Raw genomic sequence first — 144179 nt, forward strand, 5'->3', positions numbered from 1 at the left:
GGCCAACACAGATTTTCCCCGATGTGCGCTCACGAGAGCACGCGGGGAGCAAGGAAAGGGGAGGACGTCAATAGACGTAGTTCCGGCAATGTAGATCCTCACTGTAGCCGTCATTCATCTGTAGCGTGGATCTGAACTGGATAAAGAATTAGTCTTGAAAGATATAGACAAACTTAAAGTGAAAAAGGATCGTAACAATTTTTGATTCCGTGAATGACTGGAATCTTTGAAAAAGAGAAGTGATATTATCGTTCGCCCTGCGGACAAAGGGTGGGGATCGTGGTGTTAGATAAAACAGCTTACATTTCAGAAGTGAACAAAATTCTTTCTGACACTGACACATACATCCCATTAAGTTATGATCCCATTTTTAAATACAAAAAAGAGCTTACTAAACTCATTGATGTGGGTTTTAACAAAAAGCTGCTTGATAGAAAGGAGAGAGCATATTTGATAACTTTGGCTCCAAGAAAGCCGGTCATGTATTCTCTGCCGAAAGTACATAAGGACCCCGTTAATCCACCAGGAAGGCCTATTACAAGTGGGCTGGATTCCATCACATCTTGTATTGGCAAATACATTGATGGCTTTTTACAACCATTGGTATCATAAACTCCCTCATATATCAAGGATTCCTCACAAGTATTTATGGCCAAATGGGAGGAGGATGTCGTCTATTCCACAAGGAGACCAGAATTGGTCTTCAGGGGAAGATATATAGACGACGTCCTCCTCCTGTGGGATGGTGATTTGATGTCGCTCACCACCTTTATGTAGCAACTTACTGAGAGCACCCTGGGTATCTCATTACAGTTTGAGACCAGTACAAGCAAGATTCATTTTTTGACTTAAATATTGAGATTAAGGACGGTATGTTTAATATGTCTGCTTTTTTCAAAAGTACAGACAGGAATGGCTATAATGGAAAGGGCAGCTGCCATCACCCCTTGTGGCTAAGGTCTGTATCAAAAAGTCAAATTATATGCCTGAGGCGAAATTGCACTTTAAAAAACAACTTTTTTGAGCAGGCCTTGACTTTGAAAAGTAAGTTTATCGAGAAGGGTTATATGATAGCTGACCTTGATACAATTATTAAAGAAGTGGGCTCTAAGGATTCCATGCTTAAAGGAAAAAATAATCCCCATCTAGAGAGAATGATCACAATTTCTCTATGGTTATGACTTATTCACACCAACACTATGACATTAAAAAGATCACGACCAAACACTGGGGGGGTCTTAAGAAATGACAAGATTTTTGGCCCGGTACTACATGATCGCCCACGGATTATCTTTAGAGGGGTTCCCCTCTTAAATTCCAGGTAGCACCGAATATATTAGACAATCCTAATAGGGTGTCCTTTTTTCAAAAATCGGTTACTTTCCAAGTCGCAATTGCAATGTTTGTCTTTGCAATAAAAACAAAGATAGAAAAATATGTCATTTCAAGTCCAATGTTACAGGCAGAACATACGATATTAATACATTTATTACGCGCACCTCTCAAAATGTAGTTTATCTATTGATCTGTCCATGTGGCATACAGTATGTGGGACGCACAATACGAACTATGAACGTTAGAGTGAACGAACATTAAAAAGGGTTTTCCTAAACCCTTGTTCCTCACCATTTCTCGCCATTATCTAGTGCCATAAAAAAATTTAGTGGGAACCACTTTTATCACTATAGATGGATTTAATCCTTATTAGCAAAGAAGTATGACCAAGAGGGAGATCTCACTGTTAGAAACCCACTGGATTTATGACCTCAAATGTTATACTCCTTTTGGAATGAACGTTGATTGGGACGTGAACTGTTTCATGAATAATTGTTCATTTTTATTATTCAGCCAGCTTTTTTGTAGTATCTGTGTCCAACACTAGATGGCAGTGTTTTCATCTTTGGACATCCAGATATTTTTTTTTTTACCTTTTTTTGTTTTATACACAAATTTTATATGGGTGTTTTTACTTTATGGTAAAAATTTGTTAATTCCTTTTTTATCATTGGTAGTAGTGCCTATTTGTTTTTATATTTATCATGTGTTATTGAGTGGTGAGAGCCTCCATTTTTTCATATTACCTCCCCCCCATATTTACACATGATAACTTAAGTTGATCAACTGAATTGTATAGCCAATTGTTCTTGATATTGATTACAAGCATACAGGAAGTTGATTGGGCCCTTTCTGCGGTCTGACAGCGATTTATGCTGTTCACCTTGACCTGGCATTGATGCCTGACTGTTTAATACCTGGTGTTAAACATCACTGCTGTTAGTATTTAAATGGGCGTGCTTGCGTCAATTGGCCACGCCTCTGATGATATCCTGTTGGATGAAACATGTCAGGCTGGCTGAGAGCCGCGGTTTTTACCTTACATCATGATGACTGTATTCTACTTCTACCTGTAAGTGAACTACAATAAACTACTGCTTTTTTACCTTACGGCTTCACTATTGCTGCCTTTTTTTCCATTTGGGTAATGCTAAACTGGTGAACAGTTATCCCATCCTCTCTGGCTTTGGAGTTCAAAGAATTGGTGGCCATATGTTATTCGATGATTGGACCTTTTTTCATTTTACTTGTACTATTTGGAGAGTGACACCACAATTTCCTGTGATTGATGATTACATGCCTATATATTTTTTCCTTCTGGTAAGCAGGTTGGTTTCACTTGGGTGTGGTGTGCCTTTCCATACACACAGAAGCTGGTGAAGGGCCCTTTGTATCTTCTATTCATTTGTTGAAAGAACTTTCATGTGAATTCAAGCGCTGCATTTTGGACTTTTAAATTTTAATTGTTTGACGATCAACAAACTGCTGGCTGCTTTTACATATTATTGTTGCTATAGTTAGCACAGATACCCACCACCCTTTTTTTAACTATTTTAGAGATGTGTAAAATATGTGAGGGTAGGGGGCGCTGCGATCATCAACTAGTATGTGATCTAAACCAAACAGTGAAGCATCATAGAAATTCAATCTTAGTGACAAAAATATATAAAATAATGTATTCACAAATTGTCCACCTGGACATAGATCAGTGAAGTCCATCCAAAATAGCAACAAACTGTGAATCAATGAATGTCTTATAGGACAGTCCACATAAAACAGTGAAAAAACCCCAATCTCCCAATTGTGATGATATCTTCCGACAGATAATGAATATTCCTTCACCAGACAGGCAAACGACACCCAATGTGACTGGATAAGTGATCTGCTTACCAGATCTATTTGACCTCTTTCCTGGGAAAGATAGTCAAATAGCACTTTTGCAGGATTGCGCCTGCTCACATCAGTTGAAATGGAGATGGCAGGAACTTTCCTCCTCATGGATAAAAGCTGGACATATAGAGAGAGCAAAAGACATGCATAGCATAATACCGTTTATTCAATTAAAAACAGGATATAAAAATAGCCAAATGGCTTCTTACATTTAAAAGTGCCTATCTTGGCACTGGGGCTGCTGGCTTCTCATAGAGATTGGTGTGTGGAGTCACCTCTGTGTCCACCTCTATGGATGGCGTGCATTCCAGCGGTCCGCACCAACAACCAGCTGCACCGGACGTGGCGTAGGCAAGAATAAAAGACGTGACCAGGTTCCACCTCGACGTACGTTTCATAACTGAAGTCCTCAGGAAGCGAGGAAAGAAAAAAGAAAAAACGCTCTAAGTGTACTCCGTAGGTTTATTTCAAAAGGGTAAAGAGCATAAAATATAGCGCTAACAAGCGCATGCAATAAAAATATCAATAAAAAAGTTTCAGCTAATAAAAAGGAATGTTCTCATGCAAACAGCTGAGAGATGGCAGCGGGTGACGTGCATAGTATAAGCTCCTCCCCTGAAACCTACGGAGTACACTTAGAGCATTTTTTTCTTTTTACATTTGGGACCGTTGTGTCTTCACATTATTATTACAGCTTTGAGAACCAATACCGCTGCATCTCACTGCTGGATCGGTGTTTCATGGTGTTGGATTGGGGACCCTCATGGTTGCATTGGAGTGTGCCTTCATCTCTCAATGGAAATATGCGTTTCTGACCTCCTATAATAAGAGGTCCACCTGATCCGGTAAGCGCATCTGTTTGTCTGTGGTGGAGGATTTTGTCACCGATTTACCACCAGAGAATTTATTTCCGTTTCCATCACGAGGGAACTTTTCATTCTTCATTTTGGACATCTCAGTCCCTATATTTTGAAATGGACTTTTTTCCTCACATTATTGCGCTGCACTAACATCTAAAAATGTGTCTAGATATAAATATTACAGAGAATTATTTTGCTAAGCAGTGGAGCAATTGTTACTTGGTTTGGTTTCAAATCTTTAAAATCAGTTTGGACCATTTTCAAGATTGACCGCTTTTCTACTACTGAATGTTTTTCAACAGCGGATCAGCGGCCCTTTATTTACCCAGTGCTGTTTGGAAACTCACTGGATAAATAGCCGTTGGGTGGCCAATCCACTTGGTAATTGCTGTGTACTGAGTTGTCATTATAGACAGAGACACAGTACCGAGCTAATCCAAGGAGCTGGATACCATTTGATGACTGTGATTGGTCATCCCAGTGATCACATGGCACTATTCACAATGTTGATCTCTCCTCTTCCTCTTGCAACAGGGGAAGGAGAGAGATAGACTATTTGTGAATGATGACAGAATGAATTAATCTGCAGCTGCAGTTCCATTCTTTCTGTTTCAGTAATACAATTGAATGTATGAATGAAAAAAAATTTTTTTTTTTAAACCTTTCATACCCCCCTTCTCTCCAATACATACTGTGACCTGTATAATAACCCTTCCACCTTTGAACATTAACCCCTTCATCTCCATCTTGATACTGTATGTGACCAGAATATTAACCCCTTCACTTCCTCTTTCCTCTGTGTATACCATTTACAATTAAAGTGTTACTAAACCCACAACAGTAAAGTCAGTCTGTATATGCAGTAAAGAATGCTTGTTATACCCATTGTGGAACCTAAGGGGTTAATCCTCTGCATTGTGTAAAAAGGCTGTTTGATCCTGTATGCACAGATCCTCCCCTTCTTACATTGACAGAGTTAGTGGAGTCAGTCTGCACATGCTCAGTTTGGTGTGTATTGCTAGAGAGTATTAAATAAAATATTTTGTTACGCTGATATTAACCTACCAGTCAATCCGTGCACAGTTTGTAAAATCAATCCCTCCAAGTGAAAATAAAACAATGATTGGAATAAATCAAATATATAAGGGTCTAGTCAGGTCAGAAACACTATAACCAATAAGCTGTGATCTTATGCTCCACAGAATAAATCGCAGGCAGCCGCCTATGATAACGGGCAAATACAAGTATGAATAAATAAATAAATGTAGTTGCTAAACATATCATCCAATATTAATAAAAGTTCTCTCATATGGTTAAAATCCCAAATTGAAACTGTACGTTGAAAGCTGTTCTCAATTATGGACAGTATGCTTTATATTTAGACAGAAGATAGATCTATTCACAAAGATCTCCCAATACTTCTGTGTATTCTGAGGGGCTTCCAGGTGGATGTTCTCAGGTATTGCAAATATGTGAAATAAACAGAAAGGACATCATTGCGCAGTAAGCAATTACTTTGAAATAGTAACACTTCACTGGGCACACTCACATAAGCCTGGATAATCAGTACCTGGATGGAGAAAAACAATCAACCGCTTGGGGCGCGGTGAGTCCTCACGCCGCTCACAACAAGCTGCTGACCAGCCTCAATACTTCATGTCATTGACTCCTCCTACTCGTTGTGTCACCCGACACGTGACTTTTTCAAGGACTCCTACCATTTCACAAAAAAAGTGTCCACGCCCCCCTCTGATAACACAGGGAAAGCCACAGGGAAGTCCCGTGAATTCCCCGTGCGTCAGAGGAGGGCAGGGTCACCGGGTGGCCCCGCCCTCCGTTATATAAGAAATGTCAGAAGAAGTGAAGTGTCACACGGCCGAAGACTCACACTGAGGCAGATCGTGCAGACGGAGCGGAGAAGAGCGGAGGAAGAAGAAGATGAAGAAGAAGAAGATGAAGAAGAAGAAGATGGAGGAAGAAGAAGAACACCAGAAGAAAGAAGATGGAAGAAGAAGCGAAAAGAAGAAGTTAATAAAGGACTTGTCAAAACCCGTCTCTTGTGTTTTTTAACCATTTGGACACTTTTTTTGTGAAATGGTATGGGTACATTTGTACCCCATTACCAATTCACACAGGGGGTTGGCTGGGATCTGGGGGTCCCCTTGTTAAAGGGCCCTTCCATATTCCGATAAGCCCCCCGCCCGCAGACCTCCACAACCACTGGCCAAGGGTTGTGGGGATGAGGCCCTTGTCCTCATCAACATGGGGACAAGGTGCTTTGGGGAGCTACCTCAAAGCACCCTCCCAATGTTGAGGGCATGTGGCCTGGTACGGTTCAGGAGGGGGGGGCGCTCTCTCGTCCCCCCTCTTTTCCTGCGGCCTGTCAGGTTGCGTGCTCGGATAAGGGTCTGGTATGGATTTTTGGGGGGACCCCACGCCATTTTTTTTAAATTTCGGCACAGGGTTCCCCTTAGGATCCATACCAGACGTGAAGGGTCTGGTATGGATTTTGAGGGGGGGCCCCCACGCCATTTTTTTTACAATTTTGGCGCGGGGTTCCCCTTAATATCCATACCAGACCTGAAGGGCCTGGTATGGAATTTAGGGGGACCCCCATGCCATTTTTTTTAAATTTTGGTTCGGGGTTCCCCTGTGGGGAAATCCCATGCAGTTTTTATCAATGAACTTTTATGTGTATTGTCGGACCGACAATTCATTAATAGCCGTGAGTAGTTTTGATTGACTTTTTTTCCATTGAAATGTCATTTTGCTGTCAGACTGTTCTAAACACGGGAAACATGCGCTCCTTTACAAGCATATTATAGACACCCCCAGGTACAAAATTTAAAGGAATATTACACTTTTATTGTTTCACTTTAAGCATTATTAAAATCACTGCTCCCGAAAAAATGGCTGTTTTTAAAAATTCTTTTTGCATTGATACATGTCCCCTGGGGCAGGATCCAGGTCCCCAAACACTTTTTATGACAATAACTTGCATATAAGCCTTTAAAATGAGCACTTTTGCTTATTCATGTTCGTGTCCTATAGACTTTAACGGTGTTCATGTGTTCGAACAAATGTTTTGCCTGTTCACAAGTTCTGCTGCGAACCGAACCGGGGGGTGTTCGGCTCATCCCTAGTGGCCAACAGGACCCACAGGTCAGTGGCCAGATCCCAGCAGGACCCACAAGCTGCAAACCTGTGGGTCCTGCTGGCCACTGACCTGTGGATCCTGCTGGGAGCTGGCTGCGGACCTGTGGGTCCTGCTGGGAGCTGGCCAGTGACCTGTGGGTCCTGCTTGCCACTGACCTGTGGATCCTGCTGGGAACTGGCTGCGGACCTGTGGGTCCTGCTGGGTGCTGGCCACTGACATGTGGGTCCTGCTGGGAGTAGACAATAGCCTATGGGTCCTGCTTTCCATGGTCTGTGGGTCCTGCTGGGAGCTGATTATGGCATGTGGGTCCTGCTGGCCTGTAGGCCGTGGGCAGCTCCCAGCAGGATTCACAGGCCATGGGGGCAAGGTAAATGAGGTGTATGGGGAGCAGATGGATGGGATGACTGAACCTGTGGGGGTGTCAGGGTCTCTCACCTCAGCTTGCTCAGCAGACTCAGTGCTCAGCAGCAGCAGGACAGGTCCTCTCTTCCTCCTTCTCCACAGCTTCCTCCAGTCCTGGGGGGTGGGTGATGATGTTGCTTCTGGCCGGGGGTCACATCTACTCCACAGTACTGTTACTGTACCACCAGCCAACAGGCCAGCCACGTCACGTGGTGTTTTTACACAGTGTCCAGCCAAGCAGAGGCACTGGGGCAGGAAAAATATCCTGGATTCCGACCGCGGCGATAGGAGTTATAGAACACGGTAGGCTGGCTGCACTGCTCTCCTCAGGCTGACTCCACCCTCGGGAGCAGGGAGCTTGAGCAGGCAGCCGCCGCGGACCACAACTCCCGGCCGCTGTTATACAAAAGTTATACAAAAAACAGTTATACAAAAACAGTACAGCACTTAATTTGGAGGGGCACATGGGGGGGCACAGAGTAAAATTGGGGGGGTCGTGGCCTCATCAGGCCCCACGCTGGTGACACCATTGCATAGCACTGGCACAATGCGGCAGAATGATGCTTGGCTGGTGGGGCCCCCCAGGCAAGTGGGGCCCCGGGCAACTGCCCAGCGTGCCCATGCAAAAAGACGGCCCTGCCCACCACTGAAGTAAACAAAAGGGCAGGGTCACTCAGATGATGTTATTGATCATATATGTACATGTCCAAATGTGGTCAATGACATCACCTTCCTGGCCCTGCCCCTTTGTTTATTTCAGCGCAACCAGACATGTCATTCAATGTGTACACAGGGCTTTTATTAGATTTGAGACTATGGATGAGGACTCCACTCCAGCAAACAGAGGAGGCCTCAGCCCAGGAGACAGGTGGGTGCCATTGCAGCAGGAGCTCTTAGGTTCATGCATTGAGTTTGTGTGAGAAGACTATCTGGTGGAGACAGATAAGGGCCTGAGGATAGAGGGCAGAGCACAGCGCTGTAAGTGCAAGCTAGGAGACCGGGGATCATTTGTTTTGTGGCAGAGAAATGCTGAAAACTTCTAGTGGAAACCTGTGTAAATGCTTAAAACATTTTTTAATAAAAATATGCAAGAAAAAGAAGATTTAAGTGAATGGCTGCGCCCTTAATGCTCTACCGTTTGAAGCTGGTTCTCACTATACATATACACTGTGTGTACAATTATTAGTCAATTTGTATTTTTGAGGATTCTTTTCATTATTGAACAACTACAGTGCTCTTGGTAAAAACCAAAATGTTAATTAACCTCAAACCTGAATATTTTAGAAAGTAAAAGTGAGGTTTTGGCTTTCTTAAGAGAATATCTAAGTGTGAAGAATTATTGGGCAACTATTATGCCCTGTACACACGGTCGGACATTGATCGGACATTCCGACAACAAAATCCTAGGATTTTTTCCGACGGATGTTGGCTCAAACTTAACTTGCATACACACAGTCACACAAAGTTGTCGGAAAATCCGATCGTTCTGAACGCGGTGACGTAAAACGCGTATGTCAGGACTATAAACGGGGCAGTAGCCAATAGCTTTCGTCTCTTAATTTACGAGCATGCGTGGCACTTTGTGCGTCGGATTTGTGTACACACGATCGGAATTTCCGACAACGGATTTTGTTGTCAGAAAATTTTAATGCCTGCTCTCAAACTTTGCACGTCGGAAATTCCTATGGAAAATGTGTGATGGAGCCTACACACGGTCGGAATTTCCAAAAACAAGGTCCTATCACACATTTTCCATCGGAAAATCCTGTACGGGGCATTAGTGTACAGAAATATGATGCAACTAAATGAAAAACAAACATTTTCTCATCTCACTTGTTTATTTTCATCTGTTAAAGTGAGAATAATAAACAAACTTTTCAATAACAATCATAAGCCTTTCATTCATGGAGTCTGTCAGTTTCTTGATCTGTTGAAGATAAACTTATTAATTGTTCAGCAGCAACCACAGCCTCCCAGACACTGTTCAGAGAGGTGTACTATTTTTCTTCACCTTAAATCTCCCATTTAAGGAAGGGCCAACAAATTCTCAATAGGGTTCCTAACCTCAACACTTTCCTCTGTAGATTTCACCCCCTCTTTAATGTTTAGTGGTCCTTTATATGCCACAAAAAATTATACTAAAGGCACTTCTTTATAGTATTTTTATAAAGTGAGATGATAAGTTTTTAGTCTTTAGCGGATATTATAAATATGCTCCCCTAATATAACTCTCAGGCTGGGTTCACACCTATGTGAATTGGATGCGGTTTTCCCCACATCCAACTTGCATAGCAGGAGATTGTGACCAGTTCTTTATGGAGCCAATTCACACATCTCTGCAGCGGCTCCGGTACAAATTGCACAGGAGTCCTGTGTGTCTTTTGGTCAAAAATTTGGGCTGAAATCGGACCTGAAACTGTAAATGGAGATGCACCGGTATCCTGCTGTGAGCCAGAGAATGCTGTAAATCCAGCCTCAGAGCCCTGATTTAGTCCTACTTTGCCAAGATCAGGTCAAACAATGCCCATCAAACACAAAACTTCTCTAATAATATCCTCACGGTCCTTTCAGATCTTTTTTCCAATATTTGTGTTTTTCCCTTTATACTTCAACGCTAGTTCTAATATCTTTCATAGCACCTACATTTTATTTAATGTGCTGCCTTTGTGTATGGGCCCATCTAAAAATGGTAGCCACTTAAAGTAAAACTAAAAGCAATTCTTGAAAAGAAGGAAGAGCAGTTTGGGACTTTGTATGAAGTATGCGGCCATAATGAACAACATGAACAGAGAGTGACTGGTGGATAAACAATGGTAAATAACCCAATTACATAGTGTTATGGCATGTACATAGTAACATAACATGAACCAGTAGCATGATTATGAGGTTTATTAAACATAACAATCATATAGTAGTAAATATAAAATAGGTAACATGAATAGTACATGACATTAACAACATGATAGCAGGAAGGAGAGAATCCACCAGATTCAAATTCTGTGCTCACGTATTGTAACAGGTTCATAAATATCTTGGTAGAGGTCAATAGAAACAACAAAATATTAGACATGTTGTGGAATATCACTCTTGAATAAAATTGGTCTTCTAGGCATCTATAGAGCTCAACGCGTTTCATGGATATCTCCAATCCTCATTAGCAGATGCAATAATCTAAAATTGTAACGTACAATAAATTGTTAAAACTGGCCAATTAGAAAAGGGAAATTGGAAAAAGAGGGGCTTAGGACATAGGTACAACAAGAATTGGTATAACAATGATGATGTAAAAGTATAGCCCATAAACAACTTACAATTGAGCTGTGATGGTATGTGGCAGTGCAATGGGCCAGGTCCACCTGGGGAAGTGGTCATCCTCCCTCCTTCATTTTGGCCGCATACTTCATACAAAGTCCCAAACTCCTCTTCCTCTTCTTCAACATAATAGGGATGGAGGCATTCTAAAGCGGATGCCCAGGCCTCATATAAAGTCCCAAATTTTTTTTCCCTCCCCCCTTTTTTTTATAAAAGCAATGCTTGTTTTTTATTATTATTTTGTAGATAGTGAGAGGGGGCTTTTTTTTTTGCAATCTGTATAACATTGGGGAAAATTCCTTTCACTTCCTGTCCCATAGAGGAAGTGAGCGGAAATCCTTTCTTTTTTTTTTTTTGTTAAAATACTTTATTAAAGTATAACAATGTACAAGTCATATTATACTTGCCAGGTAGATAAAGTAAAGCAAAACAAAGAGATTCAAAGTAAATGCCATCATCAAATGGTTTGTTATAAAGAGCAATAGCAAAGTATCGATCACAATAGGGGGCCTTGCCTCAATCTGCGGGTCTAAGCAGTATAAGGTTCAGTAGGGCAGGCCCCACAATGAGAGGAGGGTAAGTAACAAAGTAGACATAGTGTAGGGAATACCAACAGATAACTTTGGTAGAAGGATTTATGGGAGGATGTAGGCATTTTAGAAGGGGGTGGTGGGTGAAGAAAATCCCTTCAAAGCAAGAAAATCCCTAGTTGTCACCAGGGTCACCATAACGAGTGTCACCATTGGAAAATTTCCCCTCTATTCCTGTTCTGGTGACAAACCAAACTTTGAGACTTTCACTTTTTCTTTTTAGTGGTTAATGGTAAACAAGACAACAAGAAAGGGAGAATCTCCCTAATGGGGGCACAGACGCCAATAAAAACCCAACAGGTGTTCTATTCCCTCTCCACTCTATCCAAAACAAAAAAAAAGTTTTGCCTTTAGCTATACTTTAAGCCTCACTGATCTGGTGCGCTGGAGCTTGCAGCACTTTAACTGCTCTGTAACCCTAGAGAACATTATGTTCAATAACCAGTTTATTGTCTTCCAAACCTAATTAAAACTAAATATAGCAATTAATTTGTTTTACCGATTACATGTTTTAGCCATCAATTTATTTAACTGACATATGTGGGCTTATAAAGGAGAAAATGTAAATTTATTTTATGGTTTGAGGTAACGCTCTATTTTTGGAAAGTAGCCTGAAGTGGAATATTTTTTAACGTACTGTAACTGAATATGGTAAGTTGTGTTGTGAAAATGAACCAGTGCGCTATCTGTTGAAACAATTAAGTGTTGCTCTGTAAGACAAATTATATTATTCTACCATGCCCCCCACTGTATTCAATAACCTTCAGGCAGGAGGGAGAACTAGAAATTAGCAGCAATACAAACAAATAATGCAGAATCTCATTTGTTCAAGACCAAAGGGCAAACAGAATGCTGAGTGCATGTGATGCATTTGAATTTAATTTTGCTAATTTTAAAAAAACTCTTAATTTTTTCACACCTTATTCTAATTAACTATGATATTTTATATTAATGTAGAAACATATACATTATGCTTATACATTAGGTAAAGTCACTTTTTCTTTAACTTTTTATCTGAAGCATGAGATATAAAGGTTACACTGTCAGATTCAACTTTTGCCACCAGAATGTGATGATTACTCACTCTCGCTCTCAATCTTACCCTCTGCTGATCTTTTCCAGCTCGCAGGACAACAATTAAAGCACCAGTAGACTGAATGTTTTTTTATAGAGTGGAGAGGGATTAAAACAGCTGTCAGGGATTTTATTTTTCGTTGCTGCTTGTGCCCCCCATAAGTGAGATTCACCCTCCCTATCTTGTCCTGTTTATCGCCATCACCAAAAGTGAAATGGAATCCAAAATGTTGGGTTGTCATAAAAACAGGAATAGAGGGGAAATCTTCCACTGGAACAGTAATTCACGTGACCCTGTTGACAACTGGGATTTTCACACTTTGGAGGGATTTCTTTTCTTACTTTCTGTTGTGGCTATGGGACAGGGAAACCTCCTCAATGGAGCACAGATGGCAAAAAAAGAAACTGACAGGGATTAAAACCCTCCCTTATGCTAACAAAAAAAAGTTTTACCTTTGGTTGTCCTTTAACTTAGCTCTCTCTACACACAAACAAGGTAGCAGCCACAATGTGTTTTATTTGAAACACACACTGTTCACAACACATGCTGTCGCCATAACAGTTGCTGCAACACCCAGACAGGAATTTAAAGTGGTTGTAAAGTCAGAAGGTTTTTTATCTTGATGCATTCTATGATAAAAAACCTTCTGTGTGCAGCAGCCGCCCCAGCACCCCCTAATTCTTACCTGAGCCCCATCTCTCTCCAGCGATGTCCATGAGTGCCTTAGCCATCCGGGATTCTCCTCCTGATTGGCTGAGACACAGCAGCGGCGCCATTGGCTCTCATGCTGTCAATCAAAGTCAGTTAGCCAATCAGGAGAGAGAGGGGACAGGCGGAACGGGGGCTGTTGGAAGACAACATGTTTTTTGTCCTAATGTAAGATGTTTCTGGACTATGAAATCTGATTACACCTAGCCTTGACACTGTTGGGGGCAGCCTGGAATGCCATTACAGCATGTTTATCCATCAGAGCTTTGTAACTGAAGCATGCCCCCTGGCGGGGGAGTATGGAAGTCGAGCTTGGCTTAAAACCACCTATGGTAAGTTTGAAGTGCCTGATTATCATGACTGCAAACAAAAGCTTCAAAAAGCAACAGCTGCTCAGATGACTGATGACAACAAAGCCTGGGGAATGCCCAGGAAAAAACCCAAGCCTACTTACCAACCAGCTCGCAGACAAACACCCAGCAAGTAGCACAATGGCTGCAAAGGTGTTGGTGTGTTGGACCAATACAAACACCAACACGATAACAAAAAACTTGCCACCGCCCTCATCTATAGCTGGCTATCGCAGTAAGCGGCATTGGAAGGCTAAAACAGGTAACAACAAAGCCTGGGGAATGCCCAGGAAAAAACCCAAGCCTGCTTACCAACCAGCTCGCAGACAACCAAATTAACCTGTCTAACATTATGCGTTAAAAACAGGGGTTTAGTCCGCATGCATTTGCAAACGCATGCGTAAGCCACAGAGCCTCGTCACGGCACCCCGGTATCTGTGGTCCTAATGCTAAAATATTAGTGTCCCCACAGTGGAGGCACATGCATTCTGATTGATAAATGAGGGCAGGTGGACTGAAGGAGAGCCCACCCCTTCTTAAAAGGTACAGGAGCACACCAAACACCTAGCATATGCATGCGTTGGTTATCACGTTGGTTTTTGTATCGGTCCAGCAATGCACCAACACCTTTGCAGCCATTGTGCTACTTGTTGGGTGTTTTGTGTGCTCTTGTACCTTTTAACCACTTGCTGGCCGCCCACCGTCATATGACGGCGGGACGGTGCAGCTGTTATCCTGGGCCGCCGTCATATGACGGCGCTGCCTTCCAGGATCCCTAGGGGGCACGCGCGCAGCGCGTCACTCGGGTCCCAGTGCGATGTCCCCCGGGCTGATGGGAGGAGACCGATGGTGTGTTCCTTGTACAGAGGAACACCGATCGGTCTCCTCCCCTTGTGAATCCCCTCCCCCCACAGTTAGAATCACTCCTTAGGAACACATTTAACCTTACAGCGCCCCCTCCTGGTTAACCCCTTCATTGCCAGTCACATTTATACAGTAATCAATGCATTTTTATAGCACGGATCACTGTATAAATGTGAATGGTCCCAAAAATGTGTCAAAATTGTCCGATGTGTCCGCCGCAATATCGCAGTCACAACGCCATTACTAGTAAAAAAAAAAATAATAATAAAAATGCTATAAATCTATCCCCTTATTTTGTAGATGCTATAACTTTTGCGCAAACCAATAAATATACGCTTATTGCGATATTTTTTACCAAAAATATGTAGAAGATTATGTATCGGCCTAAACTCAGGAAAAAATTTGTTTAAAAAAAAAGAAAATTTGGATATTTATTATAGCAAAAAGTAAAAAATATTGTGTTTTTTTCAAACTTGTCACTCTTGTTTAGTTTATAGCGCAAGGAATAAAAACCGCAGGGGTGATCAAATACCACCAAAAGAAAGTTCTATTAGTGGGGAAAAAATGATAAAAATATCATTTGGTTACAGTGTTGTATGACCGCACAATTGTTATTCAAAATGTGACAGCGCTGAAAGCTGAAAATTGGCTTGGGCAGGAAGGGGGTGAAAATGCCCTGTATGGAAGTGGTTAAGAAGGGGTGGGCTCTCCTTTAGTCCACCTGTTCTCATTTATCCATCAGAATGCATGTGCCTCCACTGTGGGGACACTCATATTTTAGTGTTAAGATGACTGATGGCCTGAGTTACAGAAGATCAAAGGCCAGCTGTCACTGAAGATTTGACCCGGATCAAATAGTGGTGATTCACGGACAAATGGTGGTCATTACAGCATGCTTCCTAGAGGACGGACAGAAGAATAATATATTAAGAAGGACTGCCTCTTATCGATTTTGATTTGTCAGAATCCTAGATGGGCTGGCAGTGGGTGTTGTGTGGGTGGTGTCTGAGTGCAGTTTAAAAGTGCTGGCTGGCTGGAGTAACTTCCTCTTGCCATCGAGCCCAGCTGAAAGCTACAGAAGCCAACCGTACATAAAGTATAATTGATGTTCTTTTGTTTCATATCCTCTGTAATATTTTCTTTTAGCGTTTTATGTTAGCATTCCTATTTTCTTGGGAAATAAATGAGACCCTTGCGTTGTTAAAGCAGTGTGTTTATTTTATAACTAACCTTGTTGAACCATCACCATTAACTTTATCAGAGCTTTGGCTAGACTAGCTAATTACAGGAATAGATAATTTAATACATATTATAATAAAGGGGGGAATCCATAACCCCCCAATAATTATTTCAAGGGCTCCATGTCTGAATGGACACATGGAGCGCTGACTCGGCTCGGTTGCCCACATAACAATTTGCTTGCCATGGGGGTACTCAACAGGAGGGAGGGGCTAGGAGAGCCAAAGAGTGACCCAAGAAGAGGAGGATCTGGGCTGCCCTATGCTAAACCACTACACAGAGCAGGTAAGTATAACATGTTTGTTATTTTTTAGAGAAGGAAAAAGACTTTACAATCACTTAAATAGAGTTTACACTACAGTAACTGTAACATATTTACAGAAAAGATATTTAAAAACAGTCACGGGCAACAGTAAAATTCCTGCCTGGTCCTCCTAGCGTGACTAAATATTCTTATTATGATGATAAAAAAAAAGCTCAGAACTACCAAATGCACAGCTTTATCTTGACTCTTGAGAGGGTGTCACAGAAATAACTCTACCCAAACAAAGGGATTGAGGGGTGTAGTGGAGAGGTGTTGGACAGTATTTTAATAATGCCAGAAATCCAAAATACATCCAATAATATTTTTTAGCAGAAAATTACTATTTGTTAGATATCCTATAAGATTAGGTAGATTTTATGCATATTTCTTCTTAGAATGTCATTAGCCTTCTAGACCTTGAATATTAGGCATCCTTTTATATTTTAGTGTGACCATTTTTTAGGAATGTAACTCTAAGATTAATGGAATGTGTATTAAGAGCTGAGAATCTGAGATATATGAAAGTTCAGTTTTAAGTAAAAAAAGAAAAAAGGCAGTATTGCTAAAACTGTTCTGCAGACTGTTTACTGTTTACATTTTCACATTATGACAGGTCCTCATCAGAAGTCCTTTGAATAACCTCTAGCAAAGATTTATGACATCTCTGCATTCTTTCTTAGCTGACCTGTAGCTTGTGAAATATCTTAACTACTTCAATACTGGGCACTTCCCCCCTTCCTTCCCAGGCCAATTTTTAGCTTTCAGCGTTGTCACAATTTTAATGACAAATGTGCCGTCATGCGACACTGTACCTATATGAAATGTTTATCTTTTTTTCCACAAATGGAGCTTTCTTTTGGTGGTATTTGATCATAACTGACTTTTTAGTTTTTTGCGCTACAAATAAATAAATAAATAAAAAAAAAGAAGTAAAAAAAAAAAGTTTTTTCCTTGTTTCTGTTATAAAAATTTTGTAAAAAAGTAATTTTTTTCCTTGACTGATGGGCACTGTTGATGCGGCACAAATGAGGTGGCACTGATGGGCACTGATGAGGAGGCACTAATATGCAGCACTGATGGGCACTGATAGGCAGCACTGATGGGCACTGATAGGTGGCACTGATGGGTACTGATAGGCGGCACTTTTGGGTGGCATCAATAGACTCTGGGTGGCACTAATGGGCAATGATGGGCACTGATAGGGAGGCACTGACAGGCATTACTGATGGGCACTGATTGACATCCCTGATAGGCACTGGCATCACATGTGGGTACAAGTGAGCACTGATTGGCATTACTGGCAAGCACTGGTTGGTACTACTGGTGGGGCAACTGATGGGCATCACTGGCAGGCACTGGTGGGCATCGCTGATGGGTCTGCACTAATAATCAATGCACTGATTATCAGCGCAGACCCCACCTGTCAGGAGAACTGTCGATCGGTTCTCCTCTACCCATGCCTTGTCAGCACGAATGGAGGAAAGCCGATAATTGGCACCTCCTGGTTACCATATGATCAGCTGTGATTAGACACAGCTGATCACGTGGTAAAGAGCCTACGTCATAGGCTCTTTACCTAGATCGGAGATGTGATGTGTCAGACCGATACACCGCACCTCCGACCGCCGCGCTGCGTACCCCCATGTTTGACTCCAAACCATATATTAGTTCTAGGCACATGAAGCACCTGTTGAGCTTCCGTGACACAGCATGCATATCCAGCAATCAGTATGCATTTTCAGGCTTCTACCATGTTAAGAGGCTTCACAGCCAAGAAAGTTTCCAAATTGTAGAATGCTTCCTAACATTTCACAGAGGAGGTAAGTATAACACGTTTGTTATTTTAGAAAAAAATAAATAAAAATGAAGTTTTACAATCACTTTAAAGCCTTATACACACGATCGAACTTCCAACAGACTTTACAGTGGATTTTGGTCCAAAGGGGCTTTGGCCGTGAACTTGGTATGCATACACACTGCAGAACATTTTCAGCCAACTTTCACCAAATCACGTGGTTTTTCAGCTCTTTACCACCACCTTTTGGGCAACTTCTGCTATTGTTGTCTGATCTTTAGCATTGGTTCTGAGCATGCATGTTTGTACTTTGGACTTTAGTCCTATGGACTTGTGTACACACGATCGCATTGTCCTCCATCGGACATTTGTTGCCGGAAAGTTTGAGAGCATGCACAGAGAACATTTGTCCATTGAAAAACCGAAAACAATTGTCTGATGGAGCATACAGTTGGGCGGATTGTCCGATAAAACAGGTCCGTCGGACCGTTGTTGTCAAAAAGTCCGATCGTGTGTATGGGCCTTTAGAGTGGCCTTTTAATGATAAATGGTATCTTAGAGGAACCTAAGGATGCTGACTTATTTAGTTACTGAAAGGTCCAATTTAGGTTCATTCTAGGGCGTATAGATAGCTGTACAGTAAATGATTCTTATAGTGAAATAAATGAACTTGTATATGTACTTACAGTTCTTGCTTAAAAACAGTTTTTATTATTTTATGTTTTAGAGATGAGTCATCACCATTATCAAAACCTATCTTGGCAATTGTTAAAGTTTATCTTCCTGAACTTACAAAATGTATATATAATTACTATCAATATACCGTAGCAGCCACCCAGCGAGACTGTCCCATGGTGGCAAGCCTTACACCCATTTGATTTAAGCACTGCTTACAGTTGAGCATGTGCTCTTGTACAATGTGGGGTGTTCATAATGGACTGGAATGTATATAATGAATGAGATACTTTCCAGCTGTCGAAATCTCAGTGGCAGCCCAGCAGTATGTTAATTTCTACTCTTGAAAAAGAAAAGAGAAAAATACTGCAGCAAAAAGAGCTTTTTTGAATAAGTAATGAGGTTGTTATTTGCTCAGGCTCTGAAGTCTATGTAGAGGTAGGGAGGTGTAGATATTTAAGTTTGCCTTGCTCTTCAATTAGCAGCAGGGGTAAGTATTCTAGCAATCATTTGCGACAATAAAAACAAGCGCAGCAAAAAAAAAAAAAAGCTCTAGTGAGTTTATTACCAATACAATAGGATGGAGTTCTAATGACATTAGGAACTCTTGAATGTGTGCCAAGTCTTTTAATGTGACAAAAAGTCTGCCTTTACAAAGTTTTCATAGTCTAACATTATCATCACTTTCTTTAGTACAACATCTGTTCTTCTTTCGAAAAGAAAAGAAAAAAAAACATAAAACTTTTGTTTAAGTTGGTTTATTTCACTACAATTCATCGGCAATAGGAATTACCATTTTTTAGCTTTACATCATTTTCTGAACACAGTAAGTAAAGTAAATGGCTCAGATAAACCAGAGTACAGCATGGCCAGCTGTTTTCAGAGAAAACAAAGCAGGCTCAATTTAGATCCTGCTGACTAACGTGATTGGAGAAAGGCCACACTAATATACACTACAGTACTGTTTTGACTTTTTTTTTTTCAAAACAGTTGCATAAATTTTACAATACACCTTGCTTGATACAACTTTGTTTCACTTCCTTGGAAAGTGAGTCATTAACATATTAGTCATATGCATAAATGGCTAAGTGTTAGGTTTTCAGTACTGAAGGCAGTGGTAAAGTTGTTTATACCAGGACCTCAGTGCAAGATGTGGCTGTTGCCCCTACCTTATCTCTTCCCCTCTTTAGTGTCACCAAACACAACACATATCACACACTGAGCAGAAGAGTGCCAATAACATACTTCAGAGCATAGAGCTGCACAAGGAAGCTGCTGTGAGCAAAGTGACTTTCCTTATGCATTCACCGCACTTGATAATATGACATCAGATTACAGGACCAAGAGCAGGAGATCTAGTATTCAGGGCCGTCTTTAACTCGGGGCAAATGGGGCAGCTGCCCAGGGCCCTGTCACTGTTTTGGGGCCCAAAGCCGCTGCCTCGTAAGCCCATGCTGCCTGTGCACCAAGGGACAGCTGGCACTGGCACGCTGTGATGCAGAATTCTCCAGCAAGGAAGGAGGAGCAGGCAGGGCCGGGAGCTCCACTGAAGCTCTGACCCCGCCCCTTGCCATGCATGCTGCCTGACTGTACGGAGGCCCAGGGGTAGGACAATGTAGTGTTGCCAATGTCAGAGTGCTAGTGGCAGCAACAGCACAGGTGTGAGCCCGGCAGCCCGAGGATGGTGATCGGAGCTCAGCTGGCCAGGATCAGGTAGGTATTTCCCTCCCCTGGCTCCCCATATTATGCAGTGAGTTTCAAAACCCTGATCTGGTTGTGGCTGTATTTATTAGGGAGCAGAGCATGCAGCATGGGCCACCAGACCAGTGACACTGCACTGTGCCGATATCTTCCACACATAGGTGTCCCTCATTCCCATCTCAAAAAGTTGGGAGGTATGGTGAAACACAGCACTGTCTATCAGCAAAAGTATGCAGGCATAGGACACACCCTTGCCACGCCCCCTTAAAGGAGAATTGTACAAAAAAACAAGATTTGTTAAACCCACAAATGCTTTTTTTACCACTAATATTCCTTCATATTGGCTTTTGGAATTTACAAATGCAGCAATTTAGAAATCAGATGAAAGGTTTAGCGCTAGAAAACACTTTTTGATAGATAACAATTGCATTTTTAGCGCATGCGCGAGAGCTCCAACATGGCTGCTTGAGCCAGGAGCTCCGCTCCACCCCGGACCACCGAGCCGCACTACAGCCGCCTCAGCCTCCTACACGGCTACACACCACCCCACCCGAGCAGGGGAACCTTGGAGGAACCCGCGGGGATGTCCGAACCGCCGGTTAGATGCGATCTCGGCCCCCATTTTGATACAGCGGGCGCGGACGGGAGCTCCAAGATGGCCGCTAGCACGGACAGGCTGCTGCAGCATGCAGGCCACCACTCAAGGACCCAGGAGCACAGGCCAGTACTATCTCCTCCGACCCTGACCTATGCACAGGCAGCGCAAGGACCATCACTAATGTCCCAAATACCCCTGCAAGGCCCCATGAAGCTCCAGGTCACAGTAATGGCACCCACAGGGCACTTAAGCCACACACAACAGGAACTTTCCCCCCAGGCCTCTCCTGCACAGGCCCAACTCCCACCTCCAGTCATCCAGCCCTCAGGCTTCTCAGTAACTGACCTCACAGCGATGCAGGAAGACATGTTTGCCAAATTTTCATCTCTGTTAGAGAAAGGTCTGGCCAGCACAGCAAAGCAGATCACCAACACTATCAAAGCAGACCTATCCAATTTAGGCTCCAGAATTGAAGCTATTGAGGATAAAGTAGAATGCACAGTCTCCAGAACCAACCAAAATGCAGCACACCTCCAGACCATTCAAGAACAATTGGATGTGGCCCTCTCAAGGATCGATGAGCTTGAAAATAGGTCTAGGAGGTATAACTTTAGAATCAGAGGCCTCCCGGAAACTTTCACAGACATCCCATCCACGGTTCAGGACATTATATCTGACCTTATTCCTAATATACCACCCCAGCGTCTTGAACTGGACAGAGCACACAGGTCTCTCGGACCCCCCAGACAGGATGGCTCTCCAAGGGACATAATCGTCAAGCCGCACTTTTTTGCGGTAAAGTAAGAGGTCATGCGACAATCATGTCAAAATCCTAAGCTGCAACACCAGGGTCATCAGATCCAGATTTTTGCTGACCTAGCCCCTTCTACCATTCAAAGACGCAGGACGCTGAAACCCCTTCTTACGGTCCTCTCTCAACGGGATATCAAGTACCGCTGGACCTTCCCTTTTGCTGTAAAGTTTTCCATTCAGGGCAAGACCCACTCCTTCGCCAGTCTCCCAGAAGGTAAAAGACTGTTTCTCTCCCTCAAGCTAATTTCCCAGGAGGCACCAATGGACTTTTCTGCATCTTCCTCAGGCTCGACTAAGCATCCTCCTCCAGGCAGCCCCGTATCTCCACTTTGGCTGAAGGGCCCATCTAAGAGGAGCAAAGATGGGAGACCACCATAAGGGTCGGCCAACACCTTAACCTCCTTTTGTCCCATCAGGGACGTTTTTTGGGGCAGTTGTCCTCCCAGTTGACGGAGCAGGAGCTCCAAACCACCTCCCGTCTTAAAGGAGTGGAAGACCCCACAACCAGGTTCACGTCCTGTTACACAGTTTTGTACCCCATTACCCACCCCTGTAAACCATCTTCGACTGCGGAGGTCTGAAACCACAGATTATCAGTTTACCTTCACCCCGCACCTTCCTGGAGTCAATCGGCTGAGGTTGTAGCCTTCCCGGCGAAGATGACTTTCCCAGGAGACAAGCTTCTCTGTGAAGACCGGGGTTTCTCTCGCATAGGGGAATGGTTCTCAGACTTAATCTCCTGTGTCATTTGTTTCAGGTCATTCCCCAGTTCAGTTAGGAATCACCATCTGTCCGAGCACCCTATATAACACTTCCACTTTTGTGGTTAGGATCCGCTTTTCAGGGTCTTTTGTCCCCCCCTGGTTCCCCAGGTGCCCCAGGAATTCCCTCTCCTCTAGTTAGATAGGGGGAGGGGGGGTTTAGGAGGGAGGGGGGAGTGGATTACCAGTTTCAGTTTTTATGTTTGCATTATTTTACAGGAGTTTAGAGCCGGAAAAAAGGGGCTGATTGTGAAGTATATCTGTTTTCCACATCAGTGTGTTTAGTTTTAGGATTATATTTGACATAACAAGGGTCCGGGGTGGACCCCTTGTGCCTCCACTCGATTCCAAAGAACCGATTGTGTCCTTTGGTTTTGGAACTTCGGATGCCCCTACAGGCGGTCCGAAGTTGATTTGTGGGGATATAGCGGGTTTGAATCCGCGTATCCCCAAGGGTCCTTTCAAGGATCCCATATCTGCATTTATGATTTTGTTTGTCTATAAGTCCTTTTTCTCTTTCTTCCCCAACTCATTCCTCTTCTTTTTTCTAGCCTTTCCGCGGGGGGGCTCCCCTCTCATCCCAGAGAAGGACATAGGAGACTCCCACATAATTTGGTCCAAATCCAGAAGTAGAAGACTTCCATGGGTAAGTGACTGCTTGATTGTTGACGTCTTTCCCCTCTGCTCTGATGGCTGACTCGAATGTGACGGGTAATGACCTCAAGGTAGCTTCACATAACGTGCAGGGCCTAAATTCTCCCAGGAAAAGGAGACTAGCCCTGGACCATTATAAATCCCTAAGAATTGACGTGGTGCTTCTGCAAGAAACGCACTTCCCAATCCGGTACACCCCCAAGTTCCTCCATGCACACTACCCTACATTTTATTTAGCGAATGCCCCTAATAAGACGAAGGGGGTGGCAATTCTCTTCTCCCAAAATAGCAAATTCTCACATTTATCTGACTATAGGGATCCAGATGGCAGGTTCATCCTGGTGAAGGGTACCCTGGAAGGAGTTTTATACTCTATTGTTTCTTACTACACCCCGAACAAGGGTCAAGCATCTTTCTTCCAGGACCTCTTCACAACTTTGGAACCGCTTTTGGAAGGCAAAGTTATCCTGGGAGGGGACTTAAATGTGGCATTTGATCAGGGTCTAGACAAAACTAAGCCCCCCAAAGACCAGCTCACACGCCCCACGAAATTAAGCACCCGGATCGCCAAAATAGTTCACTCTCAGGGTTTGGTAGACATCTGGAGAGAACTGAACCCCAATAGCAGGGATTACACGCACTTTTCATCCCCCCACCAATCGTATGCTAGAATTGATCACATACTCATTCAGACAGCCCTCATTCCCCTGTCAAAAAAGGCAGCGATATTGGACACTGCATGGTCCTTACCCTGAGAAATGTTCTCTCAGGGAGAGGAGGCTTCTTTTGGTGATTAAACGAATCCCTTCTTGCTGACCCTAGCCTCGTCAAGGAAATAGCAAAATCCATCAAAGAATATTTTCTTTTAAATGATGTTGATAACATTTCCCCTGAGACCCTTTGGGCAGCCCATAAGGCAACCGTTCGAGGAGTTCCAATCAGGCTAGCAACCCAAGTCAAGAAGGAGCGCTTGATTGATATCCAAAGACTCGAAAAATCCTTCCTACACCTAAAAGCTGAACACAAAAAACACCTGTCTAAGACCCTTTTAGGTAAACTTGATGCAACAAGACTCCAGCTGAATCTCACTTTAACGGCTAAAGCAGAGAAAAACCTGAGATGGAGTGGAGCCAAATTTTATTGCCACAAAGACAGATTTGGCTCGATGCTGGCCTCTAAACTTACACCTAAATTTCGCACTCTCACCTTCCCTAAATTGAGGATAGCGGGTCAACCTCCAACAGCTAATCCGAACAAAATAATGTCAGCCTTCCACGATTTTTATGCTAAACTCTACAATCTACCTCAATCTGAGAAGGGCCCCTTAACCAATGCTTTTCTGCAGAACTTAAAACTTCCCTCCCTCTCCAAAGAATATTAAGACTTAATGGAAGGAGCCATCACAGAGGTAGAGATCAGGGAGGTAATTAAAGGTTTTAAATCCGGCTCAGCACCAGGGCCAGATGGCCTCTCGGTCCCATATTATAAAGAATATAGCGAAATTTTAGCCCCATACATGGCTAAGTTTTTCAATTTCAAAAAGTCAGGATCCCCCCTGGACCCCCAACTGAACACAGCATTTATTTCAGTGATCCCCAAACCCAACAAAAATCATGAGGAAGTTGAGAATTACAGGCCCATATCATTAATTAACAATGACCTCAAAATTCTGACAAAAATTCTAGCCAACTGCCTCTCCTCTTTCATCAAGCTTTATGTGCACAAGGATCAGGCCGGTTTTATCCCGGGTAGGCAAGGGCCTGACCAAATCAGGAGAGTGATAGATATTGTATCCATTCTCCAATCAAACTGGGAAGGTGGGCCGAAACAGGAGGGTATGATCCTCTCGCTAGATCTTCATAAGGCCTTCGACTGGATCGAATGGCCTTATCTTTTCGCATTATTGGAGAAGTGGGGCTTCGGGCCCAACTTTATAGGGACCCTTAGATCGTTATATTCCACCCCACAAGCGGTGATTCGCTTACAAGGCCAATACTCTAATCCCCTGACCATAGCAAGAGGCACTAGGCAGGGATGCCCTCTCTCCCCCCTGATTTTTGCTATTGCGATTGAAACTTTAGCAATCGCAATAAGAGCAAATCCCAACATTCAAGGGGTCTCCTGTGGGGACCAGGTCCACAAATGCGGGTTGTTCGCGGACGATATGCTCCTCTTCATCACGTCCCCAACCACCTCCCTCCCTAACCTGTGCAGACTCCTGAAAGAGTTCTCCAGGATTTCAGGGTTAAAGGTCAACTACGCCAAATCTTCAGCCTTAAACGTCTCCCTTAAACCAGACATGTTGGCATCACTGCAAAGTGTCTTTGAATTCAGATAGAGTGACTCCTACATCGATTATTTAGGGATCAAGCTCACAGCTAAAACAGAACTTCTGTATTCAGCCAACTTCCCTCACACATACAGTAAACTCGAGGCAGACTTAGGCAACTGGGCTAAAGGGGGTCTATCCTGGCTCGGGAGGATTCATGCAGTCAAGATGACTTTGCTTCCAAGACTCCTCTACCTCTTCAGAGCCCTTCCAATAAACATCATTAAAGAGCACCTCACATCGTTTCAAAGAAAGATAATTAAATTCATCTGGGGAGGGAAGGGGCACAGATTCCAGCAGAACACTTTATATTTAGCCAGACCACAAGGGGGTTTAGGTCTCCCGCAGCTCTTCTGGTATTACCAAGCGGCCAGGCTAGCCCAGATCTGGACGGTATATGCGAAAGCTGAGAGACCAGATTGGATTCAAATAGAGAGACAGGCAGTTCCCTCATATACTATAGACTTCCTCTTGTGAGTCCCCCCAAAAAAAGTCCCCCAATTCTTTCCCCTATTCTGTCACAATCCTTCAAATTATGGGATACTTTAAGAAATCTACAGGCCATAACTTCCCACAGACACCCCCTAGCTCACATTTTTAACAATCCCGACTTCCCCTCGGGACTTGACATCAAAGCATTCCGCTGGTGGTTGGACAAGGGGATGTATCGGATTGGACACTACTTCATTTCGGTAGGGCCTATCACTCAGGCTTTTTGTGTGAGTCAATTAGAGATGCCTTGCTCTGAAAGCTTTCGTTTTCATCAAATAAGACATTTCCTCACACATATGGGGGAGGTCAAATCATCAACCCACACATTCACCCCTTACGAAATTTGGTGCGGTCAGTCTTCAGAGCAGAGGGGGGGAATTTCCATCATCTACCAGTCACTTTCTAATCAAACCGCCAAGACCCCATACATGTCTGCATGGGAGTCAGACTTGTCCTTAAAGTGGCATCTAGATAAATGGAGGCACGCCTTTGTAAGGGCGTATAAGGGCATTTTGAACATCTCTTTGATAGAGTCAAGTGTAAAGGTCTTCACAAGATGGTACCTTCCCCCGGAGAGACTAGCCAAAATGTTCCCCTCAGCAGACCCAAGGTGTTTTAGGGGTTGCCTACTAAGGGGCTCCTTGGCCCATATTTTTTGGGAATGCCCACGGTTGAGACCTTTCTGGAACAGGATTTTTCACCTGATCAGGAAAATCACTGAAGCCCAGATCCCGAGGACCCCCGCCTTAGCACTCCTCAATGATAATTTACCTAAAACTCCAAAACTTGCCCATAAATTAATACACTTCATTTTTCTCGGAGCTAAGTTCACCATTGCCAAGGCCTGGAAACAACCCAAGGTGTCCTTCAAAGCGGCTATCCGCAAAATTTCCTGGATCATGGCCCAAGAGAAGCTCGCCAGCACCCTGAACAACACCAAAGAGCAATTCGAAGCTATCTGGGAACCTTGGGCGAAGTACATGGGTATCTCTTTGATTCCAGGTGTTCAACCATAATACGACAGGCGGTCTCTGGGTTTGCGGGGACTCCTCCCGTGGATCGGCTTCCAACTACTCTGCCTTCTCATCCTTTTCTCCCCCCCTCCTTTCAACTTTACTCTCTCTCTCATTTGTTATTTTATTATATGTTATGTTATTTCATTTTACTTATTTTTTTTCACAAGATGTTGAGTGTTTTTTGATTCAAAAGCAGTTGGGTGCCCAGAGGGGTAATTTCCCCAGGGGAAGAATATGACGTAGGTATTTACTTACTTAATGGATGCTAGAGAATGACAGCGATAACTACTGGGGGAGTAAGGGGGGGCATGAAGAGTTTCGGTCGGTTACGGTGTGTTCCCTATTGGGGTGCCGGCGGTCTCTCTTCCTCCCCCTTAACCCAGTCTTCTTAAGATTAGGGGTTATCCCCTATTAGTGAAAGGGTCCAGTCTTACAATGGTATTCCTGTATGGTAACAGACCGGAGTTATATAAAATACAACTGTTGTCAGTTAGCTTTGTTGCCCCTAATGGGGCCCGACTTTGTTTCATGTATCTATACTAACTTAACTGATCGTGATTTGTATACCTTTTCTTGCTAAAAATCAATAAAATATTTTGAAATAAAAACAAATTGCATTTTATATACAACTATATGGATCAGACCAAAATGAGAGACAAATGAGGAGGAATGAGGGAAAGAGGGACATTGCTCCAAATCAGGGGCAGTCCCTCGAAATCAGGGACAATTGGGAGCTATGTTTCACTGCTGCTTGATAGGCTTATTTTAGGCTTGGTTCCCACAGATGTATGTGGGTTGGCGGCCCACATTTGCACAGGCATAGCAGCCCACTAATTTGAATGGGCTGCCATGCTAATGTTTCCTGCAGAAAAAAGATGCATGCAGCATTTTAAAAATGCAGTGGCCTTGAAATTGCATCCTGCTTTTGCACCATGCAATTTCCCCTCACAGTTCCTGCACCGGCAAACATGCTGCATTTTTGATGTGTGGGCCACGCATTTAAAAACACAGTGCATTTGTGTATGCAGGAACCGCAGATAAGTTGCATGGTGCAAAAGCAGGATGCGATTTTAAGGCCACAGCATTTTTAAAATGCTGCATGCACCTTTTTTCTGCAGGAAAAACTGGCATGGCAGCCCATTTAAATGAACAGGAGGATGTGCCTGTGCAAATGTGGGCCGCCAACCCACATGCATGTGAACCAGGTCTAAAGCAGTAGTAAAATTATTTTTAAAAATAAAAACACTGGTCCCCTGCATGTTTAAGTCTTACTAGTGCATTATGACAGACTTACCTGCAAACTGAGCCCTTTAGGGCTCCCCTTGGTCCTCGGCACATTCCTCTTCCCCCAGTCTTCTTTCTGGGTTCTCCACTAGGGTCTCTTTGGTTATAATTACTTCAGTACCAGCCACTTTTACCCCCTTCCTGCCCAAGCCAATTTTTTGCGCTGTCAATTTTTATAATTTTGGTCACAGGTATTAAATCACTGTCTGTTTTTTTATTTCATGCTAAATAAACAAAGACGATTGAAAGCCTTGAAAAAAATTATTTTTTTTTTTCTTTCGTTTTTATTATACAATTTTGCAAAAAATCATCTTTCTTCATAAATTTATGCCAAAATGTATTCTCCTACATTTCTTTTGAAAAAAAAAAAAACAACATGTATATTATTTAGTCTGTAGGAAAGTTATAGAGTCCACAAACTATGGTATATACCAGGGATCACTAAATGACAGACTGAGCAGCAATCCTATCCAGACCGAGGTGGTGCCAACTAGCAGCTATGTGTCCATTCCCCTACACAGCCAGGCTGATAAGGGCCCTGGTAAGACTGAAAATGAAAGGGGACAATGATTTAAGGGAGGAAAGGGAGGGGGGGGGTGACTGCAAGGGGCACTGTAATGTGCAATGGGGCACTTTGGTAAGGGGCACTGTAATGTGTAGAGTGGCTTTGTGATAAGGGGTGCTGTAATTTGTAAGGCTCCGTTCACATCTAGGCATTCCAGATTGCTGCCCGTGATCCTGAATTGCCACAAATCGTGGAACGCCCTTGCGATCCTGTCACTTCTAGCTGCACCCAATTGTGGATCGACTTTGCCGCGATTGTCACCTGACAAATTGCAGTAAAATCATGCAAACAGAATCGTTGTTCTTTCGGGTGACAGGCGTACCGTGATTCCTTTTGTACGATTTTAACTTGATTCACCAGGCGGCAAAATCATGCTGCAATCAGGGTGCCATTGGAAGTGACAGGGATTGCAAGGGAGTCACACTATTTGCAGAGATTCTGTATCGCAGGCAGAATCGTGGCGATTCCACCCAGGATCCGGGATGCCTAGATGTCGACTGAGCCTAAAGGAGCAGTGTGATGTATAATTGGGCACTGTGAAAAGGGGTACTGTAATGTGTAAACGGGCAATATGACATGAAGGGGACTCTAATGTAAATGGGCACTGTGATTTGTAAAGGGGCACTATGACGTGAAAATGGCTGCAGTGTAATGGGACGCTGTGATGTGATAAGGGGCAGTGTGATTTTTAAAGGGGCACTATGACGTCAAAATGGCTGCATTATGTTTACATTATTAAAGTTTTTTTTAGATAATTCTATGTGTGAGTTTATTTTTTGGGGTGTTGGGTTGGAGAGCAAAATTGCATGGGGGGGGGGCAAAGAAAATGTTTGCCCAGGGTCCAATCCAAAATCTATTAAAGATGGCCCTGGTAGTATTCCTTGTGTATTGCTACCTTGTTGTATATTTCCAATACCTCTTCACTCAGTGATCTGTCACAAGACTGAGTGCAGGAGGCATAGGGTGGACTATTCCTTATGCATTGCTGCTCTGCATTATATCTCAAATAAGTCTTTAATCAACCCTCCACACTACAAGTGTTGCAGCAAGTGACAGGAGTGGGCTGCCCCTTTTCCTAAAGATAGGATTCAGTTAAGGTGGCAGATGCTGCTGCATTCAACCCATCTGAAAGATGCGTGCATTAAATGTATATGCTTAGGGCAGTTACTGTCAAAGCAATGAGTTGCTTTAGTCCCTTCCCCTTCTATAGTATACATTTACCTTTACATTGCACAACCATATCAGCATTGGTCCTTCTAGATCTGGAGAAACATTTGACTAACTCTAGGTGACAGTGCTTAGTCAATTAGCTGTCACACTTGGAGTCTATAGTCCTGTGTAAAGTATTACTCCAATGATTAGCAGTCCGAATTTTTTAGACTTCACCCCTATAGCATCTCCAAAATGCACCCATTCTTAACCTATGAACCCACAAAGCTACTTATTCACTCCCTGCTTATCTCTTGCTTATTACAATTCCCTTCCCACACCTACTTCTCCATAAGCTATCCCCCCCTTCAGTCTATCGGGAATACTGCTGCTAAACTCATCTACCTTACCAGCTGCTCAGTGTCCGCCACTCCTCTCTCCCAATCTCTCCACTGGCTTCTGATCGCCTAACAAATAAAACTGAATATACTAACAAAACCAAAACATAAAAAGTCATCCACAACTCTGCTCAAGCTACATCATCAATTTGGCTCAATATATCACCCAAATGGCCCTCTCTGCATCTCCCAAGACCTTATGCTCTCCAGCTCCCTTATCTCCTCCTCCCATGCTCACCTCTAGGAAGTGTCTAAGTCCTCTCCCATCCTCTGGAACTATCTACCTTAATATGTCTGGCTATCTCCAACTTTGACCACTTTTAGGCGATCCCAGAAAACTCATCTCTTCAGGGTAGCCTATCCCGCCTCCGTCTAACTACTGAACTTTTATTTCTTCCATCAGCTCTCACAAGCAGGATCTTTCATTTTTAGCAGTCACCTTAAAAGAGAACTGTGGGATTTCAAAATAACAAATATACATACTCACCTTGGTGGATGTAGCATCAGTTCAATGCTGCACCTGTCTCCCACTGCCTCCCAAATCGCACAACTGTTGGTCTTGAGTGAGCAGAGAGCCAGTGACTGTTAGTCACCGGCTCTGTGCTCTGCCCTTCAAACACTCACTGGAGCGCTGGGCTGTGGAGAGGACAGGAGTGGCTGGCTCAAGCTCTCAGCAGCGTGCTGAGAGGCTGACCAAGCTGCCGCTCAGACATCTGAGTGGATCTTGACATTAAAGTCATGATCCTTCCAGAGCCTGGACTGGCTGAGTGACATCAGCCAACTACAGACTTTAGTCTGTTGTTGGCTGAATCTGGGTCACAGGCAGTGGCGGCTGATGCTCAAAATTTTTGGAGGGGTGCAAAAAAACTGAAAAATTATGAAAAAAAACACCAATTGCAGCTTCACTGTGCCCATCAAACGCAGCCACTGTGCCATCAAACGCAGCCACTGTGCCATCAAATGCTCTCCTATAGGCAATAGGCGTCCAATCCCAGCACCTGTCGTTTCAGCCAATCAGGTGACGGGTAACAGACCCGAGCACCTGATTGGCGGAGAGGCAGTTCAGTGTTAGGAAACACCTGGGTGAACTGTGAGCGCCAAGCATGGCGTGGCATATCAAGATGCTCATTAGACAGCATGATTATTGCACAGGTGTGCCTTAGGCTGTCCACATTAAAAGGCCACCCTAAAATGTGCAGTTTTACTGTATTGGGGGGGTCGGGGGGTCCGAAAAACAGTCAGTATCTGGTGTGACCACCATTTGCCTCACACAGTGCAGCACATCTCCTTCGCATAGAGTTGATCGGGTTGATTGTGGCCTGTGGATTGTTGGTCCATTCCTTCTCAATGGCTGTGCAAAGTTTCTGGATATTGGCAGGAACAGGAACACGCTGTCGTATACGCCGATCCAGAGAATCCCAAACATGTCCGGTGAGTATGCTGAACATGCAAGAACTGGGATGTTTTCAGCTTCCAGGAATTGTGTACAGATCCTTGCAACATGGGGCCCTGCATTGTCATCCTGCAACATGAGTTGATGGTCGTCGATGAATGGCACAACGTGGGCCTCAGGATCTCGTCACGGTATCTCTGTACATTCAAAAAGGCATCAATAAAATTCACCTGTGTTCATTGTTCATAGCATACACCTGCCACCTGCCCATACCATAATCCAGGTCTCAAATTTTCCATTCGCCTACTCACATTTTGCGAGTGGAAAATTACGACTGGCGAGGAGCTGGCAGGCGGGGTTGATCGGGAGCCATTCTTCCAGCGATCACCCCGGGGAAGAGAGCATGGAGGAAGAGGAGAGCCGCCGGATCACAGAGCACGGATATCCCACTGTAACAGCTTACATTACAATTGCCTCCACTCTGCTCGCTGTCACACACAGCCCCACCTCCTCCTGACTCCAGGCCTGTGATAGACAGACTGCATATCCAAAGCTGGGATGCGTTCTGTCTATCACAGGCAAAGGGTCAGGAGGAGGCGGGGCTGTGTGTGACGGCGAGCAGAGCGGAAGAAATTGTAATATAAGCTGTTACAGCGGGCTATCCGCGCTCTGTGATCCAGTGGTTCTCCTCTCCTCCAGTCATGATCCGGCCACCCTCTCTCTTCCACTGCCCAGGCAAGGCTGCAATGGTGGGCACAGTGAGGCTCCAATGGTGAACACAGTGAGGCTACAATGGTGCACACCACTGTGCTGCAATGGTGGGCACAGTGAGGCTGTAATGGTGGGGACAGCGAGGCTGCAATGGTGGCACAGTGAGGCTGCAATGGTGAGCACAGTGAGGCTGCAATTGTGGACAGAGGCTGCAATGGTGGGCACAGTGAGACTGTAATGGTGGGCACAGTGAGGCTGCAAGGGTGGGCACAGTGAGGCTGCAATGATGGGCACGTGAGGCTGCAATGGTAGGCACAGTGTGGCTGCAATGGTAGGCACAGGAGGCTGAAATGGTGGGCACGGTGAGGCTAAAAAGGTGGGCACAGTGAAGCTACATTGGTGGGTACCACTGCGCTGTAATGGTGGGCACAGTGAGGCTGAAATTGTGGGCACAGTGAGGCTGCAATGGTGGGCACAGTGAGGCTGTAATGATGGGCACAGTGAGGGTACAATGGTGGGCACAGTAAGGCTGCAATGGACACAGCAAGGCTGCAATGGTGGGCACAGTGAGGCTGCAATGGTGGGCACAGAGAGGCTGCAATGATGGGCACAGTGAGGCTGCAATGGTGGGCACAGTGGGGGTACAATGGTGGGCACCACTGTGCTGCAATGGTGGGCACAGTGAGGCTGCAATGGTGGGCACAGTGAGGCTGCATTGATGGACACGTGAGGCTGCAATGGTGGGCACAGTGTGGCTGCAATGGTGGGCACAGTGAGGCTGCAATGGTGGGCACAGTGAGGCTGCAATGTGGGCACAGTGTGGCTGCAATGGTGGGCACAGTGAAGCTGCAATGGTGGTCACAGTGAGGCTGCAATGGTGGGCAAAGTGAGGCTACAATGGTGGGCACTACTGTGCTGCAATGGTGGGCACAGTAAGGCTGCAATGGTGGGCACAGTGAGGCTGCAATGGTGGGCACAGTGAGGCTGTAATGATGGGCACAGTGAGGCTGCAATGGTGGTTACAGTGAGGCTGCAAAGGTGGGTACTATGAGGCTACAATGGTGGGCACTACTCTGCTGCAATGGTGGGCACAGTGTGGCTGCAATGGTGGGCACAGTGAGGCTGCAATGGTGGGCACAATGAGGCTACAATGGTGGGCACCACTGTGCTGCAATGGTGGGCACAGTGAGGCTGCAATGGTGGACAGAGTGTGGCTGCAATGGGGTGCACAGTGAGGCTGCAATGGTGGGCACGTTGAGGCTGCAATGGTGGGCACAGGTGAGGCTGCAATGGTGGGCACAGGTTAGGTTGCAATGATGGGCACAGTTGAGGCTGCATTGATAGGCACAGGTGATTCTGCATTGATGGGCACTGGTGAGGCTGTGTTGAGGGGCACTGATAAAGTTGTTGTTAATATTTCTTTTTGTAACTTAATTCTGCATAAAACATTTAAGTGTCATTTCATGAGATAATTTATGAGGGTGTGTTTAGTGGCCGAATTAGGGGCAGGGGAGGGGTTGGGTGGGGCAACTGGTAGCGAGTAATCCTTGAGTCCTGGCTAATAGCTCAGGACTTTAAATTTTGAGCCCTGCCATAACCCCATCGCCACCATGGGCCACTCAATCCACAACGTTGACATCAGCAAACCGCTCACCCACATGATGCCATACACGCTGTCTGCCATCTGCCCTGTACAGTGAAAACTGTGATTCATCCGTGTAGAGAACACCTCTCCAAAGTGCCAGACGCCACTGAATATGAGCATTTGCCCACTCAAGTCGGTTACGACAGCGAACTGCAGTCAGGTCGAGACCCCAATGAGGACGAGGAGCATGCAGATGAGCTTCCCTGAGACGGTTTCTAACAGTTTGTGCAGAAATTCTTTGGTTACGAAAACTGATTGTTGCAGCAGCTGTCCGGGTGGCTGGTCTCAGACGATCTTGGAGGTGAAGATGCTAGATGCGGAGGTCCTGGGTTGGTGTGGTTACACGTGGTCTGCGGGTGTGAGGCCGGTTGGATGTACTGCCAGATTCTCTGAAACGCCTTTGAAGACGGCTTATGGTAGAGAAATTACCATTCAATTCAAGGGCAACAGCTCTGGTGGATATTCCTGCCAATTACACGATCCCTCAAAACTTGCGGCATCTGTGGCATTGCGCTGTGTGATAAAACTGCACATTTTAGAGTGGCCTTTTATTGTGGCCAGCCTAAGGCACACCTGTGCAATAATCATGCTGTCTAATTATCATCTTGATATGCCACACCTGTGAGGTGGATAGATTATCTTGGCAAAGGAGAAGTGCTCACTAACACAGATTTAGACAGATTTGTGAACAATATTTGAGAGAAATAGGCCTTTTGTGTACATAGAAAAAGTCGTAGATATTTGCATTCAGCTCATGATAAATAGGGGCAAACACAAAAGTGTTGTGTTTATAATTTTGCTCAGTGTATATACAGTATATACACTCAGTATATATCATATAAAAAGAATGAAAGAAACTAAAATAACTGGTGTTTCAGGGTATGTGGTTTAGGGCAGGATAGTTGAGTACTAAAGATGTGGATCGGCTCGTTGTAGCAATATTCTCTTGAGTGGTAATGATGGAAGTTGAGGAGTTATGATCATAAGAGGCCAGATATCTGCAAGAAGCTGCATCAATTGATTCCTGGCTGTAGCCTTTATGTAGAAATCTTTGTTGAAGAATAGGACCCTGGAATATGTAATCTTCTCTTACGGGGCGTACACACGGGCGGACTTTTCGACTGGACTGGTCCGACAGACTTTCTGACGGACTTTCAACAGACTTTTGATGGACTTCCGACGGACTTTTTAACGAACGGACTTGCCTACACACAATCACACCAAAGTCCGATGGATTAGTACGTGGTGACGTACACCGGACTAAAATAAGGAAGTTGATAGCCAGTAGCCAATAGCTGCCCTAGCGTCGGTTTTTGTCCGTCGGACTAGTATACAGACGAGCAGATTTCTAGGTCCAGCGGAGTTACGATGTAAAGATTTAAAGCATGTTCCAAATCTAAAGTCCGTCAGATTTTCGACCGGAAAAGTCCGCTGAAGGTCCGATGAAGCCCACACACGATCAGATTGTCCGACGGACCAGTCTGGTAGAAAAGTCCGGTTGTAAAGTCCGACCGCATGTACGCCGCTTTAGGCTACAATTTCTTAGCAGTCTTAAGAATTGACTGGACTAGAATGTTATGTTTCCAGGCTGGATGGTGGCAGCTCTTCTGATGTAGATATAAATTATCAGTTGTTGGTATAAAATGAATCTTGCTCAGTTTTCAATAGAGTAGTACCACCTTCCATTCTGTAATGTTCCCCTCAACAAGGCCCATCTTCAGTACTCCAAACAGTACACAGTAGATTCCAATATTATCAGATCCAACAAAAATTGTCTTTAGGAAGTCCAAGACCGTGAAGAGCTACATTGCTCCGAGCAAGTTGCCACTGGCGCAAATAGCTACAACTTGTAGTTTATCAACATTTCTCACGTTAAAAGGCATGTTTAAATGCAAAAAGCGAAATTGCCTTACCTGCGCCTTTGTCACTCATGGGCAGCAATCCTTTAGAGACCACAAGGGCCGTACTTACCACATCAAAGAGTTCTTCACTTGCTCCACTTCCTTTGCTGTATATTGCATCCACTGTTGCTGTGGTACGCAAAACGTTGGTAGGACTGTTAGATCACTCCGAGCAAGGTTTGGAGGTCATCGCAGGAATGTAGAAAAAGGCATACCAAGCCTATCAAGACATTGCCTCCTACATCATGTAAAAGATCCCAGCTGCCTCAGAGTCCATGTATTTGAGTCCATTATACAAAGCCCTATGTGCCAGTAAAACTTAATGGATGTTTAAACTTGACACCATGTCCCCTAACAGTCTCAACGAAGTGTTATGCCACGTACACGCGAGCGTAATGTCCGACAGAAAAAGTCTGACGGAAGCTTTTCATCGTCTATTCTGATCGTGTGTATGCCCCATCGGACTTTTTTTTTCGAAAATTCTGACAGACCTACAACTGGAACATGTTCTAAATATTTCCGACTGAACCAATTCCTATCGGGAAACCCGCTCGTCTGTATGCTGTTCCGACGGACCAAAAATGACGCATGCTCTGAAGCAAGTACGAGATGGAAGCTATTGGCTACTGGCTATTGCACTTCCTTTTTCTAGTCCCTTCGTTTGTCACAGCATTCTGGACGATCGAACTTTGGTTTGACCATGTGTAGGCAAGACTGTTTGAGCGGAATTCCGTCTGAGTTCCATCGGAGAAACCTTCGGAGTTTATTCTGACTTCAAAACAGGTCGTGTGTACAGGGCATTAGACGTGAGAACCACCTTATAGTTACTCCAGCATCGCTTGTACTATAATCAACAATGTCATTTGTTGCTCTATATTTTTTTTTACAGGCGGGTTAAGCCATTTGCACACCTTCTGATCTGTTTTAGCTTATAGTTTCAGTCATAATCCACCCTGGATTTTACATTTCACAACATTTTCAGTACCATTCACCCTTATTGTACGCATTATCACCATCTGCACCATTCTAATCACATTTTGGCGCACATTTATGAGATAGGCATTGGTTTCAATTTAAACCTATTTTCACATCCTGGTGGGTTGATCCTTTGATTTGCACAGAAGTTTATATGATTCTCTGACATCTTTTTATCCCATACATTTGTCCCTCTTCTTCAATAGCCATTTCTTTATTCAAGAGGTCCTGTGGAGAGATAGGTTTGTTTTAGACATTCAAGTGTGGGACTTGTCAACTCTTCTAGTATTCCCTCATCTGAGGTTTTCTGATTACATTCCTCATGAGTTTTAGCAGTCAATATTTTTTTAACATTGTTTTTATATTTTTACATAAAGATACATAAATAATAATGCATTTATTTGATTTATACTTCAATATTAAGTATTGATCAATACCCATACCTATACTGCACTTATGTTTCCATTATGTTTTCTTTATTTTACATGCAGTTTTGTTTTGCTGTATGCATTTACTTATTCCACTCCACCATTATTATTATTTACTTATTTGTGTATGCCCTATGTCAAAAATTGGGCATTGCTGGGAACTAGCCCATTTTCTACATACTTCTGTGTAGTGTAGTGTATCGGTTGCCCCGTTTTTACACCTGGTATTTGGGGCAACATGGTGCATACACTCTTCCTGCACTGACAGGTCTAATTGCCGGCCAGTCTGAGCTTATCCAGCCCCCAGTACCTGGCTTGGAGTGGGCCTTGCTTTAATAGGAGATGCATTGTTTTAATAGCGGTGGCCGCTCTGGATCTTTTACTTGTCATTTATGTGGGTAGTCCTGAGTGGCTGACTATATACACATGGCCGCGGGCTTCGTTTAACCCTTTCATGACTAAGCCTATTTTTGAAATTTGGTGTTTACAAGTTAAAAGCCATATTTTTTGCTAGAAAATTACTTAGAACCCCCAAACATTAGATATATTTTTTTAGCAGAGAATCTAGAGAATAAAATGGAGATTGATGCAATATTTTATATCACACGGTATTTGTGCAGCGGTGTTTTAAACGCAAATTTTTGGAAAAGGGACACTTCCATGAATTTTAAAAAATCCAAACAGTAAAGTTACCCCAATTTTTTTGTATAAATTTTTTTTAATTTTTATTTATTTTATTTATTTTTAGACTTATAAATTGTGTTTTTAAAAAAAATGTTTTTTTTTTTACTTTTATTGCTGTCACAAGGAATGTAAACATCCCTTGTGACAGTAATAGGTGGTGACAGGTACTCTTTATGGAGGTATCGGGGGTCTAAAAGACCCCCGATCCCTCCTCTGCAGCTCAAAGTATTCAGATCGCCGAAAACGGCCATATTTGAATACTGTGTAATTTTTTAAATTCGGCGCCATTGGCAGCCGAGTAAACGGGAAGTGACGTCATGACGTCGCTTCTGCGTTTACATTGAGAAGGCTGGAACGAAGCCTCCCACGGCTTCGTTCCAGCCCGCCCACATCCGCCGGGACACTGGGCCTCCCGATCGCACGGGAGGCCCGGTAAGAGCGGCGGGAGGCGGCGGGAGGGGGGGATGTCCCCTCCTGCTCCTCTGGTATAACAGCCGAGCGGCTTTTAGCCGCATCGGTTGTTATATACGGGTAGCCGTTCGCCCGCTCAAAACAACGGTACCGGGATGATGCCTGCAGCGGCGGGCATCATCCTGGTATAACCCCGGAAAGCCGAGTACACACATATGCGTACGGTCGGCGGGAAGGGCACAGGCCAATGTTCAAACCCAACCTAGTCCTTGCTTTGATTTCACTCATTGACTTTTTATTTTTTATTTGCTTTTGGCGGTCCCAGGTAATTTTTGTACTGTTGAAACACAGCCCCTCCTCTGGTTGTTGCACTTCTCTCCCCCTCTCCTCTTTTTGTCTCCTACAAACTGGAAGTGAATGGTACTTTAAAAGCTTCAACAAAGATTGCTGAAAGCTCTGCAAATAATTTGTCAAACTATACAAGCTGAAGCCTGTGTGAAACAGACCAAAGCACTTATTATATAACCAGGGGTGTACACTGGGACACAAACAGTAAATAAATTCACATTACACCCTCCTAATTTTTTAACTTTCCACATGATAATATTAAAAAGATTATGCATTTCTGCCAGGTTATCAGTGAATAAGAATTCTAAAGTGGTAGTAAACCACTCACGTGAAAAATTAATAAATTATATCCCTCTATAGTGTGTACCTGTCTCTTTGCTGCCTCAGTCCTCTGCTATCTGCATGAGTAATTTCTGACAAGTTTTCCTAACACCAAGAGATAAAAAAGGTGACAAGGGGGGAGCTCCAACACGAAGCCTATGATTGACAACCACAGCTCTGTTCCTGTATGAAGGGGAGAGTATCTCTTCCCTCCAATCAACTCTCACTGAGCTCTGCAGAGTGTAACTTTAGCTCCTTGCTCGCTGCTTTCTGAAAGTTCTTTGCTGTAGGAGGATTTGTAGGAACTCTGTATCTCCTGAGGCTAGTCACTTCAGTTGATATATAAAGGGTTTTACAACCACTTTAAAGATGTTAAATTAGTGAATGTAGTGAATGTTTTTTTTTTTTTTTTTTTTTAAATTAATATATAATGACAACTAATGTTTAAAAAAGTTTGAAATAAATGTGTTATACGACAATCTGCAGACAGAAATATAAATCTCTTTCACTGAACATTTCTATTGTTTACATAAGCCTGCAAACAAATTTTATTATGGGCTTGAGTGCTTGGACTTTTGTTCACATCACGACTGTTTCCCTCTCTATACAAGTAAAGTGTAATACAAAATTATAATGAATGCAGCTAAATGAAGCTTAGAAGAAGGTTAAATGGAAGTAAAAAGAAGGACAGTTGGAGGACCACCTAAAGATATTATATGCCATTGCCTACCTGTCTTCCTGCATTGACCTTGTAGTTTCATGGTGTAATTTGTTGTCCTGTATGCACAGCCTACAGTAGAGTAAATCTTTACATTTCTGTGTCAGCAGTTTATGTTTGTGTTCAAACATGAGGCATGCAGCAGAAACTGCATATCCCACAATTCCTAGGTCGCTTAAGGCCGATTGGACTTTCCGACGGGAAATGTTGGATTCAGGCTGTTGGCGGAAAAATCCGACCGTGTGTATGCTCCATCGGACAATTGTTGTCGGACTTTCTGCCAACAAATGTTGGCTAGCATGTCTTCAAATTTTCCGCCAACAAATGTGTGTTTTCGAATTTTCCGATCATGTGTACACAAGTCTGTCGGACAAAAGTCCAAAGTACAAACACGCATGCTCGGAAGCAAGGACAAGCCAGAAGCGGTCGGTCTTGTAAACTAGCATTCGTAATGGAGAATTAACATTTGTGACGTGGCAAATTATGAAATCTCCAAATGCAGCGCACAATTCTCTTCTTCTTTAACCGCTTGCTTCCCGTCGGCCGTAATATGACACCCAGGTGGCGCGGCTCTCGTTCTGGGATGGCGTCATATGACGTCCCTCCATTTAAACAGGGAATGCGCATGATCGTGTGCGCGCAACCCTGTTCCTTTGGTGGCGACATGTCACAAAGACACCGCTCGCCACTGAGGGGGTGAAAAGCGATTTGGCATGGCTGTTTACCACGTGATCAGCCGTGATTAGGTCACAGCCGATCACAGGTGGTGCCACCCAACTTTGCACGGCGCATGTGCACGATCTCGAGTGCGCTGCGCGTACACGTCGGTGGTGGCATGTTCCCGGGAACACTGCTCGTCACTGACGCTGGTAAACAGCCATTGGCTGGCGGCTGTTTACCAAGTGATTGGCTTTGATCCTTTCACAGCCGATCACTAAATGTCAACAAACCGCGGTATCCAGATGGTACCGGGTTCTCCTCCTCACACAACGATCGTGTGTGAGAAGGAGATTGCGGTAACATCTCGTTACCACTTACAGTGTACACCAATCACACTGACTGCCCCCCTCAATAAAGAGGACCTGTCACCACCCATCAAAGTACCTGTCACAATTCATCTGAGTACCTGTCAGTCCATATGAGTATCTGTCACAGTCCATTAGAGTACCCGAGTACCTGTCACAGTCCATCAGAGTACCCGAGTACCTGTCACAGTCCATCTGAATACTCGAGTACCTGTCACAGTCCATATGAGTACCTGAGTACCTGTCTCAGTTCATCTGAGTACCCGAGTACCTGAGTACCTGTCAAAGTTCATATGAGTACCTGTCACAGTTCATCTGAGTACCCGAGTACCTGTCACAGTCCATATGAGTACCCGAATACTTGTCACAGTCCATATGAGTACCCGAGTATCTGAGTACCTGTCGCAGTCCATATGAGTACCGAGTACCTGAGTACCTGTCACTGCCCTTCAGAGTACCCAAATACCAGTCACCAGCCCATCAGAGTACCTGAATACCTATCTGTAGGCCATCAGATTACACGAGTACTTACAGTGTACACCAATCACACTGACTGCCCCCCTCAATAAAGGGGACCTGTCACCACCCATCAAAGTACCTGTCACAATTCATCTGAGTACCTGTCAGTCCATATGAGTACCTGTCACAGTCCATCAGAGTACCCGAGTACCTGTCACAGTCCATCAGAGTACCCGAGTACCTGTCACAGTCCATCTGAGTACCCGAGTTCCTATCACAGTCCATCTGAATACTCGAGTACCTGTCACAGTCCATATGAGTACCTGAGTATCTGTCACAGTTCATCTGAGTACCCCAGTACCCGAGTACCTGTCACAGTCCATCGGAGTACCCGAGTACCTGTCACAGTCCATTTGAGTACCCGAGTACCTGTCACAGTCCATCTGAATACTTGAGTACCTGTCACAGTCCATATGAGTACCTGAGTACCTGTCACAGTTCATCTGAGTACCCGAGTACCTGAGTACCTGTCAAAGTTCATATGAGTACCTGTCACAGTTCATCTGAGTACCCGAGTACCTGTCACAGTCCATATGAGTACCCAAATACTTGTCACAGTCCATATGAGTACCCGAGTACCTGAGTACCTGTCGCAGTCCATATGAGTACCTGAGTACCTGTCAATGCCCTTCAGAGTACCCAAATACCAGTCACCAGCCCATCAGAGTACCTGAATACCTATCTGTAGGCCATCAGATTACACGAGTACCTGTCACCAGGCCATCAGAGTACCCGAGTACTTGTCGCCAGCCCATCAGAGTACTTGAGTACCAGTCACCAGCCCATCAGAGTAACTGAGTACCTGTCACTAGCCCATCAGAGTAACCGAGTACCTGTCACCAGCCCATCAGAGTACCCAAGTACCTGTCTGTAGCTCATCAAGCTACCCGAGTACCTGTCTGCAGCCCATCAGAGTACCCGAGTACCTGTCTGCAGCCCATCAGAGTACCCGAGTACCTATCTGCAGCCCATCATAGTACCCGAGTACCTATTTGCAGCCCATGCCTCATAGGATATACGTTGGGCTGTTTGCTTTCAAAAATGGGGTCATTTTGTGGGTAATTCCAGTGGGCTGGTGCTCAAGGACCTTCAAAAGTGTGATAGGTAGGAATGAAATGAGATGTGTAATTTATGCTCCTAGAACGCCTGAAGGTACTACTTCAATGTTAGGCCTCTGTATGTGGACAGGCTGTGTAAAAGTCTCACACATGTGGTATCGCCATACTCGGGAAGAGTAACAGAATGTATTTTGGGGTGTCATTTTTGCTATATACATGCCATGTGTTATAAATATCTTATAAATTGACAACTTTTTGTAAAAAAAAATGCGTTTTAATTTTTTTTCCACATTTTCCAAAAACTTCTGGAAAAAAATGAACCATTCAAAAGACTCATTATGCCTTATAGATTATACATTGGTGTGTTTGCTTTCCAAAATGGGGTCATTTTGTGGGCAATTCCATTGTCCTGGTGCTCCAGGGCCTTCAAAGGTGTAATAGGTGGTTGAGAAATGAGATGTCATTTATGCTCATAGAACGCCTGAAGGTGCTACTTCAATGTTGGTCCTTTGTATGTGGCCAGGCTGTGTAAAAGTCTCACACATGTGGTATTGCCATACTCGGGAAGAGTAGCAGAATGTATTTTGTGGTGTAATTTGTTGTATGCATATGCTTGGTGTGAGAAATAACCTGATAATATGACAATTTTGTAAAACAAAAAAATTCATTTTGCAAAGCATTGTGGGAAAAAATTACAATTTAAAAAAACTCACCATGCTTTTTACTTAATACCTTGGAATGTCTACTTTCTAAAAAGGGGTCATTTGGGGGTATTTGTACTTTCCTGACTTGTTAGTGTCTCAAGAAATGAGATAGGCCTTCGGTACATCAGGTGTGATCAGATGTGATCAATTTTCAGTGATTGGCACCATAGTTTGTAGACTCTATAACTTTCACAAAGCCCAAATAATATACACTAATTTGGGTTATTTTTATCAAAGATATGTAGCAGTATAAATGTTGGGCAAAATTTATGAAGAAAAATTACTAATTAGCAAAATTTTATGACAGAAAAAAAGAAAAAGGCACTTTTTTTCCACAAAATTTACAGTCTTTTTTTATTTATAGCACAAAAAATAAAAAACCCACTAGTGATTAAATACCACCAAAAGAAAGCTCTATTTGTGTGAAAAAAGGACACAAGTTTCATATGGGTACAGTGTTGCATGACTGAGTAATTGTCATTCAAACTGTGAGAGTGCTGAAAGCTAAAAATTGGCCTGGGCAGGAAGGGGGTGTAAGTGCACTGTATTTAGGTGGTTAATGGGATAATAATGTAGCTGCTTTGCTGGTGATACTGATGGAGTTATTGCAAACTAATTTTCAAAGGCTTTTTTTTCTAGTGATAAAGAATAATATTATTATGCTTTTTTTACCACAACACCATTATCCCGTAGTTTTTAAGATCAAAGATACAACTATGTTGGTGTCAATTTTACATTGTATTTTTTAAAATGTAACTGCCTACTCCCAAACTGTCATTTGAAGTAAAACACATAGCCAAGTATTATTCTCCACAATTTTTTTATTGTGCATTAAAAAAAGAAAACAAAAAAAAATTAGACATGCTATCTGCCAATAGAACTTAACCAAAAAGTGCATTCTATGCATCCAAAAATATAGAAAATATACCAAATCAAATCATTATTCAACCAAAAAAATAATGGCAAAGCAATAACTCCAAGGCCAATAATAAATAACAAGTTATCTCCTCTGATTCCGCAACATGTCTGGTTAACTAACGGCCGTTCAGAAACGAACTGAAAAGCATGAACTGAAAAGCGCCAACCGAAAAGTGCGAAATGAAAAGTGCGAATCAACACTCACCAAACTTCTACTAGCACAAAATTAACAGAAGGAGCCTAATGGGTGGTGCAAAAGAGCTGAAAAACCACGTAGTACGTCTAGTACGTCACTACATTCGTAATTGTTGGCCAACAATTGTGTGACCATGCGTATGCAAGACAAATTTGGGCCAACGCCCTTCGGACAAAATTCCACGGTTTTGTTGGCGGAAAGTCAGATCGTGTGTACGAGGCATAAATCTAGTGCTCTGCGGGTGAGAGCTAAACAGTAAATAGATCCGATATAGACACAAACAGAGATATATTAACCACTTAACAACCGACCCATAGTCAAATAAAGGCTACAGGGCGGTTGCTTAACTCTAGGAGGGTGTCCAGGGACGTCCTCCCAGAATTCCGCTCTCGCGCGCACCCTGGGGCGCGCACCCGACAGCATCACGGATCTCGGTAAATGGCCGCTAAACGCGGCCGTTTACCATGTGATCGCTCCGTCAAATGACGGAGCGATCACATGTAAACAAACCAGCGTCATATCATGACGCCGGTTCCTCTCCTCCCCTCTCTGTACCGATCGGTACACTGTGAGAGGAGAGGGGGAGGGATCGGATGGTGGCAACGCTGTGGCCTGCATCTGTATTGCCCACAGCGCTGCACAGTGATAACTGCCATCCATCCATCCATGCTCAGCCATCCCTCAATGCTCTGCAATACCCTGCACTACTCTGCAATACCCTGCACTACTCTGAAATGCCCTGCAATACTGTGCAATACTCTGCAATACCCCACAATACTGTGCAATACACTGCAATGCCCCACAATACTCTGCAATGCCCCAACAATACTCTGCAATACCCCACAATACCCTGCAATACACCACAATACCCTGCAATACCCCACAATACTCTGCAATACTCCACAATACTCTGCAATACTCTGCCATACCCTGCCATACCCTGCAATACCCCGCAATACTCTGCCATACCCCGCAATACTCTGCCATACCCCACAATACTCGGTGATACCCAGCCATACTCTGCCATACCCAGCCATGCTCAGCCATACTCAGCAATACCCTGCCATACCCTGCCATACTTTGCCATACTCTGCAATACCCCGCAAAACTCTGCAATACTCTGCCATAACTCGCAATACTCTGCCATACCCAGTCATACTCTGCAATACCCAGCCATACTCTGCAAAACCCAGCCATACTCTGCAATACTCAGTGATACCCAGCCATACTCTGCAATACCCAGCCATACTCTGCAATACTTGGTGATACCCAGCCATACTCTGCCATACCCAGTCATACTCGGCCATACCCTGCAATACCCTGCCATACTCAGCCATACTCATCCATACCCCGCCTCTAAATGTGGCCAGGCTTGGAAGTCTCACACATGTGGTATCGCTGTACTCAGGAGGAGTAGGAGAATCTATTTTGGGGTGTCATTTTTGGTATGTACATGTTATGTGCTAGAAATATTGTATAAATGGACAACTTTGTGTTTAAAAAAAAAAATGCGGGAGGCGCATGCGTGGCAGCTTCTAAGATAGCCGCGGGTCACTGAAGCTCCGCTCCACCACGGCCCTGCTTTAGCCACTGGAGCACTCAGAGCAACTCCACGAGCCTCACACCAGGCTACTCAAGCGGGGGAGAACCATCGGGGATAACGGCACAAGCCAGGAGGAGCCTCGCAAGCCAGATGCCCACGGCGCCCGGTCAGCTACGCTAAAATGGCGGCGGCTTCACGAGGCACCTGCAGCATAGGGGAGGATGACAAATCCATTGCGGATCAGGATGCACTGTCACCGCTATCACCAGGTACCGACTTTCCGCCTTTGCCTCTGGGCGCTTCCCCTGCATCCACAGAGTCTTTGCTGGGCAGACTACAGAACGGCCTCCCCTCCACCCCTTTGATAGACCCGCACACAGGCCTGTTATTGTCAGTGACTGAAGCTAATACAGCCACCCCTGTCCCCAAAGACTTTCCTTCTATGATGGAAGCCTTTTCTCAACTGCTCTCCAAGAGCTTGGCCCTGAACGCTGCCCAAATAACCTCCTCCATCCATGCGGACCTGCAGCAATTGGGGCAGCGAATAGATATGATTGAAAAGAGGGCCGATCAAGCAGTTATTCGTATCAACCAAAATTCAGACAGAATACAAGAAATGCAAAATCAACTTTCAAACTGCTTTTGCCAAAATCGACGATCTTGAAAATCGTTCAAGACGTTATAATTTTCAAATTCGCGGTCTCCCCGAAACTGAGAAAGATGTACATTTAGCGGTGAAAACCCTGCTGAAAGATCTCATTCCTGATATAGCTGACCATCGAACGGAGCTGGATAGAGCCCACAGAGCACTGCAACCCCCCCGCACTGATGGTCTTCCAAGAGACATCATTGTGAAGCCCCACTATTTCTCAGTGAAGGAAGAGATAATGAGGAGAGCAAGAGGATCTGATAACCTAAAATTATTGGGCCACAAAATACAAATCTTCGCTGACTTGTCACCATATACGGTGCAGAAGAGACGTTCTCTCAAACCATTGCTCCAACTTCTGACAGAGAAATCTATAACATACCAATGGTCATTCCCACTGAGACAGAACTTTTCCTTCAGAAATAAAAGTTTCGGCTTTTCTTCGTTTGCAGAAGGAGAACGTTTGCTTCTTCAATTGGGTCTGATGCCACAAGAACCAGTGCACCCCCCAGACAGGAAGGAGTACCCCATCATCAACAAAGCGCCCACCTCCGGCAAGTCCTCTGCAACCTACCTGGCTCAAGCAGAGCTCAAAACGCACTAAAGAAAACATCCCTCCCTGAAAACTGAGTTCCCTCTGGGATCCTATCTCGGATCTGGGTTTTTTTTTATTTCCCTTTGTGCCTTCCTTCGGTTCGGACGGACCTTTCAGGTTTCACAGTCTCCCACTGTGATGAAGCCACCAAGATGACACTGACACTCATTTGACGCGTAACCAACTTTTCGCAGGCTCCCTGAACAAACTGAACAAGAGGCAGTCTACTATGATCCATTATAGGGTGGGGGAGGTGGGTTGTGGGAGAAGGGGGATCGTCCCTTTTGATGGCCCAGCTCCCTATACAACCTGCGACAACCTTCAACGGAATATTATCCTTGGTCACACTTCTCCCCTCAACTGAACTGAAATAGGCGATTTGGGCGCTAGCAAGGTGCTCAACAATTTTCTCTGAAGCATTGAACTGCTCACATTCATTTAGGAAATCAGGCTTGGAGGTCAAGTTTAAATGACCCTATTAAAAGGCTGACACTCTCCTTTAGGCTTTTTTGTTCACAGACTATACGCAGCTCTGGGCTTTGTCTGCCTTCCCGCGAAGAGCATGGTTTCTCCCCCCTGGGCCCCTTGGAGAGTAGGTGGGGACCCCAGGGGGAGGAAGCACTTTCTAAAAGATACTCGGTTTATTATTTAAGATAAGGTTGTCCTCATAGTTGGAGCGCTCTGTTCTTTTTGACATATTACGATATAGATTTTTAGATAGTCTACAGTTGCATTGCATTACAGGTGGTGGGGCCGTGGTCGTCTCAATGCACCCCCAGTAGGTTCCAGGAGCACCATTCATGCCCCATGGTTCCCTGGCTGGCTACCCTACTAGTAGGGATCCAGTCCGCTCAGGTTAAAGGGTTAGGTATGGCTAGTCCATCCTATCCCGGGATATGGGGGGGTCTGGGGACCCCCGAGTTTTTATTCTGACTTCATGTTATAGTATTGTACAGGAAAGTGTAACTATACTGGTCAACGTAACAACTATGTTTTCTCTTCTTCTCTCTTTCACCCCTTTAATTTTCCTCTTCTACACTATGCTTATGAGTGCTCCCAGGTTCCACGTCCGCATTCGGTCTCTCCTCCCAGGTCTCACCTCCGCAAGCGACACACCCTCTCTCCTACTTGGAGTTGACTTCCCACATCAGCGAGGTAAGAAGCATTTTCTAAGCTTAACACCACTCCGTCAATGACATGACTGATCAGTCCAATATGACTCCCACGCTTAATATCATCTCGCATAATACTCAGGGTTTAAACTCTCCCATTTGCTTTGCCAGACATGTTAATCTCTCCCAGCCAGAGACTGTATCTGATCCAATGGGACGTTACATTCTGGTCTCAGGGAATATTGATGGGGAATTATACACGTTCGTCTAATATTATGCCCCCAACAAGGATCAGAAAGCATTTTTTGATTCCCTGATGCACAAACTACGCCCTCACCTAAAAGGCACAATTTTCTTTGGCGGAGATACTAATACGGCATTTGATTTCTCCTTGGACTCAACTAGCTCTGGGAAGCCAAAACCCAAACGTCCCTCTAGACAGAGTGTCTATATAGCAAAAATACTGAATGAAGAGGGATTAATAGATATCTGGAGGGAAACCAACCCTCATTCTAAGGACTACTTGCATTACTCAGCTCCCCATGGCTCTTACGCCAGGATTGACCACATATTCACTCGCCCCTATACGATCCCTTTGATAGTGAGATCCAAGATTGTAGATTCACCCCTTTCGGACCACTCGATGGTCACTTTGGTTACGAAAAAACCCTCGGGGTGCAATAACCCCCCCGCTGGAGATTGCAGGAAACCATTCTCAGTGACCCAATTCAGTGCGCTATTTTAGAAGATTCCATTAAGGAATATTTTAGCATCAACACAACCTCTGATATCTCACCAGAGTCAGTTTGGGCAGCACACAAACTGGTGATCAGGGGGAAACTAATACTAATGGCGGCCAAACTTAAGGCGGAACGCAAAGCAGAGACGCTTAAACAATCTGAGGAATTTAAAGCTCTTGCCAAGGCGCATAAACTACAACCTACCATAGAATCTCTAGCCAAACTGGATAGGGCCCGGGCTCTCCTCAATCTGACCCTGACAACTGCTGCTGAAAAACACCTCAGGTGGACAGGAGCTAAGTTTTACTCCCAAAAGGATAGGATCGGATCTAAATTAGCTCTCAAGATAAGCCCCAAACATCGCACCTTAGCATTCCCCAAAATAAAGCTGAATTCCGGGGATTTAACCCAAAATCCAAGTAAGTTAATGGAAGCATTGCTTCAATTCTATGCGGATCTTTATAAATCCAAATCTCCATCGGTGGGCAAATCTCGGCAGGAGTTCCTTGACTCCCTCTCGCTACCATCTTTAGCTGATGACCATAGGGAATTACTGGAGAGCCCATTCACCCAGGGGAAGGTTCTTGATACTATCAAATCACTAAAACTCGGATCCTCCCCTGGCCTGGATGGATTCTCGACTGGATATTATAAAAAAATTAAGCTCCACTCTAGCCCCACACCTAACTAAATTTCTGACTTCCTTAGGAAAGGTTCTCCGCTGGGGACAGACTTAAATGCTGCATATATCTCGTGATCCCCAAACCAGGGAAGGACCCAAGCGAGATAGGGAATTACCGGCCAATATCCCTGATTAACAATGATATCAAAATTTTAACCAAGATCCTAGCTAATAGCATGGCAAGTTTCATTCCAACATACATTCACAAAGATCAGGTGGGTTTTATCCCTGGCCGACAGGGTCCGGACCAAATTAGAAGGACCATAAACATTATCTCTCTTCTGCAATCTCAATAGGACGGAGGTTCCCCCCAAAAGGGTTTTATATTGTTGATTGACCTACACAAGGCTTTCGACTCTATTGACTGGGCATACCTGTCTGACATCCTGCTACGTTGGGGATTTGGTCGGTATTTCCTAAACATAATAAATTCACTGTACTCAAACCCTTCAGCCTAAGTTCGACTGATGGGTAGATACTCGGCCTCATTCCCAATAAAAAGAGGTACCAGACAGGGTTGCCCACTCTCCCCCCTTTTATTTGCTATTGCGATAGAAACTCTGACCATAGCAATCAGAACAAATCCTGATATTAAAGGGGTAACCTGTGGAGATCAGGAACACAAATGTGCTCTCTACGCAGATGACCTTTTACTGTACCCTACATCTCCCTTGATCTCCAACCCAGTGGTATGTGGGGTTCTGAGGTCATTTAGCACAATTTCAGGCCTGACGGTAAATATGAATAAGTCAACTGCTTTAAATATCACGGTTCCATCGGATCTTCTTTCGCAACTTAAACGAAACTTTGACTTTTCCTGGTCCACCACAGTTATCCCCTACCTAGGAATTCACCTAACACCTGATATAGGTAGTTTATTCAAAGCTAATTACCCCCCCATGGTTCTTAAATGTAGAGGAGAGCTCTAGAAATGGGCTAGATGTGGTCTGTCCTGGCTGGGAAGAGTACATGCTATTAAGATGACACTTTTACCCCGCCTTTTATATTTATTTCGTTCCCTCCCAATCCCTCTTACAAAAAGTTTCCTCCATAAATTACAATCTGCGATAATTCGCTTTGTCTGGGGAAATAAGGGATACAGATGTCCGTCTAGCATACTCCTCCGCTTACGATCACAGGGTGGTTTGGGTCTGCCTGATCTATGGGGATACTATCGGGCTGCCCAACTGTCACAAATTTCACTGATCTTTGGCAGGGGCCCAAAGCCTGACTGGCTATCTATGGAAAGGTGGGCTACACCCCTCAACACTATTGACTTCCTCATGTGGTGCGACCCAAAGCATAGGCCGGCTATAATGGCCCACACTTTGTCACATTCCATTGCGCTACGCACAAAACTCTTCACACAACCGGCCCTGATCTCCCCCCTAAGACCTCTTTCCCACATTTTTAATAACCCTAACTTTCCACCAGGATTGGACATTCGGGCATTTAGATGGTGGACAGACAAAGAAGACAGAATAGGCCACTTCCTCACATCTGCAGGTCCCCTTACCCTGTCCTATTGTAAACGCAAACTGGAAATGCCTGCCTCTGAAAGATTCCGATTCAACCAAATCTCCCACTTCCTACACGCCATTTGGACCAATAAGCCCGAGTCTCCCTCAATTACACCGTATGAACATTGGTGCTCTAACATTTCCAACCAAAAAGGAGGGATTTCTGTAATTTACACAGCACTTATGTCGAAACCAGAAAAACCAACATACGCTAGGACCTGGGAGGAGGACACGGGCGGATCATGGACACCAACGGATTGGTTCAGAGTCTGGACCCGCTCATACACAGGTATTTGCAAAATCTCTCTCATAGAGGCTAGCCTCAAGGTTTTGTCAAGGTGGTATTATGTTCCCGCCAGATTGGCTTTTATTTACCCTGGGACGTCTCCACTGTGCTTTAGAGGTTGCGAATTGGAAGGCACAATGTTCCACATATTAAGAAAAACAAAATTGCGCTTGGATAAACAGAATTGAAAAAAATATAAATTAAATTTCAGTGTAAAAAATGTGAATAGGAGTGAAGTGACACCTTATGCAAGTATCATAAAGAAATTTGATAAGCTGCGGTTATAAGTGGGGCCCACCAACAAAATACATAAACAGGTAAACCGCGCTAAAAGTGAGTCCAGTATAAAATCAGTGAAAATAAAGCAATTGAGTCCAAAATACTGCAATAAATTCTTCTATACGATGAGGTGAAGAAAGTGGAAGATGACTATGTGGTGAACTGCTTACCAGAACGTAAGCCAAATCAGACAGATGGCTTAAAACCCAGCCCGGGCCTTTGGGAGCACTCCAAGTGGGCAGAATCCTTCGCGCTCATACAGCAGAACGGGTCCACATAGGGTTAAATCAAATAAAAAAGACCATAGTGTGATACTGACATAACATATTCCATCAAAAGAGGAGGGGGTGTGTTCACACAAATAATCATAAAATCATAAATGCACCCTGAATGTATGGCCAATACAGGGACGCAAGAAAAAGTGTGTGCAGCATGCAATGAAAGGTGTCCTTAGAGTCTAATGTAAAAAACACCAGTTTACCAAAAAAAGAGGGTTGAACCAACAGACCAGAATTTGTACAGCAAAGAGAACACCCGGTGCACAGACACAAGGGGCCGCTTACCAGATGGTGAACTGGTGAGGACATAAATAGCAATAGATTTGCAGTCTCTGTGTAACCCAGAGTGTAGACTTAAGTAGACCTATAGGGGTTCCTGCTCACCAGAGAGACGACCAGAAATAGCCCAAACAAAGCACTGGCAGAGTCACGACGATCCCGTCCTGGCAGGTCCTCACAGGCTCGGATAGGCCAATGGTGTAATAACGTACGACTCCAATTTATTATAAAAACAAGCACTTACATTTAAAAACACGAATAACAACGATGCCGGCCGGCATTCAGACAGCTCCCGTCCACTCAGAGCAAAGCGTGGTGACGTCAGCACGTCCCTCCCAGACGCGTTTTGTCACAGGTTGACGTTCTCAATGGGGCCCCCATTGGAGTCGTACGTTATTACACCATTGGCTGCTTCTCCTCTTTAATATATACACCTATCCGAGCCTGTGAGGACCTGCCAGGACGGGATCGTCGTGACTCTGCCAGTGCTTTGTTTGGGCTATTTCTGGTCGTCTCTCTGGTGAGCAGGAACCCCTATAGGTCTACTTAAGTCTACACTCTGGGTTACACAGAGACTGCAAATCTATTGCTATTTATGTCCTCACCAGTTCACCATCTGGTAAGCGGCCCCTTGTGTCTGTGCACCGGGTGTTCTCTTTGCTGTACAAATTCTGGTCTGTTGGTTCAACCCCCTTTTTTTGGTAAACTGGTGTTTTTTACATTAGCCTCTAAGGACACCTTTCATTGCATGCTGCACACACTTTTTCTTGCGTCCCTGTATTGGCCATACATTCAGGGTGCATTTATGATTTTATGATTATTTGTGTGAACACACCCCCTCCTCTTTTGATGGAATATGTTATGTCAGTATCACACTATGGTCTTTTTTATTTGATTTAACCCTATGTGGACCCGTTCTGCTGTATGAGCGCGAAGGATTCTGCCCACTTGGAGTGCTCCCAAAGGCCCGGGCTGGGTTTTAAGCCATCTGTCTGATTTGGCTTACGTTCTGGTAAGCAGTTCACCACATAGTCATCTTCCACTTTCTTCACCTCATCGTATAGAAGAATTTATTGCAGTATTTTGGACTCAATTGCTTTATTTTCACTGATTTTATACTGGACTCACTTTTAGCGTGGTTTACCTGTTTATGTTCCACATATGGTGGTCATGCCCCCGCATTAGATCCTTTTGGCAGAAAATATTCCGGACTATCGGCACTCTCATGAATATATCTATAACTCCTGACCCACACATAGCTTTACGTAACCACACTATTCCTAATATATCTAAGAGCTTTCAAATTCTTTCCTTCTTCATTTTTGTGGGGGCCAAAATTACTATAGCTAAGGCATGGAAAAATCCCACGGTGTCCTTCCAATGTTGTAAGAGAAGGAGAAGATTGTAGCAAAACTGTTTGACAAAATTGAAAGATTCAATACTACCTGGGAACCCAGGGCAATGTACTGTAACATACCACTCCTACCAGGAATGGAACCTGGATTGGGCTGTGCTCCTCCTCCACCGTGACACTAAACTTCTCCACTTCTTCTCTTTCTCCTCCTAACACGTTTCCTTTCTTTTCTTAAAGGGACTACCTAGTCCCTACTACTCTCATAGTTCATTTTGTCATGATACCTCTCCAGTGGGGTGCACTGGGAGGTCTGCTATCCGGACTGCTGACGGGATCCCTTGAATCCCCTTGGTGGTACGGATCGGTTAGTCTCTCTATAGGAAACCCTGTACACATAACAGTTTTAAGTTGATTAACGAATTTACTTCTGACCGATATACAGGTAGGAATGTTCTACCATTGTTCCTTATGTATGCTCAATGTGTTCAATGTTTATTTTTTACCTTCAATAATACCTGGCTATGTGGGTAAAAGGCTTGCGTAGCTAACAGCCCTGATAATCTATGTAACAGCGAATCGGTGGGTTGGAAGTGCCGCTCCTCTCAATGCGACACAGCAAGTACCCAGATGGGGTGTCCGGAGGTGGGCGGCGATTTTTCCCCACGCTAGTTTAATGGATTTACCTGTACCCACTGAATGCAGATGTATCTAAATATACCTATCGGAAACACGTTCTCTTATACGTTGTATGGTTATAGAATTTTTTTTTACTTCACAATGTAAATGACTGTATCAATGTTTTTGCAAAACTTCAATAAAAATATTGAAACTTAAAAAAAAAAATGCGTTTTAACCACTTCCCGCCCGCCGTCATACGACGTCCTTGACTTTGTGCAGGGATATCTGAATGATGCCTGCAGCTACAGGCATCATTCAGATATCAACTTTTTCATCTGGCGATTCCCTACACCATAAGAATGATCATAGCGGCTGTTACACTGCTTGATCGTTCTTACGGGAGGTGAGAGGGGATGTCCCCCCCTCCCGCCGCCCTCCTGTGCTTCTACCGACTCACCGCTACGATCGAAGCCAGGATCTTTTTTTTTTTTTTTTTTTTTATTTCAGGCTTCCCAGCCTAGAGGTGAGATGTGGGGTCTTATTGACCCCATATCTCACTGTAAAGAGGACCTGTCATGCCATATTCCTATTACAAGGGATGTTTACATTCCTTGTAATAGGAATAAAAGTGATCAAAAACATTTTTTTTTCGAAAAAAGCATCAAACTAAAATAAATAAAGTAAAATGAACAATAAAAAAAAAAAAAAAAAAATTTAAAGCGCCCCTGTCCCCGTGTGCTCGCATGCAGAAGCGAACACATACGTAAGTCCCGCCCACATATGAAAACGATGTTCAAACCACACATGTGAGGTATCGCTGCGATCGGTAGAGCGTGAGCAATAATTTTGGCACTAGACCTCCTCTGTAACTCAAAACATGCCACCAGTAAAAAAATTTTAAGTGTCACCTATGGGGATTTTTAAGTAGCGAAGTTTGGCGCCATTCCACAAGCGTGTGCAATTTTGAAAGGTGACATGTTAGGTATTTACTCGGCGTAACTTCATCTTTCATATTATGCAAAAATATTGGGCTAACCTTACTGTTTTGTTTTTTTTAAAGCACAAAACTGTTTTTTTTTTTCAAAAAAAAAACGCGTATGAAAAATTGCTGCACAAATATCGTGCAAGATAAAAAGTTGCAATGACCGCTATTGTATTCTCTAGGGCCTTTGCTAAAAAAATATATAATGTTTCGGGGTTCTATGTAATTTTCTAGCAAATAAATGATGATTTTTAAATGTAGGCGAGAAATGGCAGAATTGGCCTGGGTGCTCCAGAATGCCTGAAGGAGCTCCCCTGCATGTTGGGCCTCTGTATGTGGCCACGCTATGTAAAAGTCTCACACATGTGGTATCGCCATACTTGGGAGTAATAGCAGAATGTGTTTTGGGGTGTAATTTGTGGTATGCATATGCTGTGTGTGAGAAATACCCTGCTAATATGACAATTTTGTGAAAAAAAAAAAGAAAAAAAAAAAACTTGATTTTGCAAAGAATTGTGGGAAAAAATGACAACTTCAAAAAACTCACCATGCATCTTTCTAAATACCTTGGAATGTCTTCTTTCCAAAAAGGGGTTATTTGGGGGGTATTTGTACTTTTCTGGCATGTTAGGGTCTCAAGAAATGAGATAGGCCGTCAGTACTTCAGGTGTGATCAATTTTCAGATATTGGCACCATAGCTTTTGGATTCTATAACTTTCACAAAGACCAAATAATATCCACCGATGTGGGTTATTTTTACCATGAAGAAATGAAGAAAAATTACTAATTTGCAAATTTTATAACAGAAACAAAGAAAAATTCATTTTTCTACAGATTTTTCAGTCTTTTTTCGCAAAGAATAAAGAACCCAGCGGTGATTAAATACCACCAAAAGAAAGCTCTATTTGTGGGAAAAAAAGGACAAAAATTTCATATAGGTACAGTGTTGCATGACTGAGTAATTGTCATTCAAAATGTGAGAGCACCAAAAGCTGAAAATTGGTCTGGTTATTAAGGGAGTTTAAGGGAGTTTAAGTGCCCAGTGGTCAAGTGGTTAACAGAGAGATCAACTGTTAGGACCTGGAATTGGACCTGGGACCTCTGCTTTGTCTGGCAAGGACTCTATTTGCTGAGTTACCTGGAATGCTGTACAGTTCCTTTTTGCCTTGAACCTTGACCTCTTTGCTCCTAACCATGAACTTCCTGATTTAAGCCATGTCTCTACACTTCCTGGTTGTCAGAATATTGTGCCTTCACCAGCCAATATCTTGCTCTTGTCTCTCCAGCTGCTGACCGTATCTTCGCTACCATTCGTTACCGATATTTAGCTTGTTCCTCAACTATGCTTCTGCTTAATCCCAACCTGCAACTATTCGTTACTGAAATTTTTCTTGTTTCTCGACTACGCTTCTGCATGATCCATATCTGCTATATCTGCTACTGGTCCCTGGCTTGCCCACCTTCTGGTGGGGCTATCCTGAGGACCATGACCGTGTACTAACATACAGCAAAGCCCATCTCTACCATCAGGAGCTCTTGTGAATACCGGTTAGTACTTAGAGCCCGCACCTCAGGTGAACCCATGTCATCAGCCAGGGTGACCTTTGTGAACATCTGTTCCACTTGTCAGTGGGTGCTGCTCCACTGCTATAGCTATTGGCCTCTGAGCCTGACTCCAGACCATGACATCAACATGCATTAGAAAAGGGCTTGATGCCCATAGATGCATTGCTGCTGTTCCCTGTACCACTGACAGCCTTGTATAGCTGCACACTGTGCTTCTCACCCTCAGCTTCCTAGCTCCGGTCCCAAGTGCCTCATATGCCTCTATTGGATATTGCATGGTCCTGGAACTTTTCCTACTCTACCTGTCATCATGTGGCATCCTGTGAATTGCTGACTCTGCTCCATCACTGTGCTGATACTACTAAGTTTAGATGCTTATGCTTTTTTGCTTATTTATTATTGAATAAAGTGTATCCTTTTCTGGAGTTTTCTGCGCTCTGCTTTCTATGTTTTCCTAACACATAGCACTCCAACATTTGTGATGCAACAGAGTTGTGAGTAGGGATAAGCAGGGCCGGACTGGGAATAAAAACCAGCCCTGGAAATAATTTCATATCAGCCCCAGGGATGTAGCGTGGGTTGTCAGCACCCAAGGTAAGGCAAGTAAATTGCACCCCTAACCGGCGGACATTTAGCGCTCCCTGAGTCTCTTCCACCCATACTGTATTAAACCCCTTATGGTACATTTTAGGATGTACCACTCCTTCTCTTTGTTCTCCTTTCTTTCCCCTTTACTTCTCTCTATCATAATTTCTTGTTTTTTTTCCCCATCTCTCTCTCTATCTTTCTTGTTCTCTCTCTTATTATGTCTCTCCCTTTTTCTTTGTTCCTCCCCGTCTTTTCCATGCATTCTCTTTTTATTCTCTGTTTTTCCCTCTCTCATTTTCTTTCTTGCCCCCTTCACTCTTCCTCTTTCTTTCCGGAAAGTGAATGGCTACATGCCCATTTATTGCATAAAATGCTATATATATATATATATACATATATATATATATATATATATATATATATATATATATATATATGTATATATATATATATATATAGCATTTTATGCAATAAATGGGCATGTGTGTGTGTATATATATATACACACATATATATACACACACACATGATGTGAGTTCTATATGTGTAAAAAACAAAATCATACTTGAGGGGCACGCCCTAAAAATGCGTTTACATTCAAGATGGTGCTGATAAGACAAACAGTACAAAATATTACAGCGCACACATACAAAAATGACATTTAAATCCTGCAAGGATATTTAAAAACACCTGAACATATTAAAAAAATATGGGGATTTGGTCATACTATATGGCAGCCCACTTACTGCATCAAAGTACCCTATTATTAGTGGGTCCTACACTAATAAAAGAATGAAAGATCCTGCGTCTCAACCATTGGAGATACACTCCTCTTTATGGGAGAACTCCACCCCCCCATTACCTTTTATTGGTGTCCACCAGTTCATAGGAGGAGTCCCTTCAGTTTTCCCATAAAAGAGGAGTGTATCTTCCATGGTTTAGACGTAGGATCTTTCATTCTTTTACTAGTGTAGGACCCACTAATTAAGGGGTACTTTGATGCAGTAAGTGGGCTGCCATATATAGTGTGACCAAATCCCCATATTTTTTGAATATGTTCAAGTGTTTTTAAATAGCCTTGCAGGATTTTTTTTTTTTTTTCCACTTCAGCGAAAAGTTTTTTAAGAGATTTTATATCAACTTTATGTGTCAAATTTTTATCTCTTATTTTTCACATCATTGTGGATTATTTCCATTTTATCTTTATTTTCCCTTTGAGGGTCTTATTTAATAACATTAAAAACCGGGCCGAGCCCCTTTTATGAGAAAAAAAGAAAAAAAACAAAAAAAAAAAAAGAAAGACAAAAACACACTATTGCCTTATTTTCCCTCAATCCCTCCTATCCCCTCCCCCTTCCCTCCCCTATGTTTGGTTCATTCTTTTGTTAAATTTATCGTCTTGGCGTTACTTCTATTATTTCTCTCATCTTGTCCAGATATATATCCGAGGATTTGTATTTTTGCCAGCTTTCCAATCTACTATTCTCCTTTTTCTCCCCTCCCTCTCCACTCCTCCGCTGGTCCATTTTATAGTAGTAATCTATTTCCTCAAACCATTTTCTAATCTCTAGTTTTCCACTTTTTAGCCAGTTTTTAGGTATCAAGGCCTTGGCCGCATTTAGGAGATTAGGGACTATTGAATTCATATATTGTTTCTTGGGTTTGTTGTGAACATGAAAAAGACAAGTCCATATATTTTGTTCTATTCCTTCATTAGTTATTTCTTTTATATTGTTTAATATTTCCTTCCAGTACTCCGTTATTATTGGACATTCCCACCACAGGTGTATGATTGTTGCTTTTTGGCCACATTTTCTCCAGCACAGAGGTGTTTTTTCTTGTTGGAATTTGTGTAATCTTACAGGGGTCATATACCATCTTGTTACTAGTTTGTAATTCATTTCAATAGTCCTCATATCCCAGACATTATTTTATCCCATTTCTATTATTTTTTCTACTTTTTGGTTGTCTATTTTTATATTCATTTCTTTTTCCCATTGTTTTATGTGGTCTGGTCTTTCTTGTGCATCCAGATCTGTCAGTATACCATATATTTTTGATGTTCCATTTTTCAACGGTGTTTTGTTGCTACATAGTTTTACCAGAGTGGTTAATTTTGTTTCGTCTCTAAGCGGTTGTGGTATTGTGCTTACTAAGTGCTTTAATTGACAGTAATTCCATTCATTCATCTTCCATCCATTACTTTCCTCCAGCTCTAATCGTGTTCTTATTTTGCCATTTCTAGTGATATCTTTCAATTGTGGGTTCCTTATTCCTTGGGCTTCAAAAATTTCCTTTCCGGTGATAAAAGAATTCGATCCTGTAAGTGCAATTAACGGTGAATTGTATTTCCATTCATTCTTTAAGTGTATAGTGTCCCAAATTTTGAATAAGTTTTTTGTTATTTCATGTGTGTCTGTATCCAGTGTTCTATATTTTTGTGGAATCCAAATATTCTTTTATAGTGTAGCTCCGCTTATTATGTTTTCCATTTCGACCCATTTTTTCTCATTTTTCTCGTTCGTCCACTCTAGCATTCGTGTTAAAACAATGGCTTTGTAGTACCTGCTAATGTCCGGAGTGGCTAAACCTCCTTGCTCCCTTTTTCTTGTAATCAGCGTATATTTGATTCTTGGTTTTTTATTAAGCCATATATATTTTAACAGTATTGTTTTAGTTATTTTAAAAAAACTCTGAGGAATCTTTACTGGTAACATCTGGATTCTATAGATTATTTTTGGGAGTATCATCATCTTCCACATATTTATTCTTCCAATCCATGAAAGTGATTGTATTCTTAATTTTTTCATTTCTTCTTTGATCTCATTGATCAATGGGATAAAATTTGCCTGGTAGATCTTTTCGACTCTGGGGGTTATTTTAATTCCAAGATAGTTTAGTTCTTTTACCCAGGTAAATGGGAATTCTTTTTGTAAAGACTGGACTTCCTTTTTCTCTACTCCTATGTTTAATATTTCTGTTTTTATTGGATTGATTTTGAAGTTTGACAATTCTCCATATTTTTTTATTTCTTTCAGTATATTTGGGAGTGAAACTCTTGGCTTGGATACATACATCAGAATGTCATCCGCGTATGCTGCGATCTTATGTTCTTTTCCTCCTAATCTCGCCCCTTCCACCTCCTGGTTGTTGCGGAGCGTTGCTAATAGTGGTTCCAGTGCTAGTACATATAATAATGGAGAAAGTGGGCAGCCTTGCCGTGTTCCATTCTGCATCTTTATTCGTGCGGAGAGTCTGCCGTTTACTTTTACAACTGCTGTCGGACCGTTATATAGGTTTGTTATCCACTTCATCATTTTTATCCCGAGTCCCAGGTACCGCAACGTATCCATCATGAAACCCCAGTCTACCCTGTCAAATGCTTTTTCTGCATCCAATGACAGGAATAGAACTGGGGTCTCTTTCTGCACCTTCTTATGTAGCAACAATATTGATTTAAGACTGTTGTCCCGCCCCTCTCTTCCCGGGACAAAACCAGTCTGGTCCGGGTTTATCCATAGTGGGATTAACTTTTTTGGTCTGGTGGCCAAGATTTTGGAATAAAGCTTTGTATCTACATTCAATAATGCTATTGGCCTGTAGCTTGAACAGTTAGTTTTATCTTTTCCTTCTTTTGGTAGTATTGTGATGTGAGCTAGTAGCGATTCGCTTCTTATTTCTTCTTCTTCCCCTATAGCATTCATATATTCTACTAGTTTTGGGATCAGCTGTCCTTGAAATATTTTATAATATTTAACCGTGAACCCGTCTGGTCCTGGGCTTTTCCCTACAGGGATTTCCTTTAATGCCAGTGTTATCTCTTCTTGCGTTATGTTCTTTTCCAGTTCTTCTAGTTGTTCTGTTTTTATTTTCGGTAATTTTGCACTTTTTATATATTCTTGTATCTTCTTTGTTCTTATATTTGCTTCTTTTCGGCTTTCCTGATCTTTTATTGCATATAGGGAACTAAAATATTTTTGGAATGATTTCGCAATGTCTGTTGTTTTATTTACCACTTCTCCTTTTTCATTTTTAATCTTTTCAATATAATTTAAAGACTTCTTTTTTTTTTACGAGCTTCGCAAGGTATTTTCCTGGTTTATTTCCCCATTTGAATTTTTCTTGTACTATTCTATTATATTCCTTCCTTTCTTCTTGTTCCATCCAATCTTTTAATTGTTCTCTCTTTTGGGATAGTAAACGATAAGTTTTTATGTTTAATTGATTTTTGTGTTTTTGCTCCAGCTCATATATTTCCTCTATTGTTTGTTGTATGTTTTTTTTTCTTTCTTGTTTTTTTCTTGCACCTATAGCTATTAATTTGCCCCTTATGACCACTTTATGGGCCTCCCATATTGTTGCTTTCGATACTTCTGGTGTTTCATTTTCTTTAAAATATCTTTCTTCTGTTATACTATTTTCGATCTCACTGTCTTCTAGCAAGTTTTCGTTGATTCTCCATGGGCCCCTTTCAAAGGCTTCTCCCTGCGTTTTCATTCTCAGCATTACTGGGCTATGGTCTGAGGCCGTTATTATGCCTATTTTTGTTTCTTCTATGTCCTCCAGGTTCCTGTGTTCGACCATGATATAGTCCAATCTGGAGTAGCTGTTATGTACTGCTGAGTAATATGTGTAATCCTTTGTGCTGGGGTGATGTATTCTCCAGGGATCAGTTAGTTGTTGTTCATATAGTATTCTTTTTAGTTTCTTTTGTTGTTTTATTTCTCTGTCCCTTAGTATGGAGGTGCTGTCCATTTCGTTGTCCATGCTAAAGTTAAAATCTCCCGCCAATATTAATTTGCCTTGTTTAAATTCCATTAGTATTTTTATTATATCTATCAAGTATTTTTTAGGGTTTTTGTTAGGACAATAAACGTTGGCAAATGTGTATTTTATCCCCTGTATGGAGCCTACAATGAAAAGATAACGACCCTCCGGATCCGTTTTTCTTTGATCTATTAAAAAATTTACATTTTTCCCTATTCCGATGGCGACACCTTTGGTCCTTCTTATTGGTGAATCTCCTTGATACCACGTTGGTATATTTCTTGAGTAAATTTTAATATTTGAGTTTTGAGTTATATGTGTTTCCTGTAGGAAAATTATTTCCGCTTTGTTTTTTTCTAATTCTCGGAGTATTATATTTCTTTTCCCTGGGGAATTTTATCCTCGGACATTATAGGAAGCTATTTTTATGCTGTTTACATTTTCCATTGTTTTACATTTTTTCTTCCCCACCCATCCCCCAGATGGCCTCCCCCCCGGTCCAAATAAAGGACCTGGGGGGGAGGCCCCCGGCCGACACGCGGGGTTTCCTTTTCCCTCTCTCGAGGTAATTACGCCTATACGCCCATTCATGTGAACCAAACCTATCCCCACACCCCCCCACTCCCCCCCCACCCCTCCCCACCCCACCCCTCTTTTCTGATATGGGTTTTTTTTCCATCCCATATTTTCTAGAGCTGAGAGCGTTTTATTTGTTTTATGGGGCACCCTCTGCCCCCTCTGCTCTACTAACTCCGAGGCGGAACTCAGTTGGGCAACCTAGTCCCCCTTCTCCTATGCTCTGATAGGGCGACCCCCTGTCCACTTCATGAGTCCCTAACTCCCTCTCCCTGCCTTCCTCTCTTTATTGTGTTATTCTAAACCTTTCCCCTATTCCCCCATCCACCCCCCCGATCCCCCCCCTCCACCCTAAAGCCCCTCGTACCGTTGTATGCTATTTACTCTGCTATTTTACTATTTGTTTCCTCTAGATTTTACTCCTGTTATCTATTCCTTTGATTTAATTGCCATTGCTGATCAACTCGTACTGTTGTTGTCTCTTGTCTATTTGCTGTTTTCTCCATTTCTGGGAATGGAAGTGGGATTTCTAGTGACTCGGTTGAATTGATGATAGGCAACTCCTATCCTCATATTGATTAGTGGTTCCAAATTAATAATAACTACTGCAGTAGGGAACAGACACAAAAGATACGCTCAGCATCTTTCCAAATTACTGTTCTGCTTTATTATGACGCAATTGAAGGTTTTTATGCACATGATTACGTAGGTATCACATTAATATTACAATTGTAGGTTTATGGTAACAAGGGGCGTTACATAGGCAGGCTAATTCTAATCAGGACTCGAAAGAATGTAAACATTTACTGAAAACATTATTAGTGCCGTGTGCACAGTGAGGGCAGAGTGCAATACATACAAAATACAATACAATTATATACAGAACTTACAAATTTCCATTACAGTCTCCCCTCTTTTGATCAATATTTTGATCACTAACCATACCTGCTATCACCTTTAACCTGGAACCTCCACACGCTTAGGTGGAGGTAGTCCTGGCCAAAGAGGCAAAAAAACTCCATTGTGGAGAAAATAATAGCTGAGCAACTTTTTCATTACAAAGTGACTTTTCATTGTGAAGAACAAATTATTGATAAGACATATTTACAGAGTACTGGCTGTACACTCCTGTGGCCAGAATGGCCTTCTAGCTGAATTGTGGACATGCTGACTTATCAGCATATGTAAACACAGACAATTCTACATATAATGGAAGACATACAAAAGACAAATATGACTTCAACATGGCTAAACTATTTTTCAAATATATATATCCCTTACAATTAAAGTAATTGAATCAAAAAGTACCCTAGACTGTGATCACAAGAGGGAAACAAATCAAACACAGAGATTTCTTTAATTAAGTCATTTTTGCAGTGTCTGGTGTGGATCCAGGTGACTTTTTCTTCAAGTTTTGCAAAAACTGTACATGAAATAGATGCTGTATTGAGTCTCCAAACATTTCCTTATATATAAATGTCTCTTAACAATCCAAAAGTCACCTGGCTTTAGTTTTAGATCCTTCCAAACTTTTAGGATCTGGAATTGGGGAGAAAACACATAAATGAGTTTGTCAAAAACCTTAAAAGATCAGCAACATTCTCTATGAGATCCGAATGAAGGACTTCAGCTGCTGAGACAAAATATAAGCAAGTGAGTAACACACTCCCAAACCAAATCCCATAGGGAGAGAGTCCAACATCCCCCTTAGGGGCTTCATAAAATATAAGAAAACATTCAGGCAAAAGTTTTCTAGTTTCTTACTCTACTTTGTCTGATACATTGTAGACAGTAGGTGGTGTAAAAATAAAACCTCAAAACTTCTAGTAAGGACTCTCCTATAAAAAATGATTTCCTCTGTTACTCTCTGTACTCCCTGGCACTCTGTACTTACAAACTACTTCTGATAACACTTTTTACTGTGGCCTTTGCAGTAGCATTTGCCACTGGACATCCAAAAAACATGTCCATACAGACAAAATGCATACTCGTAAGATCCTGACTTGGGCATCTGGATATATCTTTTATGTAATCTCTGGGAGGGATGTTCAGCTTTTGGTAACACCTTTGGTAACAGGTAAAACAAGAAGTGGTATGTTATAAAAACAACTGTGGAGAACCCTGGCTCTATCCCATGCTCATTTACTAAGGCAGCCATAACTGCTTGTGACTCATGACACGGTCCATGTGTCAAGCTGAAGGGAAAAGAGTGGCTGGCAGACATAAATGATCACCTTTTCCAAAGTCCTGTTTCATAAGAAGTTGCCCCCTGTGGACCACTTGTTCTTCTCGTTCTGGGGTCCTTAAAGTTGAATTATTAATCCCAGCTATACTGGGCCAGAACTAGGGTGGAATCTGTGAGTTGCACAGACCCATCAAGTGTCCGGGGCTGTAAATGCAGCATCCTTAGTCACCTGGTCTGCTTCCATGTGTGAAAGTTAATATGGCTACCTCAGCAAGAACCTGGAAGGCTGAAAACAGCCGATCAAATTAACTTGGCATGCTTGGTTGGTTTACCTGCCGAAGTAAAAACAAACTTCTGGCCCTTTAAATGGAACCAAAAGCTCTCTATATCTTGACTATCTATATAAATATACACTCTTTTTACAGCTCACAGGCTTTGCTAAAACATGGAGCTCTGTTTCTTGAGCTGGGGAAAAAGGATCCAATGACTTTGAATACAGAGTATCCTTCTGGGTGATAAACTGCATACTCAAATCTACAAAAAATTAAATATCTGGGTCTTCAGGGAGTGTGTCCTGCACTGGGCTCACAGCAGCTGATTCCTACACCATCAATTTAACACATGCGTACATTTATTCAAAAGAAAGGAAAAGACACATTTGTCATGGTTAGATTTGTACATAAACAAACTCATATTTTAAACCTTTCATTAAACAAACATTTAGTTATCTGTATATTTGCTGCACAGAATGTCGGACCATTAAAAATTAAATGTTTGACCAAAACAATATCTAACTTTGTCTAATAGCACCTTTGCATAAAAGCTACAGCTCTGATATATCGGGGTGAACCCTTCATTACTGGGTCCAGCTTGCATAAATATATTACAATGTCTTGTTTTCTATCATGCTATTTGTGTAAGAACTCCAGTCTCATGTTTCAAAAGACAACTTTTTCCTGGCAATATTATAATAAATGATAACAATACCCTGCGGTCATGGAGAGATGCCCATAAATCCAAAATATTCTTCTGCTTATACCACAGTACTTACAAGAAAAAGGGGCACATCATTTCACAATCCACACATTCTGCTTTGGATTTCAAAAATAAAAATAAATAAAAACAAAAAGACCAACAATCTGTATGATGGACCAGAAAGCATCAAAAACTATAAAACAACTGGCTGCAGGTGGCATCTATCCTAACAGGGTGTGTGGACTTGATGTGATGGGTCTGTTATATTTAAATTTTATTTATAACAACTCTCACATCATGGACTGACATCAAGTTATTATCAAGAACCTTGAAATTTCATTTTTGTAGAAAAACTTCTTATGTATCCCATCCATCTTGGCTTTGTTAAATATTATGGCAGCTTTATTCCAAATAACAACCTCATCTTAATCTTTTTTTCTCTCAATAAGGGCTTATTGAATAAATGTAAAATTACAAAATTGTTATCTTAATCTAAACTAATCTCATTCATTACAAATTTCCCCATTAACCTGGATTTCATTTCCAACCAAAGGTTGTCTAAACCAGTTTCATTATATCTATATTATTAATAAAATTGTTAAACTCATATTAGAAATTAATACTCATTATTACTTAATTTTACTTAATTTCCCTTTTTTAAATGCACTGTTTCCACTATCAAAGGATATTCAATTTGTGTAATACACGGTTAAATGTAACCTTCATTTTACCATGTTTGGAAAACAGATTCAAAATAATTGTGATCACATTGTTTACCATTAGATTCGTTAACCCGGCACATTTTTTTATAAATGTTTTGTCTAAAAAACAGAAATTGGCAATGGTGTCCTTCCAGCTTATCACTGACCACATTCTTTCAGGAGAGCACAAAGGAGGGGGTCACATCTGCGTACATGACACACACAAGCAATAGAACTAAAGGTCCCAGCATTCGCACACACACCAATATCTCTCTAAAATCGCTTACATTTTTCCCATTTGTACACAACACATGCATATCATTCTCTCACTTTCTTTTAACTCTTTAATATTTCCCTGCCTAAATTCTGCTTTCCTTATTTTGTTTAAATAACTTTTATATCTAGCTTCTATGATTCTATGATCAGACGGGCAGCCAGAGTGCTCATCCCATCTTCCCTCTCTGACAACATATAAAGTATTCTGTTTTACCTCTCATTTCTCTGTTTCTGACTTTAATAGTTGTAGTGCCTGACCCCAAATTCATCCCACAACTTAACATGAAAATGTCCCTTTCTGTCTAGTGTTAATGTCACCCTTGATCCATCCTGCTCACATAGATAGCTGTTTCTCTAGCTGTTTACTCTGCATGATTCTTAGTCCCTGTGGACCTTGGTAACCCAGTTACCCATTGTGGATCCCTGTCCACTTTAGCCATTAATCTAGGGGCTCAGTATAGGCGGAACCGCACCTTCGGTTCATATATAGCGCTTCTCTTGCGCTGGGCATTTTTGAGGGTCTCTTACCCTTCATTCCCTTACTTAATTCAATGCCCATAATGACTGGCCAGTCTGCTCTCTTCTCTACTTGTGCCTATACCCTCTTGCCTCTAAACTACTTTATCTAGCAGATGTACTACATATACCTGTGAACAGTACTATTCTTCCCTTTCTTATTTATAACACTCCGATGGACAGTAGACAGGGACAACATAACATATAACCACCAATCAATACAGTTCGATTAAGGGGAGTAAAATAGGTACCCTTTGTCCCGAAAATGCCTTACCGATCAAGGAAGTCTGATAACTCAAATGTAAGCAAAAGGCTTACCTCAGCCAGCTGATTATCAGAAATTCCCGGATCGTCTCAAGCTCCTCGTTTCGGATACTCAGGGTCACCTGGAATCCCCTCCTAAGGCAAAGCTCGCCATGCTGACTCGGTTGAATTGATGATAGGCAACTCCTATCCTCATATTCAACCGAGTCAGCATGGCGAGCTTTGCCTTAGGAGGGGATTCCAGGTGACCCTGAGTATCCCCTCCTGGCTGGCTCGCCATGCTGACTCGGTTGAATTGATGATAGGCAACTCCTATCCTCATATTGATTAGTGGTTCCAAATTAATAATAACTACTGCAGTAGGGAACAGACACAAAAGATACGCTCAGCATCTTTCCAAATTACTGTTCTGCTTTATTATGACGCAATTGAAGGTTTTTATGCACATGATTACGTAGGTATCACATTAATATTACAATTGTAGGTTTATGGTAACAAGGGGCGTTACATAGGCAGGCTAATTCTAATCAGGACTCGAAAGAATGTAAACATTTACTGAAAACATTATTAGTGCCGTGTGCACAGTGAGGGCAGAGTGCAATACATACAAAATACAATACAATTATATACAGAACTTACAAATTTCCATTACACTAGTTTATTGCAAAATTCCGGTATTTCCTCAACAAATCTTAGCTTTGCGCTTCTTCCATTTTTCTTCGCTATTAGGCTTGCAGGAAATCCCCAATTATATTGAATTTCTTGTTCCCGCAGAATTCCTAAAAGGGGTTTTAATGTCCATCGTCTTTTCAGCGTTTCCTGGGACACATCCTGAAATATTTGTAATTTAGTTTCCGTGTACTCAATTTGTGTTTTCTTCTTTAAGTTTATCCAGATCTGTTTCTTTTCTTCCCATCTTTCAAAGCGTACTATTATGTCTCTGGGTGTTTCTGTTGAGAGCCTTTGCAGGATTTAAATGTCAATTTTGTATGTGTGTAAGACACACTACAAGAGATGGTCAGAGATTGTGAACATGATACAAGAGATGGTCAAAGACTGCAGACATGATGCAGGAGATGGTCAGAGACTGCAGACATGATACAGGAGATGGTCAGAGACTGCGGACATGATACAGGAGATGGTCAGAGACTGCGGACATGATACAGGAGATGGTCAGAGACTGCGGACATGATACAGGAGATGGTCAGAGACTGCGGACATGGTACAGGAGATGGTCAGAGACTGCGGATATGGTACAGGAGATGGTCAGAGACTGCAGACATGGTACAGGAGATGGTCAGAGACTGCAGACATGGTACAGGAGATGGTCAGAGACTGCGGACATGGTTCAGGAGATGGTCAGAGACTACAGACATGATACAGGAGATGGTCAGAGATTGCAGACATGATACAGGAGATGGTCAGAGATTGCAGACACATTAGAGGAGATGGTCAGAGACTATGGACGTGATACAGGAGCTGGTCAGAGACTATGGACATGATACAGGAGAAGGTCAGAGACTGCAGACATGATGCAAGAGATGGTCAGAGACTGCACACATGATACAAGAGATGGTCAGAGACTACAGACATGATATAGGAGATGGTCAGAGACTATGGACATGATACAGGAGAAGGTAAGAGACTATGGACATGATACAGGAGATGGTCAGAGACTGCAGACATGATATAGGAGATGGTCAGAGACTATGGACATGATACAGGAGAAGGTAAGAGACTATGGACATGATACAGGAGATTGTCAGAGACTGCAGACATGATACAGGAGATGGTCAGACACTGCAGACATGATACAGGAGATGGTCAGAGACTGCAGACATGATACAAGAGATGGTCAGAGATTGTGGACATGATACAAGAGATGGTCAGAGATTGCGGACATGATACAGGAGATGGTCAGAGATTGCAGACACATTAGAGGAGATGGTCAGAGACTGCAAACATGATAAGAAGATGGTCAGAGACTGCAGACTAAGGATGAGCTCTGACGCCAGGAAGTCGGCACTGCGCTGTGCTAATCACAGGCAGTGAGACATTTGCTGATCTCTGCAGCCACGCAACGGGACAATGTCTCACTGCTTGTGATTAGTGCAGTGCCGACTTCCTGGCGGACTCTGCACGTGGGCTGTGCGAACAGAGATCATCCTTACTGCAGACATGATACAGGGGATGGTTAGAGACTGAAGACATAGCACAGGAGATGGGCAGAGAATGCATGTATGGCTGAACTCAGTGTAAAAGCGTATAGTAGGGCTGCGCCACTCTACTTAAACCAGCTCTTCAAGATCAAGTTAGCAATCCTCCTTTTAAAGTACAACTAAGTGCCAGAAGACAGCAACACATCCAATTTCCAAAATTCAATTGTCCTATAGTGAACTGGTCAGGATTAGTGGAGAACTTTAAACAGTTAATGAGTCTGTGAAGCTTCTAGCCTGAATCAGCAGTAAATCATCCAAAAAACATCAAACTGTGCAGCACACACAGAGCTCTGGCTAAATAGCTGAGCTGAAATGGTTAACAGCCAACCATGTGTGACCTGTCACTGGACACAGAATGTGGGGGCTGCAGCTTCTCCCAGAGATCTTATCAGTGTTCAGGTTAGGAAGCTAAAAAAACCAAAAAATACTGAGCCAGACAGGAGGGAGGGGAGGCTGCCTCAAAAGGCATAGATTTCTGAATGACACTGGCTGGCCAACATTACATATGACATTGCTCCCGACGATCTTGTTTCCATTCAGCCAGAGCTCTGTGTGCTGCAGGATTTGTTTTGCTATGGCTGTGGTCATACCTTCCTCTATCTCCTCGGCTTCAGGTACTGTGTATCTCCCTCCCGATGGCCCCATTCATCCCCGATCCAGCACCTGGGCACATTTAAATGTGGCGGGCTGGAGATGGGGGGGTTACACTGTCTGCTGCACGATGGTTACTTGCTCCTCCGGCCCTCGCTGCCTGCTACACATTTCCTCAGCCAGCCCCACCTCCTGTTCACAGCACAGCTGCTGCTTCTTCTCTCTCAGCTGTTCTTTTTAAAAAAAAAAGTTCCAGAGCTCCTAGCTGACAGCGGCCCCAGAGCAGGTGGCCTACTGGGAAATTTCCCGCTATCCCGGTAGGCCAGTCCGGCCCTGGGGATGAGCTGAACACCCCCCAGTTCGGTTCACGGCAGAACATGCGAACAGGCAAAAAATTCATGCAAACACGCGAATACCGTTAAAGTCTATGGGACTCGAACGTGAAAAATCAAAAGTGATCATTTTAAAGGCTAATATGCAAGTTATTGTAATAAAAAGTGTTTGGGGACCTGGGTCCTGCCCCAGGGGACATGTATCAATGCAAAAAAAAAGTTAAAAACTGACATTTTCTCGGAAGCAGTGATTTTAATAATGCTTAATGTGAAACAATAAAAGTGAAATATTCATTTAAATATCGTGCCTGGGGGGTGACTATAGTATGCCTGTAAAGTGGCGCATTTTTCCCGTGTTTAGAACAGTCCCTGCACAAAATTAAATTTCTAAAGGAATAAACATCACTTAAAACTGCTTGCGGCTGAAATGTAATGTTAGGTCCCGGCAATATAGATGAAAATCATTGAGAAAAACGGCATGGGTCCCCCCCCCCCCAGCCCATTACCAGGCCCTTTGGGTCTGGTATGGATATTAAGGGAAACCCTGCACCCACATTACAAAAAAAAAGGCGTGAGGCCCCCAGGCCCTATATACTCTGAACAGCAGTATACAGGTGGTCCCCGGGTTACAAATATGATAGGGACTGTAGGTTTGTTCTTAAGTTGAATCTGTTTGTAATTTGGAACAGGTACATTTTTAAAATGTAGCTCCAGCCAAAAAATCTATTTTTAAACTTTTTGGATAACATAGGGAAGGGTTATCACCCCTGTAACATTTGTTTTGCTGTCTGTGCCCCTGTTCAGAAGATTTCACCTCACTTTCTGTCCCAAAGACAATTTGATTTAGAAAATTTGGGGTTATTAGGGAAACTAGGATGATGATAAAGCATCAGTGGAGACACCTTTTTCCCATATTAATCCTTACAGGAGAAAATTTTCCCTTCCTAGGGGTAGCTTTCCTCTCACTTCCTGTTGCCTCCCTCCGTTTGTAAGTAGGAGTCGTTTGTAAGTCGGATGTTTGAAAATAGGGGACCGCCTGTATATACTATACGGCCTGCCCTATTCACTCTGCGGAAAATTGGGCCTTAGGTGTTGGTGGTACCAGAACACTGTAAGCCCTCGCAGTTACTCTTGGTGGGCGATGGAACGGGCCCTGCTGTGAAATATTGTATCAAGAATTGTAATTACATGCCCGTTAAACAGGGGCAGAAAAATTGGGCCTTAGGCGGTGGTGGTGGTGGCACAACACTGTAAAGCCTCACAGATACTCTTGTTAAGCGCAGGAATGGAACCTGCTGTGAAATATTATAGCAAAAATTGTAATTACATGCCCCTGTCAAACAGGGGCAGAAAAATTGGGCCTTAGGCAGTGGTGGTGGTGCTCTGAACCAGAAATATTCTTAGAAGCTATCATCATGAAGACTGAAGAGGAATAGGATAGTCACTCAGCATAATAGGATAGTCACTCAGCATATGCAGTCTTCAAGGAATCCCACATCCATAGAAAAATCAATTGGTTACATCAGCATCAGGTGCTTGGTAGCTGGTGATTCAAGACTGATTCATTTTTATGAATGTGAGCCAATCAACAGAGTCTGGACAGGCGCACTCTGTGATCGGTTACAACGCCTCCAGCAGCACTGAATGTGTGTTCAGAAAGAACGCTGGATGCAGGACAGGCCAGTAGCTCAATTGTATATTGAGCAAGCTCTGGCCAGTGGTCCATCCTCTAGACCCAGTAACCCAGTGGATGTTCTGTTGTAAAAGTCTCCAAGTCTGATCTTGCCCCTAGATATTCCTGCACCACGTAATTCAGACGCTGGTGATGGTTGCTGGAACCGATCAGACCTTAGCGCTGAGGACTGAAGAATTGTCTCAAGGCATCGGTCAGCAGGCCACCTTCTCCACCGCTCTTTCTGTGACTGAACGAAGCCTCAGAAACACGTTGTCCAGCACCAGGAAATTGTAACCTTCCAGGTTCTGGAAACGCATTGCACAAACCTTTCTGCAAGGCCTCCCGAAGAGGTTTCTTCCTCTGCTCCCTCTGCGAAGGCTGGATAAGTTCTGAAACCTTACCCTTGTAACATGGATCAAGAAGGGTTGCCAGCCAGTAATGATCCCTCTCCTTGATACCACGAATCCCAGGGTCCTTTCGCAGGCTTTGCAGGATCAGGGAGGCCATGCAGCATAAGTTTGCAGAGGCAATCGATCCTCTGGGTCACTAAGGATCACATGATCCTCAACCACCTCCTGCCAGCCACGTACAACTCCTTGGGTTTCGGGGGACTGAAAACGATCCCTTGAAGACTGCTACTGATGCCGAGTGCTAGGCTCCACCTCCATGCTGACACAATCCTCCTCCTCTTCTTCTTCCTGTGTGATCGGCGGGCCCGCAGGAATACTATCTGGATAAAGGGGGCCTTGAGAGGTAAGGAAGTCCTCCTCTTCCTCCCGCTGTTCTGCCTCAAGTGCCCTGTCAATTATTCCACGAAGCGTGTGCTCCAACAGGAAGACAAGAGGGACAGTATCACTGATGCATGCACTGTTACTGCTCACCATCCTTGTGGCCTCCTCAAATGGTGACAGGACAGTGCATGCATCCTTAATCATTAGCCACTGGCATGGGCGAAAAAAAGCCAAGCTCCCCTGACCCTGTCCTGGTGCCATACTCACACAGGTACTCATTAATGGCCCTCTGCTGCGTGCCTGCAGCATTGCCAATGTTGAGTTCCACCTGATGGGCATGTCACAAATGAGGCGGTTCTTGGGCAGGTCGCATTCTCTTTGAATGTCAGCCAGCCGAGCACTGGCATTATATGACCAATGGAAATGACCACAGACTCCTGGCCTGCCTCAGGAGATCCTGTAGGCCCGAGTACCCACTCAAGAACCACTGCACCACCAAATTTAGGATGTGTGCCAAACAGGGAACATGGGTCAAGTGTCCCTGTGGGAGGGCGGAGAGGAGGTTGGTGCCATTGTCGCATACAACCATTCCTGGCTGAAGCTGGCGTGGCGTCAACTACCTCTGAGCTTGCCCCTGCAGAGCTGCCAGAATCTCTGCCTCAGTGTGGCTCCTTTCCCCTAAGCAGATCAACTCAAGCACCGCATGGCATCTTTTTGCCTGAGTGCTTGCGTAGCCCCTTGAATGCCTATGGAGCACCGCTGTTTCAGAGGACAAATCTCCAGAGGAAGAGGCCATAGAGGAAGAAGAAGAGGAGGGGATGGAGGAGAGAGCTGTGGCAGAATCACCACTACTAGCATTTTGGAGGCGTGGTGGTGGAACAAGCTCCAACAATACTGAACCCTGTCCTGCATCCTTCCCAGCTGCCAGCAGAGTTACCCAGTGTGCCGTGAAAGAAAGATAACATCCCTGTCTATGCCTGCTGAACCATGAGTCAGCGGTAATATGCACCAACAAGGCCAACACATTGCCTTCCACATGCTGGTAGAGAGCCGGAATGGCCTTCTATCAAAATAAATGGCGTTTGGGAACCTGCCACTGAGGTACCGCACATTCCACAAATTCACGAAAGGGGGCAGAGTCTACCAGCTGAAAAAGTAGCAGTTGCAGTGCTAGCAATTTGGCCAAGCTAGCATTCAGACGCTGAGCATGTATATGGCTGGGACCGAATTTCTTTTGACGGTTTAGCAACTGGGGTAGGGAAATTTGCCTGCGAAAATCGGATGTTGGTGTACCGCTAGCAGATTGGCAAGTACTTGGGACACCTATTTTTATACCTTCATTCCTCTCAGTGTAGGTTCTGAGAGGACTGGAGGTATAGTGAGGTTGGAGATCCCAGCTGATGAGGAGCAAGGAGAGGTCCGCCTTGTTCTTTGATGTGGGTCTTTTAAGTGCTGTTGCCAACGGACTGCATGGGAGGTCGTCATATGTCTGTTCAAGCATGTGGTGCCCAAGCGGCTGCTGTTTTGGCCACGCTTGATACGCTTCAGACATATGTTGCAAACAGCAACAGTGCAATGTGCTGCACGCATGTCAAAAGAGGCCCACACCAAAGAACTTTTCAAAATATGCAGGGAGTCAGCAGCGCCCTGCACCTGCTTAGCTCTGTGGTGTGATGCAATAGGGTGGCTGCCCTTTAGCTGCCCCCTGGAGGGCATCCTGCCTTGTTGGAGATGTGCCTCCTCCTCCTCCTCTCTTCTATCAGGCACCCAAGTAGAGTAATTGTCCTCATCATCCCCTCCCTCCTTGTTACTGGAGCAAACTTGGCAGTATGCTGCAGCTGGGGGAACATGACTGCCAGTTTCTTGACCTTCTTGGGCACCCTCTCTCTCTGGGTTCCCATTACTCCCTTCCTCAACCTGGGTACCATCGGGAGCCTTCAAATTGCTGCGCATCCTCCTGCAGAATGTATCTGACACTGTGGTTGAATAGTTCGGGGGACTCCTCCGTGCATGATGGTGGGGTTAGGGAAGGAGTGACTGCTGACATGGAGCCAATGGAATAGGCTGCTTTGGCAGCTGCATTGGCAGGCAAACTACTCTGAGCCTGGGTGACAGAGGATGAGGAGGATGAGGACAGCTTTGTTATCCATTCCACCAACTCTTCTTGTTGTGGCTCAATAACACGGCCAGCTGCAGAAAAAAAGGACAAGCGTGCCCAAAGGCCACGTGCTGAGGATGCACTGTGTCCACGACCAGCACTGTCAACTGTAGACACAGAGCCTGCTTTCCCTCTTTTAGCGGCCTGTGAGAGTTTGCCTCTCCTCAGTGGCCTTCCGGACATGCTGTAAATTTTGTTTAGCAAAACCACACTACACTGTATTGTGTACTGTGTACACCACCAGAAAAGTAGTAGCAACTGCACTAGGGGTGCACTGTATTGTGTACACCACCAGAAGTCTAATAGCAACTATGGGTGCACTGTATGTATTGTGTACTGTGTACACCACCAGAAAAGTAGTAGCAACTGCACTAGGGGTGAACGGTACTGTGTACACCAACAGAAGTATAATAACAACTATGGGTGTACTGTATGGTGTACACCACCAGAAAAGTAGTAGCAACTGTACTAGAAAAAGTACACCAGGAATGGCCTGCAGTCAGATATAGCTAAACTAGATGCAGTGGATATATATCTATATCTATATCTATATCTATATCTATATCTATATCTACGAGACTGTCTATATATATATATTTATATATTAAATACACTGCAGCTAACTGTTTAACCTGCCTGCCTGCTCAATCTAAATGACACTCTCTCTCCGTCCACACCAACAACACACTACACAGGGCCGACGTGCAGGCAGCCTTATATATTGTGGGGCGTGGACTCAGTCCCCCTGAGCCATGATTGGCCAAAGGCAACAGGCTCTCTTAGCTGAGGGTGCTGGGATTGGCCAAAGCATGCAGGTCATACAGCATACAGCAATGCACTGTGCTCCCGCAGTGCATTATGGGGCGTTACGTGGCGCTCAAATTTGGCGCGAATGCCCCATAATGTTCGCTTTTCGACGAACGGGCGAACAGCCAATATTTGAGTCAAACTCATGTTCGACCTGAACATAAAGCTCATCCCTAATTGTGATCTATGCATTGGACAACAAACTGCAGCCACAACATATAAGCCCATAATTGAAAGGTAAGGCAGACAAATAGCACAGTGAGTATAACCACACTAAAACCAAATAAAACAACAAAAGAATTTGAAAGTGTACAATACCTTTAAAGCTGTATATGCTGCAAATAGGTCAAAAAACCCTTATGGCCCATACAGAGCAATAAGATACCCATGTGATCATGAGAAGTGCTCGAGTTAGTTGCATCATTGTGAAATTTGGCTGTGTTTTGGACACTCAAACATGAAATACATGATCAGGAGATCAAATGATTGGTTTTCCTGTATTTCATTACCTTTTTCCTTGGACTAAAGAGATCTTTTGTTTGTCAAATCATTTCCTAGTCACAACTGCGTCTAATTACATGGCAAGCTTGTATGCAGAATAAAGACTGTGCTGTAATCACTTAGACTTGGTTGAAAAATTGTTATTGTCACTTTCATTAATGATATTTGTAAATAAATGGTAAATCATATCAACTCATTTAGCTCTTGAATCATTTGAGAAGTTGAAATCAAGTTGAAAAATGATCTGATTAAATCAAATCTAACGTTACAAACAAACACTAACAATATCATCATTTTTTATTCTGTACACATACTGATACTGCTCAGGCCCTGGGATGTACTCGTTATTGTTTAATTCTAACTCAGCATAGCATGGCTAAATGAAATAGTAGACACAGGGTAACCATGCAAGGTTTTGCAGGAGAGGGTAGTAAATGTTAGAACTACAATACTGTGCACACTGCCAGAAATGCATTTTGCTTATCTCCTTACCATCAGTTATTTGCTTTCTCTTGGAGGGCACCTGCTCAATCCTGCAGGTTCAACACACTCCAAGGGGCTTTCTCTGTGCACCTCTTGGTATCTAGACAATCACGTGCACCTCTGCAACACAAACCCATAACATGATCACTACCTTACCCCCAATTAATTATCACCCTTTAAAGGGACCAACTAGCAGTAGTTACCCAATATAGAGTTCAGTTCCTGACTTGTTGGTACATTGACTGTTCATTTCTGAATTTCTGTTGCTGACCTTAGTTGACTTTGACTATTGAAGCTTTGCTTTAATAGACCAACTTTCTGGCTGTTACTCGCTGCAATTCTGATCTGATTCTCTGAATTAGTTGCCTTATTGTACTGTAAGCACTTTGATTTTGATCCTGGCCTGCCCCCACCAATGTATGTTCTTTGATTTAATTTGGCTTGCCCAGTGCTTAGAGATGGGAAGGCCTGGAAAACAAAAAATGGAAAAATTGAGAAAAAAACAATGTCTTATTTTGTTTTTTTCAAAGACGGTTTTTGTTTTTTTCCCGAAAAATAGGAAAACACAAAAGATGTGCAAAATATGTTCCTTTAAAATGATACATAATGTATCTATAACATGGTATTCAAACTATATACAGTCAGGTCCATAAATATTGGGATATCGACACAATTCTAATCTTTTTGGCTCTATACACCACCACAATGGATTTGAAATGAAACGAACAAGATGTGCTTTAACTGCAGACTTTCAGCTTTAATTTGAGGGTATTTACATCCAAATCAGGTGAACGGTGTAGGAATTACAACACTTTGTATATGTGCCTTCCACGTTTTAAGGGACCAAAAGTAATGGGACAGATTAACAATCATCCATCAAACTTTCACTTTTTAATACTTGGTTGCAAATCCTTTGCAGTCAATTACAGCCTTAAGTCTGGAACACATAGACAATTAGACATCACCAGACATTGGGTTTCATCCCTGGGGATGCTCTGCCATGCCTCTACTGCAACTGTCTTCAGTTCCTGCTTGTTTTTGGGGCATTTTCCCTTCAGTTTTGTCTTCAGAAAGTAAAATGCATGGTCAATCGGATTCAGGTCAGGCGATTGACTTTGCCATTGCATAACATTCCACTTCTTTCCCTTAAAAAACTCTTTGGTTGCTTTCGCAGTATGCTTCGGGTCATTGCCCATCTGCACTGTGTAGCGTCGTCCAATGAGTTCTGAAGCATTTTGCTGAATAAGAGCAGATAATATTGCCAGAAACACTTCAGAATTCATCCTGCTGCTTTTGTCAGCAGTCACATCATCAATAAATACAAGAGAACCAGTTCCATTGGCAGCCATACACGCCATGACAATACCACCACCATGCCTCACTGATGAGGTGGTATGCTTTGGATAATGAGCAGTTCCTTTCCTTCTCCATACTCTTCTCTTCCCGTCACTCTGGTACAAGTTGATCTTGGTCTCATCTGTCCATAGGGTGTTGTTCCAGAACTGTGAAGGCTTTTTTAGATGTTGTTTGGCAAACTCTAATCTGGTCTTCCTGTTTTTGAGGCTCACCAATGGTTTACATCTTGTGGTGAACCCTCTGTATTTACTCTGGTGAAGTCTTCTCTTGATTGTTGACTTTGACACACATACACCTACCTCCTGGAGAATGTTTTTGATCTGGCTAACTGTTGTGAATGGTGTTTTCTTCACCAGGGAAAGAATTCTTCGGTCATCCACCACAAATGTTTTCCCTGGTCTTCCCTCGTCTTTTGGTTTTGCAGAGCTCCCCGGTGCGTTCTCTCTTTTTAAGGATGTTCCAAACAGTTGATTTTGCCACACCTAATGTTTTTGCTATCTCTCTGATGGGTTTGTTTTGTTTTTTCAGCCTAATGATGGCTTGCTTCACTGATAGTGACAGCTCTTTGGATCTCATATTGAGAGTTGACAGCAAAAGATTCCAAATGCAAATAGCACACTTGAAATGAACTCTGGACCTTTTATCTGCTCCTTTTAAATGGGATAATGAGGGAATAACACACACCTGGCCATGGAACAGCTGAGCAGCCAATTGTCCCATTACTTTCGGTCCCTTAAAAAGTGGCACATATACAAACTGTTGTAATTCCTACACCGTTAACCTGATTTGGATGTAAATACCCTCAAATTAAAGCTGAAAGTCTGCAGTTAAAGCACATCTTGTTTGTTTAATTTCAAATCCATTGTGGTGGTGTATAGAGCCAAAAAGATTAGAATTCTGTTGATGTCCCAATATTTATGGACCTGACTGTAACTATATAACATGAAGACCTTAATAAAAGTATTAAATTATTGCCAGTTCTCTCAGACAGTTCTCTCAGACAAGCAAATTATGGAATACAATTCAAGTTATACTGTACCTCTCAATGCAATTCTCAAACAAGAGAAATATGCATATCTTCCACTAGGGGGCACTGCAGGGGAAAGGCTTCAGTTTAGTTTGCTTGTGGGTTCCATCTTATACCTCCTACAGTTGGGTATTTGTTGGGATACAGTAGATAGTTTCTGTCCTATCAGGCCTTATTTGACAGGTAAGAGGGTACATTTGTCTGACAAATTAGTTTATCTTGATAACCTTTAAATGATTTATATTAATGTTCTCCACCATCACAGCATAGTGTTTACCTATAGTCTGGTAAGTAAATAGGTTTTTTTTCCTTTTCCTCCTCTCAGAAAAATGGTGAGACTAACATCTAGAGTTTGGAAAGATTTCCACAGTGCAATTTCTACTGAGAGCAAAGGTGCAATTTGCAAATATTGTAAGAAGAAATATTATTTTCCAAATGCTACAAGGATGACAGAATACATCCTTGCATGCCAGAGGTGTCCCAAAGACATTAAAAATACTTTATGGAATCAAATGACGAGGACCATTTTGAAAGTGTTAGTAGCTTTTCCCTCTAGTGTTCTCATTCCAGAAACACTCTTTCTACTGCTTCTGGATCATCACAAAATGTTTTGTCACCAGCAGTATTTTCAAGTAAGAAGTGTTACGAACCACCACCTCACAAGAAATACACAATTCCTTAATTTATAGAGAAAAGTACATCCGAAAATCAGAACATTCATCAAGCTCCTGCAAGAGCAATTTTTTCTTCTGGATCAGCATTGTCAATAACTGAAATTGACAGGAAGCTTTTACATTATTATGAGGGAAAGGGGGGTGGTTACCTGTTCTCATGTACTGTATAATTGAAATGTTTTAACATTTACAGTTCTTAAAGCGGAGTTACACCCAAAAATGGAACTTCCGCTTTAAGGCTGGATTCACACCTATGCAGTTTTAGTGCTTTTTGCATTTTGCAGATTTCCACTACAGAACGTGTCCCATAGGAAACCATGTTAAATGGACTGTAGTGCAAATCTGCAAAATGCAAAAAGCACTAAAACTGCATAGGTGTGAATCCAGCCTAAGTGATGGTGACCCCATGCCATGCCACATTTGGTATGTAATTTTTATTTGGGGGGGGGGCGGATACCCAGTTTTTATGGGTACCCAATTCCCACTTCCTTCCTGAGCTCTGCGGCGCCAGAAGGAAGTTCACCTCTCCCCTCTCCCTCCCTGCAATCCTCTGAGACACGTCACAGGTCCCAGAAGATTGCCTGACCATTCACCGCACACAGCGCAGCTCGCGCATGTGCAGTGCGAGCCCCGGCTGTCAAGCTACAGCCGGGTAACAGTTAGAATGTCGGCCCCTTGGAGAGGAGGGGGAGAGGAGTGAGGCTTCGTGAGCCCGCTTCGCTGGATCGTGGGACAGGTGAGTGTCTGATTATTAAAAGTCAGCAGCTACACTTTTTGTAGCTGCTGACTTTTAAATGGGTGGAACTCCACTTTAATATTCCATTTGTGAAAAAAAATAAAATTTTAAAAAGCAAGTTTGTTTATTTACTGAATAAGCTGTACTTTTATTTCAAGCATAATACTTGTACATATATACACTGCATTTCATGTTTCCCGTGTAACAACTTTCCGTTTGTAAAACTATTCTAGGCTGAATGTTTTTTTATTATTTTATTTTTTCCAAAATTTCCATTTTTTCTGGAAAAAAATAGGGAAAAAAAGTTTTTTTTTCCCATGGCTTTAAAATTTCCAATATGTTACATATCTAGCTGTGCCCCTTAAACCTTGACCACAGCATCTGGTATCTATCCACCCAGGTATTATATCTTACTCACCTAGATTGTGAGTGCCCCAAATGGGACAGAAGCACTTAGTTTCCGTGCATGGCTAGCCTGAACTGAGACCAGATCCCCTTACCAGGATGTTACATGCACATTTCAGTTAGGTGTTATTTGGGCATGGATGTCCACACGAAAACAATTATTCAGTTTTGCGAAGACTAGTGGTTTGATCCCTACTATTTTAATGTCTCCAGACCTTAGGAGGGGAAAATTGCAGAAACAATACTGCAGAAAAAATATTGTACCCTCTCCTCCCTTGCACAGTCACAAAGTAGTACTATTACACCTTAACTAATGAATTGAAGATTGAAACTTGGATGGTGCTTGGCATAAAGAGCTTTAACTGCCATGGCCCGATGAGTAGGAGAGTGGGGCTTACCCAACACTGCCCATACAGAAGAACATGCGACTCTACTCCTACCTTCCCAAAATGCAGTGTCTGCCACTTGCTCTCAAATTACATAGCATTCTGCATGGCCTGTGACATGACAGGAAGTGGAAGGCACTTAAATACTGTTTACACTGCCTCCTGTAAAGCAAACCTGTTGCATTGCCCACTAGATACGTATGACTGATACAAAATAAAAATTATAACTCAACAAAAGTGTTTTCAAGTTTCAAGTTGACATTTGAGTATTAATAATTTTTCTGAGATTTTTGGTACTCTGAGATTTTCCTGGCTCCAACATGACAGTATTCTGGCTTGGTAATTGTCTGCTTAAGCACTGAGAACTGCATTGTGGGAAGGCAGGGCAGTGGCGTACCTATGGGGGGGGGAGTCAGGCCAGCTATCAGGGATGGGACAAGGCAGAGTGGGTGCTCTGTAGCTGCGGCTGGCTCTCTATATTCGTGCATGTCAGCAATGGCTGCTCCTCTGTGTTATTCAGCTCACAGTCGGGCTCTTTATTGCCACCTCTGGCTGCTTTCTGCATGTGCACCCCTTGTGTGTACTATATTTTGGATTGCAGCTCTTCTCGTGTCTCACAGGGACATATAGAAACAGGCCCTGGGACTAGAAAGACCACCTTACAAGTGGGGGCTGTGAGTACAAGTGAAGCTAGGAGGCTGTTTGTGTACAGGGGGAGCAGCTGAGTGTATACAGATAGGTGTGTGTGGGAGGGGGGTTTGGAGGGGCAGCTGAGTGTGTACAGGGAGAGGTGTGTGTGTGTGTAGGCAGCTGAGTGTGTACAGGTGTGTGTGTGTGTGGGGGGGGGGGGCGGGGAGCTGAGTGTGTACAGGTGTGTGTGTGGGGAGCTGAGTGTGTACAGGTGTGTGTTTGGTTGGGGGGGCAGCTGAGTGTGTACAGGGAGAGGTGTGTGTGTGTGTAGGCAGCTGAGTGTGTACAGGGAGAGGTGTGTGTGTGTGTAGGCAGCTGAGTGTGTACAGGTGTGTGTGTGGGGGGGGGGCGGGGAGCTGAGTGTGTACATGTGTGTGTGTGGGGCGCTGAGTGTGTACAGGTGTGTGTGTGTGTGTGTGTGTGGTTGGGGGGGCAGCTGAGTGTGTACAGGTGTGTGTGTGGTTGGGAGGAGCTGAGTGTGTACAGGTGTGTGTGTGGTTGTGGGGGCAGCTGAGTGTGTACAGGTGTGTGTGGTTGGGGGGGCAGCTGAGTGTGTACAGGTGTGTGTGTGGTTGGGGGGGCAGCTGAGTGTGTACAGGTGTGTGTGTGGTGGGAGGGGCAGCTAAGTGTGTACAGGTGTGTGTGTGGGGGCAACTGAGTGTGTACAGGTGTGTGTGTGTGGGCAGCTGAGTGTGTGCAGGTGTGTGTGTGGGGGCAACTGAGTGTGTACAGGTGTGTGTGTGTGGGCAGCTGAGTGTGTGCAGGTGTGTGTGGGGGGGCAGCTGAGTGTGTACAGGTGTGTGTGTGTGTGTGTGCGGGCAGCTGAGTGTGTACAGGTGTGTGTGTGGGGGCAGCTGAGTGTGTACAGGTGTGTGTGTGGGGGCAGCTGAGTGTGTACAGGTGTGTGTGTGGGGGCAGCTGAGTGTGTACAGGTGTGTTGTGTGGGGGCAGCTGAGTGTGTACAGGTGTGTGTGTTTGGGGGGCAGCTCAGTGTGTACAGGTAGAGGTGTGTATGTGGGGGCAGCTGAGTGTGTACAGGTGTGTGTGTGGGGGTGGCGGTGGTGAGCTGAGTGTGTACAGGTAGGGGGGTGGGGAGCTAAGTGTGTACAGGTGTGTGTGTGGGGGGTGGGGAGCTGAGTGTGTACAGATGTGTGTGTGTGGCCAGCTGAGTGTGTACAGATGTGTGTGTTTGGGGGGGCAGCTGAGTGTGTACAGGCAGAGGTGTGTATGTGGGGGCAACTGAGTGTGTACAGGTGTGTGTGGGGGGGGGGGTAGCTGAGTGTGTTCAGGTGTGTGTGTGGTGGTGGTGAGCTGAGTGTGTACAGGTGTGTGTGGGGGGGTGGGGAGCTGAGTGTGTACAGGTGTGTGCAAGGGGGGTGGGAAGCTGAGTGTGTACAGGTGTGTGTGGGTGGTTGGGCAGCTGAGTGTGTACAGGTGTGTGGTTGGGGGGCAGCTGAGTGTGTGTGGGCGGTTGGGGGCTCAGCTGAGTGTGTACAGGTGTATGGTTTGGGGGCAGCAATGTGTATAGGTGTTTGTGTGTGGGGGGGGGTGGGGAGCTGAGTGTGTACAGGTGTGTTTGTGTTGGGGGGCGTGGGGAGCGGAGTGTGTACAGGTGTGTGTAGGTGGTTGGGGGGCAGCTGAGTGTGTACAGGTGTGTGGTTGGGGGTGGCAGCTGAGTGTGTACAGGTGTGTATGTGTGGTTGGGGGGGGCAGCTGAGTGTGTACAGGTGTGTGTGTGTGTGTGTGGTTGGGGGGGCAGCTGAGTGTGTACAGGTGCTTGTGTGTGTGTGGGGGCAGCTGAGTGTGTACAGGTGTGTGTGTGGTTGGGGGGGCAGCTGAGTGTGTACAGGTGCTTGTGTGTGTGGGGGGGCAGCTGGGTGTGTACAGGTGCTTGTGTGTGTGTGTGTGGGGGCAGCTGAGTGTGTACAAGTGTGTGGGGGGGCAGCTGAGTGTGTACAGGTGTGTGTGTGTGGGGGGGGACAGATGAGTGTGTACAGGTGTGTGCATGGGGGGGGGCAGATGAGTGTGTGTGAGGGGGAGCTGAGTATGTACAGGTGTATGTGTGAGCTGAGTGTGTACAGGTGTATGTTTGTGTGTCGGGGGGAGCTGAGTGTGTACAGGTGTGTGTGTGAGTGTGTAGAGGTGTGAGGGGGACTGAGTGCGTAGAGGTGTGACAAAGGGGCTGAGTGCGTACAGGCATGATCAGTGGGGGGGTGGGGAGCTCAATGTGTATAGGTGTTTGTGTGTGGGGGGGTGGGGAGCTGAATGTGTACAGGTGTGTGTGGGTGGTTGGGGGGCAGCTGAGTGTGTACAGGTGTCTGGTTGGGGGTGGCAGCTGAGTGTGTACAGGTGTGTATGTGTGGTTGGGGGGGCAGCTGAGTGTGTACAGGTGTGTGTGTGGTTGGGGGGGGGCAGCTGAGTGTGTACAGGTGCTTGTGTGTGGGGGGGCAGCTGAGTGTGTACAGGTGTGTGTATGGGGGGGGGGCAGCTGAGTGTGTACAGGGGTGTGTGTGTGTGTGGTTGGGGGGGGCAGCTGAGTGTGTACAGGTGCTTGTGTGTGTGGGGGGGCAGCTGAGTGTGTACAGGTGCTTGTGTGTGTGTAGGGGCAGCTGAGTGTGTACAAGTGTGTGGGGGGGGCAGCTGAGTGTGTACAGGTGTGTGTGTGGGGGGGGGGGGAGCTGAGTGTGTACAGGTGTGTGTGTGGGGGGGCAGATGAGTGTGTACAGGTGTGTGTGTGGGAGGGCAGATGAGTGTGTACAGGTGTGTGCATGGGGGGGCAGATGAGTGTGTGTGTGGGGGGAGCTCAGTGTGTACAGGTGTATGTGTGAGCCGAGTGTGTACAGGTGTATGTATGTGTGTGTGGGGGGGGGAGCTGAGTGTGTACAGGTGTGTGTGTGAGTGTGTAGGGGGACTGAGTGCATAGAGGTGTGAGGGGGACTGAGTGCGTAGAGGTGTGACAAAGGGGCCAAGCGCATACAGGCATGATCAGTGAAGGGGGGGGTGCTAGATATAGGATCCGCCCCGGGTGCCAAATGCTCTAGGTACGCCCCTGAGGCAGGGGTATGCTCATGAATTTTGTAATACCAGTTATGTGTATTTCTCTGGGCTGCTGCAGAGTGTCAAGGTTATATGCAGGAGAATGGAAGTGTTGAGGCAGGCTAGCAGTGTGCTGGGCAGCATGTACTTCATGTGCACTGCTACGAGGTGGGGAAGCAGTAGGGAAGCACCCATAATCTTTAACCCATTCCTGCCTGTCATAGATGGTCCTCTTTAGACTTCTGAGGTGCTGTGGAAATGAGATCCTCCTCTTAGTGCCATTACAGAGGTACACCTGTGGGCCCCCCTGTCTGGCCAATAATACTAGGAAAAAGTCCACACAATGAAGTCCCTTTAATTCATTACTCAATCTCAGTTGATTTTACGTCCTTCCAGTAATTCCAATGGTGATGGCACACTTCACACTTCTTAGTTGCAAACAGATAGAAAACAGTAGAGGTGAGAGCCAAGTCATGCCCATACCTTAAGAAGTTTTGCCAGAATCCCACATCCAATGCCAAACAATGGTAAGTAGACCCATTAGTCACCTCTCCTTATTTGCTTTCCCCCTAAGGATAAGCTCCCAAAAGCTAGAGCCTTAAAAATGTCATCATCGCAAGCCTTGGTAGTTGCACTGTTTCCCATGACCAATGGCCTAGGAAGACTCCCACCAGACAATTTATACAGAGCCATTTAACTCAAGAGCCTCAAACTGGCAGGGGCAGGGGTGGATTTTCTCACTATCTAAGGTGCACTCCACTAACTGCTCTTGGGACCTCTAGTGACTACCTAGGCACTTACACTCTTCAATACAGGGTTCCCAACTATAACTATAACAACATCTAGACTTACACTATCTCACCTTCCTTTGTCGTGTCAAACTTAGAGGCACTTTGCTCTTCACTTATCTTGTTTTTTTTACACACTTTTTATTATCACTATTTTTCCCAGCCTTTCCCTCTATTTTCCTCCTTTTTCCTCCCCCCCCCCCCCCCCCTCGTCCCCTTTTCTTTCCCTCCCTCTTCCTATTTTGTCCCTCCTTTCTCTTAGCTCTTTTTGCTTTTTTTTCCTCTTCAGTATCTCCCTTCATTAGTCTACTTAATCTGTTTTTTTCTCCTTTCTCTCCCCCCCCCCCTCTTTTTCCTTTTCCACCCCTTTTTTTCTCCTCTCCCTTTCTTTCTTTTTCCCCATTCTAGTTGTTTTCCTTTTTCACCCCTCTTTTTCCTTCTCCCCCTTTCTCTTTTTCCTTTTCTTTGCCACTGCTTTTTCCCTTCCCTCCCTCTTTTCCTTCCCTCTCCCCCTCTTTCCCCCCTTTTCCTTTACTGCTCTTTCCTTTTCCCCCCTTTCTCCTCTCTCTCACCTACTTTCTCTCTCTCTTCCCACTCTTTTCGCCCTTATCCCCCCTTTTGCTTTCCCTTTTTCAGTTTTACATCATTCCCCCTTTCTCCCTTTTTTCTTCCTTCCCTTCCCTCTCTTCCTCTGTCTTCCCTTTTCCTCACTTTTCCTCTCTTTTTTCCTTCTCCCCTTTTTCCTTATCCCTGATTACCTCTTCTATTTTTCACAGTAGTCCACCTGTATTTTTTGTGGTTCTCGTGGTCACTGTTTTTGTTTGTTTTTTCACTTCCATCCCATTGCACTGTTGATTTTCACTATTTACTCATCAGTTGCACCACTATTTTTCCTCTTTTGGAATCTCCCACCCTCTTTTTGCACTACTTCAACATCATTCAATTACCCAGTTACCACATCACCGGGTCTTCCTCTCACTTGTTACCCAATAATTTTGGCATATTCACCTTATGTACCCTATTCCAACCACACTCGAGCCCCTTGATTTGTCAATTTCCCCCAGTCGCCACGGGAGACTCTACTGGCTACACCCTGTGCTTTGAATGCACCAGGACTAGGGTAAGCAGCCTTACTTTTCCCTTGTCCCTTTTCCTCTCCCTTACATATATGTACCCTTGAACTGGAAAATGTATATATATATCTCTTCTATACGTCTTTGATTACATTATCATTGATCTTGTGTCTATTTTCAGATGTATTTCCTGATGAAGCGGTTTATCACGCAAAAATAGTCTAAATACTGTGTATGACCAAGTCACTTCTGTTTTAACCTTATTGTCATGTATTATGTACTAATAAATCTTTCTTAAATTTTTATCATTGTCTATATATTCCATTGTATCCTTCTTGTATTGTACCGAGATAGTCCACTTGCTCCTTTCCTTGCCTTTGGTGAGCCTTGAATGGGGACCAGGCTCCCAAACCCCTATTTCATTAAGTCCTGGATGACGGTACAACCGCTATTCCAAATTTTATATTCACTGACACTACATTTAGAGGCCACCCAATTTTTCTTTATAACAACATCTAGTTGCTAATTTGGGGAACCATGTCATTCACCTCTGTGCCCCTACCCTACAGAAGGTAAGTAAAAACTGCTGACACTGCTTTCTGCTAAATCAATCTCTTAAATTGCAGTGTATGAAAAACACAGGTTGACTTTAACATAGTTTAGCCTTTCTTGTACTTGGAAGCATCTTTTTTTAGATCATCTGGTACAATTGCTTCAGGAGAGAAAACCTATACTGTTTATGGAACAATCTTAAATATGAAATTTAATGTATATGAAACATCATTAACACAGCTCTTCCTTTGTGTATGGATAGACTTCAGGCTTTCTGTTTGTGTCTGGAAAAGGGATTGCAGCTAACAAACATTATCTTACAAAAAAATAACTATCCATGAGGCAGGAGGTTAGGGCCCTGTTCCCATTTTAGGTGCGTTGCAGGTGCAGTTGCAGTCCTACAAAAAATTAAATGGCAATGCTTGTAAAAAGCACACAAACTGCTAGTAAAACACATATGTGGCACCTGAAAACACAACAATGCACAAATGCAAGAATAAAGCCTTACTGAGAGGAAAGCTGGTCATACATTATACAATTTTCTTGTTCAATTTCCTTTAGATTTATCAAGACCATATAATATGAGGTCAAACCTAAACACTTTGCATTTTTGTGCAATCAGGCAGGCCCTTGCACTACATAGTTGAAGGTAAATCTAAAGAAAATTGAACAAGAAAATTGTATAATGTATGGCCAATGTAACATTCCTCTCTTGGATACTACCCTCTGTAGCAAATTTCTGCCCCACTAGCATATTCTCCAACCATAAAAAATAACTATATCTTATTATAATGTTATGTAAAGGTTTTCTTTTTTAATAAAATAAAATGTTTTTGCCAACTTGCCCCCATTGTATCATAATCATTAGGAGCAAACAACAACAGTTTAATCATACCTACTAATCCAAATGCATGCCCCTATTTGCTACAGCAAGTTGCCATAATCCCCTCTATGGATGTTGGATTTTGATGAAAACAAAAGGAGGCTTCATTTAGTTAGTTTTACCATTAAGCAATTAATTACATTATAGTATGGTACCCTTTTACATTAGCCTTATTCAATAACATTTTCAAACTTCGTAATTTGGCGGTATATTGAGCACAGCTTTATACATTTATGATTCCTTTGCATTAAAGTGTCCCCCTCTGTGCATTCACTAATTTGTTCAATAAAATTTGAGTAGATTTTACCATTCATTAAATGTGTTACCTTAATTTCCCAACTAGGAATAGTGGGGAAGGATTTTTAGAGTCTCCCACAGCGTAACAATTGTACTATGGATAGTTAGATATGCTGGTTAGACCAGCATTAGGAATTGCATTTGCCTGTATATATGGTAGTTGGCAGCAGATGACTGATCTGATCTGATAAAGCAAGAAGCCCATATTTGGGTTTCTTACGTAGTTTCCATATATGTTGTGGATTTCTAGTTTCTGATATTAAAAGCTCCATATTTTGAGATAACAGCACAGCAATATTACGTTTTAGTACCTGAAAAGATGCAGGTATAGGGGCAATTATTGTTGAGGGCTAGGTTAAGAGAAAAGATCGTCTTAGGTTACTGTCAGGATTTAAAGAGCAAAGGATAGGGATGGGCATGAGGGGGTAATGTTAAGGTTAATAATCAGGTTAAGTCTTAGGGTTCATTATAAGCATTATGTTTAGGGTTAAGTGCTGAGGTTATATTAAGTGTAAGGTTATTCATCAGGGTCAGGAATAGGAATAGGTTAGAAGTTAGAAACATAATGCTTTAAATGTCACTTTCTTTGAAAACTAAAGGCCTTTTCCATAAACGGACTAAAAAAATCATATCACGCAAATAGGGTTTATTTAAACCTGGCCGGGCTCTTGACTCTCCAGATGAACGATCACTGACCACTGGTAAAGGTGTCACAGGAATACGCGGCGTGGCAATCACAAATCTTTTTAACTTGCAAGGGCACCCTAACTACCACCTACAGATATACATTATCTTTAGGTATGATTTGATTAATCATTGAATGTTGATTGTCAAGCTTGGTTTAATACAGCCACACAGTTTGTTTCTTGTAACCTTCAAGAGTGGAAAAATTCATTCTGAAACAACACAGAATGAACATATGTTCATTCTGTTTGTTGTTTTTATTTAATACATTTTTAATGAGTGATGTGGCGACTGCTAAAATATTACCTTTGCATACCGCTATCCTTTCGAACAGTTTATGTCAGAGTAGAAGGCACCATCTAAAGCATTTATAGACAGTCCAAAGCTCACGCAGGGAAAACTAAACCTAATCACCTCTTTTGCAAACAATAGAACAACAGTTCTTTACGCTGGGTGCAGCTCCCTTAATTTAAATGTCTTCTGTGAGGTGAAAAGTTTAATCAGAAGAGATCGAATACTGCTGTGTGTACGCTTTCTATATATATTTTCTCCTCGGCTTTCCTTACAGCACACCATCAAGTGAGTGGTAATTACTTTTTATTTCTGCTGGTCTGGTGGCTACATGTCTGTAGAATATATAAATACATTTTATTGTTTCGTTTCTTTTGTTTCAAATGCTGACTGGCTGTCAAAGTAAGCACTCCAGATTCCTGTGTGTTGGTATCTACGGGCTCTTTCTTGCCAAGCTGCCAGTCTGGGGCGTCACACCTTACTGCCTTTAAAGATTGCCCTGCAGAGATAGAGGAAAATGGCAATTTTTACATGATGCAGTCTGGTGGCCCTAGAGATTTGAAGTCAGAACTGGTGCCAAGTTTTACCCAGGAGAGCAAACACAGGCAAAACAAAAAACCTGGGCCAAAGGAAAAAGAGCAAATTGGGAATGAGGAGATCAGGAACAAAGGTATGGTGTAAATGTAGCTAAGTCTTCTGCAGGATAGCAATGACTAATTTATATGTGGACTCATTTAAAATAGGGTCCTGAAGAAAAGTCAGAGAGATGGGGTGCTTTTTTTTTTTTTTTTTTTTTTTTTTTTCTACTTCTTTTTTTTCGTGCCCTAAATTGTAGTAGACTGCAGAATGTAAATGAGACAATTATTACACCAGTGCTCATCAAGCTGTGCTGGAAAGACTTCAATAGCCTGATGAATATGCATGCAAATTTGTTAATTAAGTTAATTATTCTGCTGAAAATTCATTTGTCTTCCAAGGACATTTTCCCAATGATTTTAACATGCTTGCACCATTAGTCATGCTCCATGCTATTTAACATTACTTTTTGTCCACTTTTTATTTTTATTAAATAAAAATAGGATTTTAAAACAACAATATAATTTTTGGCTGATAAACCAAGTAAAATAATCTACAGTGGTAACGGCACTTAATTTACCTTGCGCTTTACATATGTATAAACACTATCAGCTAGTTATGAATACACACATTCAGGAAATAACGTTTGAAGACTTGCAATTATTGGGGCTCTGTGTTTTTTTTATTTTATTTTGGAAACCTGACATTTGTTTTCAATTGTTGTAGGCAGGGAAATCCACTTTTTACACTGTGATGTATATGTGTTGCTTGTTTTATTAAAATTTAAAGCCAAAAGCCAGAAAAAACAGCTAAGCACAAAGTTAAAATAAGTGAGTAGATTAATGCTGGGTTCACACCTAAACCAGATGCGGCTCACAGCAGGGGTTCGGTGTGTCCCCTGTTCTCTGTTTCAGGGACGAATCAGGCCCGAATTGTTGCCTGAATTTGGACCTGAATCGGAGCCAAAGACGTACAGGACTCCTGTGCAATCCGCTCCACAGCCGCTAACGAGATGTGTGAACCGGCTCCATTGAGATTGAGTTTCAATTTGTATGCAATCAGGCAGGCCCTTGCACTACATGGTTTTGGTAAATCTGAAGACAAAAATCTGCAGAAAATCTAATAGTGTGTATGGGGCCTTAATCTCCGCCGCATCGTCAACAGTGGGTTGGGTAGAGAGGTAACATTTTATGCAATCTGTCAGGGCATCTATACCATCTAGATAGTTTTTTTATAGTTCCTTTCCTCGACTTGGGCTGAAGGGCTTGATTTAAATGTAAGGTAATAAAATGACTTTTTGCAGTCCTCGGCTGTGAGCAAGCGGCCCAGCTCTCTCTCCGTCTCTAGTAAAGAACGGTTAATGTGGGAATGCATATTGAAGAAGGGCACCATATATATAATGGATATCATACGGGGGCAATCTGTTTTCTTGAGGCATAGAGTCTAAAAAAAATGTAATTCAGCTTAGTTCTCATAGTAAGTCATTGGGGGAGATTTAGAAAAACTGGTGCACACATAATCTGGTGCAGCTGTGCATAGTAACCTATCAACTTCTAGGTTTTAGACCCCATTCACACAGGGACGACTTGTCAGGCGACCTAGTCGCCTGACAAGTCGCCTCCCGTTCTGTACTATGGAGCCGTTCTAAGGGGAGCGACGCAAGTCGCTCCGACTTAGAAAAAGGTTCCTGTACGACTTCGGGGGCGACTTGGGGCGACTTGCATAGACTTCTATGCAGAAGTCGTTTTGCAAGTCGCCCGGCCATTCGTTTGCAGGTCGCCTCGCTGAGGCGACCGGCAAGTCGTGTTGCCCCTGTGTGAATGGGGTCTTATTGTCAAAGCTTAATTGAACAAGCTGAAGTTAGAAGCTGATTTAGTTACTGTGCACCAGTTTTAGTAAATCTTCCCCACTGAGTTTCTTGGTATCTCCAGATAAAGGATTTCACCAACAGCAGTAACTCCTGAAATAACAGAATCCAATAACAATATAAAACACGGGAATGCCAGTGATGAGGTTCCCTCCTTTTTATACATAGAGATATTGCCAAGCAGTTACCAGAGCTGTGTCTATGGATAGGCAAATTGAATATTTGCCTCAAGAAAAATGTTTAGGCCCAAAGAAAGCTGTGCAATTAGAGTATAGTAATGTAACACTATACTGTATAGAAGCATTCAACATGCAAAATTCTTTAGTAATAAAAAGACTCGTCCATCTTAACTGGTTGTACGGTGCAATTGTATAAAATGTACATTTTCAACCTTAACAATGGAAACATACACTAGTAAATAGGTGCCACCTATCAAGGAGTAAATTAAATTGTGTTAAAAAATAAAATCATCACATGTCATTCTAACACGGTAGACACAGGTTTCATACACAGGCTTCTTATAACTTGGATTCATTTATTAGGCTCAAAGTGCTTTCCATAACTTGCAGGAACAACACTGTAATAACAAATTGGTTTTCCACATTACCAGGGTAGCGGTTTGACACGCTACTTGTCAAAAGTGCTTGTGAATACTGTGACTTTAAAGTAACAATAAAGGTATTTATTGCTGTCTTTGTCTCCATTAGGCAGAGTTACTCTCTCTAGTTGTCAGATCACCGTTGTCACCTGGTATAAAAGTGAGGGTAAATCCCAAATTTCGAGTTGTCACCAGAACAAGAGGAAAAGGGAAATGTTCCCATGGGAACACTTGTTGCTGTGAAAGCTGTTAAAGAGGGGATTTCCTTCTCATTGGAAAGATATCCTTTCACTTCCTAGAGTTGACAGAATACAAAGTGAAGCAAAATCTCCCTAATTAAACAAACATGGCAAAAAACTGACTGTTTTTTTAACCTGAATTGTAGTTAGTGTGCTTTCCTGTCTATATTCATCCCCTTGCCATTATGTTTATTGCCATTATATTGGAGACAATTAGAAGAAATAATGAGGGAGAAGAGGGAGGGAAGCTCCAGCACACATCCCATGACTTATAGCCTCAGCTGTGCATGTTTCCTTATGAATTTGTGTAGAGGGGTGTGTGTCCCTTCCCTCCACTCAAATCTTAGATTATGCTCAGCTCTCTCTCCTCTCTGAGCTGTGCCAGGTAGAATATCAGATCCCTGCCCCTGCCTCTGGAAGCTCAGAAAACCTGTATTTTAAAGGGATGTACAGAAGAGATGGCTGCAGACAAGGAGGTACAACATATGTAGTAGGATTTGTTTCATCTCTGTATATCACCTGGGACTAGTCACTTCACTGGGTATATGTAAGGGTTTACAACCACCTTAATAAAAAAGTTATAAAACATTGTGCATTTTTATTTACTTTTCATTTCTTGTGAATAAGTAGGTGTAGATTCCAATATGCCCACTGATGGTAGATTTAAAACAATCACTGGGCCAGGGATGTGGGGAAGAGGACCTTGTCCTCATTCACGTGGAGACAAGCTGCTCTGCCAGCAGGGGGGTTCCCCCTTAGGCTTGGTATCGTTTAGAAGGAGATACATGCTTGTCCCCTCCTTTCTTGGTCTACCAGGCTATATGCTAGGATAAGTGTCTGGTATGAATTTTTTTTTTTTTGGTGGGGGTGTTGGGGGGGTGGGCAGTGATTTTTGCTCTTGTCTTTTGCATGGGGTCCCCCCTTCAAATTAATGATGAACCCTTATCCTTTTTGTTTGTTTGTTTTTTGTTTTTTTTTTGCATGGGGTCCCCCTTGACATCCACACCAGTCCCCTTTCAAGGATATGAAATGTATTTTTTGGGGGGATCTCACACCAGTTTGTTTGTGGAGGTCCCCCGCTAACATCTGGAATAGTTTGTTTACAAACAGAAGTAAAGCGTTCAAAGCTGTCATTTGCTGGCAATTTAAACAGCCTAATGCCCCGTACACACGGTCGGACATTGATCGGACATTCCTCCAACAAAATCCTAGGATTTTTTCCGACGGATGTTGGCTCAAACTTGTCTTGCATACACACGGTCACACAAAGTTGTCGGAAAATCCGATCATTCTGAACGCGGTGACGTTAAACACGTACGTTGGGACTATAAACGGGGCAGTAGCCAATAGCTTTCATCTCTTTATTTATTCTGAGCATGCGTGGCACTTTGTGCGTCGGATTTGTGTACACACGATCGGAATTTCCGACAACGGATTTTGTTGTTGGAAAATTTTATAGCCTGCTCTCAAACTTTGTGTGTCAGAAAATCCAATGGAAAATGTGTGATTGAGCCCACACACGGACAACAAGGTCCTATCACACATTTTCCGTCGGAAAATCCGACTGTGTGTACAGGGCATTAGACTTTTTCTTTGAAAATGTAAATTTTGCTATAGTAGGTTGTATACATAGTACAGATGTGCCACTTCAAAGGTAGGTTAAGGGCATTCCCCAGACTCTTAAAACATTATCGCTGCTCCCAGCCAGACTGTATTTAAAAAAAAAATATTTGCTATGGTACATTGCACAGCCCTCCGTGCCATTTGTTTCACAATTCCTTGCCTAGTAGAATAGAAATGGTACTGTTTTTTCACATTCAGTTCTCATTGTCTTCAATTAGGTTCAGATTCAACACTCAAATTTTAGTAATGTGCAAACCCACCTAGAATGGTCCAGTCAAAGTCCAGACCTAAATCCAATTGAGAATCTGTGGCAAGACTTGAAAATTGCTTTTCACAGACGCTCTCCATCCAATCTGATAGAGCTTGAGATCCTTTGCAAAGAAGTATGGCCAAAAATGTCACTCTCTAGATGTGCAAAGCTGGTAGAGACATCCTCAAAGAGACTTGCAGCTGTAATTGCAGCAACAGGTGGTTCTACACAGTATTGACTCAGGGGGGCTGAATACAAATGCATGTCACACTTTTCACATATTTATTTGTAAAAAATGTTGAAAGACATTCATCATTTTCTTTCCTCTTCACAATTACTGTATGTGCCACTCTGTGTTGGTCTATCACATAAAATCACAATAAAATACATTTACGTTTTTGGTTGTAACATGACAAAATTTGGAAAAATTTCAAGGGGTGTGAATACTTTTTCAAGGCACTGTAGGTATGAGACAGAATATGATTCACTCCACTTCCTCCCACAAATGTTTGCTTTGTGATGTTACAATTTTCTGGTTGTTTCTAATTGCCACAGCCAGTGCTAAATGTGGCATGTGCTCAGCTTATATGTCAGATATATTTTTTTACTTTCTAGCAATGAAAAATACAACACTAAGTTTGTGATCTTAAAGCGGAGTTTCACCCAAAAGTGGAACTTCCGCTTTAAGCATGCCTCGCCCCCTCCTGGCATCGTCATTTTTTTTGAGGGGGAGTGTGGGAGTGTGTAGCCTTTTTTTTGTGGGACTTCCTGTCCCACTTCCTGCTTTCTATCCTCGGCCGCCTAGGTGACTTCTCCTCTCGCCCTAGGCGGCCCCTCCTTGCCAGCAATCTTCTGGGACACAACTCAGGTCCCAGAAAATCGGCTGGCCAATAGGAGAGCGCATCGCGACTCGCGCCCGGCCGTGAAGCCGTAAGCTGTCAGGACCGGGTGCCCACAGTTACCATGACGGCACTGAGGAGAGGAGGGGGAGAGGAGCTAGCCTCCGGGCGGCCACATCGCTGGACCGTGGGGTAGGTAAGTGTCGGTTTATTAAAAGTCAGCAGCTATGCTTTTTGTAGCTGCTGACTTTTAATTAACTAAAAAACCGGTGGAACTCCGCTTTAAAGTAGTTCTGACTTCCAGAACGCTTGTCAAAGCACTTGATATACTGTAAGTATAAACCAATTTGCTTATATACTAAAATAACAACTGTACAATATACAAATGACATTTTTATAACGCTTGAAGCAACTCCAATAATAGTCATTAAGGCAGTGGTTCTCAACCTCCCTAGTGCCGTGACCCCTTGATAAAATTTCCCAAGTTGTGGGGACCCCTAACAGTAAAATTATTTTCATTGGACGCGTTTGCTGGCACAGTGGCGACAATTGATGGGCACAGTGGCGACAATTTATGGGCACAGTGGCTGCACAGTGGCGACGTTTGCTGGCACAGTGGCGACATGGTTATTCTGTGCCAGTGCTAGATATACAAAGTGTATAGCACCCAAACATGTATCTATCACTGGCACAGAATAACCACTTTTGAGGAACCAAATGGGACGTTTATATATATATATAAATGATATGTACCATAATAAAAAAAATGTTGTCATGTCAGCATTTACTGTTTCTGACTTACCAAAAGTCACAGATGTTCTTAGATTCAGCAAGTGATGTTTCGTCGCCGCCCTCTTGGTACACTCGTCCGCAGCAAGCTGACTTCGGTGGGTGTAAAAAGATGTCCGCTTGCCGACTTCCAAGTGTAGCCTTACTGCGGACGAGAGTACCAAGATGGCGGCGATGGAATGTCACTTCCGTGTGGTCTCTGCTCTCCAGAAAGTGACATCTCGCTGGCCGAGACGGACAGACTCCGGCAGTAACTTCGGGTCTGTCTCGACCAGCATTCACGACCCCCTGGCAAAACGGCAATCGACCCCCAGGTTGATAACCGCTGCATTAAGGCAATGTATAGTGGATATGCATGCATTTTCTTTGTCATGCAGCAAATATTTATTTGTATACTGTGTATATGAAAATGTGTAAGAATGTAATAAAAATCTCTTCAATGGGCGCATGCACGGCGAGAAGCTGGACGGTCGCAACTGAGAGAAGCTCTGAGCACAGCGGGACTTCAGCGCCTTCCCTGGGGCCGAATAATCTTTAAAATTGACTTCTAAGTACCTGCACCCCCGGGGGAATGAGCGGTGCATGCCGTCCTCTAGGTCCCGTCGTGGGAAACCTACACAAAAGTCCCTCACGAACTATGGGTCCGGGAGATGGCAGGGAAGCCACAAGATGGCGCCGAACCACAATGTGCTCCGGCCACTGCACACAGCCCAGCAGCATCCCCTGCACACTCGTCTGGAGACGGTGAGTACAGTCTGCAGCTCACTAAGGCTGACCTTGATGATAGCCTGGCTGCCATGTACACAAAGATTGCAGAGAAGTTTCAGACCGAATTGCATAAATTAACAAACACTCTGCAACAGGAGACAGCGGTATTGGGAGGCAGAACTGATCTCTTAGAGACTAAGCACGATGAGCTGCAACTTGCATACACTGACCTCCGCAGAGACCATGAATCCCTCAGCGAATCTGTGTCCCAGCTCCAGTCCCACTTGGAGGACCTGGACAACAGAAATAGAAGGAACAATTTGAGGATTAGAGGGGTTCCTGAGGTGGTCACAGAGCTGATCCCGGCCATCCACAAGCTGTTCCTGTCCCTAATACCTGCCTCCCCCGTGGCTGCTTTTGCCTGCGATAGGATCCATAGAGCTCTTTGCCCTAAACCACTTGATGACAAACCACCCAGAGATATCATCCTGTGCCTTAAGGACTACCTTGTGAACGAGGAAATCCTGAGGGCGTCCTGCAATACTCCTAACATTGTGCTGGATGGATCCAGGATCCAGATTTTTCCTGCTATATCCCCAGCCACATTGGACAAACGCCGCAAGTTGAAAGAGATCACCACCCCGCTCCAAGAAGCTAGAATACGGTACAGATGGGGATTCCCCTTTAAATTGCAGGTTCCACACAATGGGACAACGTACACTGTGATCATCGTCCAGGATGGGAAAGAGCACCTAGTCAAACTAGGTCTCATGGCTAAAGATCTTCCTAGGATGCCCTCCATCCCCCGCACCTCAGCCATTTGGGCAACCCCTTCGCCACAAAGGGATCGCAGGAGGCAGAGGCAAAATCTCAGGGATCGCATGAACTGATCTAACACAGCTTTCCACTCACACCGGACCCTTTATTATTTTTGCTTTTTCTATGACATGGGACCTCATTGGACGTTTGAGGAGCATCATCGACATATACGGAGGTGGAGCCAAAAAACAGGTTCCTCATAATTTCAGTGTCTCTCCCCCACCCCCTTGTGCAATTAGTTTTCTCCTCATTGCACCTTGTTTCATCCCACTTGCTTCCCGCTGGTGATGGCGCACAGCAGTGCCCGCTTGGTTGTCCCCCCACTCTTGTTAAAACCCACAGCAAGGGGAATAAGAGGATTGAAGATGTATTCATTCCTCCCTTTAATTTTTTGGAATATATCTGTTGGTTTTATTCTTTTTATTTCCTGTGGTTTTCTTTCCAGCAGGTTACCAAGAGTGTTGGACACTTGTGTCCTACTGTTCAGGAATTTATATACCTGACAAGTTATTACTTTTCCTTATGGTCAGGATGTTCTTCCCCCCCCCCCACCCCAACGTTTTATTTTGTTTTCATCTTATATTTTGTCTGTTTTGGTTACGGGACTTTTTTATTTGCCTACATTAACTATACTAGATTGGGTAATAGTGCCCATAAGGCACATTTTAGATGTGACCCCCCTGAGGGTACTGCCTGCTCGCTGAATATTCCGGACACTCCCGCCCCATATGGGTCGTAGTCTTTGGAAAATTGCTCCTTGGGACCCCCCCCCGAACCTATATGCACAGAGAGTCTCTCTTATTTGCAATGGGTATTAGAATAATTTCCCATAATGTTAGGGGATTCAATTCCCCTCAAAAAAGGAAAAAAGCCTTTACAACCTATAAACGTCTCAAGGCAGACATTGTTCTCTTACAGGAGACTCATTTCTCTGAAGCTAACCATCCTACTTACTTTGATAGATTGGGTAATAGTGCCCATAAGGCACATTTTAGATGTGACCCCCCTGAGGGTACTGCCTGCTCGCTGAATATTCCGGACACTCCCGCCCCATATGGGTCGTAGTCTTTGGAAAATTGCTCCTTGGGACCCCCCCCCGAACCTATATGCACAGAGAGTCTCTCTTATTTGCAATGGGTATTAGAATAATTTCCCATAATGTTAGGGGATTCAATTCCCCTCAAAAAAGGAAAAAAGCCTTTACAACCTATAAACGTCTCAAGGCAGACATTGTTCTCTTACAGGAGACTCATTTCTCTGAAGCTAACCATCCTACTTACTTTGATAGATCATTTGGCTTGGGATACTATACTACATTTGGGTCCAGGTCCCGAGGAGTGGCGATATTCATTAAAAAAAACTTACAGTTTGATGTTGAAAATCTATATATAGATCCTGGGAGCAGGTTTATCATCCTTAAGGGACCATTGCAAGGGAAGATGGTCACGATTGCTAATGTGTACTCCCCTAATGATTGTCAAGCAACTTTCTTTAAATCTTTTTTTCAGATTCTAGATAAATATTCCTCCCCTCATTTTTTGCTGGGTGGTGACTTTAACTTGGTCACGCATTCAGCCCTGGATAGAAGCAGGGCTGGCAGTGCCACCAATGCCTTCCCTAAAACCTTGAAATGGTTGCTACACCCACACAATCTGGTAGATGCTTGGAGGGCACACAATGTGGGGGCCCGTGAGTACACGTTTTGAATGCAGCTATCCATCCCTGCCCTTGGTCGGACCACCAGGTAGTCTCGTTAAATATCTACCATATTGGCCTTAAGCCTTCGGTGGCTGGATGGAGACTTAATGAGTCAGTCCTCACAGACCCTATTCTGGTATCCCAAATTTCTAAACATATGGAGGAATATTTTGCCACTAACAACACCAACGATATCTCCCCCACGGTTTTTTGGGCTGCCCACAAAGTGGTAATTAGAGAACACTTAATCCAAATAGTGGCAAATAGGAAAAAGCAGAGACTGGTTGACATCTCCAGACTCACCACAGAACTTGATAGGTTATATCATTTACATGCCCAAAACCACGCCCCAGGACTACTACAACAAATTAACACCAATAGACTGGAATTAGATAAAATACTCTCAGAACAGAGTGAAAAATCCCTGAGATGGTCAAAAGCCAAATTCCTGCTACACAGCAATTCCGCCTAGACCATGTTCGCAAAAAAGCTCAACCAATCCCTCCAACCCCCCCACACGTACAAGCTAAGGAACTCTATTGGCAACTTGGTCTCCCACCCTGCGGAGGTCTTGCAGATCTTCTCTAAATTCTACTCAGAATTACTCTCCCCACCACCTGTACCCCCAGACCCTACCCTTAAACCCTGGTTAGAAGACATACCTCTTCCAGCCCTATCCCAAGAACATCTCCAGGAACTGAATGCCCCATGTTCGGATACTGAACTTATCAGCGTCATCAAATCTTTAAAACCGTCTAAAACACCTGGCCCTGATGGATACTCAGCCCCGTATTATAAAAAATTTCAAACCACCTTAATTCCCCACCTAAAATCACTCTTCAATCACATTTTCAAGGGCAATGTTTTTCCTGACGATATGCTAATGGCAAATATGTCATTAATCCCAAAAAACAACCAACTCCTTACCCCAAAACTATCATTACCACCTTAATCTCCCCAGACCAAATGGGATTCATCCCTACCAGGCAAATCACTGACAACATCAGATTAGCATCCAACATCATACAAGACGCAGAAATACATTTCCGCAGGGTGCTGCTCCTGAGTCTCGATATTCACAAGGCATTCTATAGCGTGCTATGGCCTTACCTCGAATGGACCCTTGAAAAATTTGGATTCATGGGGGCCTTTGTCCATGGGTTCAGGGCACTGTATCACCACCCTCGCACATGGATTAGACACCCAGGCTGCAACTCTGACTACTTCACACTAGGCATGGGGACAAGACAGGGATGCCCCTTGTCGCCACTTTTATTCACCCTAGCTATCGAACCCCTGGCCCGCTCTATCACCCTAGACCCCAACATTAGAGGATATATAAAAGGTGACCAGGAGTTCAAACTTAGCTTATACGCAGATGATGTCCTAATGTTCCTGTCTGACCCAATAGTGTCCGTGCCCAATCTTATCTCCACTTTACGCACCTTCCAAGTAATCTCAGGTCTGGGGGTTAATCTCACCAAATGCTCTGCCCTCCCTATAAACTTCTCTCAAAACATAACCTCAACAATAAAATCTAATTTTGGTTTTGCCATGGATGGACAAATACTACCTTACCTAGGCATCAAATTAGCTTCTTCCCTCCATAAGCTCTACGTAGCTAATTACCCCCCAGCATGTAATCACATTAGACTTCTTCTGCATACCTGGAGTCCATATCACATTTTTGGGCAGAATTCAGGCAGTGAAAATGTCCATTCTCCCCAAGCTGCTATTTTATTTCAGGGCCCTCCCTAACTGTTTCACGTCAGACAATAGATCACATTTAAAGGGATATTAATAACTTTGTATAGCAAAATAAAAAACCCCACCTAGGTAAGAAGATGATATACAGACCACGAGCTATGGGCGGGTTGGGACTACCAAACCTATGGCTATATTACCTCTCCGAACGGTTATTGCAGCTGGCACAATGGCACACCTCCCCGCAAGGGGGCTCCGCTTTGAGAGGACTTCAATAGCCCCATATTTCCTACCTTGGTTACTATGGGCTACCTCGATTCGCCACAAAGATATTTCCTCCCTAAATGATGTAGTAGGACAATCCCTATACCTATGGTCATTATATAAGAAAAAGTTCTTCCTTCTCCTCCCAATCCTAGATTAGCATCCTTTCTGGGAGACCCCACATTTAAAGCAGCATTCCCCTCCTCTAATGCTTTTGCCCTATAGATCTCGAAAGACCTTGTTACCCTAGAATCGCTCCAAAAGGACGGGGTAATTTGCTCTTTCTCAACTCTTCAATCCACTCACTCCCTTCCTAGAACAGATTTTTACAAATACCTGCAAATTAGACATTTTTTAACTCCCATTACCCCCAGAATAACTCTAACTAAATCTCTACATTTGAAGATCTGTGTGGCCCCTCATCCAGAGACAGGGGGATGATCTCAAGGTTATATAATTATCTGTGTGGCCTTGGCCTCCCAGTACAATCCGCAGCCATGCTCGTTTGGGAGGCGGAGACCGGTCAGGTATTCTCCCCGGAGGATTGGTCAGACAAGATCACTAATATGCATAAATGCACAAAGTCAGTGGCAGTGAAGGAAACGGTGGTGAAATTACATACGAGGTGGTATTATACACCGTCTAAACTTCACAAATTTTTCTTCTGGAGTTGTAGGGCTCTTAGTGACATATGGCAGAAAGTTACCTACAAGGTGGCAGAGATCACAGGTACAATAACTACCTTCACATATCAAATGTGCCTATTCTTTGCAGAAATTCCTGCATCCCCCCCGAACAAAAATTAGCCCACACGATATTTTCGGCGGTCCATTGGATCATCGCTTTGTTTTGGAGGACTCCGGGGATCCCATGGGAGCAGATTCTCAAATGCATGGCTGCCATACAACTTATGGAGAAAGTTTTCCATACTATCATGGACACCATGCCTATATATGAGCTGAAGTGGAACTCTTAGTCCCCCTAATCTCACTTGGTGCCCCTAGACTTGGTCAAGGCAGTTATACCACAATACCCCCAGATCATTCTATACTAAGGTTTACTGTTACCAGATTGGTTTTCGTAACCTCCTTTTCTATTCTGTTAATTGTTTTACATGATCAGTTGATCGCTTATTTTTAGTTCTGCTGATATTTCCGCAGTAGAAGTGTCACTGATGTAAGGAGACCCCCAGGGGATCCCTGATGTGCCTCGCGACTCTCTTTGTTGGATGGTCTCCCTCAGTAGACAATTGTGATTGAGATTTTAGTTAAATGAGCACCATGTTGGTTTTTGCTGGCTTTCTCACGGTAGAATCTTATTATGAGCTGTTCAATACATATGAATATATATATTCTGTTATTTATGACTATTATTATATTCTGTAACTGACGCTTACTGTTACTGCACTTGATTTTCTTTTTCCAATAAAATCGTTTGTATTAAAAAAAAAAAAATCTCTTCAATGAGGTTGAAAAAAAGGAACAGATATGTATTTGTTTTTCCCTACCTAAATATGAAAAACAAAACAAATGGTTGAAGATATGCTTTAATATACAGTATACAGGAAAGGTAAAGTGGGTAGGTTTGACTATCTGGAAGGCAATAGGTGCAGGTGCCCTCAATCTCCATTGGAGTACAAACCTATGGCTTGCCAACAATATATGATGAATATATAAATGCAACACAAAAATAAAAGGATCTAAAAGGATAACGCAAAAATGTGTTTTTGACATTTACAGGATTCATGTCCTAATCATGGTAGCTTTTTTTTACTCATTGCTATAATTTCATAATTTCTCAAATATAAAGATTGGGAGAATTATATTGGTTAATTCATAGTTGTCCAAATATAGTGGGATCTCCAATGTTCTCCCAGTAGGTGATTTGTACCTCTTATCATCTTCCACTGACTAGAAGAATACTAGCCTTAAGCTGGCCATAAACTCAAACAATCAACTTCTGTTGAGCGATGAACTGACACACACTGATCGAAATTTGGCCTTGCTGAACTAGCTAAGTTTCGATCAGTGTTTGGTCAGATTTAATTGCTGTGGTGTTCTGAATGCATTTAAAGTGGTGTGATATTTGTGAGGCTTCACTTAAGTATATACAATTTCAGGGCCTGACCCACTTTTTATAAGTATAAATTCAAAACAAATTACCCAGTTGGCCTTGCAGGGTTTGAAGCACCTCATCAATCCAACAAAATGTATTCAGCCCCCTGGCTATCTATTTCCATCAAGCATCAACCCCATCAGAATGTCTCTCCAAGCTAGAACAGACACTCTGTTAGTTCACACACACTGCTCCCTTACAGCACCACTGTTTTACAATGCATAACAATGACCCTATGCTATGCAGTGGAATAATGTCCTTACAGGATGTCTCCAATTTACAAGCCGACCTCAATACACTGTCTAATTGGGCGACTATGTGGCAGGTGAGGTTTAATGTTGGGAAATGTAAAGTTATGCACTTGGGGGCTAAGAATATGCATGCATCAAACATGCTAGGGGGAGTACAACTGGGGGAATCCGTGGTGGATAGGGATGAGCCGAACACCCCCCGGTTCGGTTCGCACCAGAACCTGCGAACGGACCGAAAATTCGCACGAACCTTAGAACCCCATTGACGTCTATGGAACTCGAACGTTCGAAATCAAAAGTGCTCATTTTAAAGGCCAATTTGCATGGTATTGTCCTAAAAAGGGTTTGGGGACCCGGGTCCTACCCCAGGGGACATGTATCAATGCAAAAAGAACTTTTAAAAACGGCCGTTTTTTCGAGAGCAGTGATTTTAATGATGCTTAAAGTAAAAAAAAAAAAAGTGAAATATTCCTTTAAATACCTGGGGTGTGTACCTGGGGTGTGTCTATAGTATGCCTGTAAAGTGGCGCGTGTTTCCCGTGTTTAGAACAGTCCCTGCACAAAATGTCATTTTTAAAGGAAAAAATTTCATTTAAAACTGCTTGCGGGTTTAATGTAATGTCGGGTCCTGGCAATATGGATGAAAATCAGTGAGACAAACGGCATGGGTACCCCCCAGTCCATTACCAGGCCCTTTGGGTCTTGTATGGATATTAAGGGGAACCCCACACCCAAATTAAAATAAGGAAAGGTGTGGGGCCACCAGGCCCTATATACTCTGAACAGCAGTATACAGGCGGTGCAAACAAGACAGGGACTGTAGGTTTGTTGTTAAGTAGAATCTGTTTGTAATTTTGAACGGGTACATTTTTAACGTGTTTAGCTCCAGCCAAAAAAACTTTTTTAAGCTTTTTGGAAAACATAGGGAAGGGTTATCACCCCTGTGACATTTGTTTTGCTGTCTTTCCTCCTGTTCAGAAGATTTCACCTCACTTTTTGTCCCAATGACAAATGTTTTTTGAAAATTTGGGTTTTTTTGTGGAACAAGGATTGGAAAGCATCAGTGGAAAGGAGAAATGTTTTTCCCATATTAACTCTTACAGGAGAGAATTTCCCTTCCTAGGGGTAGATTTCATCTCACTTCCTGTTGTCTCCTTCCGTTTGCAAGTAGGAGTCGTTTGTAAGTTAGATGTATGAAAGTAAGGGCCTGCCCTATATACTCAGCAGAAATTTGGGCGTTAGGTGTTGTTGTGGCCACAACACTGTAAGCCCTCACAGGGCCCTGCTGTGAAATATTATATCAAGAATTGTAATTACATGCCCCTGTTGAACAGGGGCAGAAAAATTGGGCCTTTGGTGGTGGTGGTGGTGCTGGTGCCACAACACTGTAAGTCCTCACTCGCTCTTGGTGGGTGCAGAAATGGGCCCTGCTGTGAAATATTAGATCAAGAATTGTAATTACATGCCCCTGTTGAACAAGGGCAGAAAAATTGGGCCTTTGGTGGTGGTGGTGCTGGTGCCACAACACTGTAAGTCCTCACTCGCTCTTGGTGGGTGCAGAAATGGGCCCTGCTGTGAAATATTAGATCAAGAATAGTAATTACATGCCCCTGTTGAACAGGGGCTGAAAAATTAGGCCTTAGGCACTGGTGCTGGTGCCACAACACTGCAACCCCTCACAGACACTCTAGTTGGAACGCAGGAACGAGCCCTGCTGCAAAGTATTGCATCAAAAATTGTAATTACACGCCCCTGTTAAACAGAGGCTGAAAAATTGGGCCTTAGGCACTGGTGCTGGTGCCACAACACTGCAACCCCTCACAGATACTCTAGTTGAAATGCTGAAATGAGCCCTGCTGCATTGCATCAAAAATTGTAATTACACGCCCCTGTTGAACAGGGACTGAAAAATTGTGCCTTAGGCACTGGTGGTGGCACCCAGAACCAAAAACGTTCTTACAAGCTATCAGCGTGATGATTGAGGAGGAAGAGGATAATTACTCAGGGATAGTCACTCAGCATCAGCATAGGCAGTCTTTGAAGGGATCTGAGATTTCAAAAAAAATTATTCGGTTACATCAGCATCAGGTGCTTGGTAGCTGGTGGTGATCCAAGACTGATTCATTTTTATGAAGGTCAGTCGATCGACCGAGTCAGTGGACAGACGCACCCTGTGATCGGTTACAAAGCCTCCAGCAGCACTGAATGTGCGTTCCGAAAGAACGCTGGATGCAGGACAGGCCAGTAGCTCAATTGCATACTGTGCAAGCTCTGGCCAGTGATCCATCCTCAAGACCCAGTAACCCAGAGGATTTTCGGTGGGAAAGGTGTCCAAGTCAGATCTTGCCCCTAGGTATTCCTGCACCATGTAAAACAGACGCTGGCGATGGTTGCTGGAACCGATCATACCTTGGGGCTGCGGACCAAAAAATTGTCTGAACGCATCGGTCAGACGGCCACCTTCTCCACCGCTCCTTCTTTGACTGACCGAAGCCTCAGCAACAAGTTGTCCAGAAACAGGAGTTTCTAACCTCCCAGTCTCTGGGAACGCATTGCACAGACCTTTCTGCAAGGCCTCCCGAAGATGTTTCATCCTCTGCTCCCTCTGCGATGGCAAGATAAGGTCCGCAACCTTACCCTTGTAACATGGATCAAGGAGGGTTGCCAGCCAGTATTGGTCCTTCTCCTTGATACCACGAATACGAGGATCCTTACGCAGGCTTTGCAGGATCAGGGAGGCCATGCAGCGTAGGTTTGCTGAGGCATTCGGTCCGGAGTCCTCTGGGTCACTAAGGACGACATGGTCCGCAGCCACCTCCTCCCAGCCACATACAAGTCCATGTGTTTCTTGGGACTGATCCCTTAAAGACTGCTGCTGATGCTGAGTGCCAGGCTCCACCTCCATACTGACACAATCTTCCTCCTCCTCCCCCTCCTCCTCCTCCTCGTCCTCTTCCTGTGTGATCGGCGGGCACGCAGGAACACTGTCTGGATAAAGGGGGCCTTGAGAGCTAAGGAAGTCTTCCTGCCTCTGTTCTGCCTCAAGTGCCCTGTCCATTATACCACGCAGCGTGTGCTCCAACAGGTGGACAAGGGGGACAGTGGCACTGATGCATGCACTGTCACTGCTCACCATCCTCGTGGCCTCCTCAAATGGTGACAGGACAGTGCATGCATCCCTGATCATGGCCCACTGGTGTGGGGAAAAAAAACAAGCTCCCCTGACCCTGTCCTGGTGCCATAGTCGCACAGGTACTCATTGATGGCCCTCTGCTGCGTGTGCAGCCGCTGCAGCATGGCCAACGTTGAGTTCCACCTGGTGGGCATGTCACAGATTAGGCGGTTCTTAGGCAGGTTAAACTCCTTTTGGAGGTCCGCCAGCCGAGCACTGGCATTATATGACCAGCGGAAATGCACACAGACTTTCCTGGCCTGCCTCAGGACATCCTGTAAGCCCGGGTACCTGCCCATGAACCGCTGCAACACCAAGTTAAGGACATGAGCCAAACAGGGCACATGGGTCATTTGTCCCTGTCGGAGGGCAGAGAGGAGGTTGGTGCCATTGTCGCAAACCACCATTCCTGCCTTAAGTTGGCGTGGCGTCAACTACCTCTGAACCTGCCCCTGCAGAGCTGACAGAACCTCTGCCCCAGTGTGACTCCTGTCCCCCAAGCACACCAGCTCAAGCACCGCATGGCATCTTTTGGCCTGCATACTTGCGTAGCCCCTTGAACGGCTACGGAGCACCGCTGGTTCCGAGGACAAAGCACAGGAAGAGGCCATGGAGGAAGAAGAAGAGGAGGGGGTGGAGGAGAGAGGTGTGTCATTAGCATTTTGGAGGCGTGGTGGTGCAACAACCTCCAACACTACTGCACCTTGTCCTGCATCCTTCCCAGCTGCCAGCAGAGTCACCCAATGCGCCGTGAAACTTAGGTAACCTCCCTGTCCATGTCTGCTGGACCATGAGTCAGCGGTAATATGCACCTTACCGCTGACCGCCCTGTCCAGAGAGGCATTTGGGTACCTGCCACTGAGGAACCGCACATTCCACAAACTCACGGAAGGGGGCAGAGTCTACCAACTGAAAAGGCAGCAGTTGAAGTACTAGCAATTTTGCCAAGCTAGCTATTCAACCGCTGCGCATGTGGATGGCTGGGAGCAAACTTCTTTTGGCGGTGCAGCAGCTGGGGCAGGGAAATTTGCCTGGTACAATCTGACGTCCGTGTACCAAAAGCAGATTGCCCACAAGTACTTGGCTGTGACACACCTAATTCTACACCTTCTTTCCTCTCAGTGCAGGTCTCAGAGAGGACTGAAGGTATAGTGGGGTTGGAGATCTCAGCTGATGAGGAGCAAAGAGAGGTCCTCTTTGTTCTTTGGTGTGGGTCTTTTAGATATGCTTGCCAACGAACTGCATGGCAGGTCAACATATGTCTGGTCAAGCATGTGGTACCCAAGCGGGAGATGTTTTGGCCACGCGAGATACGCTTGAGACATATGTTGCAAATAGCAGCGGTGCGATCTGATGCACTTGTCTCAAAAAAGGCCCACACCAAAGAACTTTTTGAATAATGCGCAGAGACTGCAGCGCCCTGCACATGTGGAGCTTTGGGGTGTGATGCAGTCAATGTGCTGCCCTTAGGCTGCCCCCTGGAGGGCATCCTGCCTCGTTGGTGATGTGCCGCCTCCTCCTCCTCCTCTCTCCTATCAGGCACCCACGTTGAGTCAGTGACCTCATCATCCCCTCCCTCCTCATCACTGGAGCAAACCTGGCAGTATGCTGCAGCAGGGGGAGCATGACTGCCAGATTGCTGTCCTTCTTGGGCACCCCCTCTGTCCGTGCTCATGTTACTGCCTTCATCGAGCTCAGTATCATCATCAGAGCCTTACAAACGCTGGGCATCCTCCTGGAGCATGTACCCAACACTGTGGTCAAACAGTTCGAGGGACTCCTCAGGAGGACATGGTGGGGCTAGGGAAGGAGTCACTGATGACATTGAGCCGAGGGAAGAGGCCGCTGCTTTGCCAGACAAAGTACCCTGGGCATGGGTGAGAGAGGATGAGGAGGATGAGGACGGCTTGGTCATCCACTCGACCAAGTCTTCCGCATGTTGCGGCTCAACACGGCCAGCTGCCGAAAAAAAGGCCAAGCGTGTCCCACGGCCACGTGCTGATGAGGATGCACCGTCTCCACGACCAGCACTAGACACAGAGCCTGCTTGCCTTCTCTTATTGGCTTGTTACTGTCTGCCTCTCCTTCTTGGCCTTCCAGACATACTAATGCCTGTAGCTGCACTAAGCTGGGATATATATATATATATATATATATATACTGATACTGCAGCTAGCAAAATCAACTGCCTGCCTGTAGTATGAGAACACCACCAACCTTCTACAGGTAGCTTTAGCTGAACACTGTGCAGAGCTCGCAAAAAACTAACTTGTAGCTTTTTTAGCTGCCTGCGGTAGTGATAGGATCAGGAAAACACCACCAACCTTCTACAGGTAGCTTTAGGTGAACACTGTGCAGAGCTCGCAAAAAAATAACTTGTAGGTTTAGCTGAACACTGTGAGGTGGACGCACCACACTAACTTGTAGGTTTAGCTGAAAACTGTGAGCAGGACGCACCCCACTAACTTGTAGTTTTAGCTGAACACTGTGAGCAGGACGCACTGCACTAACTGTAAATAGTCTAGCTGCCTGACTGTGGTACTAATAGGATCAAAAGAACACCAGCAATTTTCTTCAGGTAGCTGTAAATACTGTAATAAGACAAGCCTGCCTGTCAGTAAGAAGATAACAGGAACAGATCTAGCTGAACACTGTGAGCAGGACACACTGCACTAACTTGTAGCTTTAGATGAACACTGTGCAGAGGTCTCACTACACTAACTTGTAGGTTTAGCTGAACACTGTGAGCAGGACGCACCGCACTAACTTGTAGGTTTAGCTGAACACTGTGAGGTGGACGCACCACACTAACTTGTAGTTTTAGCTGAACACTGTGAGGTGGACGCACCCCACTAACTTGTAGTTTTAGCTGAACACTGTGAGCAGGACGCACCACACTAACTTGTAGGTTTAGCTGAACACTGTGAGGTGGATGCACCACACTAACTTGTAGGTTTAGCTGAACACTGTGAGCAGGACGCACAGCACTAACTTGTAGTTTTAGCTGAACACTGTGAGCAGGACGCACCGCACTAACTTGTAGGTTTAGCTGAACACTGTAAGGTGGACGCACCACACTAACTTGTAGTTTTAGCTGAACACTGTGAGCAGGACGCACCGCACTAACTTGTAGGTTTAGCTGAACACTGTGAGGTGGACGCACCACACTAACTTGTAGGTTTAGCTGAACACTGTGAGCAGGACGCACCCCACTAACTTGTAGGTTTAGCTGAACACTGTGAGCAGGACGCACTGCACTAACTGTAAATAGTCTAGCTGCCTGACTGTGGTACTAATAGGATCAAAAGAACACCAGCAATTTTCTTCAGGTAGCTGTAAATACTGTAACAAGACAAGCCTGCCTGTCAGTAAGAAGATAACAGGAACGGATCTAGCTGAACACTGTGAGCAGGACGCACTGCACTAACTTGTAGCTTTAGATGAACACTGTGCAGAGGTCTCACTACACTAACTTGTAGGTTTAGCTGAACATTGTGAGCAGGACGCACAGCACTAACTTGTAGTTTTAGCTGAACACTGTGAGCAGGACGCACCGCACTAACTTGTAGGTTTAGCTGAACACTGTGGGCAGGACGCACCCCACTAACTTGTAGGTTTAGATAAACACTGTGAGCAGGACGCACCCCACTAACTTGTAGTTTTAGCTGAACACTGTGAGCAGGACGCACTGCACTAACTGTAAATAGTCTAGCTGTCTGACTGTGGTACTAATAGGATCAAAAGAACACCAGCAATTTTCTTCAGGTAGCTGTAAATGCTGTAACAAGACAAGCCTGCCTGTCAGTAAGAAGATAACAGGAATGGATCTAGCTGAACACTGTGAGCAGGACGCACTGCACTAACTTGTAGCTTTAGATGAACACTGTGCAGAGGTCTCACTACACTAACTTGTAGGTTTAGCTGAACACTGTGAGCAGGACACACAGCACTAACTTGTAGTTTTAGCTGAACACTGTGAGCAGGACGCACCGCACTAACTTGTAGGTTTAGCTGAACACTGTGAGGTGGACGCACCACACTAACTTGTAGGTTTAGCTGAACACTGTGAGCAGCACGCACCCCACTAACTTGTAGTTTTAGCTGAACACTGTGAGCAGGACGCACTGCACTAACTGTAAATAGTCTAGCTGCCTGACTGTGGTACTAATAGGATCAAAAAAACACCAGCAATTTTCTTCAGGTAGCTGTATATACTGTAACAAGACAAGCCTGCCTGTCAGTAAGAAGATAACAGGAACGGATCTAGCTGAACACTGTGAGCAGGACGCACTGCACTAACTGTAAATAGTCTAGCTGCCTGACTGTGGTACTAATAGGATCAAAAGAACACCAGCAATTTTCTTCAGGTAGCTGTAAATACTGTAACAAGACAAGCCCGCCTGTCAGTAGGAAGATAGCAGGAACAGATCTAGCTAAACTGAATACAGTGTGTATATATATATATATATATATATATATATATATATATATATATATATATATATATATGCAACACCTGGGATGCATATATATATATATACACAATACACTGTAAGTGCAGCTAACTGACTGACTGTTCTGCCTAATCTATCTAACTCAAATCAAATGACACTGTCTCTCTGTCTATCTCTTTCAACGCCGACACACACACTACACAGGGCCGCCGTGCGGGCGGCCTTATATAGTGTGGGGCGTGTACTAAATCCCCTGAGCCATAATTGGCCAAAGCCTCCTTGGCTTTGGCCAATTACGGCTCTCTGTTCAGACGGCACTGTGATTGGCCAAGCATGTGGGTCATAGTGCATGCTTGGCCAATCATCAGCCAGCAATGCACTGCGATGCCGCAGTGAATTATGGGCCGTGACGCGCCACACGAATTTGGCGCGAACGGCCCATATCGTTCGCAATTCGGCGAACGGGCGAACAGACGATGTTCGAGTCGAACATGGGTTCGACTCGAACACGAAGCTCATCCCTAGTGGTGGAGAAGGATCTGGGGGTTTTGGTAGATCATAAGCTCAATAATAGCATGTAATGCCAAGCTGCGGTTTCCAAAGCGAGCAAAGTCCTTTCTTGTATTAAGAGAAGTATGGACTTTAGAGAGAGAGATATAATTTTGCTCCTGTTCAAATCAATAGTAAGACCTCATCTGGAATATGCAGTTCAGTTTTGGGCACCAGTTCTCAAAAAGGATATTGGGGAACTGGAGAAAGTGCAGAGAAGGGCAACCAAACTGATAAGAGGCATGGAGGAGCTCAGCTATGAGGAAAGATTAGAGGAACTGAATTTATTCACTCTTGAGAAGAGGAGAATAAGGGGGGATATGATCAACATGTTCAAATATATAAGGGGTCCATATAGTGAACTTGGTGTTGTGTTATTCTCTTTACAGTCAACCCAGAGGACACAGGGGCACTCTTTACGTCTAGAGGAAAAGAGATTTCATCTCCAAATACGCAAAGGTTTCTTCACAGTAAGAGCTGTGAAAATGTGGAATAGACTCCCGCCAGATGTGGTTCTGGCCAGCTCAGTAGATTGCTTTAAGAAAGGCCTGGATACTTTCCTAAGTGTACATAATATAACTGGGTACTAACATTTATAGGTAAAGTTGATCCAGGGAAAATCCGATTGCCTCTTGGGGGATCAGGAAGGAATTTTTCCCCTGCTGTAGCAAATTGGAGCATGCTCTGCTGGGGTTTTTTGCCTTCCTTTGGATCAACTGAGGGTATAAAATTGAGTATATTGGATTGTACACTATTTTTTATTTTATTTATTTATTGTTTTTAAGGTTGAATTGGATGGACTTGTGTCTTTTTTCAACCTGACTAACTATGTAACTATGACACACGCTGTCTTCATTAACTGTTAGACTGGCCAAAGCACCTGTCTGCCACACCAGACAGACCTGAACACGCACACATGCTGGACCTGCAGTCGCTTGTCTCTAGGACAGAGAGCCCTGAACTACTGTCATGTAAGGTGCAGGAACACTCTGGCCCACCAGAGCGGCATCATAGTTGTACTGGTCACCCTCTGGCTCCAGCATAATGAACTCCTTAAAGGTTTCCAGGGAGTCAGAACATCTCTGCTGCCCTAAACCCTGTTGCTAGGGGAGATAACACACCTTGCTTAGTAGTCACCCCTACCACATTCAACTCAACATTTGCTCTGTATGACACAGGTATTTGTCTGCATTAGTAACTTTCTTTTAACCATTCTTTCATCAATAAACATCCTACGTGCAGTAGCATCTTTATTTCTTTCACTAGAACACACAGTTGGTCTCCCAACTGGGGTCATTCTCGTTTCACAAAGGGACAGTCTCTTTAGCAGTTCCTGCATTTAACATATTGGCAAAAATTGTACCCATTGCAGTAGGGTCTATCACGATCTTCACTTGAGTGCATTGGTCCAGGAACTGCTCTGTCACCTTCTCTGCTTGCCTGTCGACTGCCACCTCCCCTATGCGGCCATATGGTGAAATTACAGCTGGCCCCTCAGACTCTTTGGCGCCCCTTGCATGCTCAACAGGAACTTCCTTGCTGTTGCCAAGGATAACAGCAGACATATTTATCACCAAGTTACCCTCTTGGTGACTCCCAGCAAGCAGTGCTCTTATATATCGTATAGGGATGCTAAAACACCTATCCCTTGCCGATCCTTCTTCCCAGGAAAATACTTTCTCCCGTTGCCATGGAACATTCTCTCAGTTGGAGCTTGCTGACTCTCCAAGACCTGCTGATTCTTTTTCTTCACGGGGCCATCTTGCACGATCCTTTATAGGCAATCTCCCTGGTACTTAAGAACTGGCTTCACCGATGTTACTATTGACATTCACCTTCCACCTTTGCTCCCAGCCAGCCCTTTTCTCTCTCTGGACACTAATGCCGCGTACACACGGTCGGACTTTTCGTCTACAAAAGTCCAACGGACGCCGACGGACTAAAGCTGGCTGGTAATCCGATCGTGTGTGGGCTTCTCCGGACTTTCAGCAGACTTTTTCAGCCTCAAATCCGACGGACTTTAGATTTGAAACATGCTTCAAATCTTTACGTCGTAACTACGACGGACCCCGAAATCCGCTCGTCTGTGTGTTAGTCCGACGGACAAAAACCCATGCTAGGGCAGCTATTGGCTACTGGCTATGAACTTCCTTATTTTAGTCCGGTGTACGTCATCACGTACGAATCCGTCGGACTTTTGTGTGGTCGTGTGTAGGCAAGTCCGTTCGTTAGAAAGTCTGCTGCAAGTCCGCCGGAAGTCCGCCGGAAGTCTGTCGGACAGGCTGTCGGACGTTTGTAGACGAAAAGTCCGACCGTGTGTACGCGGCATTAGAGTGAGCTTCCCAAGTGCAGACATAGATTTCTGCCTGGACACATTGGGGTTGATTTACTAAAGGCAAATAGACAGTGCACTTTTGAAAGTGCAGTTGCTCCAGAGCTTAGTAAATGATGGAGAGCTCTGCTGACTTCCATCATCCAATCATGTGTAAGCAAAAAATAGGATTTTTATAACAGTTTACCTGTAAAATCCTTTTCTTTTGAAGTACATCACGGGACACAGAGCCTCAGTAATTACTGATGGGTTAAAGGGTATCACTAGGTGATTGGACACTGGTCACACCTTAGACAGGAAGTTCAAACCCTATATAACCCCTCCCCTGACTGGGGATACCTCAGTTTTGTAGCAAAGCAATATAACTGTATTAGAAGAGGGGCGGGACCTCTGTGTCCTGTGATGTACCTGAAAAGAAAAGGATTTTACAACTGTAAAATCCTTTTCTTTTGTCGTACATCACGGGACACAAAGCCTCAGTAATTACTGATGGGATGTCCCAGAGCAATGCTATTTGAGGGGAGGGGATCACACAACGGAGGGTGTAATCAGACCTGAGGACCTCGTACCGCTGCCTGCAGCACACTACGCCGAAAGGCGATATCCTCATGCCTTCCCACATCCACCTGATAAAATCTGGTGAATGTATGGACTGAAGACCAGGTTGCGGCCTTGCAGATTTGAGCCATAGAGGCCCTGTGATGCACCGCCCAAGAAGCACTAATAGCCCTTGTGGAGTGTGCCCTGATTTGAAAAGGTGGAATTTTCTGTTTTAAACCGTAAGCTTGAATAATCATTTGTCGAATCCATTTTGAAATGGCAGATTTTGACGCTGCCTGTCTTCTATTGGGACCTTCTGGCAACACAAACAAAACATCCGTGTGGGAATTTGAGCAGTTGCCTCCAGATAGGCTTTGACTGCTCTTACTACATCCAAAGAATGTAGTGACCTTTCTTCCGTAGAACAGGGATCTGGAAAAAAGGAAGGTAGAACAATATCTTGGGTTAGATGGAAATCTGAAACCACTTTCGGTAGAAAGCTAGGATGAGGGCGAAATACCACTTTATCCTTATGCATGATCAAATAAGGCTCTTTACAGGAAAGGGCTGCTAATTCTGATACTCTTCTAGCAGAAGAAATGGCTACCAGAAAAATTAACTTTCTTGTCAACAAAACCAAGGGAATTTGACGTATTGGTTCAAAAGGCTGTTTCTGTAAAACTGACAGAACCAAATTCAAGTCCCAGGGGTTTAGGGGCGCCTTAACCGGAGGATTAAGACACGTTACCCCCTGCATAAATTTTCGGACTAAAAAATGTGAAGCAAGTGGCCCTTGAAATAACACTGATAAGGCTGAGACCTGGCCCTTGATGGTACTCAAGGCCAGCTTCATTTCTAATCCCATTTGTAGAAAGTCAAGAATTCTACCTATGACATATTTTCTGGGATGCCAACCCCTGGCTTCACACCAGGATACATAAGTCTTCCAGACTCTATGATAAATTACTCTGGAAGCTGGCTTCCTTGCATTGATCAAGGTAGATATCACAGGACCTGAAAGCCCACGATTCTTTAGAACATGGGTTTCAATAGCCAAACCATCAAATTCAGCATTTGTAAGGCAGGATGGAACACTGGACCTTGAGATAACAGGTCTAGACGGTAGGGTCCACGGGGAACTTACTGTCATCCTTACTATTTTTGCATACCAAGCTCTCCTGGGCCAAGCTGGGGCCACCAGAAGTACTGACTTCTTTTCCTGCTTGATCCTGCGAAGGAGTCGTGGCAGTAGCAGAATAGGAGGGAATGCATAATTCAGTGAGAACCGATGCCACGGAATCACCAACGCATCTGTCCCGTATGCAAGAGGATCCTTTGTTCTGGCCACAAACTTGTTGATCTTTTTGTTGAATCTGGATGCAAAGAGATCTACATCTGGAACCCCCCATCTTTGGCATGTGGCCCAAAAGACGTCGGGGTGAAGAGACCATTCCCCTGGGACTAACCGCTGGCGACTCAAATAGTCCGCCTGCCAGTTCTCTATCCCCGGAATGAAAACTGCTGATGGCACATGCTTTTCTGCCCAGACTAAAATCTGGTTCACTTCTCCCTGAGCTGTATGACTCTTGGTGCCTCCTTGATGATTGATATAAGCCACTGCTGTGGCATTGTCGGACTGGATTCTGACAGGGCAACCCTGTAGCCTGAGAGTCCAGGCCTTTAGGGCTAGATACACCGCACGGATCTCTAGAATGTTGATGGGTAAGGTCCTCTCGATTTTGGACCATTCCCCTTGGACCGCAGACTGTTCCAGAACTGCTCACCAACCCGAAAGACTGGCATCCATTGTTACCACTGTCCAGGTAACCAGTAAAAAGGACTTCCCTTTTTGCAGGTTTTCGGGTATTAACCACCAACTGAGGCTCTGACACACTGTAGGAGACAGACGCATCGGAAAATCTAATGCCTGCACTTTCTTGTTTCAGGCAGACAGCATACTGTGTTGCAACAGTCTCGAATGAAACTGAGCACAGGGAACTGCTTCAAATGAAGCCACCATCTTTCCCAGCAGCCTCATACAAAGGCGAACAGAAGGACCCTTTTTTGTCCTGACTACCTGAATCAGTTCTTTTAAGGCACTGATCTTTGCCTGAGGTAAAAATATCTTCTCTTGGCTTGTATCTATGACCAGGCCCAAATACTATAGTCTTTTTACTGGTTTTAAGAAAGACTTTTCTAAGTTGAGAATCCAACCTAGGTTTTCCAAGTAGTTGACTGTGGTGACCAAGTTCTGATCCAGGCAGGCTACTGACTGGTCTATCAAGAGCAGGTCGTCTAGGTATGCTATGACAGTTATACCTTGGGCCCTTAATCTGGACAGGGGAGGAACCAAGATTTTTGTAAACACCCGAGGTGCAGTGGCTAGCCCGAAAGGCAGGGCTATAAACTGAAAGTGGCGTTTTCCTACTTCGAAATGCAAGTACTTTTGATGAGCAGGGAAAATGGGTACATGCAGGTACGCATACTTGATGTCTATTGATGCCAGAAGTTCTCCTCCTTGTAGGATGGAGACTACTGATCGAACTGATTCCATGCAAAAGGATCGAATCTTTAGGAATCGGTTTAGATCCTTTAGATCCAGAATGGGTCTGACATCTCCATTTGGTTTTGGAACCGTGAAAAGGTTTGAATAAAACCCCAATCCCCGCTCTTCCATGGGAACCACCATGATGAACTTTTGCGTCAATAGTCACTCCAACGTTAGAAGGAGAGACTGCTTTTTCTCTGGATCTCTGGGGACATTTGATCTGAGGAAACGAGGAGAGGGGAATGCTCGGAACTCCAGTTTGTAACCTAGAGTTACCGTGGAGATCACCCATCTGTCCTGGAAATCTTCCTGCCAGAGCTCTGAGAACTGTAGCAGTCTTCCCCCCACCCGAGCGAGCGGGGGCGCTCCTTCATAAGGAGGCTTTAGCATCTTGTCTAGTAGGCTTCTTCCCCCAGGATTTCTTTTGTCCCTGGGGTCGACTCTGAAATTTATTTCTTGAGCCTGACGGAGGAGGCTGTCGCAACTGTCTGAAGGCTGATGCTCCTGGCACTGGGGAAAGAGCTTGTTTAAAAGAGGGACGCTTACTCATTTTCTTAACTGGTAAGAGTGTGCTTTTCCCACTAGAGATCCTTTGGATATAATTGTCCAAATCCTCTCCAAACAGCCTTGCACCACGAAATGGAAATCAAGCCAGAAGCTTCTTACATGGTGATTCGGCTGACCAATTTTTCAACCATAAGATTCTACGCATATGCACCAACCCAAGCGAAAGGCGAGAGGTTTGAATAATAGAATCTCTGATTGTGTCAACAGCAAAACATAAAGCCGCTGGAAGGTTGGCCAACTCCTGGGCTTGTTGTTCAGGTAAAACCTTGAGGACCTGTTTGACATGGTCTCTCAAGTATTGACAGACTCCGATTGCTGCCACTGCAGGTTGAGCTACTGAACCTGCTAAGGAAAAAACATTTTTTAACAGGAATTCCATCTTTTTATCAGTTGGATCCCTAAGCATCTGAGCATTGTCAACAGGACAAGTCAGACTTTTATTTACGGAAGAAATGGCGGCGTCAACTGCCGGTATACCCCACATTTTTCTAAATTTTTCCTCCATAGGATAAAGTGTTGAAAACGTTTTAGGCGGAAAAAAATGTTTATCTGGGTGATCCCACCCAGAATAAATGAGCTTTTCTAGTAAACTATGAACAGGAAAAGCATGTGTTGTTTGAGGAGGCTTCAGTGAACCCAAAGAAGAGGAGGGTTCTTTAACTAACTCAGGTACGGGCAACTTAAATGTGGAGCGGACCAACCCAGCACGAATTTGCACTAACACCTTCTCATCCTGAGAAGCTGAAGAGGGCCCTTCTCCACTTGATTCCTCAGAAGAGGAATCATTACTCTCATCCTGATCCTCTGAGAGGGATTCCTCTCCTTTTTCCCAAAGTTCCTCTGCTTGAGGGTCCTGGGTAACAGAGGGAGACCTAGTGCGTTTTCTTCCACTGAGTGAAGATGCGATTAAGGCCATTAGTCTTTCCTCTAACCCATTAATGGTTGAGGAAAAAACCTCCTACTTAATGTATACAGGGGCTAAAGTGCCAGAGGCAGATGCAGCCCCTGACCCCGACGACTCACCCTGGCCAGCCATCCCAGGTCCCTCAGGGGGGGAAGGTGCTGCAGAAGGGGGGTCCTCAGAGCCTGAGGGAGATCCCCTAGAGCCTCTGGTCTTCGGGGTATTTGTACCTCTTCTACCCATAGTGCAAAGCAACAAAGGTTGAGGTACTACAAAAAAACACTGACTGCTGAGTGATGTAGTACAGCAACTGCCGCTGCTACCAATGCTCAGTCTGGTGTTTTAAGTAAATGCTGCCTGGGAGAATGCCTGTGTCCCACCTCAAATGCGCCCGTCAGCTCTGTGTCCCTCCATAGGCTGTGTGCACCTGAAAGAGAGTGCACTTTATAGCCTGTGTAGCCAGCGATGTGGGCGTCTAATCACGCCGGACGTCGCGTTAATGCTCCGCCCCCCCTCGTCTTTTTAAAAAAACGTGTGCTTTCCCGCGCGAGCCGAGGCATCCGATCCTCGGGATAAGCATGGAGGGGAGGCTGGGGTGGAGGAGAGAGAAGGGCCGGTGGATGGGAACCTGACGAAAATGGCGGTAGCGGCGGCGGCGGGTGGTGCTGTATACTACCGCTGTTTGCTCAGGCCACCCCGGCCCCCCTAACCATGGGGGGGAGAATCCCTAAGGAGAGAACCCCCCAACCCATCCTACCTGCAGCCTGGCTGGAGGAGCGTACAGCGTGGACACTGAGACAGACAGAACAAGCATGAAAAGGTATGTGCTCTTGACAGCCCCCGGTGGTGACAATAGGCATAGCGTACATTTACTTAAAGAAGAAAACCTACTAGAATTAAAAAATTCCTGAGGAGTCTCCCTTACCTTATCCAGCTGCAGGGTTCTGTTATACGACCCAATCTTCACCTCTCACGGTGGGCTCCATTTGAAAAAACCTTCAGAGACTGGGGCCTCCTTGAATAGGGGGATCCGCTGTTCTGGCCCCGTAAAGCACCCCACCAGGGATATGGCTGAAAAAAACAAATACTGGATCCCGGGGTCCAGCTCTCTAACAAGAGAAGCGTTACAGGTAAAACCTCGTTTCTTCGGACACGAGGCCCGGGTACCATCCAATTTGGCCTGAAAAAGCACTTTGAATGGATCCGGTTGCATGGCTTGTCCCAGTATAGGATATTCCTTTGGAGCTCAGAACAGCACATCTTATTCGTGACCAACGCCTAAGACACTGGCGAAAAAACTGAGGTATCCCCAGTAAAGGGAGGGGTTATATAGGGGGTTGAACTTCATGTCTAGGGTGTGACCAGTGTCCAATCACCTAGTGATACCCTATAACCCATCAGTAATTACTGAGGCTCTGTGTCCCGTGATGTACAAGAAAGAAATGCTGTTTTTTTAATTTTCCTTGCACATGATTGGATGATGGAAGTAAGCAGAGTTCTCCATCATTTACTAAGCTCTGGAGCAACTGCACTTGCAGAGTGCAACTGCACTTTCAAAAGTGCACAGTAAATTTGACTTTAGTAAATCAACCCCATTGCTTTGTGCTGCATCCAGGGACATGCCCCCTCACCACCTTACAGGTAACACACATGCCTCCATACCTTATTCATGCTTCCCACACTGATTCCTATTCCACAAAGAGGCACACTTGCATCTCTCTGTATATATGGGCAGCACAGTGGTGTAGTGGATAGCACTTTCGCCTAGCAGTAAGAAGGGTCGCTGGTTCTAATCCCAACCATGACACTACCTGCCTGGAGTTTGCATGTTCTCCCTGTGCCTGCGTGGGTTTCCTCCCACACTCCAAAGACATGCTGGTAGGTTAATTGGATCCTCTCTAAATTGTCCCTAGTATGTATGAATGTAAGTTAGGGACCTTAGATTGTAATCTCCTTGAGGGTAGGGACTAATGTGAATGTACAATATATATGTAAAGCGCTGTGTAAATTGACTATATAAGTACCTGAAATAAATAAATAACACCAGGTGGTTTACTTGTACCCATGTTGCCTGGAGCAACAGCACACGTCTTGAGTAAGGACATCCACTGGCTCTCTCCCAACACTAAGAACTGGTCTGCCTTCCACTCTAGCTGGGATTGCTGCTTCCAAATGGCTTTTACATCAGTCCACAGCAGACTTAAAAACTGGTGGTTTCTCTGGACTGGTCACCAGCATGGCTTGCACATTTGAAGACATCTAGCCACCTTTTATTTCAGATATGTCCATTTACTTTACACGCCCCATTCTTGCAGGCAGTCAATCCACTGCACAGTCCACAGCACTTATGCTCAGTTCAAACAATGGAGCACTGTCTCTGATTTCTCTGGCAGGTACACCATATGTCACACAAAATGCACTTTCCAAAGGCTTTGCAGAGCATAAACAGTTCCCAGCATACAATTACAGTGTTGGATTGAGAATCAGGAAAAGATTCACCCTCTTGCCTGCATCCAAGCTCCACTTGTGATATTCATGGGGTTTCACTTAAGTAGTGCTTGTAATTGATTCTTCTTCACCTGGGCAGGGCCGATCCTACCCAGGGTGCACAGGGTGCTTTGCACCTGGGCGCCTGCAGAGGTGGGGGCGCCAAAGAGCCAGAGTTCTCCCCTCCCTCCTTCTCTCCTTGTGAGTGTCCATCCAGAACACTAGTGTGTGAGTAGGGCAGCCCGTCCAGCCTGGCAGTGCTGGGGGGAGGGGCGCTCCTCTTCCTGACACAAGGGTTCTAGTCAGTGGCTGCTGAGTGCTGATGTGAGGGAATGAATTCCTCACACTGGGATCCCACACTGTCTCTACCAACTCCAGTTGGAATGCCTCCCCTCCCATCTCTATCTCGGGCTGCACGGAGAGAGAACCAAGGTGAGTCAGTGTTCAGTATGCTGTGTGCTGAGGATGGCATCCCCAGCACACCTTTACATGTGCTCTGGGCTGCCCCTGCTAGGAGATGTTTTATGACATGATAGATTACATAGGATACACAGCCCCTGTCCCTTCCTGCACCTCAGTATTCCATGTACAGATGTGATGTATAATGAGATGTACTAAGAGCCCTTTCACACTGACAGTGCGGGGGCGTCGGCTACTTTTAGTGGCGCTTTACCGTCGCTTTAGAGGTACATTTAACCCCCACTAAAGGGTTCAAAGGCGCAACTGCGGAGGCGCTTTGCAGGCACTGCCCATTGATTTCAATGAGCAAGGGCACTTTAGGAGCGGTGTATACACCGCTTCTAAAGCGTCTCAAAGAAGCTACTTGCAGGAATTTTTTGGACATCGTGCCAGTGCTCTGCTCCAGTGTGAAAGCATTCGGGCTCTCACACTGGGATTGCAGATAAGGCTTTTTCCAGGTGCTATTTTTAACGCTAAAGCGCCTGAAAACGCCTCCAGTGTGAAAGGGGTCTAATGAGAAATTTCCCAATGTGCGGCTGCAGAGATCGGGAAATGTCTCACTGCCTGCGATTAGCGCTGTGCAGTGCCGACTTCCTGGCGGGCTTGGGGCGTGCAGCTTGCGAACACGCTGGAGCTCATCCTTAGTCTGCAGTCTCGGACCATCTCCTGTATCATGTCTGCAGTCTCGGACCATCTCCTGTATCATGTCTGCAGTCTCGGACCATCTTCGGTACTATGTCTGCAGTCTCTGACCATCACCTGTATTATGTCTGCGGTCTCTGACCCTCTCCTGTATCATGTCTGCAGTCTCTGAATATCTCCTGTACTATGTCTGCAGTCTCGGACCATCTCCTGTACTATGTCTGCAGTCTCTGACCATCTCCTGTACTATGTCTGCGGTCTCTGACCCTCTCCTGTATCATATCTGCAGTCTCTGACCATCTCCTGTACTATGTCTGCAGTCTCTGACCCTCTCCTGTACTATGTCTGCGGTCTCTGACCCTCTCCTGTACTATGTCTGCGGTCTCTGACCCTCTCCTGTATCATATCTGCAGTCTCGGACCATCTCCTGTATCATGTCTGCAGTCTCGGACCATCTCCTGTATCATGTTTGCAGTCTCAGACCATCTCCTGTATCATGTCTGCAGTCTCTGACCATCTCCTGTTCTATGTCTGTGGTCTCTGACCCTCTCCTGTACTATGTCTGCGGTCTCTGACCCTCTCCTGTACTATGTCTGCGATCTCTGACCCTCTCCTATACTATGTCTGCAGTCTCTGACCATCTCTTGTATTATGTCTGCAGTCTCTGACCATCTCCTGTACTATGTCTGCAGTCTCTGACCATCTCCTGTACTATGTCTGCAGTCTCTGACCATCTCCTATACTATGTCTGCAGTCTCTGACCATCTCCTGTACTATGTCTGCGGTCTCTGACCATCTCCTGTACTATGTCTGCGGTTTCTGATCATCTCCTATATCATATCTGCAGTCTCTGACCATCTCCTGTACTATGTCTGCAGTCTCTGACCATCTCCTATACTATGTCTGTGGTCTCTGACCATCTCCTGTACCATGTCTGCAGTCTCTGACCATCTCCTGTACCATGTCTGCAGTCTCTGACCATCTGTACTATGTCTGTAGTCTCTGACCATCTCCTGTATTATGTCTGCAGTTTCTGATCATCTCCTATATCATATCTGCAGTCTCCGATCTGTCTCATGTACTATGTCTGCAGTCTCTGACCATCTCCTGTACTATGTCTGCCATCTCTGACCATCACCTGTATTATGTCTGCAGTCTCTGACCATCTCCTGTATCATGTCTGTAGTATTTCTGGAGGCTCTTTCTAACAGACTCTCTAACAGAAGCGCTCTCTGTCTCCATCAGAGAGGCCCCCCTCCAGGTCCCAATAAAGTACTCTTGCTTCTCTTCCTGCATTTTGTTTATTGTACCTGTAAAGATCCCAGGGTAATGAAGACTTTGTGGTGGAGCATCTCTGTTGTTGAGTCGTTGCCATAGAAATATTTGTAAAGGGGAGGAGTTAGTAAAATGACCATGCCCATGTGGGGGCACCAGAAATATTTCTGCACCCAGGCGCCTGTGACCCTAGGATCGGTCCTGCACCTGGGAAATACAGTTTCAGAGCCTGTGGCCCACTTTTATTGAAAAGGTAAAGTAAAAGATAAAAACAAATTACTGGGTTGCCCTCACAGGGGTTTCCAGCACCACATCAATCCAACAAAAATAATTTAGCCTCCTAGCTATCTGTTTCTGTAAGGCACCAGCCTCATCAGAATGCCCCTCCTCCAGGCTAGAACAGACACTCTGCTAATGTCTTGTTCACACACACACTGATCCCTTGCAGCACCACTGTTTCACAATGCACAACAGTGACGCATGATGTCTTTATCGGCTGTCAGGCTGAACAAACCTGGACATGCACGAATACTGCCCCTGCAGCTGTTTGTCTCTTGGACAGGGAGCCTTGAACTATTGTGTCATCCTTGACTATAAAGGGTGTGCATATCTGCACACACAAAACCTGTTGGTGTGTGATAAAACCTGAACACAAGGTTAGAGACATTGTCCCTTCCAAAGTTCCCCAAACACTCTGGACCCCAGAGCCCAATCTGGGATATACAAAACCCAGAGAAAACCAAAACCCCAATTTTCACCACTTATAATATCCATTCTAGAGCCTTTCAGTCTGCATCCTTAGAACCTTGAGGGCCATTTACCTCTTTTTTACATAGTGGTAGGGCCCAGCATTGTCACAGTGGTAATAAATCTATACATAAGCCCACTGAAATTACTCGCCTAAGATAAGAAAACAATGATAAAGCAAATCCTTCCACAAAGGGTGTACCTGTACATCATCTTTAGCTGCATATCTTCTCTCCTGTAGAGACCTCTAATAAACACAAGCAGATCAGTTATCTCAGCTTCCAAGGGCAAGTGATCTGAAATCACACACTGCACAGCACAGTACAGAATGCTGAGTGTAATCTGACACCTGAGTGGAAGGAATGGACACTCCTACTCTACACAGCCCCACTAAGAAACATGCGCATCTTCATCTCAGTGAGGCTGTCATTTACCTCCAATGCTAGGGGGGAGGTCAACGTTAACATGTATGGCCTGATGGAGAAAACTACCAGAAGTGACAGATGGAAATTTCAGGTGAAGAAGAGAGTAGCTAGGTATTATGCTAGGTGCTATGAATTGAGACAGCTGCACACTACAGTAAGTGAGAATATGCTTTTTTTTTTCATTTGAAAGGTTTACAACCACTTTTAAGCAGAATTTCAGGCAAACATTTTCTTAAAATCTGCTGTGTAAAAAAAGTTTACTCACATGACATGCCACGTTTAGGATTTCTGTCCTTTCTTTACTTCTTATTTCTTTACTATTTATCCACCCTGCTCTCCCCTTATTCACTAATAGAATGCCCTGTGAATTATTCACAAAATACAAGGCCTTTTGTGAATAGACAGGGGGAGAAGAGGGCAGATAGTAGACGCAACATCAAAAGTATAGCGAAAGCTATACTTTCTGGCATGAATAAAATTGTAATTAAAAAGGGCATTTATCCTAAAAGTGGTGTTTTGTCACATTTTTGGGGTTGTGTTCTATAACGCAAAGAGAAATCACACACATACTTATAAGTATAACATTTATTAACCACTTGCTTACTGGGCAGTTAAACCCCCCTCCTGTCCAGACCAATTTTCAGCTTTCAGCGCTGGCGCACTTTGAATGACAATTGTGCGGTCATGCAACACTGTACTCAAATGAAATTTTTATAATTTTTTCCCATAAATAGTGCTTTCTTTTGGTGGTATTTGATCACCTCTGCGGTTTTTATTTTTTGTTAAAAAAAATTAAAAAGACCAAATTTTTAAAAAAAATTTTAACCACTTGCCGCCCCCCATATAGCAGAATGACGGCGGCAAAGTGGTTTCAATATCCTGACTGGGCGTCATTTGACGTCCTCAGGATATTAAGCCACCGCTCGTCCCTGGGGGTGCGCATCGCGGCAATCGTTGTTACGGTGTGTCAGTCTGACACACCGCAACTCCGATCTAGGTAAAGAGTCCCTGACGGAGACTCTTTACCACATGATCAGCCATGTCCAATCACAGCTGATCACGATGTAAATAGGAAGAGCTGGTGATCAGCTTATCCTCACTCACGTCTGACAGACACGAGTATAGGAGAGCCGATCGGCTTCTCTCCTGACAGGGGGTGGTCTGTGCTGATTGTTTATCAGCACAGCCCCCCCTTGGATCCCGCCCAGGACCACCATCGTGCCACCCAGAACCACCAGGATGGCCATCCACACTAGACCACCAGGTATGCCCCCCCAGACCCCCAGGGAAATACCAATCTGTGCCCAGCCAGCTGCCAATCAGTGCCCAGGCAGCTGCCAATCAGTGCCCACTCACAATGCCTACCACTGCCAGTGCCACCAGGGATGCCTATCAGTGCTGCGTATCAGTGCCCATCAGTGCCACGCATCAATGCCCATCAGTGCCGCCTATTAGTGCCCATCAGTGCCGCCTATCAGTGCCCACCAGTGCCACCCATGAGTGCCCATCAGTGCCGCCTATCAATGCCCATCAGTGCTGCATATCAGTGCCCATCAGTGCCGCATATCAGTGCTCATCGTCAGTGCCCATCGTCAGTGCCCGCTCATTGGTGCCACCTTATCAGTGCCTGTCAGTGCAAGAAACAGAAACAAAATAACAGAAACAAAAGCAAAACTTTTTTTATCAAAATTTTTTTCAAAATTTTCGGTCTTTTTTTATTTGTTTAGAAAGAAATAAAAACCGCAGAGGTGATCAAATACCACCAAAAGAAAGCTCTATTTGTGGGAACAAAATGATAAAAATGTAGTTTGGGTAAAGTGATGGATGACTGTGCAATTGTCACTCAAATTGCGACAGCGCTGAAAGCTGAAAATTGGTCTGGGCAGGAAGGTGTATAAGTGCCCTGTATTGAAGTGGTTAGTTTTTTTTATATTTTGTTATAAAATTTTGTAAACAGGTAATTTTTCTCCTTCATTGATGTACGCTGATGAGGCGGCACTGATAGGTGGCAGTGATGGGCACTGATGGGTGGCAGTGATGGGCACTGATGGGTGGCAATAATGGGCACTGATCAGCACTGGTTGGTTACAATGATAGGCAGCACTGCTAGGTGGCACTGATTGGCACCACTGGTGGGCATTGACAGGTGGCACTCGTGGGCATTGATAGGTGGCACTCATGGGCATTGATAGGTGGCATTGGTGGGCACTGTGGGCATTGGCAGGTGGCACTGGCAGGGTGTACTGGTGGGCACAGATGAGGCAGAATTGTCTTTTCCTCTTCTGGACCGATGTCCCTTGCACATAAATCGGTGATCGACTTTTTTTTCTCTTCACGCTAACAGCGTGAGGAGAAAAAAAAAAGATTACAGTGCTTTTGTTTACATCCTGTGATCAGCTGTCATTGGCTGACAGCTGACCACGTGGTAAGGGGCCGGGATCGGCCCCTTATTTGGATCTGTGATCATCCAAGTCTCAGTAAATCGGTGATTACAGCAGGGGGCGCGCGGGGAGCGTACAAAGGGGAGCCCGCCATATGATGGCCTCCCGGAAATTCAGGTCTGCGCTGTGTCCGTCATTCGACTATAGCGGACGCCAAATGGTTAAAGATAATGACAGATACAGAAAAAAATAAAGAAAATATGACAAGAATACTTAACTAAAGGTACTGTTTCGCCACAGAGTCCCCCCATAAGGATGTGGCCAGCTAATCAGACCGGACGCTTGCATTTTGCATGATACAGCTGTGGAGATGGGACTAACCCTACAAGTTCTAGCTAGGGTATATAGGTCTTGTGTGTAGGAAATGGTCACTCCCACCCTCAGAGCAAAATGACCTTCTAAGAAAAATGGCAAATTCCTGAAGGAGAGGAGGTTGGCTTGTCCATATAGGCAGTTCACATTCCTATAAGAGGAGTCATCCAAGGTAACCAGGATAACCAGGATATTAGAGGCTTTATTAGATATGTGCGAGGCCAACCTTAATAAGGAATAGGAAATATGCAATTTCCCTATCAAGTGGCATACACCTAATGTACAGTAAGTAAACTTTGTTTTACACAGTAGATTTTGAGAAAAAAATTGCTTGGAGGGGGTTCTACGTGAATGCACCAGCATCATCATTATTTTTTTTTTCTTTTCAGGCCCTCTATGATTAACGATTAACAAAAGAGGTGAAGCCAACCTTTAAAAAGCAGACTGATGCTACTGAAGCCCTTGGGGCTTTCATACATTTCTTCTAAGATGAGCTTCTACTTCAAATAATGTGCTTAGATTTGGAAAAAATGTCTCAAGCTGCAGCCACTGGTGCCACTTTTTACTTACCACAGAAGTACCATAAATAGGAACTAGTTGAGATTGGTAAGAATAAAAACTTGTACTTTGATAAAGAAGTGGTAGAGTGGTATTAAGTGGTATCCTGGCTCTGAATCAATGTGTCAAATTTATCATCCTGCTGTCACTGCCAAGACAAACAAGTTATCTAGTCGGCAGTGTCAGGCACTTGGCAGGAATAAACTCTGGCCTGCTGGTACTCTGCAACAAGTTTCAAAACATCATAATTTCCTTGCCATTGCTACTAATATCCTTGCTACTGTCATTGCTCTCTCTCTCTCTGACATATTATTGATGATAGAGTTGCCACTTCCCCCTGCCACTGCAGTTTTTTTTTATAACAGATAACATACATTAGAAAACGGGTGTCTTGCTGTCTGACTTATTTACTATCACACACACAGCATACCTCAAAGGGATTTATTTGTTTGTACAACACCCTCGTAGAATCTGAGGATGAGAGAATTGTCAGAGCTTTGTAAAAATAATTTGATGAAAAGAAAAATAATTTTAATTTGCCATAAAAGGGACACCAAAGTAACAAAATAAACGGATTTCTATAAAACTAAGGCTGTCCGGCAAAAGTGACAGTTACAGAGGTTGTATAGACTATAGAACAATGCCACATATGCTTACAATGGTTACAATGGTCAGCTTTATTCATATGATTTAAAAGCTGGAGTGTCCATAGTTTAAATTTGGTGTTGACACAGCTGAGCTGTTATTTCCCTTAGTGATTTGCCAGGGTGAAATATGTCAGGTATGTAAGCTGGGGAAGGAAATAAACATTTGGGGAGGCCTTCTAAAAAAAGCTATTTTGCCTGCTGCCTATAGAAAGTATAGCGGCAGAGAGATCCAGTTCTTGCCTTTCAGGTTCCTATACCAGGAGGAGCAAACTGAAGCTGAAGATGAGCTTTGCTTAGTTAATCGCCAGTCTTGGCTTAAAGATCCACAACTAGCCAGCGAGAGGGGCAGAAGATACTTAAAGGTAGCTGTCCATCTGGCCTACCAAATATACATTAGCCTGAGGGCAAATATACTACTAGATACTGCTGAGCAGAGTGATGTTTTTTTGGCTGCTGTTTTCAGGTATCCTCTACCCCCAACCCTCTTTACTCTGTACAACAAAGCCAATAAAATATCAAAAAAAGATTGACGGAGTGAAAGTCTGTCTACTGCCGTTGGTGGATCTATGACTGTCTGGGTGCAGCTACAGGCCAAATTACCAATAGAAAGACTAGAAGGGCCTGTGAAATCAAGCAATTCCTTCAGGATAATTGTCACACTGTAAAGCCAGCCAAACATGGATCAAATTCAGCCGCTTCCGCAGGGACTGGCCGAATTTCGATCCATGTACACCCTGGTTATACACAAGTCGATCCATCAATTTTCTTGTGTACAGCCATGATAATGGGTTTTTCTAAAATGATTAGTGCTGCAGGCAAAATACCAGCAACAATAATCATTGTTTTCTGCTGGCAGGGAAGGTTCCCTGCGCTCCCCACTAGCAGAACACAATAACGCTGCAGGAGAGATTCTGCCATCAACACTGTGTTGGTTGGCAAATCTAGCAATTTTCTTGCATAATGTATGATCTGAATTACTGTTTAAAAATATAATTTTATCAATCTGCTTGGGATTGAGGGAGCATATTGCTGCCCTGTCATTGTGGTTTACAGAAATCCTATGGAAACTTTATTAAGCAGGATAGTTCCAAGGTGGGAGAAAATGAACATTTACCGTATCCTGTGGTATACCAAACTTTGGTGTGCTGTGCAGATTGGTGCTAGTGCTTGGTAATGGCAGCATTGGCCTATATATTTGTTAACCATCTCTAAAAGCAAATCTCTATATTGTCAGGAAAAAAAGAATCAAGAAATGTGTACAGTACGAAGTCTAAGCCCCAGCCTGCTTCTTAACCAGGGCCCCTGATGATGGGGATGGACTTGCAGTAAACTGGAACCAGGTCGCAGCCCCCAGGTACACCCGGCTGACAATATGGAGACCACAAGCATGTGCAAAGTACAGATGGCAGGAGGCAGAATAGAATCCGGGAAATGAGCCGATGGCAGAGCAGGTGGCAGGCAAACGAATACAGTAGACAAAGCCGGGGTCGGTACACACAAATTCATGCACAGAATATAAGTAATACAAGGAAAACTAGGTGAACAGAGAAACTAGGAAGTTGCTGAGACAACCCAGGCTGCACTGAGCATGTCTAAATATAGGGAAGCAGACTGGGAGGCAGGCCAGAAAGTGATAGAAGAAAAATGGACTTAAATCCACAGTAAAGCAGATCTAGCAAATTCACAAACAGAAAACCACAGGCTAGACCATGTCAGTGGGAGAGCATCTGTAGTTAGTATAAAAAAAATGCCCATTGTCAGTAGTCAGTGGGAGGGAAAATGTCTGCTATTTATGGTCGGGGGGTAAAAAAAATTCTGGTGTGTGTAGTCGGTGTGATGAAAAAATTATTGGCTTGGATGGTCAGGATGGGGGTGAAAAATTGTTTGACATTTTAAAGGACAAGTATGGCCTAAGTTTTTCTGGACCTACTTCTCCTATAGATCACAGGAGTAAAGTTTTTTCTGCACTCCTGTGACCTGCTGTCAGTTGATGTCACTCATCCAGTCCAGGCTGGGGAAAGATCCTGACTTTACAGGGGGATCCACCCAGAAGCCTGGGCCAGCAGCTGGCTCAGCTTCTTGCTGTGCCACTGGGGGACTCAGCCTCCCTCCTCTCCCCAGCCCAGTGAGTACTGGAGGGGCAGAACAGAGAGCTGGTGACTGACAGTCACCGCTCTCTGCTCAGAACTGAACGATCCAACACCGCTGATTAATCAGTTATCAGCGCAGAGGTGACAGGGGATAGATGTAGCATCATCAAAGCTACCTTCACCTAGGTGAGTATAAGTGTTTTTTTTGCTTATGTATTGCACACTGCACTCATATTCTGCACACAGCACTACCCAAATAGCAAGCAATTGAGCTGCAAGTTTAAAAAATGACTTGCCAGGCTTCACAAGTTTGTTGCATAATTGCAGCAAGTCCGCATTGCATGACTCCAGATCAACTTTCTTTGCCAACATTCTACAAGTCTGCTGCAGGTTGTGATTCAGTTATGTAGTGCAGTAGTCATCCCAACACAAGGGTGGCTTGCAGAGCTCTTGCTGTAGACTCAACACTGCAACTTTGCTCTTACTAGAGACTTGCCAAGCAAATTTGCTTCAAATTGGAAACGTGTCAACTAGAACTTTTGCTTCAAGTGCTCTGCAAGTGTACAACTTGCCAGTGAAAATGTGCAGCAAGTTAACAAGACTTACAATTCAACACTGCCAGAAAATTTGTGGCAAGTTATCCCTGCTATCTGGGTAATAATGTTTTGATTACGTATTCACATTCTTTAGATTGATAAGAAACTTGCCCGCCTATGCACTGCCTACATTTGAAATTTTAATGTGATACTTTTGTAGGCATGGTTATAAAAAACATTAAGGCTGGGTTCACACTATAGAATGCAACGGCTCACAGCAGGAGTCTGGTGCATCTCTATTCACCGTTTCAGGTCCGATTTCAGCCCGAATTTTGGGCTTAATTCAGGCCTCAAATGGACCAAAATTTGCACCAGAACCACTGCGGAGTTGTGTGAACTGGATCCATAGAGAGCCGGTCACAATCTCCTGCTATGCGAATTGGATGCGGGGAAACCCACTACCAATTCGCACTAGTGTGAACCCAGCCTAAATGTACCAAATAATCAGAACAGTTAATTGGAAAGAAGTTGAGTCTTTTTGTGCTTGTTCAACTGCATTCATTATTATTACTTTGGAACCACTGATCAATATGAGGCTAAGAGTTGCCTGTCTACAAAATTTCCAAGACAGTAGTCAAAAGGAGAAAGGAAAAAATCTTGATATTGATGGCCAATCAGGGAAAAATGGCTAGGGTCAGAGGATAGTGGGGAAAAAAGTAGCAGTGGGAAAAAAAGGCATTGGTTTTCAGTGTGTAGGTAGGGTTGCCACCTCATCCCTTTAAAACCGAACACCTATTAACCACTTCAGCCCCGGAAAGATTTCCCCCCTTCCTGACCAGAGCACTTTTTACAATTTGGCACTGCGTCGCTTTAATTGCTAATTGCGCGGTCATGCAATGCTGTACCCAAACGAAATTTGCGTCCTTTTCTTCCCACAAATAGAGCTTTCTTTTGATGGTATTTGATCACCTCTGCCGTTTTAATTTTTTGCGCTATACACGGAAAAAGACCGAAAATTTTGAAAAAAAATGATATTTTCTACTTTTTGTTCTAAAAAAAATCCAATAAACTCAATTTTAGTCATACATTTAGGCCAAAATGTATTCGGCCACATGTCTTTGGTAAAAAAAATGTCAATAAGTGTATATTTATTGGTTTGCGCAAAAGTTATAGCGCCTACAAACTAGGGTACATTTTCTGGAATTTACACAGCCTTTAATTTATGACTGCCTATGTCGTTTCTTGAGGTGCTAAAATGGCAGGGCAGTACAAAACCCCCACAAATGACCCCATTTTGGAAAGTAGACACCCCAAGGAAATTGCTGAGAGGCATATTGAGCCCATTGAATATTCATTTTTTTGTCTCAAGTGATTGAATAATGACAAAAAAAAAAAAATTACAAAAAGTTTTCACTAAATGATATATTGCTCACACAGGCCATGGGCATATGTGGAATTGCACCCCAAAATACATTTAGCTGCTTCTCCTGAGTATGGGGATACCACATGTGTGGGACTTTTTGGGAGCCTAGCCGCGTACGGGGCACCGAAAACCAATCACTGCCTTCAGGATTTCTAAGGGCGTACATTTTTGATTTTACTCCTCACTACCTATCACAGTTTTGAAGGCCATAAAATTCCCAGATGGCATAAAACCCCCCCAAATGACCCCATTTTGGAAAGTAGACACCCCATGCTATTTGCTTTGAGGCATGTTGAGTCCATGGAATATTTTATATTTTGACACAAGTTGCGGGAAAGTGACAATTTTTTTTTTTTTTTTGCACAAAGTTGTCACTAAATGATATATTGCTCACACAGGCCATGGGCATATGTGGAATTGCACCCCAAAATACATTTAGCTGCTTCTCCTGAGTATGGGGATACAACATGTGTGGGACTTTTTAGGAGCCTAGCCGCGTACGGGGCCCCGAAAACCAATAACCGCCTTCAGGATTTCTAAGGGTGTAAATTTTGATTTCACTCTTCACTGCCTATCACAGTTTCGGAGGCTATGGAATGCCCAGGTGGCACAACCCCCCCCCCCCCAATGACCCCATTTTGGAAAGTAGACACCCCAAGCTATTTGCTGAGAGGCATGGTGAGTATTTTGCAGCTCTCATTTGTTTTTGAAAATAAAGAAAGACAAAAAACATTTTTTTTTTCTTTTTTCAATTTTCAAAACTTTGTGACAAAAAGTGAGGCCTGCAAAATACTCACTATAACTCTCAGCAAATAGCTTGGGGTGTCTACTTTCCAAAATGGGGTCATTTGGGGGGGGGGGGGGTTTGTGCCACCTGGGCATTCCATGGCCTCCAAAACTGTGATAGGCAGTGAAGAGTGAAATCAAAAATTTACACCCTTAGAAAGCCTGAAGGCGGTGCTTGGTTTTCGGGGTCCTGTGCGCAGCTAGGCTCCCAAAAAGTCCCACACATGTGGTATCCCCATACTCAGGAGAAGCAACAGAATGTATTTTGGGGTGTCATTTCACATATTCCCATGGCATGTTTGAGCAATATATCATTTAGTGACAACTTTGTGAAAAAAAAAAAAATTGTCTCTTTCCCGCAACTTGTGTCACAATATAAAATATTCCATGGACTCGACATGCCTCTCAGCAAATAGCTTGGGGTGTCTACTTTCCAAAATGGGGTCATTTGGGGGGGTTTTGAACTGTCCTGGCATTTTATGCACAACATTTAGAAGCTTATGTCACACATCACCCACTCTTCTAACCACTTGAAGACAAAGCCCTTTCTGACACTTTTTGATTACATGAAAAAATTATTTTTTTTTGCAAGAAAATTACTTTGAACCCCCACACATTATATATATTTTTTAAAGCAAATGCCCTACAGATTAAAATGGTGGGTGTTTCATTTTTTTTTTCACACAGTATTTGCGCAGCGATTTTTCAAACGAATTTTTTGGGGAAAAAACACACTTTTTTAAATTTTAATGGACTAAAACACACTATATTGCCCAAATGTTTGATGAAATAAAAAGATGATCTTAGGCCGAGTACATGGATACCAAACATGACTTGCTTTAAAATTGCGCACAAACGTGCAGTGGCGACAAACTAAATACATTTTTAAAAGCCTTTAAAAGCCTTTACAGCAGTGGTTCTCAACTCCAGTCCTCAGGACCCACCAACAGGCCAGGTTTGCAAGATAGCTGAAATACATCACAGGTGATATCACTTGCTGCTCAGTGATTGCAGTATTCTAGTCTGCAACTCCCCAAGGTAATACTTAAAATCTGGCCTGCTGGTGGGTCCTGAGGACTGGAGTTGAGAACCACTGCTTTACAGGTTACCACTTTAGATTTACAGAGGAGGTCTACTGCCCTCGATCTGACCTTCGCTGTGATACCTCACATGCATGGTGCAATTGCTGTTTACATTTGACGCCAGACCAACGCTTGCGTTCGCCTTTAACGCGAGAACAGGGGGGACAGGGGTGCTTTTTTTTTTTCTTTATTATTTTTTTGCTTTTTTATCTTATTTTTAAACTGTTCCTTTCATTTTTTTTTTTAAATCATTTTTATTGTTATCTCAGGGAATGTAAATATCCAATATGATAGCAATAGGTAGTGACAGGTACTCTTTTTTGAAAAAATTGGGGTCTATTAGACCCTAGATTTCTGCTCTGCCCTCAAAGCATCTGACCACACCAAGATCGGTGTGATAAAATGCTTTCCCAATTTACCAATGGTGCTGTTTACATCCGGCGAAATCTAAGTCATAAAATGCTCGTAGCTTCCGGTTTCTTAGGCCATAGAGATGTTTGGAGCCACTCTGGTCTCTGATCAGCTCTATGGCCAGCTGACTGAATCACCGGCTGCATTCTCAGGTTCCCTGTTGAGACAGGAGAGCCAGAGAAAAACACGGAAGATGGTGGGGGGGGGGGTCATTCCCTCCCTCTGCTTGTAAAAGCAGTCTAGAGGCTAATTAGCCACTAGGATTGCTTTTACATGAAAGCCGACCGCTGGCTGAAAAGAATGATACCAAGATGATACCTAAACCTGCAGGCATCATTCTGGTATAACCACTCAAAGTCGCGAATGGCGTACGTGAAGACAAAAAAATGGTTAACAATAAAGCACAGTTAACGGTAAAGAATAAAAAATTGCATACCTGAAAAGCAAACATGATAAAACATAATAACAATAAAACATTGCAGAATAGAATACAGTAAAAAAGAGCAGAACAATAGAGAGAGAGAGAACAATAAAACGACAACTATTTTTTTTTATTTTATATTTTTGTTTGTCTTTTTATTTTTTTATTTTTACACTTTTTTTTGTAACTGTAACTTTTATAACTGTAACCGGTTCCAGGTTCGGGTCTCTCAAAATGCGATCGCATCTTGGGAGACCCTGTGAAAGTGCGCCTAGTCTGTGCAATGCTGTACCCTATGCTAATACTCAACTAGTGTATGGTAGCGTTCAAAACATTCACCAATGCAAAGACCAGGATTGTCAGGACAGGAGGGACAATAATAGCGGGTGTCACGCCTATATCCATGCTTGCTGCAGACACGACATCTTTTTTGGGGGGGTTCGTTGGGTAGGGGTACTCGGGAGGACATAAAGAAAATGCCTCTCATGCAGCCGACTGCATTTGGTTGGGGATGTGAATGGGGGAAGTACGGGTGCTGCAGAAGCGGTGGGTTCCCAATTAGGATTGGCGAATGCAGCAGGAAGGGCACTATGGGCACGACGGGCCTGTGTTTGTCTTTTTGGTGGCAGCGGGACACTACTTGTGCTTGCCACCTCACCAGCTTGAACTGCACTTATGGGACTCGCCACGTCACCAAGTGTTACTGCAGTGCTGGTTTGACTACGACCGGGGTGTACTAGGCCGCTGGTGCTTGCCAGTTCACCAAAACGCTACCAAAAAAACTGTTAGCGATCGCAGGGATCAGGCCTGACTCTGCGAACACTGCAGTTATGCGTTTAGTGTTCTGTAAGTGACAGTGATCGATCGATACTGCACTTGGGTGGGCTGGGCTGGGCCGGGCGGAGGGGCAAAACACAGGTGCTAGCAGGTATCTGGGCTGATCCCGCTAACACTGCGTTTTTGGGAACCCTAAACTGCTGGGGACGCCAGTATAGATCTGATCGGATCAGATATTGATCCGTTCAGATACTATACCACTAAGGGAGGTGTACGGTGCGTGCGTGGGTGTTAGCGGTACTGGCGCTAATTTGACGCTGCCTGGGGCTGGTGCTTGCCAGTTCACCAAACGCTACCAAGAAAACTGTTAGTGATCGCAGGGATCAGGCCTGACTCTGCAAACGCTGCAGTTATGCATTTAGTGTTTTGTAAGTGACAGTGATCGATCGATCGATACTGCACTTGGGTGGGCTGGGCCGGGCGGAGGGGAAAAACGCAGGTGCTAGCAGGTATCTGGGCTGATCCCGCTAACACTGCGTTTTTGGGAACCCTAAACTGCTGGGGACGCTAGTATAGATCTGATCGGATCAGATATTGATGCGTTCAGATACTATACCACTAAGGGAGGCGTATGCTGCATGCGTGGGTGTTAGTGATACTGGCGCTAATCTGACGCTGCCTGGGGCGACGCATATCACCGCCGGGCGATCAGGGGGCTAAACCTTTATTCGGTAATAAACGGCGGGTGCCCTGACACTATAAAAAATAAACGAACTAACCAGCGTCACCCGTAAAGGTTATACGGTGATCAGTGGTGAAAGGGTTAACTAGGGGGCAATCAAGGGGTTAAAACATTTATTATTTAGTATATGGGGGTCCCTGACGCTATAAAACGCTGACGGCGAACCTAAATATTTACGTCCCTAACTAGCATCACCAGCGACACTAATACAGCGATCAGAAAAATGATCGCCTAGTGACACTGGTGACAGGGGTGATCAAGTGGTTAAAACTTTATTAGGGGGGGTTAGGGGGGTATCCTAGACCTACAGGGGGCTAATACTAACTGCCCTACCACTTCTAACTGTCACAAACTGACACCATGCAGTAATCAGAAAAAAAAAAAAAATACTGCTTGGTGTCAGTGTGACGGGGGGGGAGGGGTGATTGGGGGGTGATCGGGGGGGATCGGGGGGGATCGGGGGTGTAAAGTGTGCCTGGCATGTTCTACTGTGTGTGTGTGTTGTGCACTCACATGTCTTCTCTCCTTGGCGCCGGAACGGAAACTGCCGAGCCGAGGAGAGATGACATCACATCCTCTGCCTCTGTGTACTACACAGAGGCAGGGGATGATTGTCATTGGCTGGGAGCGATCGCGAGGGGGGGGCCACGATCGGATGGCCTCCCCCTCATCTCTAAACGCTCCCAGACCAAAGCTGACCGCCGCTGGCACCGGGGGGGTCCGATCGGACCCCCCGCCCGCGGGAGGGAGATCACGTATGGGTACGTGATTCTGCCTGCCCGTGCCATTCTGCCGACGTATATCGGCGTGAGGTGGTTGGCAAGTGGTTAATTACACAGGTTCTGTGGCTGATTAAGGTGGTAATTGAACTCACTTAGTGTCTTATCTGAATTAAATTAGCCTCAGAACTTGTGTAATTCGGGTTTAAAGGGATGAGGTGGCAACCCTATGTGTAGGGGGGACAAAAGTGTTCAATGGGAGGAAGGGGAGACTTTGGTATTCAGTGTGAGGAAGGTGGTGGTGGTGGGGGGGGGGGCATTCGTGCTTGGTAGGGAGAAAGTGTGACAATGGTGTTTAGTTGGGGAAGAGCAGGGACATTTGCATTTAGCAAGAGGACATTGGCATTTACATTGGTGTTAAGGGGGGGCATTGATGATCATTAGTAGCAATGAGTCAAACACCCCCCTGTTCGGTTTGCACCAGAACATGCGAACAGGCAAAAAATTTGTACGAACAAGTAAACACCATTAAAGTCTATGGGACACGAACATGACAAATCAAAAGCGCTCATTTTAAAGGCTTATATGCAAGTTATTACCATAAAAAGTGTATGGGGACCCGGATTCTGTCCCACGGGACATGTATCAATGCAAAAAAGTTTTAAAAATGGCAGTTTTTTCAGGAGCAGTGAAATTGCTTAAAGGGAAACAATAAAAATGGAAATATTCCTTTAAATATCATTCCGGGAGGAGGGTCTCCTTAGTCTGCCTGTAAAGTAGCACATCTTTCCCATGTTCATAACAGTACCACTGCAAAATTACATTTCTAAAGGAAAAAATGTCATTTTTAAACTGCTCGCAACTGTAATGTACTGTCGGATCCCAGCAATATAGATAAAATTCATTGAAAAATTCAATGAATCCCCCCAGTCCATTACCAGGCTCTTAGGGTCTGGTATGAATATTAAGGGAAACCCTGCACCAAAATGTAAAAAAAAATGGCGTGGGGTCCCCTCAAAATCTATATCGGGTTCAGGTCTGGTATGGATATTAAGGGGAACCCTGCGCCAAAATTTTAAAAAATGGCATGGTGGTCCCCCCCAAAATCCATACCAGGGCCTTCCGGTCTGGTATGGATTTTAGGGGAACTGCCGTGCCAAATTTTTTTAAAAAATGGCGTGGGGGTCCCCCCAAAATCCATACCAGACCCTTATCTGAGCATGCAACCTGGCAGGACGCAGGAAAAGGGGGGGACGAGAGAGCGGAGAACATTGTGAAAAAAAACCCCACCTGGTTAGATAATGGGATGCTGCAAACTCCTATGTGAGCTCAATTATTAGTATCCTACTCACAACTATGTTAGTGTATTGGGAAATAAGCGCCAGGCTACTTAAAGAGGAGTTCCAGCCTGTCAAAAAAAAATTTAAAGTCAGCAGCTACAAATACTGTAGCTGCTGACTTTTAATATAGGGACACTTACGTGTCCAGGTATCCCGCGATGTCGCCATCCCTAGCTGATTCTTCCATCGACTGTGGGTGCAGGCGCTGGCATCTTCACTAAGGGAAACAGGAAGTAAAGCCTTGAGGCTTCACAGCCTGTTTCCTACTGCGCATGCGTGAGTCGCACTGCACTTTTCTGAATGGTTTCACTGTCTTCTGGGACCTCTGTGTCTCCCAGAAGGCAGCGGGGGAAGGAGGAAGGGCCGGAAATTGCGTAGATTGCTGTGCTCATTGTGTGGCGATCTTACCTAGACGTTTGAGCATTTACCTTGTTTTGACAATGAAATATTCCTTTAAATATCGTGCCTGGGGGGGTATCCATTGTATGCCTGTAAAGTAGCGCATATTTCCTGTGTTAAGAACAAAACCACAGCAAAATGACATTTCTAAAGAAAAAAATCTGCGGCTGTAATGAATTGTCAGATCCCGGCAATATAGATAAAAACAATTGAAAAAAAACGGCATGGGTCCCCCCCAGTCCATTACCCTGGCCCTTTGGGTCTGGTATGAATATTAAGGGGAAAAAAATGCGTGGGGGTCCCCCCAAAATCCATACCAGGCCCTTCAGATCTGGTATAGATATTAACCACTTGCTGCCCGCCATATAGCAGAATGACAGCGGCAAAGTGGTTGTGATATCCTGACCGGACGTCATATGATGTGATCAGGATAACAAGCCACCGAGTGCCCCGGGGGCGTGCATCAAGGTGATCCTTGTTGCAGCATGTCAGTCTGACACACCGCAATGCTGATCTAGGTAAAGAGTCTCTGGCGGAGACTCTTTACCACGTGATCAGCCGTGTCCAATCACGGCTGATCACAATGTAAACAGGAAGAGCCGTTTATCGGCTTTTCCTGACTCGCGTCTCGCCAATCAGCTGCTCCTCTGACAGGGGGGTCCGTGCTGATTGTTTATCAGCGCAGCCCCCCCTGCAGAGGATACCACCAGGACCAGGACCATCAGGGATGGCCACCACTAATGACCACCAGGTATGGCATCTCTGGTGGCCATGGGTGACAATGTGTGCCCACACATGAAGCCAATATGTGCCCAAACATAATGCCAATCAGTGCCCGCCAGCAATACCTGCCAGTGCCTCAATAGCAGCGATGCCCATCAGTGCCATCTATCAGTGTAAATCAGTGCCACTCATCAGTGTCCATCAGTGCCACCTATCAGTGCCCATCCATGCCCACTTATCAGTGCCCGTCAGTGCCGCCTATCAGTGCCACCCATAAGTACCCATCAGTGCCGCCTATCAGTGCCACCTATGAGTGCCCACCTGTGCCGCCTATCAGTGCCCATCAGTGCTGCATATCAGCGCCACCTATCAGTGCCCATCGCATATCAGGGCCCATCATCATTGTCACCTCATCAGTGCCACCTCACTGGTGCCACCTCATCTGTGCTCATCCGTGCCACCTTATCAGTGCCCGTCAGTGCAGCCTCATCAGTGCACATCAGTGAAGGAGAAAATGTACTTATTTACAAAATTTTATAACAGAAACAAAGAAAAACTTTTTTTTCAAAATTTTCAGTCTTTTTTATTTGTTTAGCAAAAAATAAAAACCCCAGAGGTGATCAAATACCATCAAAAGAAAGCTCTATTTGTGGAACAAAATGATACAAATTTTGTTTGGGAACGGTGGAGCATGACCGCGCAATTGTCATTTAAAATTGGCTTAGGTAGGAAGGGGGGAAATTGCCCTCTATTGAAGTGGTTAAGGGGAACCCTGCAACAATTTTTTTTTTTTTAAATGGAGTAGGGGTCCCCCCAAAATCCATACCAGGCCCTTCAGGTCTGGTGTGGATTTTAAGGGGAACCCTGCATTAAAATGAAAAAAAAAAATGGTGTAGGGGTCCCCCTCAAAATCCAGACCCTTATCCGAGCACGCAACCTGGCAGGCCACAGGAAAAGGGGAGGGGATGAGAGAGCGACCCCCCTCCTGAACTGTACCAGGCCACATGCCCTCAACATGGGGAGGATGCTTTGGGGTCCCCCTCAAAACACCTTGTCCCCATGTTGATGGGGACAAGGGCCTCGTCCTCACAACCCTTGCCCAGTGGTTGTGGGGGTCTGCGGGTGGGAGCTTATTGGAATATGGAAGCCCCCTTTAACATAGGGACCCCAAATCCCAGCCCCCCATGCGAATGGGTATCGAGTACATTGTACCCCTACACCTTCACTAAAAAAGTGTAAAAAATAGTAAAAATGACAGTAGACAGTTTGGGAAAAATCCTTTATTAAAAAATAAAAAATAAAAATGTCCCACAATGTAAATCCATCGTCCATCATGCCACCCGATGAACCAAAAAAAGAAAAAAAAAACGCCACAACTCTGCCTCCATGGGAGGCTCCCGCCGACTGAAGCCTCTTCGCGATGACAGCTGTTATATAGCTGAGGGCGGGGCCTGGTGTGCATTTTTGGGGGACCCTTACGCCATTTTTTTATTTTGGCGCAGGGTTTCCCTTAAAATCCATACAAGACCTGAAGGGCCTGGTATGGATTTTGGGGGGACACCCACGCATTTTTAAAAAATTTGTATCTATATTGCCGGGATCTGACAATTCATTACAGCCGCAAGCAGTTTTAAATCACTTTTGTTCCTTTAGAAATGTAATTTTGCTGTGGTATTGTTCTAAACACGCAAAACTGCGCTATTTTACAGGCATACTAAGGACCCCCCCCAGGCACGATATTTAAAGGAATATTTCATTTTTATTGTTTCACTTTAAACTTTATTAAAATCACTGCTCCTGAAAAAACGGCCATTTTTAAAACTTATTTTTGCATTGATACATGTCCCTTGGGGCAGGAACCGGGCCCCCAAACACTTTTTATGAAATAACTTGCATATAAGCTTTTAAAATGAGCACTTTTGGTTTTTCATGTTAGTGTCCTATAGACTAACGGTGTTCCGAAGCTTTTGAATTTGCCGCGTACACCGCATAATGTTTGCTGTTCGGCGAACACCTGATGTTCGAGTCGAACTTACGTTCAACTTGAACATTGGGCTCATCCCTAAACATTACTTACCAAACCACCCTCTCTATCCTCTGCCACAGTTTAACTGTTCCTGACTCTTACATCTTTGCAGCTACTGTTGGGCAGGTCCCTCCTAACAGTGCAACCATAGTTCCAGAGCTGGATGCTGAAACAATTGTTCTGGCACCGAGCTAGATAAGATATCCTGAATCTGATGGACCCTGGAGTTTTGTTGAAATTCCAGGGCAGTCCCGTGAAATCTGTGGTGGTTTGGGTGTATGCTAAACCAGCAACAATGTCAGTCATGTCTAAAGTCCATCACTACCCAAACTGCCTAAAAAACAGATAACTACATCTGAGTTTGATTAGTACACTAACCTGTTTATATCATGTGTAATTGCAATTTAGGGCTCCTTATGTTAAAAAGTGACACTGACTGCACAAGGATACAAGGATATTGTGGCAGAGCAAGGCTCTGTCCCTATGGAAATGGGGTTAAAGTAGACACAGAGTCTGCATATTGGCTGAGTGCAGAGCTACAGAGTGTAAATTTGAAATGGAGAAAACTGCTCTGGCAGTTTTCTCCAGGTTTTGCTAGTTCCTTATGGGGCTCTGTAATTTGGAGATCCTTCAGAGTCTTGGGTGGGATGGGATCTCCAACCCTGTGTCCGGGTCTTGTGGACAGCCAGCAGGGTGTGTGCCCAGGTGCACACAGCCCATATAACGAGGGACTGGTGAGAGTAGAAAGGGTGGAGGAAGGTGAAGTTGGAGCAGTGGCTGCTAGTAACTGTCTCTGTGTGAGAACAGATATGCTGTGTGCGTTGAAGGGCTTCAAAGCTATGTGCGTCCAAGGAGCCAGATGCTGTGTGCGTTGAAGGGCTTCAAAGCTATGTGCGTCCAAGGAGCCAGATGCTGTGTGCGTTGAAGGGCTTCAAAGCTGTGTGCGTCCAGGGAGCCAGAAGCTGTGTGCATTGAAGGGCTGTAAAGCTGTGTGCGTCAAAGGAGCCAGAAGCTGTGTGCATTGAAGCTCTTGAAACTGTGTGTGACCAAGGAGCCTAAGACTGTGTGCATCCAAGCAGCTTGTTTGAGGGGCCTGTTCCCTATAGCAGCAATACTGCTGAAGAGTAGCCAGGTGGGCTAGCATTTTCATTTGGATTTTCTATTGTATTTACTTGCTGAAGCTTGGACCCCTGCGTGGGATTCCTGGATGGACTTTTGTTGTTTTTTCCTTTAATAAACGTGGGCTACCAGGCCCTTAACTATAAATGCCTCTCTGATGTGGACTCACTGCACTAAAACGCATCTATCCACTTGAGCTGAACAATCCCCA

This window comes from Aquarana catesbeiana, linkage group LG05, assembly GCF_042186555.1.
Source record: "Aquarana catesbeiana isolate 2022-GZ linkage group LG05, ASM4218655v1, whole genome shotgun sequence".
NCBI classification, from domain to species: Eukaryota; Metazoa; Chordata; class Amphibia; order Anura; family Ranidae; genus Aquarana; species Aquarana catesbeiana.